The sequence below is a fragment of the Psittacula echo genome (genome assembly GCF_963264785.1).
Source record: "Psittacula echo genome assembly, chromosome: Z".
Classification (NCBI taxonomy): Eukaryota; Metazoa; Chordata; class Aves; order Psittaciformes; family Psittacidae; genus Psittacula; species Psittacula echo.
The window spans coordinates 54,866,913-55,011,091 of record NC_137742.1 but is presented as its reverse complement, the minus strand read 5'-3'; the positions used below and the strand labels follow the sequence as shown (position 1 = coordinate 55,011,091).

The following is a 144,179-nucleotide window of genomic DNA, read 5'->3' as shown; positions in this document are numbered from 1 at the left end:
AGATAGCTACGCCTGTCCAGCTTCTACCATAGTGATTGCTTTCTCTTTCTTAACTCCTTACATATGCTTTTCAGCATCTCTGCTTCCTATTTTAAATATTACCCATTGGAGCAGCATCTTTAGACATTTGGATTTTCACCAGTGTCTAGCCACTGGTTTGCTCCAGGCTTCTAGCCTGATGTAGGGCCTTTCCCAACATGTGTTCACTAAAGTATTTCCCATAGATTCCCTGCAGAGATGAGTCTTCCACATAAAAAGCTGTGAAAGTAGGAGAACAGCAGGCCTCGAACACAGAGAAACATCCTTGTGAACCTTGCAAATGAAAAAGAAAGACCGGAAAGAAACATGATAGGTTCTACCTTCAGAGTTTCAAATTTCTAATGTATTCTTCATAACCACGTGTAAAACCATTTTTGTAAACATTTTATAGTCCATAATGTCCCCTACAAAAACAAACAAAAAGTGCAGTAGTAGGCAACAGAGTAGGTTATGGGAGGTTACACAGCCATCATATCTGAATAGTGAAAGCTATGACTACCATTTATCAAACTGGCACTGAAGTAAAAACACATATATCTTAACATAAATTCAGTGTGGGAGGAGAGGCAGACAATAAAATAATACAATGCTTTGCACTTTGGTGGCATAAGCTGAAGATCTCCATCTCTTAAAAACACACAATTTAGCTTCCAGCCTGGAGAGCAATAATTAATAGTTCTGTCGTCTCTTGTGCCACTGACTCACCAAAAAAAGTTAAAAAGGCAATCTGCACCTTGCTGCAAACATCCAGCTCTGTACACACTGAGCAAAGCAAGCCTGTATCACTGCTCATGACAGTGCCCATTTTCAACCAGCACCCAGAAAGCATAGTCACTCAGCTTCTCTGTGACCTAAACAAAACCTTGGACCAAAGCTCCCCAGCCCTCTCTGGAGGCAGGACTTGTCCATAAATGACTTCCCCGCAAGGCTCACTCTAGGGTCATGAGGAGAGTGCTGAGAACACGTCCTGGGCTGGTGTTGTCCCACAGAACTTTATACACCTCTTCCAAAGTCCACAAAAATATCCCTTGAAAACAACTTCAATAAATTTTGATCTGGGCATTTAAAAAGGAAAATCTGTCTAACAAAGCTTGAAGGTAAAACTAACAACCAGAGACTCAAAACACGTGGCATCTACTATACTTCATAGTCAGCAGCTGTAGCACAGTTCCATCAGGTTCTGGCTTTGCTATTAACTGAGGCTGACAGACCAACTCTGCTGCAGTGATTGATTTAAGTGAGGGACTAATATGGCCAAATGGCTTGAAGTTCTGTCATCTTTTGTTGCACATGGACATGCTTTTTTCAGCAGGCAGAACTGGCTGAACAGTGAGACACACGTGTATCAGCTATGAGCATGAGTGGCTGTCAGCTAGAGCAGAGTTGATCTGCAGTTTACATTGAGATCCAGAGAATTCTCAAGTGACCTTTATTAGGATATGTTAGTCATATTTCACAGTATTTCCAATTCAATCATCAATTAATCATTCATGTAGGATAAAGGTGTGATAGGATATTTTATAGTCTTCCGTTATTATTAACATAAAAACATTTTATCCAAAGACAGCTGAAAATCAACATGCAGGATGTGTGCTAATACCGTACTCTGTGTGTACGTGGACGTGTGTGTTTATAAAGTATCCTCTTACTGAAAATATGCCAGAGTGCAAAGCTATAAATAACCGTATGAAAAGTTGTGCTAACTCAGAGTGACACTGCAACATGGGAGGTTTCTAAATAATAAAGAACACGTGGGGAAGCATGTTGATAGTGAAACTTCCAGACTTGCATTTTGAACATGGTGCTTTGAAGCCAGGGAGTCGCTCTGGGGAGAAACAGGTAAGATTTAGAGATTAAGAGCAGCAAATTGCTTGACAGGAGGACTAAAAAGGTGCGGCAGAATTACTAATTACATTATTAAACTTGTGCATCAACTGGTCTCTCACAATGCACAGCTTTCAGGAGTGATATCCAAGATCAAGCTCCTGTCACAAATACAGGGAAGGGAGGGTCCTTTCCTTAGAAGATGACATTCAAGATGAGGATGACAGAACAAACGAGACAGATGTAGGAGCATGTGAAGGACCATGCTTGAGAAGCCTTGTCTGGCCTTACAGCAGCTGCCAAAACTGGAAACAGCAAAGAAGCATCAAGAAACTCTGTACAATAAAGGAACAATCTGCCCCCAGTGGAAGGTTTGCTTTTCCTAACCTAACCACTGGCAGTTAAAGGCTGATAAATAATTTGATGCACAAGGCTAAGATATCTTCTTAATTTTGTATTTGTTCAGTGCTAAGTGAATGTTCTCACTATCCATAACAAACAGTTAATCCTTTTTTGAACCCTATTAAGCTCTCGACAGTAACAATGAAATGAATCAAATCACAATACATTTTATTTGCATGCAAGTAAGTTTACATTGTGTGTCAGTTTCAGTGTCACTTTGCACATTCTATACATAATTAGTTCATTAAGTGTTTACCTCCCACTAGCTACACCTTATTTCCCTTCACATCCCCACACGCAATCTGTCTCTCAGAGCCCTCTGGGTTGGCAGCTGGATTGAGAGTTCACGTGTACTTCCAAGGCAATATTTAGAGCCCAACAGAGACTTCAGGAGATGGGTGCTGTATTCTGTAAAATGTTGTGTGCCCTCTATGCATTTACTTCTTAGGAATTATAAGGACACAGGTCAAGTTCTTTTGAAGATATACCCCACCAGTCCAAGCACTCAGCACATGCACAGCCAACATTTCAGATGCTACAGCAAAATCTTCACAAGGCCACATCAGCAGACATGCGTGCCCCAATCCCCACCAGCCAGCGAGAGCCTGGTAGCAGGGAGAGCTGATGATGACTGTGGGTGGAATGCTCATCCATCCCCTCCTGGAGGGCCCTAGCCCACAGCCATGGCTACAGCTTGGCAAAGGGAACAGGTAGCCACTGGTCAGCCAGCTCTGGACTACCAGGATTACCGGCTTTCCTCACACAAAGTGCTCCATGGACCTTTTGTGAACATGGCAGGGGGCATAATTCCCTTTGCCGTGTGGCCTCAAGGAGCAGGATGGCACTGTTGGAGCCACTGATGCTTCTAGACAGTATCACTGGGGAGGGCTGGACTCCAGGCAGTACAGCTTCCCAGCAAGGGTCACTGTCTCATGCAGGGACTAGAGAACTTCTCTCTCTCCTACAGCGGAGACCGGTGCTCAGCTGCCCAGCCCAGCCCAGCCCAGGACTGCAGCAGAGCCCTGGCGCTGGTGAGGGAGGTGCTGACGGGCCTGCCTCACAGGTCAGCGGGAGCAGGGTCGCATCCCTGGAGAAAGCCAAACACCAGATCACTTCCCACACACACCACCTGCCACCAACAGATACATGTACCCTGTGAGAAAGAGAAAACGGTTTGGAAAACGTCTTCCTCGCTTGCTCCCCTGAATGCTAATCAGCGGCTCCGGCTAAAAATACCAAGCAGGGCTGGCGTAAGCACGGCAGAAGGGAAAAATGGGGGAGCTTGAGGCTCTAGCTTCCCGGAAGGAAAAGGAAGAGGCGAGGAAGAGCCTTCCCTGGTCCCTCTCCCTGCCTGGATCCCGGTTGCCGGCACAGGCACGGGCCCTACTCTTCCTTTCCTAGGCTGAGGTTCCCATCGCTGCTTCGGGAAGCCATCCCGGGTGGTCGCCGTTGAGCCACCGGCCACGCCGTGCCGCGCCGGCTTGCGGCCACCCCCGTATCAACGGCTCCCAGCCGCCAGGGCTGCAGGAGCTCCCGAATGGAAGGTTCCGGAGGCGCAGTTGGCCCCCGAGCCCCGGTGCCCGCGGAGGGGAGTGAGTGGCCCTGCGGAACCTCCCCCACGGGGCTCGCCGTCAGAGCACACAGCAGAGAGGAGTGACGGGAAGTGCCGTAGGCTCGGAGGGCTCGCTCGGCTGCATCAGAGCCCCCGGCACAGCGCAGCACACTGACAGGGATGCACGGTGGCTCCAGCAAGAGCAAGCGCTAAATAAATAAATAAATAGACTAATAAATAAGTAAATTGATTGATCGGAGAGAGATGGAGGGAGGGCAGGCGGCAGCATTCTGCATCGGAACCAGTGGGAGGTTGCAGACCCTGCCGCCCCCTGCCCGAATTGCCCGTGCTTCCCGGAGGAGAGCCGTCCCGGGGGCGGCCTGCTGTCCCCCCGTGCCACGAGGGGAGGGGGCGGGATTTCGGCCTCACCGCCCCCCGGACGAGATGGGTTGAGCCGGGGGTCGCGCTGCCCCCGCCACCTGTGTTGGGCCGACGGGCCGCCCCCTTTCCCCGGCGTCCCCCCCGCCCGCCGCGGCTCCATCCATAATTAATCGCCTCCCCGCAGCCGCCGCGATAAGAGAGGGCGGGCGGGGACGAGGAGGCGGCGGCGGCCGGGAGGCGGTGGGGGGAGCGTGTGCGCTCGCCGCGCCCGGCTCACTGCGGCCGGCGGCTGCCTGCCGTGCGGAGCGAAGCGGAGCCCAGCCGCCCCGTCGGGGAGCGCCGCGCTCGCATGGCCGCGCCGCGCCGCGCCGCCGCCGCCGCTGCGGGGCCAGGGGGGGCCGCGGGAGGAGGATGAGGCGGGCGGCGGGGAGGCGGCGGCGGCGGCGGCGCGGAGGATGAAGTGGAGCGTGCGGGGAGCCTGCGCCGCGCTCTCCAGCTGCCTCCTGCTCGCCTGCGCCCTCAGCGCCGCCGCCGTGGGCCTCAAGTGCTTCTCGCTGGGCTCCGAGCTGAAGGGCGAGCCCTTCCGCCTGGGCACCGCCGCCGGAGCCTTCTACTCGGGGCTGCTGCTGGCCGCCGGACTCTCGCTGCTCGCCGCTGCGCTGCTCTGCTGTCGTCCGCCCGAAGAGGCACCCGCGGCACCGGCTCCAGCCCCAGCCGCGGCACCGGCCCTGACCCCGGTTCTGGCCTCGGACCCAGCCGGGGACCCGGACCCGGCGGGAGGCGGCACCGGCGCGGGGGAGGCGGTGGCCGCGCCGTCGGGGCCAGTGGAGAAGGCGCCGCCCGGGGGGCGGCAGAACTTCCTGCTGCTGGGGGTGCTGGTGTTCATGCTGGGCGTGCTGAGCGCCTTCGCCGGCGCCGTCATCGACGGCGATACCGTTTCGCTGGTGGAGAGGAAGTACTCGCACTACTGCTTGCTTCAGCCCGGCGGCGCGGCCCGCCCGCGGGGCGGCCCAGCGGTCCCCGACGGCTCCGCCGCGGCGCTCCGCTGCCAGAAGCTCCGGGACTACCAGCAAGGCTTGGTGCTCTCCACCGTCTTCAACGCGCTGGAGTGCCTTCTAGGCCTGCTTAACCTGCTCCTCGTCAAAAACTATAAGGCCTCGCAGCAGCGCGGACGCCGGCGGCGCCGGCGTCGAGCGGCCCCGGCGGCTGCAGCGGCGGCGAGCGGGAGGCGGCGGCGGCGGCGGGGCGGCCCCTGCGGCGGCGTCGGTGGCGGTGGCGGGCGGCGTGCTCCGCGCCACAGCCAGGGCTCCCTCTTCTCCGGCGGCGAGCCTGAGCTCAGCCCCGGGGATTGCCCCTTCCAGGCCGTCTCGTACATCAACGTGGGCGTCTTCCACGTGTTCGACGAGGCTGGCGTGGAGGTGCACTGCGGCGGGCATCCCTCCGTCGAGCTGCCTGGCTACTCGCCCATGGACCCCGATCTCAACGCCTCTTACCCCTACTGCTACCCTCTGTCCAGCGAGCAGCCGCCGGCCTACGAGGAGATCTACCCCAGAGAGCCCTGCGCCCACGGCACCTAGCGCCCACCGCCGGCGGGACCCCCGACTGCCAGCCAAGCCCTCGGCTCTCCGTGGCAGCCGGAGCCGGGACCAGGCGCCGGAACGGCCCGGGAGCGAGTCCGCCAGCTCCTCTCAGACGCGAGGCCCGGGGACAGCCCTTGCACCACAGACAGGACGGGTCGTGGGCAGGTGCCGCCGTGCCTCTGGCTCTGCGGAAGCTTCTCCCCTCTCCCTCCCTGCTCTCCCCTTCCTTCTCCCCACTCCGTCCCACCGACCCTCCGTCCGCCGGCGGCTGAATTTTCCTAAGGCTGCGCAAGAAACCCCGGGTTGGTTCCTCCCGCTGCCTCTCCTCCGTAGCCAAGTTTAGTTCCTTTCAAAGTGATTCATCAGTCTCCAGCTTTAGCAGTCCAGAGTTACCCATTTATGATAACCAGCCAGTGTAAGGAAAAGGCGTCATGAAGCTTCTTTACCTCTCAAAAGAGCTAAATTTCTAAACAACGCAGAGACATTTGTGTCACGTTTACTAGAGATGTATTGGGGATCCTTAACGTTTACACTACTCCTTGGGAGAATTGAGTTCTGTTTTAAGATTTAGTGAGTTAAAACATTCATTGGTCTTGTAAGATGCACATTGAGAAAAACCTGCACTTTGAAAAAGAAACAGGAAAAAAAAAAAAAATCAACGTTTTTGTACACTAATGTGCCTGCTTTTGTTGATAACTTCTTACTGTAAAAGCTTTCAGAAGTCTATAGTGAAAATGTTTGGTAAATTCACTGCAGTTTAAAATCGATGATTAGTTCCTTTACTAACACAACTGAGATGTTGCTAGGATATGGCAGTTAAAAGGAAGTCCAAATGTCATACACATTCCTTTTTGTAAACAGGTTCTGTGTTTTTAATGCAAGGCAGGATTTCTTTTTGTTTTACACAGGTGAAGGGTTTAATTCTATTTTGTACAACTACATGGTTTACCTTGTAATGAGTTTCATTTTACCTGTTACAATTCATCAATCTGGTAAGCTTGAATATTAAAAGTTTTATTTGAAATATATATATTGTAAAACAGCCTTAACTGGTGCAATGGTCAGTTTTAAAAGAAAAAAGACAAACAAACAAACAAAACAACAACCAAACAAAAAAACATAAACCATCTTGGAAGACATCTTCCAAATGAGTTTCAAAACAGTGTTTATACTCCTATTACAAAGCAAGAATTTTCTTCTTCTTCCTCATTTTTTTTTTTTTTTTTAATCTTTTTTTTCTAAAGGTCACTTTAATTCCTGAAAGTGAGGGTGGGATGGTGAAATAATGGGATGGTATGCTGTTAACTCTTTCTCAGTTTAGAGGTATTAAAAAGGCTGTATGCAAAGGGCAAAACTGCTAAATCTGTTTGGATTCTGCTGTGGAATGCCAGTAACGGCTAGTGCAAGAAAGTGCTACTTAAAGAGAAGAGATATGGCATATTTCATCACATCATTCAAGAATAGGTAAAGGCTTAATTTCGTGTTCCACAAAGAACCAAAAGCAAAATTTTCAGGTTGCTTTTGGTTCAGTATCCCCTCCCCCAATTGCAGCATACTGAAATGAAGTATTACAAAATAACCTTTCCCTTTCTGTTAACCCAGTGTTTGGAGCCTGCTACGTAATGCCAGTGTATCAGCTACCCAGAGACAGAGAGAGTTAAGGGAATGAAAAGTTACAGTGTGTTTCTGTGGTCGATGGAAAATCGGTTTTAAATTTTTAGCTTCAGAGAGACTGATGTAATTTACAGCCTTAGAATTGGAGAGAGGAGGGTTTAGCCCAAAAATATTCAAATCTCTCTGCACTGTTTTGTTTTCTAAAGTGTTTTGACTTGCACACTTTGTATAATCTAAAATGCAGAATGCCTGAGAAGTCTTAAAATTGCAAACTGAAGTCTGTGAAGCTCACAATCAAAGCTCTAATCTAGAGGAGACAGTTAAAAGCAGCAGTTGCCAATTTGCCAAGTAGTTCTAAATAGCAGAAATTTAAGACACAGCTCTTTCTGGCCAACAGATTTCTTGTGCAGAACGTCAGCCTAAAACATATGCCCTAGCTAAGTCCCATTTTAGTACTGAAGATAGGTTTTATGCTGGCGCTTTGCAGATGCATTTCCTTAATCCCTTACAGGGAAGTGACTGGGAAGTCCTGAAGACTTTACCCTTAATACTAACTTAGGCACAAAACCAATCCCGTAACATACTGTATTGTTCATACAGCTGGGATTTTGCAAAATGAATAACTAAAGCAAGGAGGCAAAAGTTCTCATGTAAGTTTCCAATTGGAGGAGTTAATGAGACAGCATAGTACCCTGTACTGAGTTGAATGGGAACTGCTAGGCTGCAGGGTGATTTTGGAAAACTGACCAGCTGGGTGCCTAAATGCAGATGCAGAGGCGTAATAATAGTTGTTGGCTTTAAGAAGATTGGCTATATACATTGTAGTTCATGGAAGCTGTATCTTAGTTTTACTTAAGGAATTGATTTTTGACATAAAAAGACAGTGTTTTACTTAAGATAACTATTTTAGGAATCATGAACTAGACAGTTCTGAAACTCCAGATGTTCCAAAGATCAGTGCTCAGGGAAATAAATGGAAAGTGAAGAAAGCTACCTATTATACTCAATTGTCTAAATGTAAACAATTTTAAGCTATGAATTTTTACGATTGTTAAATTCATAACTTTTTTTTTTTTTTTTTATGTTTCGGTGTGTATGCACTTGTGTAAGTGTGTGTTTTATTTAAGTCTGTTCAGAATGCTTTGAATTAGGATATTTATTTGTGGTTCAGTTTTAGTTCCTGAATTTCTACTTTTTCTTCATTTGGGCTTTTATGTCCCGTAGTAGTTTAATTTAGTGGCGGACAGGTTGCCAGTATAATGTCCAAGCTGGACTCCCACAGAAGCCAGTAGTCATCATTTCATTGACTTCAGTGGGTCCGGGCACCTACTCTAAATAATCTTTAAAGTAATGTTGATCTTCTGGCATAACAGGATGCAGCAGTGGCATATTAGTTCTCAGTTATTTATTTGTATGGACAGCAGTATTAAGGGAGGTCACCTATGGTATTATACATAGTTCTCTTTTTTTTAAAAAAAAAAAAAAAAAAAGAAAAAAAAAGAAAAAAAATATAAATTGGCAGCAAATTGACCGAACAAGCCATGTTTTCTTAAAGATGGTATACAAGTGTTTCAGGTATCTGGTGACTAACTATTCTGATAAAACACCACACGTATTTATTTCTCAGTGAAAAGAAACATACAAATACATGATTCAAGATGAAGCTTCACAGGCATAATTGCAGTATTGTGAAGCCATTTTTAGTAAACCTGAATCATCACTCTATCTTCTGAGCAGTAATGTTAGAGTGTATAAACCGTACTGTGCCAAAATTGAAAATAGGCTGGTGTGGGAAGCATCAGAGCTTAGGTTAATTGCCTGAGAGGATTCATACTGTCCCTTTATTTTCCATGCCCCGTCACATGGTTGTCGAGGCGAATGCAAGCCTGATCGATTCATGTCACTGGAGGATGTTAACTGCAAGGCTTATGCCTTAAGGAACAAAACCAGGGAGCATGGAAGAGAAATATCATGTATGTGCTATCAAATCTCCATTTTGCTTAGCTGAAGTAACAACAAGACTGTTTTTTGCCCCATAGCTTGTTGTTTCAATTTGCTTAGAGCATTACTTGCATCTGTTCAAAGAGAGGGATGAACAGATGCAATACTGCTGTTTTGGTCACAGCAGAGTACTGATTTGATAGCAGACTGTTCCCAGATTTCCTGTCCCTTTTGCAGGTAATAGCAGCTAGTCAAGGGATGAAATGGTGGAAAATCAAGTCTGCAGTCTTTGATGAAACATGCTCCCTTCATGTGGAAAAACGTATTCCCACCAGCCTATTAGCAATTCACATTAATTATTTTCACACTCAAACATTCTTGCTTGTATCTGTTACTTAGACTTTTCATTGTAATTGACAAACAAAATATATGTGAATCTAAAAACAGGGGAAAAAAAGGATGTTAGAAGGAAATTGGATTAAAGTAGTACAGATTTTACTCAAAAGTTTGATTTCACTGTAGGACTTCTTTGGTTCACCAAAAAGCGCTATGGTGGCTGGCATAACTTAGATATATTTCAGACATACTGTTTAATCATCAGAAAAGGTTTCTGAATGTTCACATGAGTATGGCAATCTGTTTCTGCTTTTGGACATAGTACATATGAAAACCTTTTCTTCATTTTGGCATTTAATCTGAGATTGATCCTCAAGAAAATGTCAGTAATTGATCTTGTAATTTTAGGATCAATAAAATACGTTTTAAAGCACAGCATATCCTATAAGAAAAGCCTAATGCTCTTCCTTTCATATTCTTCATTGTCTCAGATGGATGTTTAATAGTACAACTAAAACTAGGGATTTAATTAGCACTTTTATTATAAAAATGTGTTTTTCAGGAATTTACAACTTGTGTAAGTGGAACCTTGACATAAAATTCCAGGTTTTACTATGAAGTCGAGTCAATTTCTGTAAGTGAGGTATTTCTCAGTTACAGGATGTCCCAATATTTTAGATAAATTCAATTGGTAAAAATCTAGCTCTGTTAATTTCATATAATGGCACTCTTTAATGTGATAAAAGTTACCTCTCCTTAATTCAGGCTGATATTTCAAATTAAATGCATAAGGGTGAGTAACTCTGAATTCCTTATGGTTACTGTCCAGTTTTTAAATTTCTTCATTACCTCTCAGTACTTAATGGCATATGACCAGTGCTTAGTATATGTTCCAGAATCAGTAACACCTGATCTAATAACAGTTTAGCAGGTAAAATGAAGCCCATAGACCGATGTCATGCTAGGGGAAAAAATCCTCAAACACATGTTGCAACTATTTGGCATACAGTTTCCTGCCCAAAAGGAGGCACTGCCCAACCAAAGTAACTAGAAGAAATCTGAGAGTTTAAGTTGGGTGCACGGAGTTTGTATGTTCTTTCTATTACAACAGTTCTTTCTATTATCTCTGGAACTCCTCCCTTGCATAGCTTCCTAACAGTGAAATCCATAAATCGGTGTTCTTAAAAATTGATTAAAATCACTGCTTTACTTTCTGCAGGCCAGCTGTGCTATGTACTTTCCACCCAATGTTCAGGCACCTGGTGAAGTTCTGCTGAAGTTTATAGGTGTGTCACCATGATGGATCCTAGATCATCTCTGACTGAAGATCAAGTCATTTAAGAAGCCCATACGACTGTCCTAAGAAAAGTATATTTTCCTTTACAGAGGAAAAAAAAAAAAATAAATACTGATGTCATCTTTCATTCTTCCTTCAGATCCGGCTGCCTTAAACTTCACTGAATTTACCCTGAGGCAGGAGTGGAGATGACATTGCAGTCTGCTACGCTTTCACGTACTGAGTTTTAGAAACCTGGAAGACCTCCATAAGTTTTATGGAAGCAAACACTTCCAGCGAAAACAAAACAAAACAAAAAACCCACATACAAATGGCTCTGACTCACCACCAGGTAACAGAAAATTCAATGTCCTGAGTGAAACTATCCAGTCACGATACAATCTAGCAGAAGTCCCCAGTGTTTCACTTCTGGATTTCTACTGGCATTGTTCTGTCTACTGGGGATATCAGGAAGTTCATTTCGTGGTTTTTGCAAAAGAATCATTTGTTTCACTACAGCACATAAGGATTAAACACCTACTAAAGACTACAAGCATCCTCACTAGTTGGTCTCCTCTGTGGCCATTGTTAGCAGAGGATAAAAGTGCAGTGTAGGAGGAGAAAAAGCTTATTGTCATACTCTTAGTGGGTTCAGAAGACTACACATTCCAAAACATTCATTGGTTTTATATTAAGACACTCGATCTGGTCATGGGAGGATACCTATAAGAACTAAAAGGATTATTTTCCAGGCATATATTTTTGGAAACGTAATACTTGGGTTTAGAGAAGGTTCCTTCAGAATCTGCTTTTCCTCCCAGGTTCTACATTTTAAATGAAAGCTCATCTCACAAAAATACATAATGAAACGTCCAGACACTTAGATTATTACATTTAAGGAAATTGAGTAGACCTTTCCTACAAATTACTGGGTACCACCTGTTCCTATACACCAATTCCTATTCCCTTGTTCATATAAGTGATTTGGCACATGGTGCGGTTGGAGCCTTACATACCATCATCCAAATTTTGCCATTTACTCATAAATGAAAGAGGCAACAGCACAAAATTTTGCTACAGAAAAGAAATTTCTAGATTATAATACCCAGTCGCAGGCAACCAGGCAGTCATGGATTTTGGATGAGCTATGTACAATCTTAAGGTGTATGTAATTGCCATGTATTCATGATTAAAATGAATGCCCTCACAAAGATATCCACAAGGGATTGTTAGTGGTGGATCCAAGTAGAGGCTCAACTTTCTTGCTGCTGGACAAACAGCTCCTAGAAACATGGAAAAGGCCTATCTACCAAAAGAAGGTCAGGCTTGCACTAGAAAGGAGAGAGCCACCAAGAAATTTCTACTTTGTTGCATTTTAGAATATCTACCTTTTCCTGAATGACCCAGAAGCTACCAGCTCATGTAGATCACCTAAATTGGATGTGAGTGTTGCAAGAAGCTACCAGCTCATGTAGATCACCTAAATTGGATGTGAGTGTTGCAAGAAGCTACCAGCTCATGTAGATCACCTAAATTGGATGTGAGTGTTGCAAGAAGCTACCAGCTCATGTAGATCACCTAAATTGGATGTGAGTGTTGCAAGAAGCTACCAGCTCATGTAGATCACCTAAATTAGATGTGTTGCAAACTACTCAGTCTGTGCAAATCTTTTCTTTTTTTCCTTATTTTTTTTCTCTTTATATATATGATCAAGAGCTGTGTTAATTCCAGAAGCAGTACCTACTGACCTGAGCAGTCAAAATTGCTAGTAACTGAAAAATTACTACCACCAAAGAAGACTGCAGCATTGAGAAAATTATATACCAGGGAAAGGATAATAATCAGAAGGAAAGAAATATAGATACACCACCTTGTGAAATTGTTGCTAAGAAATATGATTTGTTGTGCTGAATGGAACAGAAGGGTGCTTCTCTCAACAAATTGGGAGCAGATAGCTGCACAGAAACGCATTTGGCTGGCAGAGAGTCTTTCTCTTCAGTTAAGGCCTTGGAGAGGTACCAGAAAATATTGTAAGGCACCACTATCATCATCCAGGCTTACCTGGACCATTGTTTAGCGCATTAAGCTTCATGTTCCGCTATGCAGTGGACCACATGCTGTTTTGCCTTGCCAGTGGGAACAGGGACCTGTCTCTTGTGTCACCACTAAGCCAGCATATGCTGAACACATGCAGAGAGCTTCTGGATCCCTGACAATGGGTGCACTGTGGCACTGTTCTGTGCATGTGATGAGAGAAGGTAAGGCAAGGTATGCTGCAGCCCAGGTGAAACACTATCCTGTGTTACAGGATGGGAAACGCAGGCTGCTGGCAAGATGCCAGGACTCCAGACTTGTTACACAGTGGTCTTGGGTGTGGAGAGGCCCAGGCTACATGTGGGGAACCGATCCTGGGTCACTTCCGCGAAAGCAAAATGCGCGAGGGGAATGGGGGGAGGAGGACTGTCTTTATGCCCCCATGAGCAAAAGGAAAGTGATCAAATTGCAGATCTTCCCAACAGAGGTGTTAACTGCTGTCTTGGGTTCAATTTTCATCCTTCACTCCCCCTCACAACTTCTGCAGAGGAGCAATGTACACACAGGCTTAGGGTGGCAAAGTGCACACTCTCTGCGGCCTCTGTGCTTAGAGGGAGAGTCTGGATTATTCAATCAGATGGTGAAGCAGTAAATAGAAATGAGCAGCAAGGCATGAAAAAACTTTGCCTGTGTCCCACGTCTGGCATATCACAAGGGCTGTATAATGCTCTGGGCTGTCCTTTGCTGAAGGCTGTGGCAGTTCTTATCTGCCTAAGGTCTGCAAGATCCAGAGAATGAGGATTCCTGTTGGAAGTTTTCCAGGACAGATCCATCTCAAAAGTCAAAAACAACCCTGGCCCTGTTTCAGTAAATGCATCTCAGGATTCAAGCATGAAAAGAAAAACAGGGCAGAACTGTTTGTTCATTCATAGTTTGTTAATTTTTCATCAAGGACAGCAAAAAGACAAACATTAGTGTTAACATCTCCAATCCAGAGAATTGCTTCATTTTAAGAGGATCTGAAGCTGAATGATAAGGAAGCAGCAGAAGGTAGTTACACTAAAGGAAAATGGATATTTCACAAGTCTGCTGTCACACTGTTCATGATGTGCAGCAGAAGCTAACAATAGCAGGAATTTCAGCTTGCCTTACATATGCGGCTGGAAATCTCCAGATGACTATTTAAAAACTATTTTATACATGACTAGACTAGACTTGCAGCCCAGTACTTACTGTGCTCATATGCAGCATACAGGGATTTTTTAGTCCGGTGTGTATACGCTAAAAAGTGTATGCTGGTTGTGGATGATGGCCATCTTCATTAGCTAGGTCACTGCCACTGGTGAGGCAAGCTCACCCGTTCTCTTTAGCACTGCTGCAGAGCAGGAGAGCACTGCAACGCAGAGGCTGAATCTCAACAGAAGTGCATGCACTCCCAGCACCATGGAGCCTCAGCTGACTCTTCCCTGGTCACACTCCTTGTGGGACCCCAGTAAAACCTGCAGGTCCATGCACAAGAAGGTACAACAACACTTGCACAGGTCTCAAGAACGACCTGTGCAAAGAGAAGGAAGAGGCAAGAGGAAGGCAGCTGAGATCTTCAACTTCTTGCCTTACCTTCAGGCCAGTGAGATACTTGGTAGCAGAGGGCCTCGGCACACCATGCGACACAGCACACCAGGAGGCCAGGTGCCACAAGAAATGACTTTCTTCTCCAAAGGAGTTAGTGGACCACACAGAAGAGAGACTAAAGCACTCATATTCCTAACTTACAGAGCTGCATAGTTTGAAACAGAGAGGGCCATGGTGCTGTGCTGTGATCCCCTGTGATCCGCAGACCCTACAGCTGATCAGCTGATGCTCAGTCATACGTGGGGAAGTAGGGGTACTGGAATGAAATTCATGCATTTAACCACTTAAATTAAGCACAGATGGACTGGCCAAGAAGCAGAGATGGAGCTAAAACACACAGAAGCAACTTTATCCCCACCCCGCTCTGAAAACATACCAGGAGAACTTCGAAACGTAGGGACTTTGTGGAGGGAAGTTTTAATTGCATCAGGTGGAAAGAAAACCACACTTTACAGTGGAGATTTTCTAGGTATTCCCAGAAAAAAAATGGACATCTTGTTTCAACAACATGGAAACCCACAAGAACTTCCCAAGAAAGGTAGCTCAAGTGTAGAAATCCAACTAAAAACCACAGAGCTAAGATGATCTCTTAAAATTTCACACCTCTTCTTTCTTTTGGAACAGTCATGTCAATGTGTTCTTTACATTTTCAGCTCCAGCTCTCAGGCAAGATAGAAGCTGGTAGGAGGCAGACACTGATAAAGGCTCTACTGGCAAAGTGTCAGGTAAAGGAAAACCAATTTTACATTTTTGCTCTGACAAGAGAGGACAATATATTCTAGCCTGGAAGCTTAGATGGCAGAGGCAGCAGTGATTAATTGCTCTAATTAGAGCTCCAAATAGGAGAGAGCGAGTTTCCTGAGCTACTGCATGCTAAATTTCCTCATTTCTATGAATAACTGTATTGCTCAGAGGAGATGGGCATCAAAGTGCATTTCCAGAACAAACATTTACCCACTTCAACTTAGAAATACCACTAGAACCTCAACACAAATAACTAATGCAAAGAAACAACAGGCTATTTCTGCACCTGGGAGGCAGCATAATAGTCTGGTTCAGCTGCTTCCCAAAGGAGCACCATAAATGCTTGCATGGGCAACTGCACTGAAAATGGGTGTGTGACTGGTCTACCACACCACCACTTGCTGGTTTCAGTGAACCACTAAGTTCTGCTGGCCACTACAGCTCTAACAGGAGACTTCTTGGCAACAGGGCTGGTACCCTGCTCTTTTTGTGCTCTTCACTGAGGTTTGTTGCCTTCCACCCCAACCTCCCTTTCAGACAGCACCAACCTTTTTGCCACCAACGGGTAAATGTCAGGTCCTGATTCTGACCTTTGTGATGAGGACAAATGTAAACAATACCACTGCAGTTGACAGAATTACACTAAAAACTGCCTCTTTCTATCAGAAGGGGAGCAGAGCATGCAAATTGCTGACTGTCAGCTTTGCCAAATGCCTTATGGGAAATTCTGAATGTATTTCTTAAAAAAAAAAAAAAAAAAAAAAAATCTGGAAGATGTTAAAAAAAACCCAGTCAAAAAAAAAAAAAAAAAAAAAAAAAAATTTTAGTTGGAATATATCCTACACAGTCCGGGAGTCAGCCAACTTTAGCAACACTCTTCTGTCATATGCAGAAAAAGCTTTTGCTTCAGCTGAGTCCAGCTGCCTCTTATTGACAATCAGATGTACTGGCACATCTAATCTGGATTGTGGCCATCTACAAGTAGCTAGAAGCACACAAATAATAAGGGTTCATCAGTGCACACTGATTTATAACAGGAGGGCAGTGAGATGCATATGTCTATTATTTTTCTTCTGGTGTTTGTTTGAACTGCTCTCTTGTCTGACTAATAAAAAGCACTGATAGAGGCCATCAGGAGAGAAGGTACTTAGCATAGGTGCATGCCAGCAGCACTTCACAGTCTGTAAGTACTAGGCTCCTTTCACTGCCTGTGCATGTCGGAGGAGTCTCTACATCACCAGAGAGCTGGCCATCTGAGCTGCAGAGGATTGCAGGCTGGTCTTAGAAATGTTCCTGCCGCTGAAGCAAAGCAGAACAGAAATAAGCAAAACAAGATTCACTGCTGATTGTACCCTCTCATTTGTATGCTCAATACTCTTCCAGTAATGAATCATCAGCCCAAGTTCTGCTCGCCTCATCATGGCTGCAAATGCTGCAATAGTACTAAACTGTGAGGGACACGAATTCATCTCCAAATGACCATGCACGGGGGATGCTGGATGTCCATCAAGCTGCCAAAATTTTACCCTGCTGATCTGGGAAGTGGCACAGTATGCAGCTACTCATAACAGAGTTGAATAAAGGAGAGATACTTATACCATGACAAGGTGTCTGCAGTGCAGTGTGCATCTGTGGAAAGCAAATTTTATTCTGCTTTAGTCAGAGTGCTCTAGAAAACAGCAAAATTACCCAGCTAATAGCATACCTCCTTTAGTCAGGAAAACTCTTCATGTCAAGACATGGAAAGGCAATGCATCCCACGGGGGAAGGAAGTGCTCCATCCCTTTCCAACTGTCAGAACAATCTATAGAAAAAAACACCAATGTTTTGGACAAAATGCCTCATATATTCACCAAGAAGAAAGGCAGGTTCTGTTCCAGGTGTCTGCAGCTCCTGCCTGAACAAGGTGCGTCAAAGTTACACCACGGTGAGCAACAGAAAGGAGCTACCAGCCCCACAGACACCTGCAACTAAATACAAACCCGTTTCCAGCAGTCCCATCTCTGGAAGAAGACATGCCTGTGCCTGCCAAGAGCAGAGCTTACATGTGGAGATAACAATGCAACATGGTGTTTTTCAAAGGTTTATGAGGAAAGAGCGAGGGGGGGTTGTTAGTAGTTTGGTTTTGGTTACAGATGTTTATGTGCCAGTCCAGCCAAGCAAAGCAAATTACAGTGCTGGAAGAACTGGAGGGACACGACCAGCTCCCAGAAACTGCCTTCATCTGAAGTTGAGCACGTGCAAAGAGCACCTTGTCATGGTGCTTTTTGGGGAAATTGCATCAGGTAAACAAATCCGAGATACAAAGGAAATTAAAGATGCACTGATGGCCTATATAATAAAGTGGGGTTGTACATTTTTAAAATTAAAAATCTAAAATCAGACTCGTAAGGTGACATTTATACATGGAGCCATTTGTCTCCAGTGTCAGTGGTCTTTCAATTCCTAAAGGACTTTAGTACCTGCTTGTTGCAAAGGGCTGCATGTTGTCTTTGAAAGATTTGCCATCAAAGAAATTTGGGATCCTTTATAAGCCAATCCTGAGGGAACAGAGAGGGTACAGTTTCCCATTTTTTCACAATGATCCACTTGTAACAGAGCAAAAAGAGAAACAATGGAAAGATCAGGTATGCTTCTTCAGAAACAAGGAAACAGATTTGGATGAAGGGATGATTAAACAGAGACAGAAGAGGAGGGAAGGAACTTGAAAAAGTGGATTTTTCTGAAAGCAGGGGGAATGGGGAGGTCACAACAGCTTTATTCTGTAAGATATACAGGCTGGCTGTGCATCTTAGCTAATGAGTGGAGGAGAATTTCCTCATAGAGCAAACATTAGGTCCTTTAGACCATGCTGCTCTTTTTCTTATTTCTCAGTTCCAGAAATTGCTGCCTTTGCCATTTTGCTGCTTGACACTACTGTGGAAGAAGGTTGCATCTCTCAGTTCCAGTACAGCCAGGACAGATAGCTCCCATGGGCCAACAGCCCTTCACTATCACACTTGCTCCAGGAATTAAGCCACTTTCTTTTCCTGCTGCATTGTTGCTAGGGAGCTCCTGAGGTTCCCCTGGATACTGTGCAAAGGATAATCAAAAGCTCTCATCTGCCTGAACTGAACAGAAACTGCTATTAGTAGTTTCTCTTGCCTCCTCTCCTTATGCCTTTGTTTGCTTTACTCCTGATTTGTTCCAAAAACAAGAGTATTGTTGAGGGTTGTCATAGGCAAAAGAGCATTAAACTCATGTGCATTACGCCTCATTGAACTGAAGTTGTGCACGTCAGCAGCTTAGTCTGAAGCTGCTGGGAGAGCTAGGATGTGTTCAAGGCTTTGATCAAGAACCTACATCCAGCCCAGGTCCTCCTTAGTTACATACCACAGCAACATTTCCAGGGTGAACCCGCAGCACAACCTTTCCTCTCAGTTACTCTTCTTATTTGCCTGAGGTATCTGCTGCTGTGCACTTCAAAATGTGCACAGTGAATTAGTGTTTGAGATAAAGCCAAAGAGATAAATCATAGAATCATAGAATACTTAGGATTGGCAACAAACTTAAGATTATTAGTTTCAACCTCCCTGCCATGGGCAGGGACACCTCACACTAAACCATGCCACCCAAGGCTCTGTCCAGCCTGGCCTTGAACACTGCCACGAATGGAGCATTCACAACTTCCCTGGGCAACCCATTCCAGTGCCTCACCACCCTCACAGTAAAGAACTTCTTCCTTATATCCAATCTAAACTTCCCCTGTTTAAGTTTTAACCCATTACCCCTTGTCCTATCACTACAGTCCCTAATGAAGAGTCCCTCCCCAGCATCCTTGTAGGCCCCCTTCAGATACTGGAAGGATGCTATGAGGTCTCCATGCAGCCTTCTCTTCTCCAGGTGTCCTGGGTTCAGCAGCAGCAGTCAGTTTTTCTCCTTCTTAGTAGCTGGTGCAGTGCTGTGGTTTTGACTTTCGGCCTGGGAATAATACTGATAAAGCCGATGTTTTCAGTTGCTGGTCAGAATGTTTACCCTGACCAAGGACTTTGTGAGTCTCATGCTCTGCCAGGGAGGAGGGGAAGCCGGGAGGAAGCAGGGACAGGACACCTGACCCAAACTAGCCAAAGAGGTATTCCATACCACAGCACGTCATGCCTGGGGATGTAACTGGGAGCTACCCGGAAGGGCACGCTCTCTGCTCTGTCAAGCTCGTTTTCAGCAGGTGGTATCATATTCTCTTCCCTTCTTATTTCTCTTATCATTATTATTATTGGTGGTAGCAGTAGTGATTTGTGTTATAACCTTAGTTACTGGACTGTTTTTATCTCAACCCGTGGGAGTTACATTCTTTCAATTCTCCTTCCCATCCCTCCGGGAGTGGGGAGGGGGAGTAGAAACTGCATGGCTGACTTGCCAACTGGCTTAAACCACGACACCAGGCTGAACAGCCCCAACTTTCTCAGCCTGTCTTCATACGGGAGGTGCTCCAGTCCCCTGATCATCCTCGTGGCCCTCCTCTGGACTTGTTCCAACAGTTCCATGTCCTTTTTATGTTGAGGACACCAGAACTGCACACAATACTCCAAGTGAGGTCTCACGAGAGCAGAGTAGAGGGGCAGGATCACCTCCTTCGACCTGCTGGTCACGCTCCTCTTGATGCAGCTCAGGATACGGTTGGCTTTCTGGCCTGCGAGCACACACCGAAGCCGGCTCATGTTCATTTTTTCATCGACCAACACCCCCAAGTCCTTCTCTGCAGGGCTGCTCTGAATCTCTTCTCTGCCCAACCTGTAGCTGTGCCTGGGATTGCTCTGACCCAGGTGTAGGACCTTGCACTTGGCATGGATAAACTTCATAAGGTTGGCATCAGCCCACCTCACAAGCATGTCAAGGTCCCTCTGGATGGCATCTCTTCCCTCCGGCGTATCAACCGAACCACACAGCTTGGTGTCATCGGCAAACTTGCTGAGGGCGCACTCAATCCCACTGTCAATGTCTCCGACAAAGATGTTGAACAAGACCGGTCCCAACACCGATCCCTGAGGGACACCACTCGTTACCGGTCTCCAGCCGGACATCGAGCCACTGACCACAACTCTTTGCGTGTGGCCATCCAGCCAGTTCTTTATCCACCGAGTGGTCCACCCATCAAATTGATGTCTCTCCAATTTAGAGACAATGTCTTCTTGTGAACCCCCATGGCTCGTGTGCTTGCCTGTGAGGACTCAGGCTGAAATAGGCTCTGAGGAACAGTGGGCCTGAAGCAGAAGAAAGACCAAATTGGCCGGAATTATGAAGTAATGCCAGAAAAGGGAAAGTGTTCCAAAAATACCTGTGATTCCTCTGACAGCAAAATTTGAAGACGATGGTTTCCTCTGCTGGATTTGCAAATGAGCTAAGACTCAAAACACACAGCATCGCTGAAGTCTTGTTCATGTATCTTTCAGCTTCCTGGAAACCTTAGTGTTTTTTCTGTACCCCCAATACCCCATGTCCAAATCACACCACAGGTCTTATCTGCAGAGACTGCACAATGGAAAAAGCTGCAAGACTGGAACAGCAGGTGCAGAAATCCACTGTGTCAGATCTAGGTGAGATCAGATACAATGGCAATTCATCATGTCAGCCTAAACAATAATAAAATTATGTCTGCCCAAGGCTCACAGTGCCCTAACACATCACAGCTATACTAAAAACTCAGCAATATTAAAATAACTGTACCAGACAGCTCCAAAACCTCCTTTATATTCTTCCATTGCTTCTGGGGCCTCCCATAGCCCTTTCTTGAAGGCAGATAAGCATATATCCAGCCATTCTGTGGGAGGTATACTGCTTACCCCCAAAGCCTGGAATCCCCAGTGAAAATCAATTTCCCGGTTCCTTTCCAAGAGACGTGAACTTCTGTGGTGTCCCCAGGCTCATTCTGAGGGTGGATGGGAACCAGGGTGGTGTGACTCCTCACTCAATGCATTCGTCTAAGCCAGGTCAGAGATGCTGAGCAACTGAAAGTTCAGTATGGTTTTCCTCTGGTCAAAACCTGTGAATGGAGTGCCTGTGGTTCTCCTTTTGCAGCAACTTATCCTGCAGAAGAATGACAACATTCAGTCCCACCTTGGTACTGGCTCAGCACAAAGCTAAGGCAGAGCAGAGGTGGGATGCAGCAGCATGCCATGGGCCCAGCTTCTGCCTGGACCCAGCAGGTCCTAGGCTGTGAGATACAACCTGAAGCATAACAGTGTCTCAGTGGTAAAAGGCAGCTGCCACAGCAAGGTCATGTTTCAGTGGAGCTCAGCAGAGAGCTGAAACACAAGGGCAGCAACTGGGCTAAATAGCCCAGATCCAGCCCAAGGGAGTTATTCAAAACCCAAGCCTGCCTGAGCTGGCTTTTCCTGTAGCTCCTGTAAAGACTGGGCATAGGCAAAGAAAGGTAGTTGGTTTGCTTCCAAGTTTTACTCCTTTCCTATCAAGCTTTTCATCCAGATCAGCAGCCAGGGCTGCAAGAGCGGCATAACTTGCAGGCCCCTGTGCAACTGAGTTCAGAGAAACATACCAAGAAGAGCCCAGAAAGCACCCCCAAAATTGCCCAGGTGTGACTCCTCTTGTTGCATCTTGCCTGCCTGAATTCTGACCTTGCTGTCTCCTCAAATGACCTATAGCCCTGCCCAAGCAAACTCAGAGAGAGCTGTGCAGCCAATTCAAGCAGGATGAGAGGGTGCTGCCAGCAGCATCCCATCTTGCTGGCATCTGCAGCAGGAGCTGGGGAAAAGCTCATGGTCTTCATACCTGCTTTGTCCTGGAACAAGGGCAGGAGAAGCTGAGAGAAACAGAAGCATGAGACTGCACATGGAACTTAATACATGCTGGTGACAACATTCATCAGCCACCCCAGGCCAAGGTATTTATAGGTGAAGAAAGCACTATGCCATCAATACCTTGCTTCTGCAAGGCACCTGCAAAGGAAAGGATTCACCAGACCTACCACGCGGTTAGCCAGGCAGATCATACAGATCACTACTTCCTCCATGTCAGAGAGAAGCTAGCACTGAGTGCTCCTGCACTGTTCCCAGTTGCTCAAGATGCTGACCTGAGACTAATGGCCCGAAGACCCTGGCACACAATATCTGTACTGATTTCAGAACAGAAATGGACTTAACGCTAATCTTTGCCAAAGCTTCTCACTTGCACACAGGAGTGGAAGGAAAAATGATGGCTGCTGCTGCCTATAACTCAGTGCCAGCTCATCTTCCTTCCCTCCAACCAGCTTCTTCCCAGAGAGTTTATTCTCCTCCCCATAAGCTGTAAGTGTAAACTAAGCAAGGACAGCAGACATGGCAGGACAAGGTGGCTTGTTTTGTGGCCATGGATGCCCTGTGATGCTGATAGGGCCCTTTTTTTATTAGGATCTGTCCTTTTAGGTTATGGCCACCACATATTCATGGGATGAATTAGCTCTGCCTCTTCCTAGGACACCACCAGTAATGGTGCCACAATTCCTGCTGTTGCCTGCATTTGGCAAATCACACAGCCTCAGCAAAAGCCAGCTTTCACCAGCTACAAGCTGAGCTGGAAGGTATTATCTAGATGGATATACACAAGAACCCCATACATTCTGTCCCCCTTCAACCCTCCATTTGTGGCTAGTAACTCAGAATCAGAAAAACAATAATTAAACCTGATGGCCGTGTTCAGCATAAAAGATATGATCCTGACAATGGTGAATTACCTGCTACGTTTTGTCTCCTCTTCCTCTCCTGGAGGACAAAAAAAGGTAACGTCAGTTCATTCATTTCTTCTTCAAACGCTATGTTCAAGGTTATGATGACAGAAGAAAAGGTTACAGTGAAAATAAAAAATGTTAATTGAAAAGAAAAAATCTGCACAATTAAAGGATTTTTTTTATACTTCCCCACAAGCCACAGAATAAATCACCAGGAATGTAGAAAAGGAAACCCAGACAGATCTTTGTAAGTGTGATTTACACTCATGTCAGCATGGCCCTGATCCTCTCTCTTCCTTTATTTCCCTCAGCCCTACACATCATCTCCTGTCCTACCTGTTCAGCTAGGCACACCCTTGACCTCTATCTCTGAGACAATACCTTCTCACAAGGGCAGAAATACACGGTCTTAATTCCTGCACAAGGACCAGGGGAAATCACCTAACTTAAGCACGTGAGATGGAAGCATGTACTCTGCAGTTATTAGACAAAGATAAACACTCTTTCAAAGCACAAAGCAAGGCAGGAATCTAATTTAGCTGCACTGAATTGCCCTCTGGAAGAGTTCAAAGTGCCTGCTGATAAATTAGGAGGATGATCTCCCCAGATAGATCTGTGTTTAGCAAAGATACCCAAAATGATGGGCACAGGGAATGGACCAAGCGCTGAAATGGAGGCTGGCTGCTCCACACATGTTGGCAGGGAGCTGACCTACATGCTGTCCAAGCGTAACAGTTGTCTCCCAGCAGTCCAAGAGGAAATGACCACTTGCGGCTCTTGACTCCCCAGCACACACACGCCCATCCATGGCCAGGTCTCTCAATGTTTTCATCTTCCTGAACGTCAGCTCGGGAGAGGTCTGAGCCACAGCATGTGCCATCGCATAGTGCTCGGAAATCAGCCGTACCTGCAGGCAAAGCACAGCCCTGATCCTCCTCTGCAGATGCTCAGAGGGTGGCTTCCATTACTGCCTGACCCCCATGGACAGGTAAGTGGAGCAGTTCAGCTGCTTGGCTAAAAATAGGGGAAAAGACTTCCCTTCGTCTCTTTGGCCTGTTCAATGGAAGCGCTCCACACTGATTCAAATCACTTTAGCAGCTGTCAGCCTCTTTTGTTCCCCAGCATCTAGTCCTTGCACCTACTTTTCACACCCAGCCTCCTCACCTCTTCTCTGCCATGCCACTTTCCCCATCAGGATTCGTACGGGCATTTTTAAGGCATCACAGATGTAGGTAGAGGGTATATGAGACCATAATTTCAAGTACAGCCTCATTGCTACCATGCCTTCTGATGGCAACGACTGGCAGGAGCCTGAGTCTGATGTGGGCATCTGGACCAGTAGCTCTCAACCTCTGCACAGCCACAGAGCAAACAAGGCACCAAGGAGCGTGAGCCCCCACATAGAAATCACGTCCCTGTGGCCAGCACAACATCAGGTTAGCATGTTGCCTGAGAACTGGAGAGGAAAGCTGATAGGGGTGGACTGAGGCACATGGCAGCTTGGAGCAAACACAGGTTCAGTTTATAGAGCTGTGCACGAACTTATTTTGCTTAAAATCTTGGATTTGTTCCACATTAAATCAGGATCTGACCCTACTTTCAGTTCTTCCCCCTTGTGCTGTTACATCCAAAAGCCTTTTATTGCCCTTGTAAACACAGCATCTGTGATACTAGAAAACTTCAGTGGTGTATTGAGCTAAAATCCTTTGGTCAGAAACAGCTTCTCCTTAGAAAAACATAACATTCTTGCGCACTTGGTTATTACCAAGTCAACCATTTGCAGGTTGTTTTTTCCCTTCCTCCATTGAGGCTGAAGGCTGGTGTCTACCTGAAAGCATACATACAGCTCTGAATGTGCTCATTACTTTTTTATAACTCCTTTTTGAAATTTGAGATGAATACCCATTTTCGTCCTATTTACACAAGTTGTGGAATAAATGCTAAGGAACATTTTGGAATGCAGTTATCAGTTCAGCATTGTGCCCTGCTCTCCAGCTTTGTGCCAGAGCGGCACAAAGAGTCATCATGGCATTTCACTGTTATTAGAGTTTCCAACATTAAAATTCGTAGGTAGACGCATACCTTCAGGAGCCGTTTGTATTCTAGTCCCAAAGCTGCCTCATCATGCTTATGTAAGAAGTGGAGTGCTGACCACTTTTACGGAAATTAATCCACTCTTCTAATGTTTTGCGAAACACAATACTGTCAGAACTCTTCTACAGACACACACACACACAAAATAATGACAAGTTTATTATAGCAACATCGGCATAATGGAATTATTCTACTGAAAATATGAATCACTGCATATTTATTCTAGACGAAGACATCAGAATCTGTCCCACTCCTCTGCAAAAATTGCAGTGAAAAGCAGAATCTACACTAGCTGAAGCAAAGCATCCCTGCTGTAGGAGATGCATAATTACATTGAAAATGTATCTCCCAAAGGGAAAAAAATATCCTACAACTTCTCATTAGGTAATTGCAGATACTGTCATGAGACATGTGTTATCTACCCAGTGACTAAATGGCATTCTCTCTCCTGGAGGTGAGGGTAGAGCTGCATCTTAGAGTAGCTTAATATGTTGCCACCTCTCAGGAGAAAATAAAAGGCTACCCCTGTGTGGGCTGTACTGTACTGACTCATTAAGGTAATTTTCTGGAGTCTCCCATACAAACTCTCCCTCAGGAACAGCCTAATGGCCCTACACAAGTTCGGACTCATGCTAAACATATAACTGTGCGACAGGTTTTTACTGATTTTGGAGGGAAGGCGGGTTTCTGGATGAAGGAAGAGATGTCAGCTGGCTTGCTTGTAGTTCTTGTGTGAATGAAGGTAAATGAAAGTAGGAACTGAAGATTTTGCACTCAAATGATTAGTCTTGCTGCAGAGAAAGTACAGTGCTGACAGCAACAGATGCTGGTCTGGTCCTCTCACAGGGGTAGCAGTAGTCACAGTCCATCTCCAGGCTCTGTTTTATCCCTGTTTCTCTAATACACTGCCCCATTTGCATCAGATGGGACAGCTGGGCAGCACAAGATGCTAGGCAGACAGTCTCTTCTAACTGGAAAATCAGTAAAATCCAACCAAGGCTTCTCTTGGGCAATCAGAGTTTTAGCCAGTGTTCAGGTGTCCAGTGGGAGGAGTTCCTTCAGCTGGGAAACTACTGCATTAGAAAGCGAAGGAAATAATGAGGAAATGACAACTCCAACCAAGGCAAAGGAGACTGGAACATAGTGATAATGGGACCACTGGTCTACTACCACCTCACAGGCAGCACAACCTGCAAAACTTTGGGTCTTTGGCAGGTGAAAGCCAGAATTCTGCTTTGGGGCAGTCAGCAAATATCACTCCCAAGCTCTTAGCTTAACAACTGGGAGGCTAGATAAAAAATTATATTAACCAAGGGTAGGTAATTAACCTGAGGCTTTCTTTAATTTCTTAGTTTAAACCAAACAAACTGTTTTGGGAATTTGCAATATGATATCTACTGTGAAAAAGGAGCATTTGTACTGGTATGCCTATAAATCCTGTGATTTGGACAAGAGATTCAATGTTTCTGAAAATCTGAAAAGCTTCATAAATCTCTTTCCCTGTCCTCTCCCTGTGCTCAACCTCCCACCCCATTCAGAAAAATTAAAAAAGAAAAATTAAAAAAAAAAAAAAAAAAAAAAAGAAAGAAAAAAAAAGAAAAAGAGCTCGCTATGATTTTTAAATCTCTGTCGCAATATTTTGGGTGCAACTTTAACAACATTTCCAGATGGAAAATTTAAGATTTGTTGCTACTGCTAAACACACATCCCTTGGTAATTATCTAAGCTATTAAAAGAGATTTTTCTTTACATGAAAGATAGTGGAGCATTTAAATTAGCCTTAAAATATTAGATTGAGATAATTTTCTATAATTAACCATTCCAACTTCTTCCTAAATAACTTCCCCCAATAAGTCAAAGATATTTCCCTTCTTAATTCTGCTACTACTGTCTTTAAAATGAATCTATGCCCAGTTTTATATTGCATTTTCTGCTGCAGCGGACCTAATAAAGCACATTCAGAACAGAATGCACAACCCTTTCTGGCTGCAGGGTGAGGCTGTCCAACCCATTGGATTCAGAGGGTAATTAAAATTTACTCTCTCACCTGCAGCTTACAGTGAATCCGGGAAATCTGGCAAGTCCACTTCCTAAAGAAGATGCTTGAGGTTCTGTGCTATGACGATGGGAGATCAAGAGCAGGGAAAGCAAGTGGGAAGTGGTTGCATTCACAAGAGGCAACCTGCCGTCTGGCACTGCAGTGGCAGCCATAACGGGCAGAGGGACCAGAGGCAGAAGGAGAAGCCAGGGAAAGGACAGGTGCCCTGCATGAGGAGAGGTGACATGGACTTCAGCCAAGGAGGAGCAGCTGGGGGAGGTGAGGACAGCCATGGAGCGACAGTCAGGAAATCAGGAGTCTCACATCACAGAACAAGAGCCATCATTCAACTTTGCAACAGCCTACCTTGAAAAAGAAAAAACAGTTTTTCTTCACTTAGCTCCCAAGGTGTCAAGAACAGGATTTTATGAGAATTAGAAACTATCACCGAGTATTATCTCCCGTATTATGCTTGTCCAGTAGCAGAGGCACTACCTGCATAGCTTCCCCCTCCTTGAAGTATCAAGGAGGAAAGGCGGGAGCTGGCACCCAGTTGTGGCCCCTTTCCCTCCCTTGTTGCTTTCACCAGCATAAGCCAAAGCAGGACAGAATCACCTTGCTCTTGCCAGCCAGGGGGAGTAGCAGAAGCTTATGTTGAGATAAAGGAGTGAAGGGACATAGTGCCACGTCCCCAATCTGCAAGTAGTTCCCTAGTACACAAGACGCTGGGCACACTGGGCGCCTATCAGCAGACAGGCAGCACGTTCACCTCAGACCCCTGTCTGTGCAGCCAGGGCAGTGCTTTCTGCAGTGCCAGTGCCACAGAGGTTGCCAGTGGTCCAGCCTGCCTCACGTACCCGTGAGCTGAAACAGTGCAGGAGAGGAGTTGCTGCTGCATTCATGTGCGATTCCCGTGCTTTGGAGATACATCTGCAAGTCGTTGTGGGGACGAATACTGAGCCCCAGTGAGGCCATCCACAGAGCTGCACAGCCCTGGGGACTAAAGCAAGCCCACACTGCCCTGCCAGGCTTTCTTCCTTGGGGGAAAGCAGGGATTGCTCCTTCACTAAGTTCCCTTCCACTTGGCCGAGGTTCAAGGGCAACCTTTAGAGCTAGACTGAGACCCCATCACAGCCCTCAATTAACCTAGCTGGTAAAAGCTACCCTTCACTTCTGCTTTGGATTTTTTTAATTTAACCTACAGTAGCTGGGTCTTTTTATCCATCTGCCTGCTTGACTGAAGAGTCCTCTGTCATCACATCCCTGTTCCAAGTGCGTACTCAGAGACGTGGGTCAAGTCAGGCTTTGGCCTCTTGGGTGATGTCAAGAAAATTGAACTCCCAAGTCTTTCATCACAAAGGCAAGTTTTCTGGTCTCCAAATTGTTCTCACTGCTCTTCTCAGAGCCTCCTCCGGATTAGCAGTGTGTTTCTGAGGTTCAGAGCTGCACACAGCATTTCTGCTGGAGTCACTCCCATAGCAAGCACAGAGGTGACACCAGTGCTCCACTTCCACCCCAGTGCTGCTGTTTGTGTCCCAGCCTTGCTCTGGGACACTCCTCCATGTGAATGTCCAGGATAAACTCTGTCACACTGAGTATGGACTACATTCTTTGCTGTCAGATGAAATACTTCTGTTTGTTCAAATGGCTTGTTGCACCCCAGTGAAATGGGTTCCAGGTTACTTCATAGAGAAGTGATTGATCTCAGGAATGATTTCTGTTCCACATCTGTTTACCACAACCTTCTTTTCTGCCCCTTAAAACTTCTATCCAGCCCAGCAGCATGCAGGGCTGGGGGAGGCATGTTATTTGGCTTCCTTACAGTGGACAGCAGGATTCTCTCTTTCTAATCAGATTTTGATTCTCTCTTCCTGACAACAAGGGCAAATTTATCCAGCAATGGGTTATGTCTTCGCATACATCCCAGGCCATGTCAGCAAGCTGTCAGTGTGAGAGAAGCTCCTGGGGGAATGTTAAGAGCAAGAAAGACCTTGTCATGGTTGGCTGAAATATGCCAGACCAGACAGGAAAACCTCCTGGAGAAGACAGGCTTTCCCAGGTGGAGTGGGAGCCCCCACCTCTGCACCTTGTTTAGCAAAAGCCAAAAGCAAGGAGGATGGGCAGCATGCTGTGGCCATGGCCTCACTGCCATAGAGGAGCACCACTGCAGGTAGGATCCTTGCTTCTGGCCGCTTGCCATCCCGCTTGTGCCATGCTGCAGCCATTCAGTGAGCAGTGACACAAACCAGCAATTTCACATCATCATGTGAGTGCTGATGTCAACACAAGGACACAGCATCCCCAGCTCCCACTTAATTTTATGTTATTGCATCATGGCCAATGTACATTCCTGCTGTCGGTTACTTGAGCACGTGGGGCAACCAGGATTTGGCCAAGGTCTTCTTCCTGGTGCTGGTCTTCAAACCTTCACCCAGCATCCGCCTGCAGCAATGCCACAATCACTGCTGCAAAGTTCAGGGTAGCTCCTTGCAGAGTGGGATAAGAAGGTGGATTATCCTTCCCTCTCTGTGCCCAGCTGCTGAAACAGACCTTGAAGGTATTCCCAGGCGTTTGTGAGCTTAATATGTGAAAGGGTCTGCCCCGTACTCTGCCCCAGGATTTGCCCGTATTTGTATCCTGCAGACAGGAACAGCGGGGTCCCTCAGTGACGCTGTGCTTGGAAAGCTTGGAAAGAGCCCCCTGGCTGTCATCAGGAGGTGTTAGAAAAAAAGAACTACTCCGTGATCCCAACTGGGGCTAAAGCTCCTACTATGCAGCTGCAGGCCTCAGACAGCTTTCCCCGAATGGCTCAAATCCAGTTACTGTCTCACTTCTCTCCTTCATTACATGTTTTCTCCAGAGTATCCATTTAAGCAGTTATTACAGATCTAAATATTTTGATTAGCACAAATGTGAGTCCAAAATGCTCCGAGGCACAGAGGCAGGAAGGGCGTAGGGAAACATTTTCTAGATAAACACTTGTTTACCGTCTTTTCATTTAGAAGGCATTTTCATGGAAATTTCCTGGGGGTGTAGCTGAATACCCTCTCAAGGTCAATTTAACATGGGCCAGGTAAGACATGAGCACAATGGGTTTCAATTTGCTCTGAATTAATTTTATTGCCTTTCCAGCAGGTGCCAATAGCCAGTGCTCTTTTTTGTTAACAAGTGTCTGCTGTATGAACCTTTCAAACTAGAAGAGTATTTTAACACCCACCAGCAGCTGTTTGGTTCCATTATTACTCAAGACACTCTGAAAAACCTGGCATTTCCTTTGGTAAATATGGAGGCACTGTAAGAGGGCACTAAACACAACACAAAGGAGCTTGGAGGCTAAGGCAATTATGTGTAAGGAGAAAATCCCAAGTGCAGTCATTACCTTTCACTTCTAACGGCATAGCTGTTAGCACATTGTGTAAGGGAGAGAAACCATCAATTGAGTAGACTAGTGGTCAATTTTTAGAATAAACACAGGCCAGAGAGTTTTGGGGTTTGGATAAAGAGTCATGCAGAGCTAACAAATCGTGTGTGTGATGTGTGTTCATGCTGAATTCCTTCACTAAGTACCAGCAACTTCAGCAATATGGTGGACAGCAAAAGAGCTGCAGCAGCCCAAGCAATGGACAGGAACTTCTGTCCTTCAGATCTGCAAAGTTACAGAGAGATATGCCTAAACTGTCAGCTTCAAGCAACAGGACATGAAATATTTACCATGCTGTGCCTTACTTAAGCCAAGCTTTTTGTCACGCACCAATTTCTGGGTTTGGGGGATAATAAGGACCTTTATAAATACATTACAAAAACAGTCCTAGAAGTGGGGATGTGCTAACATAAGCAGAGGAAGGTCCATTCTGGATGCTTCAAGCAGAGCTGCAGGGTTGGCCCTGTGACTTACAGGGAAAATAAGCACTAGTTTCCTCATGCCTGAAGGCTGTCCTTACCCTGCAATACTTATTTCTTTCCAGAATAGCCCCCAGAAGCTTGCAAAAATACACTTGCGAGCTGCTGTTGTTAGAGCCTGTAACACAATGCTGCCTGCCTCCTGACACTGCTTCACTCTGCCTTACCATGCTGGTCTGAGGTGTGTGGGTCTCTTTTCTTCCCACCATCCTCTCCTTCCATGCCATGACTTGGCCCTGGCCCTGTGAGGAGGCAAACAGCTAGTTGTCAGCTGCTTCAGCTGCCAGTCCCAGCATCCTGCTTTCCACTGGGAGATGAAATTGCCACCTCCTCAGGATTGCAGCATGAAAAAGCATCTCAAAGCCTGAAGGTGTTACTGTGGTTGCTACACAGAGCTCCCGCCCCTGATCATCTGGGGATCCCAAAGCTCCCTGGGGTTTACAGAGAGAAGCAAGTACTAATGCTCCTAAAATCACAAGGCCCCTGAGGGGCAGCAGGATGGCCAAGGCCGTGCTTGACAGAAGCTCACCCCAGAGCATGCCAGCCCTGGCATCATGTGGCATACTCTAGCACATGCCTCTCCATCCAAAATTAAGATGCAGGCAAAAGGTTGATCTCTCTGCTGTGGCAGCAGTGGTTATTTTCCCATTGAAAAGAAAATTTCTTTCCATGTACAAAAAAGGAAACAATAAAACCAGCTGTCCAATAACAAATAACAACATCATTTGCTTTAAATTGGCCGAGATTAGTAGCTCTCTGTGAAGTTTTCGGATCACAGAAACTGACCGAGAGAGTGAGTAGCTTTTAAATCAATTATGTATGGATGGATATTAATAATGCTATAGCAATGGGCTGAGAGAGTGCACACATAAACACTTAATCCTAATTCAGCACACATAGATGCTGCCAGCTTTCTGTATTTCCTACTCTATGTCTTTCCACCACGTAAGTCACATTATGATCACTTCCAACTCTAGCAATCTTAATTTGGAAATAATCACTTCAAAATATGTTAACATTTTAAGCATCCCACACAGAACTGATTGCTCTGAGATCTCCATTATTCTTTTTAGCATAGTGAATACACACTTAATATTTCCTAATAGGTACTAAGAAGATCAAGGCAGAAAAGGCTTCTAAAATAAATCATGCTATTTTAAGAGGTTCCAATTTAAACAAGTGTCAGCTAAAATATTCCTGGATTGAAAAGTTTTCTAGAGTAACTTGAAAATGCAAAATCAGTCACCAGGACAGTTCTTGCTGCCACCTCTTCTTGTCATGGATCTATACTTCTGTCCAGTTAAAAATTCCTAGTTTGAAAATAGGAAGGTGTGGGATGAGCACTGAATTCTATCTAAACCATTAAAAAACTTATTCATGTTTTTAAGCCACAGCTTGCAGGTAAGGTCAAAGGATTATATATCCAGGACTTAGTACAAGGGTTGCTCCAGCAGCTATTAAGGAAAATGGAGCCATAGACTCTGAACACAGGATTGCCGGTCAGGCTCCTGCCAATGCAAACGTGGGCCTATTGTGGTCAAACACAGCCTTCTCCATGGATCTCACAGACCCCATGACAGGCTGCAACATCCCAGACAAGTGCATTTGCAAGATCAAGAGCAGAACACCAAATGCACCTACTCTATTTTCATCCTGGCTCTCTTTAAATTCCCACTTTGAAACACGCAGAATCTTCTCTGTAGTAGAAAAGGAAGAAAATACGGTCCTGGATATAAACGAAGGTGATAACGAATGTCAGGCACACAGATGACAAATCTGTTGAGTAATTGTGTTGGTTTGTTTCCAAACAGTTCCTATTAAAGCCTGTAGGAAATGTCATATTCTCTGCCCACGCATTTGAAAGGCAGGCTGCAGATCTCAGCCTCTACAGGAGTTTCCAAGCACCTGCATTTTCAGCAGGTGGTTTCCAGACTCCAGACTCTTGCCACAGAGTGGCAAGTTACCACACTGTGACTCCAGTTGCCCTTACTGTGTCCACGCAAGCCAAAGAGCCTATTACAAAAAGGTATGAAATGGTATTACATCCAGGTATGAAAGGTAAGTATCATAATGCTCAGGCAGGCAGGGAAACGTGGCACATCTTTGGATGTGCTGCTGCCGAGGGCTTACCTGACCACACTGCTGCTGGACTGGGCCATGGAGACTGCAGCCCCCACCCAACGTGTGCAGGACCCTGCCCTTCTTCTGCTCTGAACAGCTGAAGAGCTTGGTGAGCAGCCCCCCTCACACAGCAGCTCACCGTGTCCCCAAACTCTCCTGCCCCTTCTTCATATCTTGTTCTTTCTATTCAGCTGCTTTACTCCCAACACTGAAGACTGGTCCCCATTAAGCAGAGAGTGAATTCTGCAAGTGGCAAAAGCAGATTGAATTGCAGGGAATAATAACTGCTTAGCCCCAAAGAAGTGGCTGTCAAGCAGCACCAGTCCCTTCCTGGAAAGGTCGAGGATGTGCAGGTCTCCAGTGCAACAATAGAGCAAAGCCCAGCACACAAGATCTGAAGGCCAACACCTTGGTGGCAGAAAGTCAGTGAGATCAATCCACAAGGGATGGGGGACCCAAGGCAAAGCAGCAGAGCACTGAATTGCAGGCTTGTAGCCACACACATAACTTCTTCCTGTGGCTCAGGTGGACAGACAAAACGCAAGACATCATGAAGTTCATATATTGATGTTCTAAACATCAGTTAATCCCCAAAGTCCACAAACTCAACAGAAAGCTGCCTGTGGTAAAACACTGGACAGCTGGAAACCAAATTAATGCATTCTGGTTACTGCTGCCAAATTATCTCAAGTGGATTGATGGCAGCAGATAGCAGACAAACACAAAGCTGGGCTTTGGTTTATTGTTCAGTTCACAAGAACACATCTCAGCACAGGCTTCATGCACGGACCCCTAGCTGCTCAGACCCTGGAGCAGCCTTTCTAAGACAGGAGGTGAGGGGCTGGGTCCCTGATTCAGCAATGTCTTTGTGGGCACGCACCCACTTTCAAGGACATCGTGAAAACCAACTGAAACCAGCCTGTGGAGAGACTTCACTGGCTCAGGCTGAGTTGAGTTGTACACCCGCAATTTCTCACCATCATCTATGCCTCAGCATGAGCACCAAAACCAGACCTCAGCCATCCACGCCTGCACAGGCTGGCCTTCTCCCCAAGGACCTCACAACCTGCTTGACACGTTCAAGTTGAATTGTGCACCACTGTGTGAGGCCTTTGGAGTAGATCATGGTGAGACAGAAGCACCAGTGACCACCAGGCAGTGTCAATGGCCAGCATTATAGAGGTGAGGTTTCTGTTTTCTCTCACAACCCACCTGTGCCAGAACTTCACAGTCTGAAAAACAGAACCTCTTGACCCAGCACTTACAGACCAGGTAAAACAGTGGTGCCTTTCAGAAGCCAGCCGCAGATATTAAAAGCTCCCCATCTGCCCTTTCAGTTGGGAAGTCTCATCCTTTGGCACCCTTGGGGTTCTCCAGGCAATGTCCCCAGGGAGCTGCAAGCTTGCCTGTCAGCACCTCATCGACTGACTTCTTGCTTTCATCGGCTGCACTCCAGAGAGCAGCATGCCCAGCAGCACCCTCTCTGCTCGATTAGATACCAGAGGTCTGTGCACACGTTCAGATTACTCTGTTGTTAACAGGACACAGGCCCGATATAATCCTGTGTTGCTTTTCTTCCAAGCTGTCCCTCTGGACCAGACATAACCCTGCTCGTTCCACACAGAGAAAAATTCTTGCCTTTTCCTTACAAGTTCTCTTTGAGGCCATGAAAACACTTGATCTCGGGGTCAGGGAAGTCTTCAGCACTTGGGAAGAACTGGGAAATTCCAAGTTCCTCCCAGGTTGAAATGTTGCCCCACACACCAGAGCAGCAGGCACACCAGAGAAATCACTGCTGTCTAGACACTTACATGAACATTCACAAGTCTGGATGGGACTGCTGAGCCCTGTCTCAAAGGACACCAGTCAAAAGCCCTTCCCTCCTGCATGCCAGCTCGCTTCACAAGGCCTTGCAAGAGGCCATGTATTAGGAGACATCATTAGTCAGGGTTTCTGCAAGGTTGCACATGGTTTTCCTTTGCCTCCACCCTGCCTTTACCCCTGGTATTTCCCTCACATGCATGTGCTACGTGTACCTATGCATACAAGGACTTGCCTGATTTTTACCTGAACTAATAAAATTTGCTCCCTCTCCCTGCAAGCCTTGCCTCCTTTCTTTCAGCCACATTATAAGAAAACATGCCCTTTCCAGATCCGACCTTTCCAGAAAGACCGTCCCTGTGCACGCAGACCTCCTGCCTGGATCCCTGCAGGTCACACTGTGAGCTGTGCTGAGGAGGACTCTCCTTGATTTCCCACCAAGCTCTTCAGCTTGTGTGAGACATGTAAATATTCACAGCACACAGAAGACAACAGCTCACTAACTGGTGGGGAGGAGCCACAGCTCCAATGGACACTCAGCTGCTTCAGACAAAGGAGAACAGAGTCAGAAGAACTGGGTAAAAATACATACCAGTGATACTGGGGCAAGTGCTCCTGACTGTCTGGGAGCTGCAGGAAATCAATCAGCTGTCCCCTTGTCTTCCCAATGCTCAGTGCTCTAATCAGATGGCTCTGGGGAAAGATCTGCCACTGTCCCTTTTCAGCCCCAGCGCCATTTTGGGACTGAACTCCAAGTTCTCCACTTCCCCTCCAACCATAAAATTGATGTGATGAATTCAGTCCGAACTGGGGGAGCTGAGCACAGCTAGAAACTCATTTTCCTGGAAATACATCACTCAGTGCAGAAGGAAGTATGGGATGACTCTTCCCTTTCCACCCTCCTTGCGCCTCCTTCTGCAGGACCGGAGCCTGGACCACCTACATTCGCTGGGCAGTAGCATGCCAGTGACTTTAATGTTTTCCAGTCTTAACTACTTGTTTCCATCAGTGTTGCCCTCACACAACATATAGCAGTTATGAAGAAGCATGCAGAAGAGGATGAGTGTTGTCTCTGTCATTTAGTTACTGGAACAGGATAACAGACACTCCCCCGGCACCCCCTGTGTGTATGTAACAAGAGGACAGTAACTGCCCAGTGGAGGTAGAGACACAAGACTACTATCTTCAAGAGGTTTTCTCTCTCTTAAAGCTAGCTGGGTCTCTTTCAACCCAGCTATGTGAAATGCAGGAGGTGGACAAACACATACACAGAAAGGCATGGACAAAGCTGATAGACGCACCCTGGAAGAGGTTTATGACTGACAGTGGTGCCTTGTGTGCAGCTGAGTAGTGCAGCGATGCAGCAGCTGCAGTAGATTGCAGCAGAGAGTAGAAGTCGCCTGGGACTTTAGAATGGGTGTCAAAGAAATAGGCAAACCAAGCAAATACACATATTGTCTTTCACTTGTAGTGATCTCACATGTACCTGTAAGAGGGCATGTCCAGAAAAAAAGGTGTTTCCCAGCTGTAATACCTCTTTGTAGATTGCTGTGGGTTTTCTTTCACCAGAAAACTCTCTCTTTAAAGAAATTCCACTTCAAGGAAAAGCCACTTCCAAGACTTCTGGCATGGTCCTTCCTAAAACAGTCTTCCCTCCTTCACTCCCAAGCTGTGGGAAGGCCTTTCCTCAGACATGACTGTCAGTGAGCAGCAGCTCAGTCAAGCAAGAGCTGTAAAATTAGTGTTTTGCAAAGTATTCATGCTTGAAAAGAAAATTGCTCTGAACTACCAACTCTAGTGATTCTCAGAATGTAACATCAATGGATATTTCTACATCACATTTACAGCTTTCCCACTTCCTCCCTGTTTTTCACACAATCATAGAATTGTTTGGGTTGGGAGAGACATTCAAAGTTATCTGATCCAAGCCCCCTGCAATGAGCAGGGAAATCTTTGACTAGATCGGAAGGCTCAGAGCCCCTTCCAGCTTGGCCTTGAATGTCTCCAGTGGTGGCCAGCCACAACTTCTCTGGACAATGTGATTCAGAGTTTCACCACCCTCATTAAAAAACTATATCTAGTCTGAACCTACCCTGCTTTAGTTTAAAACCATTACCCTTGTCCTGTTGCTACAGGCCCTACTAAAATTCGTCCACATCTTTCTTATAAACCCCCTTTAGGTATTGAACGGCCACAATAATGTTTCCCCATAGCCTTCTCTTTTCTAGGCTGAACATCCGCAGCTCTTCCATTATAGGAGAGATGTTCCATCCTTCTGATCAGAAACTGACCATTTTTGTTGCCCTACTCTAGACTTCCTCCAACAGGTCCATGTCTTTCTTGTATGGTTTTTTACCTCCACTACATCAAGACAGAGTGCTCTGAACATGTCTGTAACTGTGGGGGTGACCATGAGCAGATCCCGTTAAGTGCTGGATAGTCAAAAACCACGATAAAGATGAATAGGCCACACAAACCGCTATGAATTATGAGATCTCAGCATGCTAAGCTTGTAATGTGAGACACTGCTTATGAGGAATCATGCAAGGTAGAACTGAATGTGTGTTCCTCAAAATGGAGGGGTAGTCAGTAAAAGCAGGGAGTTTGAATTGGCAACTGTTATAAATGCCACTGGTCTTCAAACTGGTCTCATTTTCCAGCACTGCTCATTCTGCCTAGCATATCTTTGAAACCCCCACCCCCCTTTATTTTCTTGGTATTTCAATTCAGCAATAGAATGGAGTGAAGCCAGTCACAAGCCCTCTACAACAGCTGAAAACCAGATTTCAACCTAAGTTTTCAGGTTAGCACCCGTAAGTTGAAGGATCAATGCCTGACACCAGGTTCACACATTTCCCAGTCTTCCTTTCTTCTTCCTCCATGCATTTGTATTCCTGGTGCTTTCTGTGCACTACCTGGCTGCTTCCATCTGATTCCAAACACTCCATCCACACTGCTCTTTTCCTACCTCCACCAGTCCTTGCCAGTCCTTCTCCTCTCCTGCCAAGCCTCTCTCTCCAATGAGCAGTACTACTCAGAGATGAGATGCTGCGTGCTTCTGCTGGTTTCAGTGTGCTAAATGTGGACCCCAGCCTTGAACACAAGAGTAGCTGGATGTCTGTGTCATCCCTTGAGAGGGCTTTCTCCACATGCTTAAGCATTTGCAGGATTTGGATCTTTGATTCCTAGACCCTTGAGTAAGAGAATGCATCATTCTCTTTGCATGATCAACAGCACTTAAGGCAATTACACTCAGAAAATAACGCTTAATATGCATATGCCTACATAAAAGCAGCATGACACTGACATTTGAAATGCAGAATTAAACTGATTTGGCCTTTATTTTCTAAGAGTACTTAAGACATTTCAAACAATACAGCATCAGGCAAGCAAAAGATTTTAATGATGGGAACTCGAAATGATTCGCAAGTTAGGGCTCTCTTGGCAGGATGAGCAAAAATCCCGATTTCAGTGGGAATGGAGCGAGGCTATTAAACAATAACATCAAAAAGCCCATTTGAGGCAAATAGTATATTTAGAGGGTTTGGGGGGTGCGTGTGTCACATATAAGAATGTAAGAAAATCCTACTGATCTCATTAAAAGAATCCAGCAATTTGGGTTAAGCATCTAACAGCAGGTGAAACTCTTATGGAGAAGTTACACTTGCTCTATATTCAGCTAAGACATTTTCAAACCATCACATACAAAAATACGAACTAATTATAATCTTTGCATCAAAGAGGAAAACTGCCCAATCTCTGTGCTTTTGTTTCAGCTAATCTACGTTCACTGCACTCTTCATGCAAATGAGCACATTTGTTGGAAATGGAGTAAAATTACTCTGCTAATCATCCAGTATTTTATCATCAGGATTTCAGGCTTTAAATAGCTTGTTTGTGTTATACCTGTCTGCTAGCCATGGTATGGCACATGGTATACTTTTGGTATCACACCGCTGTAAAACTCACCCTAGGGCAAGCGAACAGGCTCTACACAAGAGTTTCCCAGAGCATGCAGAAGGAAAGACTGACCTTTCTTAGTGTGTGTCTCTGTTGATCTGCAAGCTGGAAGTGTACTGTGTGTCCCTTCTGGGAGCAGACATTCCCCAGGCGTGTCGCCACAACATGCTGTGAAGGGGAAAAGGCTTTCACCCCATCTCACAGTCCAAGTCCAAGGCAAGCTGTGTGAGAGTCCATCACAGCCAATGTCACATACACTGACAAATGCAACAATGCAGCCAAGGAGGAAAGGGTGTTTCATTTCTACCCTGCACTTGTACTCGGAAGCCACAGCAGCTGTCCAGACTACACTGCAAGGATGCTAAGGCAGAGCCGCACGTGTTGACCATGGTCTGAGCTAGGGAGCCTGTATCCAAAGCCCAGTAAAATTCTGTTATGACACACATCTGTCGGGTCACTCCAGCTCTCTCAAGTAAGAGGAACTTGTAGGAGCTTCTTCAGTATATATTTAAAGAAAGCTGCTGCAGGACCAGGGGAACTAGCAAAGCCTGGTCTCAACATGCATCCTTTGCCCAAAGCATACCTGCTTAGACTGGTCTGACAGCTGCTTTTATGTGGACTAGACAGGAGTTAAATCCTTCCCAGTCTTTAAGGGGATCATGCCCGGAGATCCTTGTCCATGACACATTGCTGATGCTTAGCAGAAAAAGGCATGGGAACTCAGGTTATCCTAAGACCTCTGCTTTGCTCCAGGTTTGGTTGAGGTCAGTAGCGTGAATAACATCACACTGAAAACACATTTTATTGTCTTATGTCCCCTTCCTCCTCCACCAGTAAAACTCTCCTCTGAGTAGGATGTTGAAATGAAAGCATACTGAAGTCAGCTATTGTGAGCGTATGTGTAGGTGAACTATTACTCCCAGTCAGACAACTGTCTTGAGTTTTTGTTTTGTTTTCTTCCCCCCTCTGGCGTTTTCATAGAATGGTTTCATTTTGGCTTGCTCAGAGATGCTGCATGTGTTAAAAGGGCAGATGCGATTTACAGCACTCTCCCCTGGGCCTGCCCACGCTGCAGAAACTACCCCACAACAGGAAAATTCCTCCCACTTGCCTCCAGTTAACTCTGTTTTGTCCCTGTACCACCCTTACCACAGCTCTGCCTTACCTGAAGCGCTCTGCCCGGCCCACGTCGGGGAGCCCCAGTGCCCTCACAGGACTTCCCCATACTCCCCCCCGTGCACCCAGGCCTGAAGAGCATGGAGCTCCTAATCACCCCTCGGTGACTGCTTCTAAGTATGTGGGAGAGAGGAAGGTGCTTTTCCACATATTAACATAGGCTCTGCACACCAGGCTGTGCTTTGTAAACCAAAGCTGTGCCACATGCTGCTGCTCACCAAGGGATTTATCACATGCAGACACAATGTGCTGTGCTGTGGTCTCCTGGGTGCTATGTGCATGTTCACCTCCCATGGTGTATCTCCACAGGCTAGCCCACCAAGTTTATGGGAAAGCAGGAGGGAAGCATAGGATTTCTGTGCTATGGCGTGCTGCCTAGCAAGATTAAACAGGCAATGCTGCCTGTTGATACCCACTGCAGAAAGGCGATGTCCACATCCCCACAAACATGTCACTGGCAGAGCTGCAGACAAGAAAAAGCCAGTCGTAACTGCATCCCTGGCTGTGGCAGCTCTCTCTAACAGGCCTCTGCCTTTTCTTAGCAGCTGTGTCATGTGTCCCACTTGTGAAAGAGGAGTCCCAAGAACCTTCCTCCATAGAATCATAGAATAGTTAGGGTTGGAAAGGACCTTAAGATCATCAAGTTCCAACCCCCCTGCCGTGGGCAGGGACACCTCACACTAAACCATGCCACCCAAGGCCTCATCCAACCTGGCCTTGAACACCACCAAGGATGGAGCATTCACAGCCTCCCTGGGAAACCCATTCCAGTGCCTCACCACCCTCTCAGGAAAGAATTTCTTCCTTAGATCCAATCTAAACTTCCCCTGTTTAAGTTTGAACCCGTTACCCCTTGTCCTATCACTACAGTCCCTGATGAAGAGTCCATCCCCAGCATCCTTGTAGGCCCCCTTCAGATACTGGAAGGCTGCTATGAGGTCTCCACTCAGCCTTCTCTTCTCCAGGCTGAACAGCCCCAACTTTCTCAGCCTGTCCTCATACAGGAGGTGCTCCAGTCCCCTGATCATCCTCGTGGCCCTCCTCTGGACTTGTTCCAACAGTTCCATGTCCTTCTTATGTTGAGGACACCAGAACTGCACACAATACTCCAAGTGAGGTCTCATGAGAGCAGAGTAGAGGGGCAGGATCACCTCCTTTGACCTGCTGGTCACGCTCCTCTTGATGCAGCTCAGGATACAGTTGGCTTTCTGGGCTGCCAGCGCACACTGAAGCCGGCTCGTGTTCATTTTCTCATCGACCAACACCCCCAAGTCCTTCTCTGCAGGGCTGCTCTGAATCTCTTCTCTGCCCAACCTGTAGCTGTGCCTGGGATTGCTCCGACCCAGGTGTAGGACCTTGCACTTGGCATGGTTAAACTTCATCAGGTTGGCATCAGCCCACCTCACAAGCGTGTTGAGGTCCCTCTGGATGGCATCCCTTCCCTCCGGCGTATCAACCGAACCACACAGCTTGGTGTCATCGGCAAACTTGCTGAGGGCGCACTCGATCCCACTGTCCATGTCACAGACAAAGATGTTGAACAAGACCGGTCCCAACACCGATCCCTGAGGGACACCGCTCGTTACTGGTCTCCAGCCGGACATTGAGCCATTGACCACAACTCTTTGCGTGCGGCCGTCCAGCCAGTTCTTTATCCACCGAGTGCATCTTTTGTATCAGGAAGTGTTCAGCTCAAGCCTTCCTATCTCACCATAACCAACTCTCAGGGTAACAGCTCTAGCGGCTTTTGAGTGTTTTGGACCTTGTGTCTTTCTGCTGGCGACCAATACAACCACCATCCAGTCCTGTGTGCACATTTGCTGCGCGAGCTGTGCTGTGTCGTGTTCTGCACCACCACTGGTCTTGGCATTAGACATCACCAAATACAACATGCTGCTGTGTTAAAAATCAGAGGTGTAAAATAGGCATAGGCGATTAAAGTTTTACCATATATAGCCCTTCCTGAGACTGAGCATCATGCTGAAGCCCGTCTCTAATGGCTAGCACCCTCATTCTTAAGATGACAATATTGTTATGCTAAAAAAGGTGTGCTTTAGGCTACAGATTGGACCTGAGTTACACCTGAACCTAGTATCACATGTCCTCAACCCCCTCCAGTGGGGAGGACAACTGTTACACTGACTGGGGAAGACAACTACTGCTCCTCATCACAACCCAAGCTTTATCAGATGTTGAGATGTTACAGGTCCTTTGGGATGAACCTGTATGTCCGTTGGGCAAAATACAGGAAGTAGCATTTGCAGGCCTAACTCTCCTGGTCTGAAGCCAGGAAAAGAACTTCAGAAAGTCAGTCACCTGTGTGTGCATGTCCTACGAAATGTATGCAGGGCATGGGCCCACAGAGATCACAGCAAGACCACAGCTTTCAGTTCAGCCCTCATAGGCAAGCCGAACATTTTGAAGAATCATCTGAATCATAACGGAAGCAATAGCAAAACAGGACCCTCTGTCATCAAATCTAGGAATCCTGAAGCTACGGAGGCAATGAAGCCTGAATGGCTAAGGCAGATGGCATTAAAGCGATGACACTCCTTGTATCTAATATATAAATACATGGCTACATAAAATAAAACTGGCTGGAAGAGACCTCTGGGGCTCAACAAATACAACCTCCAGCCCACAGCAAGGCCAAGTAAATGAGGTTGCTCCAAGATGGGAAGATCTCCAAGGCTCGAGGTCTGCGCCCCACCCCAGACAGTAAGAACCCAGAGGAAAAAAGGCCCCTCTGACCTTCTCGCAATGCCCCATCCTGCAACATGTGCTTACTGCCTTTGGGGGTGTCCCTGTGCCCTTCTGAGCAGCGTCTACTTCCATCATCTCCATGCCCTCCATCCTGGGAGCTGACTGCAGCTAAAAGAGCTCCCCAATGCTTTCTTACCCCTAGGCTGAAGCAAGCACTAATCACTGTGAACATAGCTGATTGAAGACTACTTGTGGTTAACGGAAAGGTCTGGAGAGGGTCAGATGAACAAGGACATGCTGAGGATCTCTATAGCCTAATCACTTAATCAGTAATTTGTAGTAATTTATTTAGATGATAATCTAATCACTCACTAAGCAATTAGACAGTTGTCCCTGGTGTGAAGCCCACCAGGAGTAGTCAACCATAAAAACTCTTCTGGAGGACCTTGCAGACTGAAGGATCTTACTGCCTGAAGGAATACAGAACTCATTATGAGATGCCCCAAGAGCACGTGGGAATTCTATAAAATTTATGGGGCACTTTTAAGGGGATTGATGGAAAACATCTGACATTATCTAAGGCTTAGGGAATGGACCAAAGGTGGGGGAAAAAGAAGGATCAAGATGATCCTTCAAGGATCTTGAGGATCATCTTGAGGATGATCCATCCCTGAGGATTCCTCAGGCATGAAGGATTTCCTCAGGGAGGAAAAAACATGGGGAAGTTGAGGAAAAAGTGGATTAAAAGGGCTGGTTATAAACAGGTTGCTAGTCAGTGTACTTCTTTGATGGAGCCCTTCATCACCACTGTGTGCCCCATCCTCTCATTAGCTCCTACTTTACGAGTACAGTCTCTACTCTTTGTAGGTATGTGTGAACACCAGTGCACTTCAAGCTGGACTCACCAGTAAGGTAAGAGGTCTGCATACCAGCAACAGGACCATGGCTGCAAACCATGGCTTACAAAGACCCAGGGAAAACTTGGGTTTTTTTCTATAGAGCAGAAATACAGATGTAGTATCTGAATAATTTTTGTTTGCTTGTTTTTCTTCAAACTGAATTCATTCACAAGAATCTCTTCTTAGCTCAAGCTTCATCACACTCTGGATCTTTAGGATCTTACCAGACAGATGTTACAAGCTTTGAGTGGCAGTGAGCTTCATTGACCGATGGTGACCTAGGACAATCTAGCAGATATAATATAGACCACTGTAGCTGGGTGAACCTGGCTCTGACCAGCAGCAAAGAAGTTGCATGGAAAAATAAACCATGTGTCAAAACCTCATCCAAACAAGAGGAATATACAACATCCCTGCTCAGAACATATTTAAGGAGAAGCCTGTGCCTGTGCACAGGGTACTCCTGAGGAAGCTGCCGCCCAGGCTAATACTGGAACAGCAATTACAAAGGACTTGAACAGAAGAAACTGATATGTTAACAACAGCAGAAACCATCACATGTATCATTCCTGCTTTCCATACCACTTGTTTCCTTGTTTGATGGTTTGGAACACACCAAACATGACAAGGGAAATTGGGATGAGGAACGAAGGGGAACAGCTAACTACTGAGATTAGAATTTGCATTCAAGCATTTGCTTTTTCTGTACATTCAGATCAACTGCCAAAATTTTGGGTTGATTTAAAATAAAATTATTTTTATGTAATTCCCCAGTTCAAGTCTGTTTGCCTCTGGCAAGAACCAGCTCATTGCTTCACTGCCTCAGCCTTGCACTGCCATAGCCCAAAAGCTGATAAGTTAAAATAGTATTTAATTTGTCTATACCCAAAGAGAAAGGCAAAAAGGAATAAAACCAGCAATTTTGAAATTGAAATCACCATGCTTTCTTGAGGTATCATCCATGTGTAACTCAAGACAGAGATGCAGTGTAAGTTCCTCCTTCCCTTCCTGGTCTTGAAGACCTAAATAAGAGTTTTTCCAAGCGTAGATTAAATCTGGACATCTTTCAACTTCAGAGAGGAAAGGGAACACTATGATTATTTAACTAAGTAACATGAAGAAATGCAACCTTAGTACACACACAATGGTTTAGATTCCACTATTTGATAAAATGTCCAAGAGATAAACTAGAAGCAAAAAATATCAGAAAGAAGGAATAAAAGATCTTGTGGATGTCAACTCACACTACTGTAGGATTCTGTACCCCAGAGTAATTTCCTCTCCACCCTTTCTTTCTCCTTACTATCACCCTTTCCCTCTGAGTTGAATCTCTTGTAAAGATATTTCATATGAATATTAGAGAGGATTGCTTAGGAATTAGCCAAGTAAGCAGAGATTATGTCAATAATCCCCATATGGTTCCTAGCCAACAGATAACCAAAAAATATCGAGAATGATGAAAATGGCAATGTGTACAACACTCACAAATAAAAACTGTTTCAAATATTCCACAATTTGCAATAAAAAATATTTTATTAAAAGTATTTAATTTTCAAACTCCCAACTGGTCACAGTGAATGACATTAAGATCCAGCAGTCTTTTCTCCACACAAACAGCAGTACATGGCCAGAGTACTGAAAATTCTGTTGTTTTATAGTTGAAAAAAAGTTTCATTCTTAGAGATTAAGATGGCTCATTATTAATGTATATAAACTAAAGGCCTACTTTTTGAGATTTGCACTACTTGAAGCACGAGATGAAAAGTGTATCAGTGATCCTAACAAATGCACTGCTGGCTACATAGGGCTTAAAAGCTTTTTGTTTTCAGATTTATAACAAAAGTTAAACTTCCCTGTGTGCCTTTCTTCTGCTGCACCTCTAATACATTTAGATTAAATCCTACTGTCTGCTAACATGGACAAAAATATGAGGGGAAAAAAGAAAAACCCACATAAAGAATACTGACAGGATAGTCATCAATGTTTATCCCCTTGACAGAAACAAAGAAAACAACATTGTTGAGAATTAATTATAGTACATTCAAATGAGGTGGCCAGACAGGTCACTAAGAGGGAAGGCGATGCAAACACACCTTTTATTCTGCTGGTAACTTGGCCATTAAACTATTTTGTGCTCATGGGTCATAACTCTCTACCCTAGCGTGGAAAACATGGTCAAATGTTCAGCACAGCTGCCATGAACCTGGTTAAACATTAGACATTAATAAAAAGAAATACAACATTTTAGCAGTGGATAGTCTCCATAAAAGAATCATTGCTTTGTTACCCCATTAGTCCTTCCTATCCAGTAACTGAAGTCACTGGATAGGCAGATCAAAATACATTGCAGACAATGGTTGCAGTCATCTTACGAAGAAAATACTGCCTTTAAATAGAAATGCTGCATATGCAAAACAAATAAAAAATATTTTACCTGGAATATTTGTACAATAATTTAATAATTTCAATGCACATGCTAGAAACAAAACAAACAAACCCCCCCCAGGCTAATGAATGGAAGGTCTTGTGAACAGCACCAAGAAATCCTCTTGGATATTTTTAGGATTCTGTCATCATAAGGTAAAAAAAGATCATCTTCTGTCATAAGGTAAAAAAAGATTGTATGTGCAAAAGATTTTTTTCAGTGCCTGTGGTCTTTACTCAGATTAAGATGTACATTTTTAAATTCGAATCACATAATATTGCCATTCTGTGATTTGGAAAGCGCTATAATGACAGCTATAGGACAAAAGTTATCCATGAAAAACCAGTTTACTTAAATTAAACATTTTTAAAGCAAACTCAAGTTTTAAAACAGCACAGGCCCTTCAAATCCTAACTTTGACTAAATTAAACAAGGTTAATCTTCAAATTCTGCACAATAATTTAAAGCCATTATTTTCCTTCTTCTATCCCAGTGTCGCACCGGACATTGCAATGCAGATCTGTGTACCGCACACTTATTTCAATCTTGCACTTTGTGAGAATGGTTGTGATCCATGGCTGTGAAGAACAGGCAGATCGCGGCTGTGATGAACACATGCACTCCCTCATAAAGTAGTTTTGGCGAGAAGACACTCCATATGAACAGGTGATGACGCAGACCTGTCACCAAAACTATGTATACAGCGACTGGAAGGGAACGCATTAGAGCATAGCAGAAACAGCCGTGACCCACTGCTGCTGAATTCCTGGTAACAGAAACAGAGGAGTTCATTCTCAGGCAGACTTGGTAAAGACTTAACAGTTTCTCTACTTTAGCATTATTTCCCAACCAAAGAACACTCACAGATCTCCACTTTGTGTCAGGATACTGATTTTTGATGTAACTAATGAAGTTTGTCCTTATCGCCTCTATATATCCTATAACATGTAAGTAGATTAAGTGTAAGCATACCAACTGTCTCCGCATTAAAGGCACCCAGTAGTTCACCTCACACTTAGAAGGTTCTGTTCTTTAATATACTTTGTTTTAATTGCTAAAGTCTCCATTAAGCAGTTTCAAGATAGCTTCATCTCTTGTTGGCCTTCCAGTGCCTTTCACAGTATCTGGATGGTAAGAGGCAGAGAAGAAAGACTTCAGCACTCTTCACAAAGCTGCTAACCTGTACAATGGATAATCAGACGGAGCCTGCTCCCCTTGTACAGAGCATAAAACTTCTTAGAGTACACTGCTGCCCACAGCCAGTAACATTGTACAAAGCAATATAAAAACTGCTATTACGATACTTTGCAAAGCTAGCTAATGTAACATTCTCCAGAGAACACCATATTCTTAGGCTTACATGAGTGATGCATTCCTATCACAGAAGATTAGCTCAGCTGGGTCCACTGTACTGCTAGAAATGTCTGTCCCATATGTAACCTACATGATCCAAACCTGCCACACTAAGGTACTGGGTGACAGGAGTCAGATGGAAATGAAGTGAAAGGGTTTTCTGCACTTTGATTGTTCTTGCCTCCCAATGTGCCAACTCACAGCAATGATGCTGGGTTGGCACATGTCTCTTCTCCCTAAACCACATCTGCAGAGACTAATTTGCACCAAATTCAGATGCTTACCTGTTCAGACAGAAGGAAAGAATAAAGCTATTTCACTGAAATAATAAGCAGAACATTTTCCTCTCCCCATCAATATATTTTACATCATCAGTCCCAAAAGAACACATCGGCTGAAAGCAGAAATGATTTACACTGACATCCTGATCTGAAAATCTGTTCTGCTCCTCCCAGATTTTAATTCTGATCTTGTTCCAAGTAGTAAAAATTTAAGATGATTAGCACTTCTGTGAAATGTGAATCAGTCACGACTAAGTCAGTCACAGAACGCAGTATTTTACATAGTAAAACTATTAAACTTATTATTTATAAATCAAAATAATTAGGATACATTTCGTTTTTCTAGCAAAGTCAAGAACAAAATTCCAAAAGCTTTCAGTGGAAAGAAAAACAGGTCATGAAAGCGGAGCTAAAAAATCAGTTAAAAACAGTGGGTGTGAACGATTGCTAAACATATATTCATTTCACAGAAAACTATTTCCCTAGCTGCTTAGCCAAGGAAACTGTGGCTTGGGACTGAACTAGGCTGCTCTCTGCTTCTGCATAACTATTTTAGTCTTCAGTGAGCTTGTGTAAATAACCAGCTTTATGTTTAATAACCCATTTTGTTGACAAGGATTAAACAAACTGCAGTTCACTCATTCTTAGCTGTTTTCATGCTGTATGAGTAAAACGGTATTTGTAGTAGTTGGATGATACAACTGAATAAACATAGGAAATGGGTTCTGAGTCAGATAGGCAAACAGGTGATTTTTAAACCATTTTCTGGAGTAAAAAAATTCGTTTTATTCACCAGCTAGATGAAGGCTATCAGTGGTAGTGGCTATCACATTTATTAAGCTCATGATGGGATTTTCAAGGGAATCCTAAAAGAAGGAAGTGAGAGCACGCATGAACTTACACATCCAGGTCTTTCAAGAGCTCTGCATTTTAAATTTAAATTTCAGTTCATATCTTTTTCCCTAGTTTGTGCTCACCTAACAACATATTCAGTACCCTATTGTGAGAAAGCTCCTAGTCTTAAATCAGTGGTGTTAAAAAAAAAAAAAAAAAACAAACAAAAAAACTTTTTCAATTATGAAGAAATTAAATTGGAAGATTATTATATAGGAATATTATTGGAGTATCACTGGAAGATAATAATTAAAGATTGTTTTGAATAGAATTTCTGTGCATTCACTTCTTTGGCTCAAAAATTAGACACGGTATTTCAGCTACTAGCATTTTAAACTGGAATGACAGCACACAGTAATCTTTACTAGCAACATTTAAATTCTGCATTTTCACATTATGATTTCTAGCAAAGAATCCCCAAGTCAGTAAGTAAATGGTACAATTCTTTCTACATTCTGATACAGTAAAGATAATGAACGCTTTTCTGCTTATATAATACCTTTACTTCCAAAAGGTCTCAGAACTCTCTTCATCACTCAACAAAACATAGATACCTACCTGCAGAAGGAAATCTTGGACAGTTCCACTGTAAAATGCAGCAGTGCAATTCAGAGAAGGCAACAAAAGTATACTGTATTCACAAAGCTGAACTGTTAATGGGGCTCAATAGCAGAATAATCCTGTTTATTTTGAAGCTGGTAAGGGACTTCACGTTTGTTGCTGCAGCAACACCATCAGAATGACTGAGCCCAAGCAGTTTGACCTACTCAGCTGTTCTGATGCTACGGCACAGCCCCATGCCTTCTTCTTGCTTCTGCCAGGTACCCATTTGCTGAATAGCTAAGAATAATGACTTTATGCACTCCTACTCATTCTACACACACAGAGTGGCCACAGGGTACCGAGCATAGGGTACAGGGCATAGGGATCATTAACATGACCGAGGCAATCCAGGTAGTTCAGCTGGCTGTCGAGTATTCCAAAAGAAGTCATGAGGAGAGCACAGAAAGCTAGCTGTAGCATGTCACTTGTACCCTACCATTTATGAGCTGGAGCAGCCAGTAATGAATAACCTTGCAACCTCTCAGTGCTGTTTCAGTGAAAACACCAGATTACTAGGCACATCTAAAGCACAAACCTGTAACTACTCCATACAGAGCTGTCTCTGCAGTAGTCAATGCCTTTTCCTTGTTCAAAGGAGAAGAACATAGACGGATGTAAACTGTACACACTATCACCATGTTCTGACAGAACCAGCCTCTGCATAATGCAGGACTTGTTAAAAAAACAAGTACCTAACCTCTGATATTGAGCTCACTTAGCTAGTTATCTTCTTCGGACTTGAATCCAAATGTGTTAAAGATGACAAAGCATATCCAAACCTCACATGAGATTGATGCTGAAGATCGCTAGATCCAAAGACAATGCCTTAGAAGAACTCTGAAGCAAAGAGCACTAAAGATTCACATCACTGAACACACTATATTTAGACTGCAAATAGTCTAGAGCACATACTGGCTTTCAACAAAAATCCTCTCTTTTAATTGAATACTTAATACATAGAAAAATATGGCCAAGAAAGTGTGCTATTAATAGATTTTTCTGCTGCTTTGCATCTCCTAGATCTAACTGCCAATGGTTTGTCAACAAATATTTCGCTTCTCTATCTGACTCTAAGTTGCCATTAAAATGGGTAATACAAGGTTTAGAAGATGAAAAAGCTATGATGCCAAAAACATGAAAGAAAAATCACTCCTTTCTTGTAAAAACATGTCTCCCAGTTACGTAGAATACTTGGCAGATGGTGGCACAAGTTTTGTAGTTTAAAAATAAAGCAAAAAACCTCTGCAGGCAGCCCTACAAATGCTTCCACAAGGAATTTTAAAATACACTACTTTACATTGTTCCAACATTTGTTCTAATCCACCATATTAAATAAACATTTTAGAAATATGCAAGAAGATGCGTGAGGAATACCTTAGGATTGTAATTTTTCTGAGACTGGGGGAAGGAGGGCCAAGTCTGTAGGGTTTCAGTATGAAATATGCTGAATCCTTTCAGTAAATGTTATCCTCCAGTATTTCTACCCTTCCAGTTTGTCTTTTCTAGCCGAGTATCACTGCCTAGATTACCTCTTACAGGGATATTGTATTTGCATATTTGAAGGCAATTTGACTGGATTAACATTTTTTACTGTATTAATGGCATTTTTCATTCTAGGGTTTCCGCGATTTCAGTTTGCAAAATCTCCCTGTTTAGTGACCTATAAAAATAGTTGGTACTTTGTTAATCTGCCCTGTTTATATATTAATAACAGCTTGCAGTCAGAAACAAATCCTGTAACACTCCAACTGTGTCTGGGACATCTTAGAGTACCTGCAGTCTACAAGAAATTCCCCTGATCTAAACAAATACCAATTAGCTTAGCAGCAAGAGCAAACATGCTGCGTCTCTCCCACATCCCATATTCCCACCTAATATAATCCTTGCAGTGCTATTTTAGACTGTAGCATACAATCCTGCATTGTCATGGAAAAACACTTCTTAGCAATTTTTAGCAGATTCAAGGGAATCAAGAGTCCTTTGAAAATTTACATGATGAACTCTGTTACAGGCTGTCAATTAGAACAACATTAATTCTATAGAGTCACAATTTTTGACACCAAAATGTATCAAAGGACAGATGTCAAAAAGAGTAGGGGCACAACTGAGTATATTCTACAGCTTGGGGATGATTACTGATTTTCCCATGCATCCTCTCTCCCAGTAATAAAGGTGGAGAAGCTGCAACTAACTACTTGAGCAAAGTCAAATATCCATGGCAGTAAGTTACAGTGCACTGTACTATCTATGGACTGTCGGGCAGAGATGAGCAGGTTCTCATAAAGATTTAACTGTAAAAGGCTATTAACACCTGAATCTTTAATACTCTTCATTTCAGCATCAAGAGCAGGAAAAATAAGATTATATCAACAGTTTTGCCTGTTTTCACTGCTAACATCATCAGTTGTGCCAGGAGTTTCCTGTCAGGAAAAGAAGTAGCTACAGTCACCCAGCAGAGCTAACTCTTCTTGCTGGCATGTACTACCAGCTAACCTGCTTAGAACAGAGCTCTATCTAAAACACAGAACACATATCAATTAAATTTCAGACTTCTTTTTCCAGTCTTCAGTCAGCTTTGGGCCCTGAAAACAGAAAACAGTGGGACTCCCTAAACTGGATACCTAACAAAGATTTACATTAGATTGCACGTAGGAATCCAATTATGCTGACATTGGGCCAGAAGGTCTGAAAAGCCACTCTTAATGGCTACCATCACCATTTAACTGGGTACCTTTAGTAATGGCTCCTAGAAATCTTGACAACCTAACTGGAAAGATGTTCACTACATCCAATTCACCCCTTGCATGTGCTCATCTCCTCAGATCCTGTGGCAATCAACTTACAAAGGACTAGAAATTCTCTGCTTTTCAGCTTTTACTTCATCAGTCCTCACCTTCCCTTACAGAAAAGAGAAAACACTTCACAAGCTAGATTATCCATGTTTATTCCAGGATTGCAGGCAAAGAGATAGCACTCTAGGTAATGTGGCCATGTAATATATATAATCATAGAATCATAGAATAGTTAGGGTTAGAAAGGACCTTAAGATCATCTAGTTCCAACCCCCCTGCCATGGGCAGGGACACCTCCCACTAAACCATGCCACCCAAGGCCTCATCCAACCTGGCCTTGAACACCACCAAGGATGGAGCATTCACAACCTCCCTGTGCAACCCATTCCAGTGCCTCACCACCCTCTCAGGAAAGAATTTCTTCCTTATATCCAATACAAACTTCCCCTGTTTAAGTTTGAACCCGTTACCCCTTGTCCTGTCACTACAGTCCCTGATGAATAGTCCCTCTCCAGCATCCTTGCAGGCCCCCTTCAGATACTGGAAGGCTGCTATGAGGTCTCCACGCAGCCTTCTCTTCTCCAGGCTGAACAGCCCCAACTTTCTCAGCCTGTCTCCATACGGGAGGTGCTCCAGTCCCCTGATCATCCTCATGGCCCTCCTCTGGACTTGTTCCAACAGTTCCATGTCCTTTTTATAGATTTCTTCACCACAGAGAAGTTTTACTCCTTTTCAGCAGATACCTTTGACATTTTACATGCCTGCAATGAAGAAAATTCTTCTACATTATAGGCATTTTCTTCATTCATGGCAGGCCATGCTGGTATATATGTAGTGACTGCTCCTGCCTGTTACCACTGCTTCAAGCTTTCTCATAAGGCTCTGTTCAGTTTAATACTTAACACATGTTACTCTGCTCAGCTCCAAGAAAACCAAAGAAGTTAAATCAGGCTATTCCTGTCGTCACTGGCCCGGATTTTAAAGCAACAAGATATAAACCAAATCATTAAAATTCCTAACAAGCAAAACACAAATCCTAAGTATTTCAAAGCCCAACATTAGTCAATTTTCTGCAAAGCATTCTTCTAAAATCAAGTTAGCACTTCTAAAGACTTCCGGTAGAAAAAATCCTGAAGCATTTTACATCAGCATAACACATGCACGGAATAAAAGGGAAATTTATAGCTTGATTTTCTGGTAAGGTGCAACTACAGGCTTTAGTGTCCACTTTGTAAACAAACAGCTCTTCTTCATCAACTTAGATGAAGATGTAAAGTAAAATAACATCTGACAATTTTGTGGACAGGAAGGCTCTGAAGAGACTTAAATAAACGGTTACCATGTTATTTAATTAAGTTCAGACTTAAGAGTTTAGAATATATCAGCCTAACAGGACATATGAACATATGACACAAGGCATTCCTAGGGAGGTGAGGCACAAATTATGTAAGTATGGGTAGGAAGCTGGCCAATGAGGCCACACTCAGGGTGGTGACCAGTGGATTTTACTCAGGGTGGCAGCCTGTCACAAGTAGGGCTCCCCAGGGACTGATACTGAGCCCCACGCTGTTCAACATTTTTGTAAGTGATCTAGATGATAGAATTGAAAGCACGCTCACCAAATTTGTTGATGATGCTAAACTGGGTGGTGAGGTGGGCATATCAGAAGGGAAAGCCATCTTACAGAGAGATCGGGACATGCTGGAAGATTGGGCAAGCAAGTATTGTATGAAATTTAACAAAGACAAGTGCAAGGTCCTGCACCTGGGGTAGAATAACCAAAGGGCCCAGTACAGGATCTGTGTGGTGGGGAAACAGCCTTGCTGGAAGGGATCTGGGGATGCTAACGGACAACAAGCTGAACAGAATCAGCAGAGTGTTTCTGCATCAAAGGTAAATCAGTTCCTGGGCTGCATCCACAAGGGCATCACTAGCAGAGAGAGAGATGTGATCATCCCACTCTACTCAGTGCTTGACAGGCCACACCTTGAATACTGTGTTCAGTTGTGGTCCCCACAACTCAAAAAAGATGCAGACAGACTAGAGAGGGTCCAAAAGACAGCTAGAGATGATCAAAGGGCTGGAGAGCCTGCCCTACATTGTAGGACTTGTGTCTCTTCTTGGAGAAGGCTCAGGAAAATCTTATTATAGTATTCCAGCAGTTAAAGGGTGGCTACAGAGAGGATGAAGGTGCTGTCTTCACCAGGTACACCACATGGAGAAGACAAGAGGCCATGGGTACAAGGGAGAGATTTCACTTCAGTACAAGGCAGACATCTTTTACATGAGAAGAATCAGTCACTGAAATAATCTCCCCAAGGACATGGTAGAGTTCCCATCACTGGAGGTTTTCAAGACACTCCTGGATGGGGTTGTAGATGATCTCATCAAGGCTTCCTTTGTCACAAATGGTTGGACCAGATGATCTTGTGAGGTCCCTTCCAACGTGGGCTACTGTATAGTTCTGTGAAGCAATGCTCACTCTTCTGCACTGAAGGCAGAATTTGTTCATTCTTTTTTGTATTTTTCCATTACAGTAACTATTTTTAAACATGTGACTGAACTAGAATAACAGCTCTCTCCTCAAATTACTCCTGCCACCCCAATACCATACACATTTGAAAAGAATTTGTGCACTTCAAGAAAAGGTGTGAGAAAAGAAGATAGAAAAATACTGGATAAATGCAGAAGGACAAGATCCCATATCCCATGTACAGTCCTATCCACAGCTACCAGAACAAAGCAGTCAGTTTTTTTGGCCACAGAACAGGGAAGAAAAGAAAACAAATAGTGAAAGAGAAAAACCTGCAAGTTAGAACAGTAAGACAAGACCATTAACAGCAAAAGTACAGGTTACCTCTAGAAACATTTCTACAATAATTATATAAATAAAAGTCTAAAAATACGGTCCTCTCTTTCCAGAATTGCCCATGAATGGCTCTGCTCCTGCTTGAGCAGTAATACAAGCCACTAACAACCCAGCTTCATCATGCAGCCCTTACTAATTGTAGAGAAGAAATAAAGTTTGTACTATGCTTCAGTCTGAAGATTACAGTTACAGAATTAAGAGGAAGGAATATCTAAAGTAATTAAGAGAAAGGGAAGAGCATTCCTTTACTGCACTGTGTATACTTCATGCAGTGTATCAGAGTATTGCCCCCAGCTTTCCTCACAGAATCTTCTGGTGCAGTGTGCAGTGGATTCATCTTCAGAGACTCATTATTCCTAGTGGTGCAATGAGATGACTTCTGAGATTATGCAAGGATATTCTTATTGAGCCCAAGTGTCACATACACTTTTTATGTGGACAAGTTTATGAGTGTTGGACTTAGAAATAACTTGTATGAAGTTGAATAATTAAAAACAATATTCTGTGTTAGCATAAAGACTGTAGAGCCCCACACACTTTCTCTTGGAAGCAAAATGATTCTCTGCAAAGGATGAGACAATCCTAATACTATTAAGCACAAAATGAACAGTAAACAAAAATAGTTTCACCTTGGCAAGAAATTGAGTTTAAGACCAATTTGATTTTTGAGGAAGATACCTTTACACACTAGTTGCTGACTTGCTTCCTCACTGGACTCTAGCTGAGAAAAATACAGAAAAATCAACACAAGACTTTTTATGCCATAGCTTTGGTGATACTGTAATGCTAATCTTGGCTGACACAGAAAACGTAAAGTAAACAGACAGAACACAACTTCCAGAGGTCGCTTCCAACTTAAACCATTCTGTGATTCCATGAAGCATGAATGAGAGGAAAGGAAAAGGAAAAGGGAGAGGGAGAAGGAGAAGAGGGAAAGGGAAAGTAGTGAGAGGGAAAGGGAAAAGGTGGGAAAAGAGGGGGATAGGGCATAGAGGCAGAGGAAATAAAAGTAACAGAGTGAAAGAGGCAGAAAGAAAGAACACAGAGGGAAAGGGAGTGAGTGTCAAAAGGAGCAATCAAGATTGAAAGACAGGGACACGAAAGGTACCTAGAGTGGGAAGCGTGAGCAAGAGCGGAAGAAAGGCAGAGGAAAGCACAAAGAAGATGGCGAAAGCAATCAAGACAGGAAGGGAAAGAGAAATAGAAAGGTAATGAGAGAGAAGTGTGCCAAAATGCAGGAAAGACAGCAATTGAAAGGGAAAGAGAATAACAGACTAAGCAAGTGGGAAGGTGAAAACTGATATGAAAGAAAATCAGAGGAAAGATGAGAAATGAGATGCATGGGGATCAGAGACAGAGGGAAAGAGCGAAAGTGAGCACAGAGTAAAGAGTGAGAAATAAAGGAAGCAAGAGGAAATGAGAAGCAGATAGGAGAGATTCTGCAAGCCACAGCAATCAGGAAGGAAAGTGAGACGGGGAGAGAGCAGGACACTGGGCAAGAGATGAGCTGAGACAGAGGGAAAAAATAAAAACAACACATGAAAGTAAAAGGGACCAAATGAGGAAAAGAGACACAGAGTGAGAGAGGACAAGACAGCATAATAGAGTGAAAGAGAAGAAATAAGGGAAAAATGAAAGAGATCAAAGAAGAGAGGAAAAGGAAGAGAAATAAAGCAGAAGAGCAAGATGAAAAGAGTGAAAGACAGAGGGAAAAAGTGGGCAAGAGAGAAATTACAACAATAACAAAAAGCATAAAAGTGGGAAAGTGTGCACGAGTGTGGAAAGCCATGCATAGGAGTCGGAAGGCTGTGTGAAAGAGAGAGAACGGTCACACAAAGAGAGGGAAAGACCATGAGAACAAGAGGAAAAGCATGTGAGAGAAAAGGTACATAGAAGAAGAGGGCAGCATGTGCGTAAGTGAAAGCATGCAAGAGGGGGGAAGCAGAACAGAGAAAGGGAAAGCGTGAGACTGAAAGCAACGGAGAATGCCTGTGTGCCCATGAGAGAATGAAAGAATGCTCAACATAAGGGAAAAAAGGGGAAAGCAACGGGGGGGGACGACATATCTGCATATGGGAGACAGAAAACACATGACAGAGGTAAAGGCCATGAGAGAGAGCAATACAGCACATGACAGTGAGAGAAAGCAAGCTCGCACACTAGGAGAAAGTGGACAGAATATGCAAGAGAGAGGGAACACTGAGAACACATGAACACACATGCAAGGAAGTGGCAGAAAGAACACACATGCAAGTGGCGGAAAGAAACAGAGAAAATCTGTCACTGACAGACAGAGGGAAACCATGAGACGGGGGGGAGCGGTGCGGTGGGGTGGGGAACAGCAGCAGAAAGCGTGAGAGTACCAGACAGGGAAGGGGGTGGGGAGGAAGGGTGGCAGAGATTGCAGGCAAGACACGAGAGTAAAGAATGCAAAACAGAGAAATCATTTGGGGAGTGAGGAGGGAGAGGAAACAGAAAGCACATCAGTGCGAAAGGAAAAGCACAAGAGGCAAAGAAAGGCACAAGACAGTGAGAAGGAAAAAGCATGCAAGAGAGGGAAGGAGCAAGTGAGGGAGAGAGATGGGAAACGCCTCCAAAAAAGTAAAAGCATGCAAAAAAAAGTAAACAACACACAAGAAACAGTAAGCAAGGGAAAACATGAATGGGTGAAGTAAGGAAAGCATGCAATGCATAGGAAAACCCATCAGAGAGGGACAGCAGGAGCAAAGAAGAGACATCACATAGTAAGTGGGAAGGAGAGGCAAAGCACATAAAAGAGGTACAGCTCTACACTGAGAAAGATGGGAGAGCAAGGCAGCAACAAGAAAAGAGTGACAGCATGAAAAGTGCACAAGAAAGCAAGCTTGTGTGAGAAGGAAAACAAAAGAGAGACATAAAAAAAAGGCACACAAGATTGGGAAAGTACGCAAGACAAAAAGCATGGGAGAGGGAAAAGTGCAAGCACAAGAGTGGAAAAGCATGCAAGAGAAAGCAGGAAAGTTTGCGAGATTGAGATGGGGGAAAAGCAAGAGAAGGAATGAGACTGTGAGAGTAAGAAGAGTGAAACTGCAACGGAGAGAGAAAAGTATATGAGACACGAAAATCACAAACAAGAGAGGAAAAGCACACAGTAAGAAAAAAGTGTGAGGGCAGGAAAGCATGAAGAAGCATGAGAACATGAATGACTGAAAGAGCAAGCACACAAGAGAGGAAAAAGACCTAAAAAAGCAGAAGGGCATAGATGGGATCATACAGGAGAGAAATCACAAGTAAGAAGGAAAGCACAAGTCAGAGAATTAGCATGTGTGTGCAGGGAAGAGGAAAAGTGTGCATGAGAGTAAGAGGAAACATTGCCACATACAACAAAAGGAAAGCATGTGCAAGGAAGAGGTAAAGCATGTGAGAGATAGAAAGCCTTAAGAACAGCAAAGCACTTCTGAGATGGAAGTACACAGAATGAGCAGAAAAGTGTGTCTGTGTGTGAGACAAAGCATGAGTGCCAAAGGGAGAGATGGAAGGTGTGCTCATGACAGGAAAAGGCCATATGCTAGACAGAGAGGAAAACATATCAGAGAGAAATGGAGATTGTACAAGAGAGAAAGGGAAAGCATGAAAGAGAGGTGAAGAATAAAAGAGGGGTGGAGGAAAACTGAGAGAGAAAACACACCAATATTTTAGTTATTGCTTGCGTATCATCAAGATGTTCTCAGTTCCTCATGCTGTCCAACCAGTAACTAGGCTGGGGGTGCACAAGAATCTGGGAATACACACAGCTGGGACAGCTAACCCCAAGTGACCAATGTGATATCCCATGCATTGTGCTCAGCACAAACTGCTGGGGAAAAAGGAGAAAGGGGAGATGGTTGTGTCTTTGTGTCTTCCCAAATAATTGTTATGCATGCTGAGGCTTTGATTTTCAGAAAAGTGGTTAAACATTGGCCTGCCGATGGTAAGCAGTGAATAAATTCCTTATTTTGCTTTGCTTGCACACAGAGCTTTGCTTCACTTACTAACCTATCTCTATCTCAGTCTATGAGTTTTCTCACATTTGCCTTTCTGATTCTCTCCCCCATCCCACTGGGAGGGGAACAAGCAAATGGCTGTGTTGTGTTTTAACTGCAGGGTTAACCCACAAGAGAGGGAAAGTACATGAGAAAGGGAAAGCCGACAAACAACAGATAGAAAAAGGATGAGAGAGACTGAAACATGCAAGAAAGAAAGTAAGTGAATGGGAAAGAGTGCTACAAGAGAGAGCGGATGTGTGCACAAGAAAGAAAAGCAATTTACAAGGAAGGAAGAAAGCACACAACAGATACAGAAATAGCACATACAAGAGAAGAAGAACATGCCTTGGATGGGGGGAAGCATGTGAGAAAGGCAAAGAATGCAAGAAAAGGCATGAGACAGTGTAACAGAGAGGTACAGAAAGAGTGCTCAAGAGGTGAAATTGCACAACAGACAGAAAAAGCCCAGGCAAGCAAGGAAGAGCATGCAAGAGAAAGAGCATGCACAAGAGAGAAGGAAAGCCCTCACATGCAAGAAAGGGGGAAAGAGCATGACAGAAGAAGGAAAAGGGAGTCTGAGGGGGAGGAGGGAAGCACAAGAAGGAGAAAAAGGATAAAAGGAAAATAAAGGAAATTGAATGCAAAAGAAAAAGACGATGTGCAGGCATGATGGACAGCAAATGCCAGAGATCAAGGGAAAGAGTACACAAGAGGTGAAACTGCACAGAATATGTAAGGAAAGCAGACACATGAGAGAGAGTAAATACGGCATGAAAGACAAAGTTCATCAAAGAGACAGACATGAGTTACAGGGAGAGCCTTAGATAAGGGAAGTATATAAGGTAGGAGGAGAAAGCAAAAGGGTTAGCAAAAGAATGCTCAAGGCAGACAAAGCACAAGAAAAAAGAGGAAAGCAGATGTTATATATGTGAAGTGCAGGGTAAGGTGCAGACATAGCAGGAAAACACACAAGGGAGAAAGAGAAAGCATGATGAAACAGCACTTGTGATAAAGCATGTGACAGAGAAAGTGTAAGTATGCCTAAGAGAAAGCAAGCAAGGGAGAAAGACAGGGAAATTGCATCCATGAGAGAGTGATGGTGAAAGAGTGAGAGGAAGCATTCCAGGAAGGAAAGGAAAGCACACACAATAAAGGAACAGTGCATGACAGAGAAGCAATGCAGGAGAAAGGGGGAAAGTAGAAATTGAGAAAGAACTGAAAAGCATGAAGTGTCCAAAAAAGTGGACACATGGGACAGAGGTAAAGATGTAAGAGAGGGAAAGAAACTTTGCACTGTTGCGAGGAAGAAGGAGCATGCAAGAGAGAATGAAAGAGCAGGAGAGATACACATTCGACGAAGAAAGCAAGCATTTGAGAAGGAAAGTAGCCACAACAGGGGGAACATATGTTAAATAAGAGCACTCGAGAGAGCATGTAAGTGAGAAACATTCACACTAGAGACAAGGAAAGCATGAGCAAACAAAAGCGTATATGACAAAGTGAAAGAGCATATGAGTGAATGCGGGAATGTGCACGATGGAGCAGGAAATTGTGACTGGAAGAAAGTGCATGAGAGAAAGACAGAAAGCATGAAGGCAAGGGAAAGCATGAAGGCAAGGGAAAGCGTGCCAGAAACAGGAAGAGAAAGCAAAAAGCACAGTGGGTGGGGAGGGCACAAGTGTGGATATGAGAAGGGGGGACCGAGAAAAAGAGGGAGCATGCACAAAAGAGGAGAAAGGTGCAACAGAAAGAGCAAGGAAAAGGTGCCAGAGAGGGCAAAGGCACACTAAAAAAGATTAAATATATCAGAAAGGGAATGTATGGAATAAAGAAGAGATGTTCATTAGAGGCAGAATGGAATGTGCACATGAAGAGGGAAAACTGGTGCGCAAGTGAGAGGAAAAGCATGCAACATAGCACAAGGGAGAAAGGGAAAAGGTGCCCAGGAGGGGGAGAGTGCAAACAAGAAAGGAAGAAGGAAAGCACAGCCAATAGAGCAAAGGTGCAGGAGAGTGACAAGGCAACAGCACGCAAAAGAGGAAAAGCACATGCAAAAGAGGAAAAGCACATGCAAAAGAGGAAAAGCACATGCAAAAGAGGGGAAATACACAGTAGAGAAGGAAAGCACATATGTAGGAGAAGGAAAACTTGAGAGAAGAGGGAAAAGCAATAAAGTGTGAGGGGAAGAGAGAGGGAAAGTGTACTGACACATGAGAAAGAAAAGCATACAAAAAAGGCAAGAAAAACTGCAATAGACAAAAGAGAAAGCACAAGCATGAGCAGAAGGACAAGTGCATAGGGGGTGAGAAGTGCACAAGAGGAACAGAGGGAACACGTGATAGATACAGAGGAAGAAGCACATGCACAAGGAAGGAATTCATGTGTGAGAAATGGAGGGAAAAGTTCAAGTTAGTGAGAGGGAAAGCACATGCAATCGCGGTGAAGTGCACATAAGAGGAGAAGCACATGCAAGACAAGAAAAGTACATGCATGTAAGACAGAAGGGAAGCACACATGCAAGAGCAGGAAAGCACACCTGTGGAAAGGAAAGCACAAGAGAAAAAGCACTGGAGAGAAGGCAGAAGAAAGGGAAATTGCATGAAATGGGATGCACAAGTGACAAGCACAGTATATGAGCGTGAAAGCACAGAATACGGAAAGTGACAAGAGAGGTTGCAGAAGTGAGAAAGTGTGAGAAAGGGTGTGTTGTGTTAGAGAGCTCAAGAATGCCAAGTTGCACATTACAGCATGTTCAAGAGAAGGAAAGCATGAGATAGAGAAACTGAGACAGAAATGATGTAACAGAGTAAGTATGAGTCAAAAAGCTTGTAAGGCAGAGAGAGAAAGCTTATTTAAGGGATGCAAAAAGTGTCCAAGCAAGGACCATACAACAGAGGCAATGAGCATGCCAGAGACACAAAGTATGTGCAAGACAGGGACAATACTTGTGGAAGAGGCAAAATGTCCAAGAAAGGAAAATACGCAAAAGAAGGAACAAGACAGAGAAAAGAATAGTGACAGATGAGAGAGAAAAAGTGTAAATGTGTGGAAATTATGAGAAAGGGAAAGTGAGTGTGACAGAAATGTAGGGGTGGTGAGAGAAACATAGAGAGGTAGGGGCAACAAGACAAAGAAGGGGGCAGGAAGCAAGACAGGGAGAATGAATGGGGGGGAGGGAGGCAGTACGGGCAGTGAGAAGGAAAGAGAGGAAGGTACAGCAGCAGGGGAAGAACCAGGGTCAGGGGCAGGGAAAGACCAGAAGGAACAGTGAGGGATAAAGAAATGAGTGTAAGCAAGAGTAGGGAGGGACAGAAAGTGAGAGAGGGAGGGAAGGCCACTGAGGAGGAAAGAGGAAAGGAAGAGAGCAGGGACAGCATTTGAGAGGAAGGAACAGCAAGAACAGGAAGAGAGACAGATAAAGTGACAGGGAGGGGGCAACAGTGAGAAAGATGGGGTGAGAGACAGAGGGCCAGCAAGAGAGGTGGAGGAGCACCTAGAGAAGTGGGAAGGCAGTGCGGGGAGAAAGGGCATTTAGTTATTTGGCGGCAGCAATAGAGGCAGAGGGACAGGAAGACAGGGGTAGGGGAGAGGATGGGGTGAGAGGGGGGAGGAGAGAAAACCTGACAGTGGGAGTGAGAGAGAGGAAGACTGAGTGCCTGGGAAAGCATGCAAAAAAAGGGAAACAGCAGAAGAGCAAACTAAGACAGAGGGGGTGTGCAAGAGAACGAAGACACAAGAGTGGAGGCACACAAGAGATGCATGGAAAGCAAGAGAGGGGAAAAGCACTAGCAAGACTGAAAGCATGAGTAAGGGAAAAAGCATTCAAGAAAGAGGAAAAGTATGAGAAAGGTGGAAGAAGATGCAAGCAAGTGTTAGCAAGAGGAAGAGATGAGAGAAAAGGGTAAACAGTAAAGGACAAAGCAAAGAAAATGCATGCAAGGGAAGCAAAGCACATGACAGAGGCAAACCACATGGCAGCTAGAAGCAAGATGTGTGTGAGCGAGAATGCATGATGTAGAGATGGGGTTAGTGGGTAATAAAGAGTGAGTGGGGGGGAAGAGGAGAGGGGTAGGGTACATGACACACCCGAGAGGCACAGTAGGTAAGAGTGGCAAACTGTGACGCTGAGTGAGCATGTGCGTGAGGGAGAGGAGGCAGTGACAGAGATTAGGTGGGTGGGAGTTGAAGAAAGAGGAAAGGGGAACCAAGGACAAGAAAGAGGGAATGGGGTGAGAGGTGGAGAAGCAAGAAAGGCATGGCAGGACAGGGAGAGAGAGAGAGAGGAGTGCCACTAGTAAAAGACAAAGCATGAGTGAGATGGAAAGTGCAAGCAAGAAGAGAAACTGTGTGAGACAGCAGATGAGAAAGACAAAGAAGGGTAATAAGACACATGAGTTGAGGGGGCGAAAGACAATGACAACAGCAAGCAAGAAAAAGCATACATGAGATATAAAGAAAGCATGAAAGAGAGGCAAAATTCATGTGTGAGGGAAGCACATGAGGGAGAATGCATGCAAGAGGCAGGCTGTTGAGAAACAGATACAGGGTGTACCAGAAGAGAGGAAAAGGGCACGGGAAGCCTGAGAGGGGGAAAGCGTGTGGGAGAGGGGGAAAGCGTGTGGGAGAGGGGGAAAGCGTGTGGGAGAGGGGGAGAGCGTGTGGGAGAGGGGGAAAGCGTGTGGGAGAGGGGGAAAGCGTGTGGGAGAGGGGGAAAGCGTGTGGGAGAGGGGGAAAGCGTGTGGGAGAGGGGGAAAGCGTGTGGGAGAGGGGGAAAGCGTGTGGGAGAGGGGGAAAGCACCCAGGAGGAAAAGCACATAAGAGAGAAGGAAAGCATGCAAGAGTAGGAGGGGATGCAAACGGGAGGGAGAAAGCACGAGAGAGGTAAACCATGTATGCAAGAGGCTCAGGTAAAGTAGGTGACAGAGAGACAGAGGCAAGCGATGTGACAGAGAGGCAAAGGTGAAAGATGCAAACCATCTGAGACTTGGGAGTAGGGGAGTATGTGGGGAAGATATGTCTTAGAGAGACAGAGGAAAGGAGAGAGAGAGAGAGAGAGAGAGAGAGAGAAATGTAGTAGGGGGGGAGGAGAGGGAAAGAGGCAAAGCAACAGAAAAGCAAACCAAGGCAAGGATAGCAGGAAGCAGAGGGAGGAAAAGCACAAGTAGACATGCAAGCAAGAGGAAAAGTACAATAAAAAGAGAAAAGAGAATTCTGTGAGAGAGGCAGGAAGCATATGGGGGGGGGGTGGTGCAAGATAAAGATGTTAAAAGCAACAGCCTTTGAGAGAGGGAAGCCCGAGGGAAGCACTTGATAAAGAATAAAATTACAAGACAGCAAAAGCACATGAGAGACAGGGAACAAAGACAGAAGCAAACTGGATGTAAGACACAAAGCAATAAAAAGAGAGGAAGGTAAAGCATGAAAGCATGTCTGGGAGAGAGGGATTACATGGCAGTGAGATGCAGAGCAGGAGAGAGACATGTAAATGGAATGATGGAGACGTGAGGTGAGAGAGGGAATGTTAAGGGGGGTAAGGAAATGACAGAATGGGAGGAAGGAGAGGGGAGGGAGGGAGATGAATAGAGCTGGAATCAGAACTGGAATCAGAGAGAGGGTGGCAAGAGATACAGAGTGGTAGCATAAAGTAAATAAAAGCACAACTAAGCCTGAAAACATAAGCAACTAGGAAATCACATCAGAGAGAGGGGAAGTATGCCAGAGCGTGCAACAGCATGTGACAGAGGCAAAGCAAATCCGCAAGAGCAGGTAAGCATCTGCACAAGAGAGGCAAAGCACATGCAAGAGATGAGGCACATCAGTCAGACAAGGTGGCCAAGACAGAGGGAGAGCTTAAGACAGGGAAGAGGGGAGAGCAAGCACATCAGAAACAGAGAGAAAGCATGCCTCAGGCAATGCTGGGAAGGCAAGAGAGACAAAGAGGGGGGATAGCAAGAGAAAGAGAGGGATGCTGAGATGCAGGGCTAGCAAGCAATAGAAAGAGAGATCACAAGTGACAGAAGTAGGGAAAGCATGAGCCAGAGACTGCAAGCATGAATGAGCAAGAGGAAAAGTAAATGCAAGAAACTAGAAAACCACGCCAGAGATGGAAAACCACCAAGGCAGGTGAAAACATAAAAGAAAGGGCTAGAAAGTGAGAGTGAAGAGAGAGAAGTGCAAGGAAAAGTAAAACACACAGGAGAGGCAAAGCATGTGAGAGAGGGACAATGGACATATGAGGATCTGTGAAAGGCAAAAGATGTAAGACAAAAGGGGGAAATGTGAGAGGGAAAGTGGAAGAGGAAAGTGTGTGAGAAAGAGCAGAAGCAAGGAGGGTGAAGAGAGACACCAAGGGAGAAAATTGGAGGGTGGAAAGACAGAGGAGAGATTGAGAAAGAGATAAAAGAAGGCCACTAAGAAAGAAAGGTGGTGAGAGATAGGGATAGCACAAAAGGGGAAGGAAAAGCAAAGATGAGTTAGGGAAAGTACAAGCAGGAGAGGAAGGGATTGTGCAACACAGAGCATATGAGGGAGGAGGAAGAGAGAGAAAAAGTGCAGGAAAAAAATGAAACATGCAAGACTGTGAAATGACAGAAAGATAAAGTGCACATGACAGAAAAAGGGCACCTGTGAGGCAGAAGGTCAAGAGAAAAGAAAGCAGGTGACTGATAAATTATGCAAGAGAGCACAAAAATTATACAGAAGAAAGCTGTGCCAGAAAGAGAGAGAGGGCAAATGAGGAGAGTAGTGAGAAGAAGTGAAAACAAAAGGAATAGAGAGGGAAAACAGAAGTAAATTGAGAGGGAGGAAGAAAGAAGGGGGAGAGGGAGAGAGAATGAGTGAATAGTTAAGTAAGTGAAAGAGGTGGGTAGCAAGGGTTAGAAAGGGCTAGAGCAAGAAATGGAGGAAAAAAATCACATGGTAAAGAAAGCACAAGCAGTAGGAAAACTACAAGCAGGAGAGAAAGCATGCAAGATGAGGGAAAAAAGAGAATGGGAAAGCAAGACACAGAAAAACAAAAGAGATAGGGGAATGCAAAAGGAAAGGCATGCAAGATAGTTGAAGCACACGAGAAAAGGAAAGCATGAGTGTAAATGTCAGGGATAGTGGGGAGCGCATTGTGCAATAGAGAAGGATAATGAGCCACAGGCAGGAGAAAGCGCAAAAGAGAGACTGAAAGAACAGATGAGGGAAAGTGCCTGCAAGGAAGGAAATGTTTGAGAGAGAGAAAAGTATGCAAGAGATGGGGAAAACAAAAGACAGAGTAGCAAAGTAAAACAAGGAGAGGGAGAATGAGGCAGAACAAGAGAGTGGAAAAGATGGGAAAAGGGGCTGGGTAGAGGGGAGGGTATGTCCGAGAGGGAAGACAAGCAACGGGCAGAGGGCAAGAGAAGAAAAATGCATTGGAGAGGGGAAATAAACCCCTCCGAGAGGCAAATCACACGAAAGAGGCAAACTGTGTGAGAGGTGAAGCCATACAAAGGAAAGGTGTGTCATAGAGAGGAACAGCACATGATCAAGAGCGACAGCAAAAGAAAGATGGAGGGAAAGTACAAGGAGAAGTGGGTCGGCTATAAGGCATGTGTGGAAGTGAGGAGAGAGCATGCAAGAGAGGGAAAAAGTGAGACAGATAGAAGAAACATGCTAGAGGGTATCCAAGGGAATATGAGTGCACAAGGGAGACAAGGAAGGGCTCCCTTGGGAAAAGAGAAGCACATGCAACAGGAAATGTTTACCAGAGAGTGGGAAAGCATGTCCAGGAGAAAGGCAAAGCACATTCAAAAGAGCAGGAAAACATGTCAGACAAATGGAAAGCTCAGGAGAGGGAAAGCAATAGGAGGAAGAAGTGAGCAATGAAGAGTGAAATGTGAACAGTAGAGTGAGGTTACAAGAAAGAAACCACAAGCATGAGAAGGCAAGCACATACAAGAGGAAATCTGTCAGAGATGGAATATCATGTGAGACACAGTCAAAGACAGTCCAAGAGACAGGGAAAGCAAGAGAAAAGGGAAATGTGAGAGTGGGACAGCAACAAATATCAAGGAACAGCATAAAACTGAGGGAAGAAAAGCACAAGTAGAAGACCGAGCATAAATGGGAAAGTGCAAGCAAAAGAGGAAAACACAAAAGCAGGAACACGTTAGAGAAAGAGAAAACACACATCTGAGACAAGGAAAGCACATCCAAGAAAGTAGGGAAGTGGGGGAAGAGAAAAATACATAGGGAAAGTGACAGCAAGAGAAAAAGAAAGCAACAGGGAGATGGGGTGGGGAAAAATGCAGAACAGGGAAGAGGCAGAAAATGGAAAAGAGAGTGAATGCTCACAAGAAAATGTAAGGAAACCAAGAGAGGGGCAAAGTCTGTCACAGGCAAAGTACATCAGAGAGAGGAAAAGTGTGTTTAAGATTGTGAGAAAGACAGCGGTGGGGGGCAAGAAGAGAGAGATGGGGAGTGAGATGGAACATACAAAGGGGTTGGGGAGGTGACTGAGAGGGGTGTGGTGGTGAGAGATTTGTGGCAGTGAGAGATTTGTGGCAGGGCAGAGTGGGATAGTGAGTGCAACAGAGGGGGACACTGAGAGACTGAAAGGCAGTGCAAGTAAGAGCGAAAAACTGGGAGATGGAAATGCGTGAGAGGACAGGACAGAATGTTAGAAAGGGAAGCAAGAGAAAATGAGAGAGCAGAGTGCCCAAACTGACACAACAGCAGCAAAGTGTGTAAGGCAAAGCAGCAAAGTGCGTATCAGAGAGGGAGAGTGGCAAATCATGTTCACAAGAGGCAAAGCTTTTATGCATGAGGTAATGCATGAGCACAAGAGACTGAGAAGTGAGGGAGAGAGGTAGAAAGCAGATATGCATGCAAGAAAGGGAGAAAGGCAAAGTGTACACACAAGAGGCAAAGTGCAAGCAAGGGAGAGGCAGAGCACATGAAAGGTAAAGCATATGTGGGAGGCAAAGTGTGTGCAAGAGAGGCAACATGTACATGATAAAGAAAATGCACGAGGTAGAGAAATGCATGTGAGGGAGGTAGTGTGCAAGAGGGAAAGCACACAAATGGAAGGAAGTGCACACAAGAGGCAAAGAGATCATAATGGGCAAAGTGACAGAATGAGATAGGGAAGAGGATAAGTAGAAGACAAAATCATATCAGAGAGGCACAGCACGTAGGACAGGTTAAATGCCATTATGTTAAACATGCACCATTAGGGAAAGCGATAACAGAGGGAACATACAGATCATTTAGGTTGGAAAAGACCCTTAAGATCATCAAGTCCTAATGTTTCCTAATATCCAATCTAAACTTGATGCTATTTATTCTTGTTCTGTCACGCATTACCTTGGGAAAAGACCAACCTCCACCTTGCTACAACCTCCATTCAAGTAAATGTAGGGAGCCTTAAGGTCTTCCCTGAGCCTCCTTTTCTCCAAACCACCCCAGCTCCCTCAGCCATTTCTCATCACACTTGTGCTCCAGACCCTCCATCAGCTTCATTGCCCTTGTCTGGACCTGCTCCAGCACCTCAAAGTCTCTCTTGTAGTGAGGGGCCCAGAACTGAACACAGGATTCGAGGTGCGGTCTCACCAGTGCCGTGTACAAGGGGATGATCACTGCCCTGGCCCTCCTGGCCACACTATTGCTGACACAGGCCAGGATGCCGTTGGCCTTCTTGGCTGCCTGGGCACAAACTGGCTTGTGTTCAGCTCCATCAATCAGCACGCCCAGGTCCTTTTCCATGAACAGCTTTCCAGCCACTCTGCCCCAAGCCTGTAGCGTTGCATGGGGCTGTTGCGGCCCAAGTGCAGGACCTGGTACTTTGCCTTGTTGAACCTCATACCACTGGCTACAGCCCATGGATCCAGCCTGCCCAGATCCCTCTGCAGAACCTTCCTACCCTCCAGCAGATCAACACTCCCACCCAACTTGGTGCTGTCTGAAAATTTACTGAGGGTGCACTCAATTCCGAAGTCCAGATCACTGATAAGGACGTACATAAAGGCAGGCAAAGCACATCAGAGAGAAAGGCAAAAGGCACACAGGAAAAGTGTGTCAGAAAGAGGGAAATACGGGTGCACAGAGAAAGAGGAGAAGCTCAGAGGCAGGGGGACACAGACACAAACAGAGAGAGGGAAAAGAAATGAAGGGAGAGAATGAAGAGGGATGAGAGAAGGCAGAAAGCCAGCGTGTGAGAGAAAGGACTCAATAAAGCTTAAAAGACAGAGGCAAAGTGCATCCAAGAGACAGGAAATAACCCAAGACAGGGAAAATGCAAATCTAAGAGGGAGGGAAAGCAGGTCCAAGACAAGCAGAAAGTAGGGTCTGTTTGGGGAAAGCTCTACAGATTGAGAGGAAGAACTGTAGATATAGAAGGGACAGACAGCTAGCAAGAAGGAGAAAGGACAAGTGAGAGACTGCAAGATTAAAAGAGGGAAAGTGCATGCAAGAAAGGAAAAGTCTGTCAGAGACAGGAGAGCATACAAAGGAGAGAGAATGTTAGCAGCAAAGAGTGAATGAGGGAAAGAAGTACAAGAGAAAGAAGGCAGGTGAGAGAAAAAAGGTGAGAGAGACATAAGCTATTGAGCATGCAATGGAGAGGGAAAGTGCAAGTTATTTTAATTTGTGAGAATCTGAGTGTGTGAGAGAGAGATGGAAAATGTGTGAGACATGGGAAAGCATGCAAGAAAGGAGGAAATCTATACAGGGAAAGGAAGACAGAAAAAGGAAAAGGAAGAGACAGAAAACATGCAAGAAAAACACGAGAGCAAAAGTGCACAAGAAGGAAAGAAAGCAAGTGAGAGACAAAGCACATTCAAGTAAGAGAGAGAGAGAACATTTGAGGAGAAGCACGCATGCGCAGGGAGCAGAGTGCATGTATGAGAGGGCAAGCAGCGAGGGGGGAGAGATGCATGCAAGTGGGGAACACACAAAGGAGGGGAAGAGCACACAGAAGCGATGGAAGCACGCCAGCCAAGAGAAGAGTACAAAGGAGAGAGAAGCAGGCATGAAGAGAGGGAGAGAGCACATGAAAGAAGATGGAAATGCATTTGAGAAGGGGAAAAGTGTGTAAGAGAAGGAGGATGTGCAAGTGAGCACAGGAGAAAGCACAAACAAGGCAGGGAGAGCGTGTGCATGAGAATGAGAAAGCACAACAAAGAGGGAGAAAGTATGCAGGAGAGAGAGGAAAAGCATGATGTGTGACTGCGAAGGGGGTAAGTGTGAGGAAGGAACCGTTTGAGTAGGAAAGCGCATGGAGAAGCACGAGATGAGAGAAGAATGCTTGCAAAAGGGCCAAAGCATGAGAGGTACAGAAGAGCATGGAATAGGAAAGAGCAAAAGTGGAGAAGCCCATGAGAGAGAGTAAAGCACCTCAAAGGGGAGAGGTACATGTGCAAGAGATGGGAAGCACACACGTGAGAGGTCAGAAAAGCCTGCAACATGAAAGAGATGGGGAATACCCATGCCTGAGAGAGGATGAAAGCACCTCTATGGAAAGAACCATAAACCCCTCAAATTAGAGCTTGGGCAGAAATAAAAAAAAAATCAGAAATCTTTCCTTTCAATTCAAGACTAGCCACAAAGTGACAGAAAATTTAAACATTAAAAAGCATTTCTGACATGCTTATTTAAAGTGGCCTCTACTTAAACCAGCAGTTCTATCAATGGGAACAAATCTCATAGTAAAGGCAGTACACAGCATCCACAAGACCATTTAGAAGCTGTGTGGCCAACTCTACAATGCATCTGGGTAGTAGCAAGCACACTGGACCACAAATTCTCAATTAGGGTCATCAGTCATTATAAGAAAATAAGCCTCACTGGCACTGGATATGCCAGTTCTACCAAGAAATTAGATCATAACTTTTGAAGTTCCAGATCTGTTCAGATGCTTACTTCTATCTACACAAAGCAAAAATAACCTAACCCAGCCCAAATCTGTGCATTTATAAATTTTGTGCACAGAACTTTCCCTAACATTTACATAGAAAGTGTTTCAGCTCCTAAAACACAGCTGCATAGCTGGTCCAGGGAGCAAGAGGATGACATTTATTTTGCAAATGGCTTTGAAGCAATTTGTCATTTGTTTATAGTGTAGAGGCAACTGCAGGCAATCCTACTTAGCTGGATCACTTTTCATTGAGAAGATACTTTTCAGTAGTAGGAGCCATGGCTGCCTAAAAGAAACCTCATAGGAAAAGTCAGTGTCTCACCAGCATGACAAAGGAATGAATAAAGAGAGAGCACTAACAACATATAAGAGAAATCTCCAGCCATCACTGCAATGACAGCATATTGAGAAATACCCAAGTGAGTAAAATACTCTTCTAGCTTGTAGAAATAAAACTTCATTCCAGTTTTATCAAATCACTTCCAGATTTTCATGCACATCAACAAAAGGTAGGCACCTTCTTTTATACCTTTTTAAATTTTGTTTATTTATTTAGAGAAGGGGACTACTAGCAAACACAACAGGTAAGAGATATTACCATTCTAGAGAACGCAGCAGTATATTCATAGTTGCAAACATTTTTGCAGCTTTAATTAACCAAATTAATTAAGAGAGAATGGGTGAAACCAGAATTAAAAACTACTTGGTAAAATATCGAAGGGTTCAGTATTTTCAGAGAGGCTATGGCACAAAGAAAAAGAATTCATGTATTAACATCAGTTGTGAATGGGGGACCCTATGAATCAAACACATTAGGTTGAAGATGGCAAAAGCTGATGTTGATTGCTGAAATTCCCTTAGCTAGCATGCCTTCCTGATTCTGTTTAGATCAGCATTATAAAAGAATTCGCAACAAAACTTAAGCTTGCTGTGCCAGCATTCTAAATTAACAAAGTCACAACGTAGCAAGTCTGTCAACTACTAACATCCTTCTGTTGGGCATAACTCCTGTTTTCAATACCTGAAGGCCATTTGCTAACATCAAATCACTGTTAAAACTATTGATAGCTAATGAAGAAAATCTAATAAGCATGCAGCCTTCTAATGCTAGGAAATGTCCACCAGTTCATCCTGACACTTGACTCATTAAACCAATGAAAACACAGATTTCAATGTGCAAGAAATCTGAAAACTAGCACAATGCCTAGCTAAAGAGTGGTAATTACACAACACTGTGAACATCACCCACATGACAATTTTGTTTGGGTGGGAGCCTGAAAACTGAATCCATCTGGAGTGTACTGCACAGTGAGGTCACATAATATAGGTCAGATTATCCAAAACCATGGCCCTTTTCCTGATCATAAGGATCCCAAAATCCAAAATTCTACTACAGATCAGAGCAATACAGTGGCCATTGTGAAAACTACCCTTTACATGAATCAGGTGCTCTCTGGAATTTATGCAAGTCACACACAGAATACTTGGTTAAGTTCAGACATCCGTTTAATCAGTACTCTGTCTCAAAAATAGTTTCAAGAGTTATTGCACAGTTTCCATGGAGACTGAAGCCAGAGAGTTCTTCTTTCTATTTCTGTCTGTGCAAATCCCATCACATTTAAGCTGCCAAGTTTCTCAGGAGAGCCTGAAGGACTAAAAGTGGCAGTAATACCCATGTTACTGTCTATCACAAGCCACTTAATTATTTTAGAAACATATTTACCTTTCCATATGAGAAGAATATTTCATAGTTCCACATGTTTGATCAGATGGAAGCAAATTGTTTAAGGAGTTACAACTACATTTCCACAGCAAATGTATTATTTCAAAACCTAGTTATCTTCTACTCCATTTTACTATATTGGCCAAAGGTACATCGGCTGCATGCATCTAACGCACTTTAACCTCACAAGGGGGCTTTTAACACCATCTTCCATAACAACCTGCCAGGCAAACTGATGCAGTTAAGGCTAGGAAAGTGGACAATGAGGTGGATTGAAAACTGCTCAAATGTCAGGCTCACAGGGTTGTGATCAGCAGGACAAAGTCCACCTGAAGGCCAGTCACTAGCAAACAACCACAGGGCTTGACAATGAGGCTGATACTCGTTAACATCTTTATTAATGACCTGGATGATGGGGCAGAGTGCCCCTTCAGCAAGTACACAGTCTATGCAGAACTGGGAGGAGTGGTTGATAGAGAAGATGGGTCTGCTGCCACTCAGAGGCACCCCAAGAGGCTGCAGAAATCATCTGACAAGAAACTCAGTAAGTTTAGCAAAGGGAGATGCCAAATCCTGCACCTGAAGAAGAAAAAAATCCATTAAGCAGGACAGGCTTGGGGCTATCTGAAAAACAGCTTGGCAGAGAAGGACATAGGTTGTTCCTGGTGGACAATAAGTTGATCATGAGCAAGCAATGTTCCCCTGCACCAACCCATCTGTTGTGGGAAAAGAAGAACCAGCAGACTGAGGAAGGTAATTTTTCCTGCCTGCTGAGCAGTGGTGAGATCACATCTGGGGTTGTGAATCCAGTTCTGGGCTCCTCAGTACACGACAGACATGGGTGTATGAGCAAGTCCACTGAAAGGTCACAAAGATGAGGAAGGGACTGGAGCATCTGAATAAAATGAGAGGCTGAGAAAGCAGGGATTGTTTAGCCTTGAGTAGAGAAGGCCCATCAGGGATCTCACCAGTATTCATAAACATTTAATGGGCAGAAATAAGATGATGTACCCAGACTCTTCTCAGTGTTGCCTAGTAAAAGGATGAAAGGCAATGGACACAAACTGAAATATAACGAATTCCCCTTAAACATCAGAAAACAGCTGTTTTGCTGAGGGGCTTGTCATACATTGGAACAAGTTGCCCAAGGAGACCCTGGAGTGTCCATCCTTGGAGATACTCAAAAACCAACTAAATAGGGCCCTGATGAACCTGCTCTGGTTGACCCTCCTTTGGACAGGAGGGTTGGACTCCAGACTCAAGTATTGCATGGTTCCAAAAATGCGAAGTGCAGAGAGAAGGAAGGATATGCATGTGTACTTGTCCCTAGGAAGATACACCCCAGTAGAGCTTAGCTTCTAAAAACTCCAGCAAGAAGCTCCGGTAAGCCAACCCAACTGATGCAGCTATAAATTACACAAGCTCTGCTAAATGTCTGGAATAAACGAAGGCAGTTAGCAGTGAAGTCAGGCTTCCCTGTCCAGGTCAACTTCCTCAGATGCAACAGTACTAAAACAGGCTGCAGGACGCCAGGGACTTGGTCAAGAATGGCACTGCTGAGCAGTTCTGGGCACACCCATTCTGCTAAGACTGTATCAGGATGGCTCAGGAATCCTGATGACATGCTGTGGTAATCTAATGAGATCCACTCAGCATACTCCCTTTGGAGGAGCTGGCAGCTGGATTAGCCCTTCCTATCTGGAGGAAGACTGGAAAGGATCTTCATCTTGCATTCAGGTCCATATTAAAAAAGGGGTTGAATTTCACTGACCCAGGCATATTGTTTATAAATCACTGAATAAGAATCCTTTATGAAGAACATTCAAAAGCTTCCACAACTTTAAAATTTCAGTCTCCTATACATGTAAGGAAACCTGTGAAACAGCTGAACCTTTGCCATCTGCAATTTCAGCTTTGGCTTCAAGGAATAACAAAGTAATTTGGGCAGCAACAACAGAACAGAATAGTAAAATAAAAAGTGTACAGACCAAGTTCTGAGCACCATAACATACCAATATAAAGAAGTTCCAGCGGCTACGGAGATTCCAGTCCAGACTTATGTACTGTTCCACAGAGGAAACAACCTTACCAGTTGACCCAAATGAACTTTAAAAAGGCTACAGACACGAGCTGCTTGATGGAATCTACTTACATAAGTGATGTGGGTATTACAGGTCTCAGCTACCCACCTGAGAGCAGTTTAAATGAGCACTGTACCTGGCAACACTACTAGCTGAGCTTTTAATCTGCAAAAATCCAATCAAGAAAACATCAGAACAACAACCAACATGACTACAGAGGCACATTATTTGAAACAATGCTAAACAAGTACAGACCCGCAAAGATTTTGTTAAAGTTCATTATTATTTTGTTAGTAGAGCACTGAAAAAACATGCTGTATGGTATCATTTTCTCTTCATTGTATGTTAGTGTTCATCACAGTCTGCAGCCTAAGGCTTAAACAACATTTAAACTTCAGCTCTTTAAAAATATTATGGGTGGTCTTATTCTTTCCTTCTCCCTTCCCAGACAATGGCACTGAAGCAATTTACTCCTCTGTGCTCAGAGCCCTCTAAGCACAAGCAAAAAAAATTCCAGTTCCAAAGCATCTTCAGTGTAATAGCACAGAATGGAAAGCAGGACTGCTAAAAGAAATAGACAACACAGGAACATGGATGTGACCAGTGAAACTGTCTAGCACTATTTTAAACAAAGCATGACAGAGGTATAAAGGAGTTGGAGAAAACAGTAGATTAATAGAATGTAAGTAATACCGTGGGTCATGGGTCACATATTTACTACAAGACAAGAGGTGGGGCTTTATATGAGATATATAATAGTTATCTTTAAAGAGAGTTGCAAGAATGGAGAAAACCTGAAGAGCTTTGATACTGGGAAGATGCATTGATGGAGCAAAGCAGTAACCAAATCTAAACTTAGGAGCATCAGAAACAGGGATTTAATACTGAGTTTGGTGTCAAGTCACCAGACAGAAAAATTCAAGGAAGGGGTTTCTGTGGTTATACAAATCCAGACATCAATATTTAGTGTATTTCACATGTATTCCTCTGAAGCAAAAGAATATCAGAATGAACAGAGAAAGCAATGGGTTTCAAAGGCATTATAGATAAAGACCATCACTTAGACAGTACCAATCTATATAAGAGCAAAGATGACTTCAAGGTAGGTGGCCTCAGACTAAGAGCTAATATTCTACAGTTTGTCTTAATCTACATGACGGAATGCATTACTAGAGCAATACAATGACCCAGCACTGAGCTGCATAATTCCACTGTGATAAAGAAGAGAGAGACAGACATCTTTAGAGAGCAGTATGGCAGACAGGCAAATCAGTGAACTAAGGTGAACAGTAACTCTACCTGCTAATTAATATGGAGCAATGGACACAATGACTATGCAGGAATGCAGCCTATTAGAATAGGTCTTTCCTGGCTCAAAAACCTCCACTAATCTATCCAGCTTGGTCAGCTGGGGATCGAATCTCCTTTACACTTTTGATGGATACACACATGCCAACACAAGTTTACAGTGTAGGTATAGCCCAGAACAAAAAAAAAGCAGACAGAGAAGAGAAAACAGAAGACAGAAACCAAAAAGCATTAACAGGACAAGACTATAGCCCAGAACAAAAAAAAAGCAGACAGAGAAGAGAAAACAGAAGACAGAAACCAAAAAGCATTAACAGGACAAGACTGCATGACACTCTGCAGATAAAGCTAAGTCAGAAGTTTACAAAGGATGACCATGTGTTACGGAAAGAGCTATGACAAAATAAATACTTCTTAAGTCCCACCTGCCAAGCCTGCTGCAATGTTTTTGTCCCCCATTAAAAAAAAGAAAAAGAGAAAGTACATTCATATTCCACAGATAACACAGAAAAGACTCTGGGATGGTAAGAACTTAGTCACTGTCAAATGTTACGTCTGTTAAAATGTATAAACTTTTTGCATTGCTATTATACAGTAAGGAATTTACAACTTCTCTATTATAACATACTGCATCTCACTTTGAATGTCCTGGAAGATGAGTTAAATGCAATATCAGAGAGTCCAATTGGATTTTACATGCACAGTCTAAGTTACATGAGTATTTTCCAATTATATGTTCTTAAAATTTCAAATGCACTAATTAGTTTTCCATTAACCAATCCACCACACAAAATACCAAAAAGTATGAATATTTTAGCTACAAATGACTGCAATAACCAGTAACATACAATAAATCTGGTTTATCTATAAAACATATGTCACTATGCCAAACAAGGACAGACATTCAAAGAACATCCCATTAGTTAAGTTTGAATTCTGTTCTATTACTTTAAAAAGTCCTTCTCAGATCTCCTACTTAGTAGGTTCCAAGAAGAATGATTTTAGGCAGCACATGCTGTTACAACAAAACATAATAAAACTGTAAGTAACTCAGCACAAACTGAGAACTCATTAAGAAACAAAGTTAGTAAAACACACACTTATATCCCCAGTGCAAAACTTCTGCAAAGAAAAAGGAACTGGAAGAGTCAGGTGATACAAACTCATACCAAAAAAAAACCCCCCAAAAAAATCCCCATGCATTTTCTTACCAGAAAACTAACTTCCAAGGAAGAAAATTATGTGACCAACATTATTTGTTTCCGAAGGAGTACACTATATGGATGGCATTTGTATGTGCAGTACATAGAGAGGCGTATTACTTTAATACAAAACATGATTACCTGTTAACTTCAGAACTTAAGTAGCACAGCAGATGAATGGCCCAAAGCAAAGGTCCTGCATAAGTTGCAAATGCTGTAAGGAAGATTGCTGGTATTTCCACGTAGCTTTCTAGTCCCACAAAACCTGCTGAAATATCCACAGTAGCAATGCCATTTGAATTTCCCTGAAAACAGGAATAAAAAAGTAAGGCTTCAAATACCTCTGAAGAAACATTTAGAATACATTATAATAATATTAATTATTGTACCAGTTGAACACTTACTCTTTAAGCCACTTTACAATTCAGCCATATTCTTTACATCAGAATTTCAATAAAGCAGCTTGCCAAACAAGAGCTTTTATTGAGGATTTACAGACCAATAAAGGCATAAACAGCATGATCTTTCATTTGCCTTATTTTGCGTGCAAATTAACATGGCTATTGTTTAATAAATTACATCCAAGAATAGAGTTTAAAGCAAGCAGCTACTCCTGCTGATTTCAGTCACAGTAATGAAATTAAAAATGCGTTTTTCATCATGCCTGGTTTAAACCCAAGATTTTATGCTTGTTGCCCAAAATTATACCAGGAGATTAATATTTCCTGCTGTTAGACACAGAAGGGCTCCAATTTAGACCTGTAAAGGAACACTACACTGCCTGCCTGCCCCATGATACAAGCTGCTGCATGTAACCAGATTAAGGCTTACAAATTCAGAGAGGTTTCTTCTTTCCAAGATCCTATACCACATTTGCACTGAAACAGACTGAAAGTCAGCCTAGACAGACTGAATCATCAATAAAAGAAATTCAAAATGTAGAAAAACAGAAGGAACATACAGTAATGAAAGTATTAAGAGCTGTCCAAGACTTGTATGCTTTACCGAGTTTTCTTTTTCCAGTGACTAAGACCACAAAGTAACAAAGGATAATATAAAATTGAAGGAAGTATTTTCTATTGAAAATGCTTAAGTATTTAACTTTACTCAAATACCTAAAGCAGAAAACACATCCAGTGATTAAGGCAGAATATTTCTTAGCAGGTCAAAGATAGGTTTCCTCAGACTAGTGTGAAAGCTCTTATATATTCTTGCCATATCTGGAGAAGCTGATCGGTTTCCACAGCACTGGTATTCTAACAGCCATCAAACTCTCCTTTTCCCCCTACAGAATTCCAGACCAACACAAAACTAAGCGCTGTAACCCCCAAGACCCTCACATCCAGTCTCAGCAAAGCATATAAGGAGTGGCAGCTCCCCCTTTCCCTGCAACCTGATCTCCTCTTACCTTAATGAGCAGTCTTGAACCACCAAGATACCCCAGCAAGGAAGTCTTCTGATCAAATACACATCTGGGTTGCCCACAAAATCCAGAGCACACCAGGAAGCACAAAAACCAGGTAGCTTTTTCAACTACATAAGTAACTAGCCATGAGGGACAGGAAAAACTGTGTTTCCAAAATAGGTCTAACAACTAAGGAGAAAAAGATCATCAATGATGAAAGAACGATTCAGGGCTCATCAGTACTTTCCCTGTGAATCCTACCATGAAGATCTCCCCAGAATGTAACAGGAGACTGAAGCTGTAAGAAAGCAGTAGGCTATGGATTTTAGCAAGACACCATAGAGCAGAAAGATCTTGACTTATGAATGTCAGTCTTCTTCATTTTGACCTTCACCATGCACCACTGTAGAGACTGTTACATTGCACCATAACAATAACACATTATTGTTATGCATTTAGTGTAATGTTCAGCAATGACAGGAGCAGAGCAAATAACTGATGATGAGCCACTGAAGTAAAAGCTGATCTGTGCCCCACTGCCTGTAAGTTGACACTGGAAAAGAAAGCTGTAAAGCAAAGCTCCTCCTCAGGTTTAAGGTGTACAGACTGAGGACAAGGTAAGAGCAGAAAGGTCAAGTGCAGCCCTCTGAGAGCAGGGCAGGGTGCTGCTCCTCAACAAGTAAGTTTGCCAGGGACAGGCAGGGAGAGAACTTCCTCTCTTTTCCCCCAGTCCTTGTCCAAAGTAACAGGTCTTTCCCCCACCGCACCTACTTATTTTCTCTTCTCTCCTTCTTCTCTGTATAATACATGCAGAGTAGAAAAGCTGAGACATCAGGCAATCCTTCTCATCTTATGAAGAGCTGAAAGGTCTTTTCACATTGTTTGCTCCTCCTGGACATGTACATTGTTGATCCATGGCACCTCAGAGCAACTTCCCATCCCACCGCGTGTGAGAAGGAGCAAGAATAAATACAGCAACTGGGAGTGCATGTCACTGGTCCTGCACAAAAGGGCAAAAAAAATGTACCCTGCTCTGGAAGGTAGTGAGGACAGAGGAAGGAACCAGATGGAGAAATAGTGCTTTCCACCTTTTCAACTTCCTTTCACACAGGGCTCACTCCACCTGTGTTTGACTTTTTTTAAAGTGATACAGATATAGAACAAGGAGAAACAAAGATGTACACACTTGAATCCACACACTTACAACTCTGACCACACTGCATGTTAAGTGTCCAAACACTTCACTCTCACCCGGCTCCAAAGCTACTATTGAAAGAGCCCTGCTGAGCAGTCAGCAGCATTTTTTCTTCACATTAGATATCTTTCTCCAAGACTAATTCATACACTTGATCTGAATTTTAGTAGCTTGTAACTTCTAATACTTCACACAATACATAAACGTCAATTCAGAGTGTCTGCTTTTATTTTAAAGTATCACTCAAGTATTTCAATGGTCTAATAGCTTATTGTGGTAAAGGCAGAAAGTGACAGGAGACAATGCACTATTGCATAAAAGCTTTCCATGATAATCCATCATCACCTAGATCAATGAAGCACAAATACAGGAACACTGGCTAAAGAAATTACCCAGCATATTTGCTGCAGTAACAAAGGAAAATCCCTCCATAGACAGTAATGAAACAATCTAAAACCCTCTTCAAACCTGCAATGATTTTTCTGAAAATGTTGCAGATACCACATCACTCACTGAAAATGAGCAGCATCTCAATGACTCTCACTGAACTGAGAAGTACAGAGGTGCAAGACAAAAATGGCATGCTTCTGGCTTGTTTAACAACTGATTTAGCATAGCAGACTGTTACTGCACTTTCACACGTAATTTTTTGTCTTTCTAGTAACTGGAACCCTATGAACAAGCCCAGAATGAGGAATTTAGTTACGTGAAACAAATAATTTGAGAAAAAAAAAGCAGAATAATTTGAAAAAAATAAAACTGAGACAGTTCTGCTGTCTCCACTGTTGAAGGTTTCAAGACCCTGAGCAACCTGGTACAACCTCTGAGAATGGGATTGAACTGTCGTCCTGATGAGGTCCTCTTCAATCTAAGTTATCCTACAATGCTTTCAAATCATAACAAGAGAAAGCCATCAACCACTTCGCAATGTTACTCAGTCTCTCTCTCTTTACCTAAAGGCAAGATGAATTGGATATAAATTACTCTGAAAATGTACAAACCTATTCTGTTCTCCTCCAATAATTAAAATGAACAGAGTATAAACAAGTCTTAAACATTTTGAGACTGTATTTTTTTTCTCCTCTTCTGCAGATATACTGCTCTAAGGATGAAAACAAAACCCCGCAAAACTAATAAATAAATACATGGAATTTGTGTTCATTTATGAGCTTTCACATAGTTACAAAAGTATTTTAAGAAATATTTACATCAATAGTTTTTTTTAGGATTTGCTGTAGTTAAGAGAAACAACCAAGATATTTATTTCTATTCTTGTATTTGAAGGGCACGTAGCAATGCTAAAGATATAATATACTTCTGGGAAGTGACTGATGAGTTATGAGATGTGGACAACACTGAGCTTAGGATAAAGCAATCAATCATTCAATCTTGTTGAAAAATTCATCAACAGGTTCTCAAGCTTGCAATAACATCCTGACAAATAAGTGGCGTTCTGACTAAATGTATTAATTTCACAGCTTTTTGACAATAGTCAAATATTTTTAACTTTGCTTCTCTTTTCTCTTCATTGAATTAGACAAAACAATAAATAAAGCAAAGATCCTAACTACTAAAACAAGCCTAAAAACCAAAGTGATTGTATCCAGCTCCACATTAGTAACACACGACTTTAGCTACTCAAGCTCTGAAAACCTCCAAGCACGAAGACTGCACAACCTGTGTGAGTAACCTTTTCCACTGCTTACCATTCACAAGTCTTGCTGAAGGGCTGGAAAAACAAGTTTATGTCTAGTATTCCCAAGTTAAAACTGTTTAATAAGTTTTCTTTTTAAGTTCACATTGTCAGAAAGCAGCAAAGGCCAGCTGGTTCTGCATGGGAAGGTAAGATGGGAAATGACTGTGAAAACAGAGCAAGTGAGAGCAGTAAGTCAGGAGGACTGGGAATGCTAAGTGGCATGTCCAGGTTGCAGCTGGATCCAGAGACACTGATCAGGGCCAGACTCAGTCCAAAGGTTACACAGCAAGTCTGTAGTGACACGGCAGGTCCCACATTAGCCCAGAAAGCCCAGACACCATGTCCAAGTCCAGATCAGGATCAAGAGGGTAAGAGGCAGGCACAAACATACCTGCTCACGTATCTGTGACACAGCTCAGGCAGTAAAGCATCACATTAAAAGCAAGTCTCATAGGACAGCAGGGCCAGGCCCTAACTTCCAGCTTTTCTCCCAACAGCTCCTCTCGGTGAAGGAGATCACCTTTAACTCCACTAAACTAAGCTCCTAGACAGGAGATGCATTCAGGGTCCTAGCACAGATGAAGCATGGAATGCAAAACCAAGTGTAAGCTCAAGGCACTTGATTTCAACCCATACTTGCTTTGGTTTTCTTTCTACTTAAGATCAAAATATTAGATTCCACACCCAGGCACTTAATTTCCCCACAGACACACTTTCATCAACTATACCAACTGATTAATGAAAAATAGTATTTCTTCCTATGAACCTTGCTTACTCTGTACAGGATTTTCACGGCTGTACTTCCATAAAGTCTTTAAGGACACTACAATATTTTTTTGACAGAACACTGCCTCATTCATTAAATATGCTATCCTGAACAAGACTATTTTTACTCACTATCAAATTCAAAAGGCCATCGTTTACATTCAACACTTAGCAAGACAGACTGACTGTTTTTGTCATTACAAACCCTCTTACCAACCAAGATTTAATAAAGGCTCAGCAACATGGGCAAGAAGTCTCATTCTTCTCATAATCATACCAAGACATGTGCAAAAAGTAGTTCTCTAAATCTCTCATATTTCCAGATAAAAGGGTTTTAGATTTAGTTTATATTTCTCTTCTCCTGGCTCATTTAGCTAGCACAGTTTAAATTTAGTATCCAGTCTCATGTACATCAGCAACAAATTTCAGTGCTTTTTCCATTTCTGTATTTCAGTCATAGACCTGCTATCATTTTTGTATGCCACATTAGATCTTTATGTATGTCTGGAAATTAAAAACCTAGCACCACTGTGAACCCAGTCAGTTTAATAGTGGTAGCTCTACCACTCCGCTCAACCACAAAACTTGAGGAAAGAAAGTCAGGGAAGACATTTCGATCTATGCCAGAAGTGCACATCATGCCTTATAATACAGTTGTGCTTCCTTCACATCTCTTCCCTAGCACTCAAGCATAGGTGTCACTCGCCTCAGAGGTAGTAAACAAATGACTAGCTGGTACCAAGGCAGGCTTAACAGAGGTCAATACTGAAGTTGAGTGCTTTCACCTTACAAGAAGGCTTTAACACCTCTCCCATAACATCCTTCCAGGCAAACTAACGCAGTCCAGGTTAGGAAAGTGGACAGTGAGGTGGACTGAAACCTACTCAAATGCCAGGCTCATGGAGTTGTGATCAGCAGGACAAAGTCCACCTGAAGGCCAGCCACTAGCGAAAAACCACAGGCCTTGACACTAGGGCTAATACTCTTTAACACCTCCATTAATGACCTGGATGATGGGGCAGAGTGCCACCTCAACAAGTATGCACACTATGCAGAACTGGGAGGAGTGGTATACTGGATACACCAAGTGAGTCTGATACCCTTCAGAGAAGCTAGAGAGTGAGCTGACAAGAAACTCATGAAGTTCAAACGAGATGTCAAATCTGGCACTTGGGGATGAAAAAAATCCATGCTTTGGGTCAGGCTGGGGGCTAGGCATATGGAAAGCAGCTTGTCAGAGATGCACATGGGGTCTTGGTGGACACCATGTTGTCTATACATGTGCCCTTCGTGCAAAGACACAGTATCTGGGACTGCATGAGTTGACTGAGGGAGAGGCTCCATTCCCTCTACTGAGCAACAGTGAGATCACATCTGGGCTGCTGGGTCCTGTTCTGGGCTCCCCAGCACAGAACAGACACGGATGGAGCACAGAAAGTCTACTGAAGCACCGCAGAGATCATGATAGGAACAAAGCATATGTCATCTATCTGTACAAGCTGGTCTGTTTACTCTCAAGAGGAGAAAGCTCAGCAGGGATCATAATAATGTGTATAAATATCTGCTGAAGGGAAGTAAAGAAAATGTAGTGAGACTCCGACCTTCTCAGTCACTCGGTAGTGACTAGTGAAAGGATGAAAAGCAATGCACACGAACTGAAGTACAAGCAGTTCTGGTTAAACACCATGAAAAGGTTTTTTACTGGCTAAGGTGCTCAAGTGCTGCTACCAACTGCCCAGAGAGGTTGCACAGTCTTTGTCCTTGTAGGTAATTAAAATTGGACTGGACACCGGACGTGGTTGACCTGTTAGATGGTCGAGGCTGAACTGAATGATGTTCAGAGGCACCTTCCAGCCTCAACTTTTCTGTAATCTGGTGGTTCTTTGAAATTTGCAGCTAACTGTACCAAGAATTCATCATCACTGAAAATGACTGCTTTATGAAAACATTCAAGACATTCTTTATTAGTTCCTTTTTCATAGCCTGGATTTTATTGCTAGCCTACCCACCATTAAACTTCTGGCACCTACTTTTGCTTTGTACCTTAGTACTAAGAGGCCCTGCCTTCAGCCTCTTGACAGCCCCACTAAGGCCTCCTCTCAGAATGCCATAATCAGAGCTGACTGCCTGAACAGTAACATTTAAGCCATGCAAAAGGTATTCAACCAGGAAGTGTTATGTCCTCTGAGCAGGAAAACTGGGTAGGAAGGGATGAATCATGATGATCTTATCCCCACCAGCAATTCCCTGTCCTCACATGTACTCTCAAAGAAAAGCCAAGCCAATCCTTGGTAAAGTACTAACAGGATCAGAAACAGAGTAGGGAAGTACCCTAAACTTGACCACACCTTTAACATCCTCAGCCACGCCTTGAAAGTAAAGCCAACACAGGTCTCACCTTGAAATTTTGCAACAAATCAGAAAGCCTCTCCTCCTAAATCATAAACAACGCAATTCCCAGTTTAATAAATGCCTCCTAAGATAGTCCGCTACAAGAAGTTCTCAGCGTTATTAGAAGTGGAGAGCACCTCTCCAGCTTCAATGCTAAGGAAAGTCTGTGGAATTGCAACCTTATTTGCAATGCAGAGTCATTATTGAAATTAGTAAGCCTCCTCAAGAATGAAGATATCATTTGATACAATAAGAATGGCAATTAGTTCTGATTCTCATAAGAGACACTGCCTTGTCACAGAACTTCCCTTCAGTCGTTAACTGTATGTAGATCTATTGTGATGCTACCAAAGGTTTTATAAGCCTCAAGAATCAGGGACAAAAGACATCTGCCCTCTATCCGTATTAATCAACTCAGCTGAAATTCTTATATTTGTTATTACCAGAACAGTACTAAGGAGGCCCACCGCTAACAGACCATAATTACCCCTGGTATAGGTATCTGATATTTTTAACACTTTTGGAAATCTGTACTGAGCATAAGTTATCTTTCCCCTATTCTAAAAACCAAACATTAATAATACAGTTAGAAACTAAACCCTTCTGAGAAATCAGGAAACTTTTTTTTTTTTGAGATTTAGCTGGCATTTTACTCACAATGAACAATGTTTCTTTCAAAAACTGTTCTCCCTCCCATCCCTGTAACAAAGAGATTATACAGCTTACCTGAAAATAGAAGAAAGCTTGGCCAAACCAGTAGTGCATGACAGTAATCTGTGCTGCATCAAATTTCAAAGGTATCCAGATATATTTTGTCATCATTGTCTGAATCAACAGACAAAACACCAAGACTGGTAAATTGTGAGGTCTAAATAGAAGGGCTGCTAGTAGAACCAATCCACTATACACTTCCCATAATCCTGTACTCTTCACGCCAGAGTCTGAAGAAATAACCTGTGACTTCAGCAAGTCTTTGGTACCACTGAAGATTATGCCAAGAACAAAGACATAAACAAAACGAGCTTCAGTAATCCCCCTAAACAGAAGGGGAAAAAAAAGGTAATAATAATTAATAAATAAATAAAACAGAAATATTAGCTACTACTACTAGTAGTCTATTTCACAGGTCAGAAAGTCTTTCAAGAGAGGTGCAGACCAATGCAGTTCTGCCAAACAGGTTAAATTCTAAGGCTAGTACTGGCAATTTCATGAGAGAGCTTTCTCAAATACAAAACTCTAAAAATAGTTTATAATTAAATTGCAAGACATCCAAATCAACTTTAGCAAAGAAAGCAGCTTGTGTGAAAAAACTAACCTATAAAATAAAATATCATATTAGTGTAACATGTCAATTAATGTAACAAAAATAAATTTGTTATTACTATTTAAGGTCTAGGTCCATAAATACATTCATATAAATATGCCATTTATATAGCATAATGAATTTCCCAAAAAATACTCCTCAGAGCAATATGGAATCTTTATTTCAGGAATTAAAGTAACTTAAAAATTACTATTCCCTTTAAGCTGCTCAGTAATTTTTCACTGAACATTCACACAAACATATGCTTCGTTTTAGCCAACCGAAAACACAGTGATTGTATTTGAAGACCCTTTTTTCACTCTGAAATTTCTGCATACTTCAGACATCTTCTCACCTCACATAGCTGCACAGATATACAGACTTGCTGATTTATACCAGCACATTTTTTCCTTGTAACTGTACACATTTTTCAAAACCCTAAGCAATCCCATTACAAAAAATTTGACTGCTTTAAGTTGTAGCTGTAATTAGAACCTAGTGCTATGTTCACTGCACCTATAAATTCATTGGCCTCTTCATTTCCAGTGAAAGCTGGCTTCTGAAAAAACACAGCATCTCATCCAAAAAAGCTGACAAAGACAAGGACCAGTAAACTTAAAAGCTGTGACCTGCTATTCTAGTATTACAAGGCCAAAGGAACAAAGAAAGTAAAAGCAGATATCCATCAGAATGCACTGATATTCTTATGTTTACTGGGAAAAAAAAAAAAAAAAAGTCACAGATCCTATTAATCTAATCATTAGATTATTAAACTGTAATAATAATAATCCAATGAACTCACCAAATGAGCATATTAAAAATTCTGTTGTCTTTGAAAAAGATAAAAAAACCCACGTTATCTACACATTTTATCCATAATGTAATATACACTGTCTTTAGGGATTAGCAGCCTGAGTGGTGAACAAACATGTTCTCCTACAAAGTTAACATAATTCACTGAGAACTGAGGATTGTTGAGTCATCTGGACTTAATAATACATGGAGTATTAGACCATGACACTAAAAATAGTAAAAGACCAGTTGTACTTGGTGGAACTAATGTAACCAGCTGACAACAGAAAACACCACTAATTTAAAATTCTAAAAATAATTTCTTTTAACTTTTATTATTTTTTTCAGGCTTTAGAAGGCCGCTTTCCTTCTCAACTACTGCTAACAAATGAGCTTGAATTCATTATTTATTTTCCACATACAGGAAAAAGAACCAAAAAGCGTCAGGAGAAATAATAAGCAACAGTATTTATAAATTCAGTTCTCTTTTTGCACTCACAGAACCAAGAAAAAAGATTAAACCACCACATGACAGTGATGTGGCCTTCCTAAACCTGAATAGAGTGCTATGTTCTGTGGTTTAGCTTTCAGAGATGCAAACTCATACATAATGGTATAAGCAAAGGCATTTTACTGTTTTATTCCCTTAAATATCAAGCCTTTGTAAAATCTCTGTAGGACCATTGGCTTTTTCCTTTAGGGGGAAAAAATGGAGGAAAAAACAAAACAAACAAACAAACAAACAAAAAACCCACCACAAAAACCAACCCAAACCAAAATCCATAAAGTTTAGACAGTTCTTCCATTTCTGGCTAAGGCAGAAATTCAGTGCCCTTTTTCAGCATCTCTGGTAATTCTGATGTAATTATTACCATAAAATATTAAAATGCATTCACGCAACTTAGAAGTAAAACTTTAGGAAATAGCTTTGGGTATTTGTCACTGTTAAGTGAGTTAAGTGAAAACTGAAATTAACCACTTGATGGAAATTCAGACTAAAAAAACCAATTTCTCAGCAAACGCACTACTATTATTTTGTTTGAGTTAGTATGATACTTATCTTTTTCATTTCACAAACTATCATTTTTAAACAATGGAAAATGGAAGGCCAAATTACTTTCCTGCATATTTTAATTTAGAGGTTATCTTAGTGTAAGCCATAGAAGATGTGATATACTTCAATTGCTTCTTGTCCCTCATCCACCTCACAGCAGCTGTCACATTCAGAGAAAAAAAAAAAAAACACCTTATCTTCAGTAAAGAGTACAGAGAGGAGGAATTTCAGAGCAAAAGTTCTTCATTGTACAGAACAAACATTAGGTATGAAAAATGCTTTGGCTGCCTACAGCTTTTTCTCATGTTACACAAAATTACCTCCTCCTTGCACCTGGATTTGGAGTTATTCTGTATTATGAACACACATGAATAAACATACCTCTAGACATATTTAAAAGAAAGTCCTGGTTTTGTTCCTGGTGGTATTTTAAATAGGCCTTTACCATTTATCACACCAGCCATCTAATGAGCTAGGATTACTATGACAACACATCAGTTAACATCTCAAAACTACTAAGATGTGTGTACCATCTTTTTTGACATGCTGTGTTGGGAGCCTTGACAAAGATAACATGTTTGACGAGTTAGTGATCTTGGGCAAATCATGTCTGCTCTATAAGGCCTTGTACTTCAGGCTCGAGGAGCCCACATTATCATGGGCTTCTCAATGTTCTGGCATGGGACCATGCTGGAACCCTTGTGATGGCCTGTGTTGTGTGCGGGGGTGTGTGTGTGTGTGTGTGTGTGTGTGTGTGTGTGTGTGTGTGTGTGTTACAACAAAGATAATTCTGAAAGGGTAGGAGCAGACACATGGGTTTGTTTTGGTTTGGTTGGTTGGGTTGTTTGGTTTGGGTTTTTTTTGGCTTTTGTTGCTTTCGGTTTTTTGTTTTGTTTTGTTGTGGGTTTTTTTAACACAAAATAAAAGGCACCATAGTATGGGAGGGAGGCAGAACCTCTCCACACACGGGACCCATGTGCCACAGCATGCCATAGGAAGATTCATCTGGGGTTTTTCTGATGCTGCAAAAAAGTAGGTTTACCAATATCTGAAGACACTCACTACCTATATTCCTCTTTTTACTCTGTTATAAAATAGCTATTTTGTTACACATTTGTTGTTGGTCCTTTCTTATCGAGATCTGGAAAGTGACCTTCATCCTGCATCATACTTCCTGCCCCAGGTGCAAAACATGTGTCAACACAAATGTCAGAACCTGCATTTGCTAACCATACCAGCTTACACTGATAATCTGAAGGATATAAAGCTTTGAAACAAAACAGTAATTTTTAGACAAGTCTATAACCAGAGATATATAAAGACCTAGCATAATTTAAGCAAATCACCATGTTCACTATTTATTTACAGTGAAATAACACAAAAAAGCCAGTATCTATCTTGTTATAATTGCAATCAATACACTGATTATAGAATGAACAGGTTCACAGTAAATGCTCTGCCTTTAATATGTAAGTACTCCATTTATTTCTCTAATGGCATTTTATTTGTGGCTCAATTGCTGTATTTAATGTTCAGTCCCACGCTGCAGTATTTTGCTTCTCACTGCAAGGTCAGTATTCTTCTCCAGGGACTGTACCCAAACACAAAGCAAAACTAGAGGTCACACTCAGAAATCAGGCATTTCCAAATACAGAGCCAAATCCTGCAGACTGTGTAAAGATAACCCTTACTTTCACATCCAGCAGAACTAGAACACAATGTTAGCTTAACACCAGTATACAACTAGAATTATCATCAATATTTGGAGAGACAGAATGTATGTAAATATATCTAGATATACATACATACACATTTGTTATAAAACATGCCTTGTTAGCAAATCTGATCTTTTATATGTCCTAAGATCTTCTCCTTACAGGAGAGGATTTTTCCATCTCTGCATATCTTAAGAATCTCTGGCCCCTGATTAAAAAGTGTCAACAGAAACCATTTGTATCCATATCAAATTCCATATAAAAATATCAAAAAATAAGTGTGAGAGAAAGATTATTAAGTCCAGAAAATAATTGTTTTACTACTTCTCTTCCACAATCCCCTCCTCCTCATCAAATGACCTGATTCTAGAAGTTTTCCACAGCTCTCTGACATTTACAAAAGCTTGAGGCTGCAGAGCCAGAGACAATCCAACAGTAAAAAGTATCATAATAAAAGTAAGTCCACTTAGCTATATATATTCCAGAAGCATCTGCTGGTGAAAGAGCTAACAGCTTCCTTACAGTTACAGACTAGTTCTATAAGAAACTTAACATCCACATAAAAACCCTTAGTATGCATTCTGCAGCACAGCCTAGACCTCAAGAGAAATTTGGTTACATCTTGAAAGACCATCCAGTACAGAACAGTCACCAGCAAAGGAAAGATACAGAAAAGTAACTCTCCAAATTACTGCCTGAGCCTTTTTCAAAACTAAGAAGTAGCTAAATGAGCTTGGCATGTGCTCTGCTAAATGTGGCAAGTCCATTTAGAACAAGAGGAGATAGCGCATTTGGAGTTTCTTTGCAGCAAAAACACAGGGTATGAATATTTGGGTTTTCCTCATATTAATTCTTATCTGATCTGCTTCTAAATTCTCACCGTCAAAAGACACTTTATGGAGCTCAAAATTATGCACACACTACAAAATCTGAGCGCTGGCACCTACAAAATAGAGTTTTATTCATAAGAATGTGATTTTAGACTAGACATAATGTCCCCTCCCACTTCATTCCTTGATATCCAAAGCATTAACACCTCTCTAGAAATAGAATTACATATCTGTTGATTAACTTACTTTGAAATATCTTTGCTGCCATGTTGCCATGGAAATATGACATTTCCAATAGCTGCCCGGTAACTGTAGACTCCCAGGAGCCCGAGTGCCATGGCAATTTTTGAAACCAGGGAGCATCTTCTTTGAACCAGAAAGAAGATCATAAGTAGGGATACTGCAGCCAAGAAGGAGAGTTCAGATTTGTGTTCAGAGCTGTAAAACAAACAAGCAAACAAACAAACCCCTTAAAACCACTGTAATTGCTGTTTAAAACATTTGACACAGCTACAGCACTTTATTTCCAAATTAATGACTGCACTGACATCTGTTATGAACTTTCCAAGAGGTACAGTAAAATATTTCAGTATTTTTAGAAAAGCAGTTTTTTAAATGAGGTTTTCTATTCAAGCATGCATGTTTAAAAGTATAATTATTGTGTTCCGCCATATGCTACTTAGTCTGTTAATTATATAAAAACTGAGCTGCATATTGCATAATGGAAAAGGGACTAATGCACTTAAACTAGCATTTTGTTATTTATACATTTTGAAACAGTGCATTTTGCTTATAGTACAGCATTTCAATTGCTAGCATAAGGCAGAAAATAACTTTGCACTATAGAATTAGACCTATTCTCTCTTTTTAAATAACTCCTAATTTAATTTTAGACATACAAAACATTACCTAGCCGAAATTACCAGAAGTGTACTTACATAGATTAAAACATACACATTCAAATGTATTATCACAGTAAGATTCCTTTATACCACTACAGCACTTGTACTGGATCAATACATACAAGGAATAGAGACACTAAATTTGCATCATGGCCAAGAAGATTACAGACATGGTTTGTTTGTTCCCCTGCATCCTAAATAGCTAACGCTCATTCCAGAATCAAGGGCATTTCATTGAGCATGCTGCCAACATTATATATTTAAATCTACAGTGATTATCAATTACCACTGCAAAATGTAATGGGGTAAGGTAAAGATCTGAACTCAGCCCCTACCATAGCTAGTGACACAATTCTAGAAAGCCCGCTGTAATCCAAGAATTGCTAACATTTGCTTACTGCAAATATCCCCAGTAACCCAAATGACCTAGAACCACTTATTTTGTTAGATTTACTTACTGTAAAGAACATCGTGTATAGTGTGAGAGCAAAGGGCTCCATCTTCTGTCTTCCACACTTCAAAATGACGTCATAAAAGATCACTAACTTCAGCAAACTGACAGTAAGCCCTGGCTGTTACCTGAATTAACACTTATGAAACTCCATTTTTTACCCCTGATTTAATCAAAATTACAGTACTTCAAACAGGTTTACTTTCCTATTCCCCAGTATATGCTTTATCAGGACATTCACCAATAGCTGTCTGACCTATAGTGCTTGGAAGTCAAAAAGGAGAGGATATGTGGCAGAAAAATTGTCCTGTTAGTCCTCCCTGCAGGACCCTTCATACAACTTTATAGGACTCCCAAGAGATGCACTGCTCTCTGCAGGCCATAGAAGAAAGTGAGAGGCATAAACACTGGAACATTACAGGAGAGAAAATGTAGGCTTGAGGTTTCTTCTACCTACAGGAAGAGCCAGTAGAAGCAGTGAATACATTGCTGCAGCAAGACAGTTCACCCACCATCTCTTATGACCACAGAATCGTAGAATGGTTAAGGTTGAAAAGGACCTTAAGATCATCTAGTTCCAACCCCCATGCCAACACAAAGAACTGATTTAGCACCCACTGCATTTTTCAAATGAGCCTTTGTGGAAAATTTTAAAAGGTTTCAGGCCATATTCTCCTTGGCTGCTCATCGAATGAGAGCGAGATAAACCACAGATAAATAACAGCACATCATCATCGTCATCTTTGTCTCTTTATCTAAAATAGTCAATCCACTTCTGTTAGGAGACTCTTGCAGGCAAACCCAACATAGCAACGCATAAAAATTAAAATAAGCATTCTTAACTGCAAGAAGTAACTGCTATATCAAGCAAGACACTCACTAACAGCTGCAGCTTTCTAGAGTGAACGCTTGAAATCATACTCTCACCCCCTCAGAAAGAAAGAACATTCTCAGAGAAGGCCCAGTGGGCAGCAAGATTCAAAGTCCTTTTGCACATCAGTTAGTAATGGTGTGTTCTTAACTCCTAGCACAGGAGTCTATAACCAACTCGTGTCCAAGTTTTCTGGGAATAGTCCTCTGTGATTTCTGTTTTAAATTTTTCAGAACCATGTAAATTTGTTGGAAAAAAAGAGTGGGGAAAAAAACCAAAACCAACAAAACAAACAAAAAACCCCACAGTGTTTCAGAGTTTGGTGATAAAACAAAACAAAACAAAAACACAATAAAAGGTTTTATAGCAAGTGAAGTCAGTTCAGTATAAATCAGCTACATTTTCAAGGCTTTGCAGCCAACATTCTTACAGTTAAGCCACTAAATGCATATCAAATTAACACATATTTTGAAAGGGTATTGTCGTTGCTCAACACAGAGCCCAGGCATTTAGCAAAGTTCTGTGTGATTTTGATATTCTACTCAGACATGCAAGCATTAACGTGCTACACTGATCTCAGCTGAAATGTACTGGGTTTTGCCTAAACCACAAAACTGAAAGTGAAGAACCAATGGTTTTCTGAGACAGAACCTGGGGAGGGGGAAAGGAAAAAATATAGAGTGCTTCAGTTACATGTTTTTACTGTAACAGGTTGCGGTCTACACTGCCATACTTCTGGTATCAGAATGAAGGTTGAAGACATTTCCTTCCACAGCTTTGCCCTCACCTCACTACTGCAAATCAAGCAGAATGAAAGGAATTTGTATGTGCAAAGTTCACACTTTATGCAGATGAAGTCTTTTTTAATTGTTTACTTTCATGCTACTATGTACAATAGAATACACACAAGTCACATGGAATGCTAGCTTTGGGGGAAAGGGGTTTGGGGATGATTAAGTACATTATTAAAAGAAAGTACTCCCATCTTCCTAATGTGCTGCTGCTTCTCATCACTTCAATTCAAGCTGATGCTGTCATTGACACCTTTCCCCTTCCCACACTGAGCTGTGTAGCAGCTCTGACATCCGAGTATCAGTTCTGACCAAGATTAACAGCCAAATAAAGCTAATGCATACTAGCTAACTAAAAAGAAAACCCAACTTCCAAGCAAATTTAGGAATTGCATGTTCTCTTTCACTTCATCTACTGTCTGATTTTATTATGCTCTTTTTCACAAAGTCTTTTTTTTTTCCCTTTGTACCAGGTTTCACAGAGCTCTCTGCAAATAACAAAGAACATTTCCCTTATTTCAGCACTGCTGAATGCATTCCTAGTAGCCAAATTCAAAACACTATAGCTAGATTGATTTTCTGGGTTTTGCTGCTTACATTTTTCCATGCACAAACCTGCACAATAGTCTCTCTCAAATGCTGAGCCCCTTGAGCGCTGTCCAGATAAGCAAAATGTTAGTCTGAGTGTGATGTCTAAAAGGCATCACTAAAAAATGTGCTATTAAGACATAATTATGCAATTAAACACATACTTAAAATAGAATAACAATCAACCTTACAGAGTAGCAATGCATTTTGAGAAGAAGAATAAGCGCTTTATGGAACTCAGCTTATCACCAACTTTTAATTTATGCTATAAGGAAAACACATCATCTCAATCCTGATTAACACACTTGGGAAACAGACATATCTACCACCCTGTTCTCTTGTGAAGGAGAAGCAACAAAGATGTTAAAACTTCCAACAGAAGAAAATGCAGGCATGCTTGCTGAATAGGAATTCACAGATACTCTACAAACCACAGGATGTGCAAAGATTTAGTTGCATCGTTGACTGATCTTTCCAGAGCTTGTACAGTAAACCATTTCATACTAAAAACTCACCTACATCACATCACTCAAGTCCAAAAACTGTGCACTTCAAATGCTGCTATTCTGAGCAACCTTTTAACCCTGTACAGCAACTGAAGTATATGTCAGCATGGTGACATATATTACATTTTCCTCTTAGTCTAAAAACTGCTCCATTGATTTAAGTCAGGATGTAGCTCCACAGCAGCCCAAGCCAATCTGTGCCAGAGCTGCCAGGGTTCTGCTCTTTCACCTGCTCCTTAAACATGGCAGTAGTTACACCAGTGAAAGAAAGAAGGCAGAACTGTGGCAGCCCAAATGGCACATCTTTTTAGCCTGCCATGGCACTCTGAACTGTTCCGTAATCTTCTTAAAGCCCCCAAAAGTAAAAGTTTGTGAATTGTTTCTTTCTCAACCAGATTTGAAAGGCAACTGGGTTTCTGTAAGGAATGCTTGACAGTGGTAGAAATTAAAAACTGTTCATGTCTGCAGCATTTAAAAGGATGCAGATACTTCCAGCTTTGGAGTTTTTTTTCCCTACAGGTATTTCAACACCAGCAGTGCTGGCTTGCACACTCTTCCCTCCCTGCATTTGTATTACTAAGCCAGCCCATTTACTTGTGAAGCTGGACAGTAAATCAGAGCAGGAAGTGGTCCATGTGAAAGCCAAGAGTCCCTCACACCATCCTGGGTTATTTTTCCAGCCACATCTGTTCAATGATTTAGTTCACCATACAGGCAAAGCAACAGCCATGCTGGTAAAATATAAGGACAGTGAGGGGAGGAGTAAGACAGCAGGTACTTTGTCTTGTAAGGCAAGAGGTCCTTCCATATTGACATATTGGAGGAAGTGCAGTGAAGGACTACGAAAATGATGGTGATGGGATTGGAGTATCTGTCATACAAGGAGAAGCTCAAAGCACTGAGATCACTTAGCCTCAAGAAAAGAAGGCTCAGTATGGATCTTACCAGCCTCACTGGAGGTGGAAGGTGTTAAAAAAAGTTGAAGCCATATTCTTCTTCATGGTACCCAGCAGAAGGACAAGAGGGAGACAATGGACACAAACTGAAATAAAGGAAATTCTGTTTAAACAGATGGAAAATTTTGGAGGTAAAAAAAAAAAAGAAAAGGTTGCCCAGAATAGCTGTGGAGTCTCCATGCTTGGAGATACCAAAGACCCAGCTGGAGACAGATCTGAATAATCTGTCCAAGCTCACTCCACTCTGAGTAGGGGGACTGAAACAAACAATTTCCAGATATCTCCTCCAACCTCAGCCATCCTGTGATTCTGTGGTTTTTAAAGACTGATAGGAATTCTGCAAAATACACCAAATCACGGGAAAATGAAGAAAGAAACACAAAAAATAGCCTCCTCCTTCCCTTTCCCCCCTCTCTCCCCAACAACAACAACAAAGAGACTAAGCCAGAGCAGGTGTTAGGAGCTTTGGGTTACTTGAGTGCACTGCCTGGAAGCTCCTAAGAGGCAATAGGGTTAGAGCTGGGCATACAGAATCTCCCAGCTCTTATTATAAAATCAGGAAGCCCTAGAAGCACTTGCGCTAGCTGCAGACTACATTCTACCCATGCTGTCTCCCTGAGTCCCCACAGCCCAAGGTTATAAGAGGTTTTGCTGCTCTATAGGCATTCCTAGCACCAAGAAATCAGGTGGGAGCACACTTAACCAAGACAGATTCACACACACACAAAATTTTTAGAAGGCTGGTAACCTTTCCAAGTATCAGTAAACACTCCTGGGGGACCATATGAGCAAAAGTGTATCTCTATAACAATGCAATTTTTCAGCTGAAAAAACGTCAACTCCTTGTTTCACAGCACTGTGGCACTACTCCACTCCAAACGAAAGGGCTGACATTCTGAAGAAGACATCTGACACAGGAATAGATCTAGATTAGATCTAGGCAATAGATCTTCAGACTAGATCTAGATTAGATCTAGATTAGATCTAGGCAATAGATCTTCAGAATAGATCTAGATTAGATCTAGATTAGATCTAGGCAATAGATCTTCAGAATAGATCTAGATTAGATCTAGATTAGATCTAGGCAATAGATTTTCGGGAGGTGCTCAGGATTAATTACAAAAATCCTCCCAGTTGCACCAAATCACACCTAATCCTGCTCTCACACTTGCTTAAGCTCATAACAACTTGAGTTCTCTGTCATGTGGGCTTAATGTTGGAAATGTAGCATTTCTTCCTCAATCCCTTGCCTCATCTGAAGAGGAGGAATGCATAGCAAAAGCTTTGGTATAGAATTGCTATACTGCAATAAATTCCCTCGTAACTCATGTCTTCCAGCACCCATGCCTGTCACAGCAATTAGCATTTTATCTGTAAGGCTGCCAATAAGTAACAAGTTTCATATTGGTTCATTCGCTCATGTCACTTTTAATGAATGACGAATGACATTTTTTCCACGTGGAATTCTTCCACAAGATACTAGCAAGAAATCTACTTATCTTACACAGCACAGCCCCCTCCCCGCATCTGCTGTCTGCAAAACCCTGACTAGTCATCTACAAGGTATTGCGTCTCTGTCTGCCAGATGAAGTAGACAGCTCAAATATCAAGTACTCTTTATATCTGAATAATGACTGTAGTTCTTCACAATACTAAAAGCTAGCAGTAGAAGCCCTTCTCCGTTATACCTGAAGTTTTAAAAAATGCTTTCTTGTTTATCATACTACATTTGAAAAACTCCTTCAGTTTTCCACCCACACATATTATGTCTGTGAAAGACAAGGAAGAATTCTATGTGCAGCATCTTCTCCTTCAACTTCATAAAGTTTGGAACTAAGCAAAACCTTCAGCCTTAATTTCTAGGGTTTAATTCCATTACACGATTTTTAATTTCCCAAACCAGACACTGTTGACTTGCACATGGAAAATATTTACTTTTTGCCTCTGATAAACCTATCGTGTATAATTCGCATTAATTATATAAGCCATGGTGCAGGGCAAAGATTATTATTGATAGTACACAAGGAATTACTCCTGCAGGAAATAGAAGTGAAAAATTCATTATGTTACTTCGCTATTTACCTGCTCTGCACGTTTGCAGCACTTTCTAAACAGAGACTGTATAGAAATGTATATACATATTTTATGAAACGAAACATACATTAATTTTTAATTAAGACAGAAAGTACGACAATAAATCAGATACCCACTTTGTCAACCAGTGTCCAAAGTCTGGCCGATGAGCCCACTGGACACCTGTCTGATTCAAGGATCGAAGCAGCCGACAGCAAATAAGGATGATCCATGGACTCGCTAAGCTTATCCACTTATCTGATCCTCTACTGAATTCAGCTGAAGTGGTGGTCTTGCCCAATTTTGAATTATCTGCTGCTGGAATGTCTATGTTCTTGTACTCACAGGCTTCTCCAAAATTTTGTTTTACAGTGGTACTACGTTGAGGGTCATATTCTTTCAGAAGAAAATAGTTTCTACAAAGTTCCTGACCCAGCACCAAACAAAGTGTATTAATTAGAAAATACCAGGTTTGATGTTCCTCTTCGACAAAACTGCTTGCCCCCAAACTCAAAACATGGCCAACTGTTCCAGCCAGAATCAGCACATCAATTTCTGACCAGCTGGAACTGGACAAAACTGGATTCTGAAAAACAGAACAAAAAAGAAAAAAACAACACTGGTGAAAGTATACACAAATTTCACTTGTTTAAGCATTCACACTATGCCTACAAAAATTTCTTCTAAGAAAACAGCAACACAAGTTATTTCTATCTTGACAAATACCAAAAATTTATAAAAGAATCATTTCGGTGTAGCCTATTTAGCTAGCATTGCAACCTAATCATACCTTTTAAGGTAACGTTCTTTTTAAAGGAAAAAGCTTCTCTACAAATAATCATCACAACTTTACAGATCAAGATTCCCTACCACCCTGTGACAGCAGGTTTGAAGCAAGCTCTCTCCCCACTGCATATTTGTAGAAATTAAAGTAGAAATCCTGCAGAAATCAAACCTAAGATACAGAAAACAGGTAATTTTCTAATAGTTTCAATCTTGCTACCCTTAACTCAGTACAGTGACAGCCTTCACTACTAAAATTAACAAAAGTTACTTGCAGACAGTATGATGGCACCTTTTAACCTTGCAGAGCTCGAAACGTGTCCTTCATCATAAAATCTACTTTAAACCTTACCTATCAATTATTTATTTCACATGCTGCGCCTATCTAAACCCACAAAATACTCTAAAGCCTCCATCAGTTTGATTTTCTGTTCACAGCAGCTACTAAGAATTGCCTCATCATTACTGCCCTCGATGATACAGCTAAAAAGAGAGCATAAGGGCATGTGGAAGGTGAGAGCATCTGGTCCATCGACGCTATCAGGTAAAGGACCTTTTCAGCTCACAGGGAATACAAAGTAACAGGGAAAGCCATAAAAAGACCACACAGAAACACAAACCTGCTAAGTAAGCACTACAGGAGACCATAAAGATGACCAAAACTCTTCAGCCATTAATTGACAGGCCATTAAGAAACCACAGGCATAGCTGTGAAGAGCATAAGCCTGGACTTTGTAACAGATAAGGGGGAAATGACAGAATATGAGTATTACGGATATCTGATGATGCCTGTAGATCTATACAAACTCATAAACAAAGCTCCAGGAAAGTGTCAAAGGTGGGGGAGGAACAGGCTGGAAGCAGGCGGCAAAGTGAGAGAAGGAAGGGATAAGGAGCCAGAGTCACACATAAGCAGGTGCCATTCAATGCATTTCACTGGCTGAGCCCTGTGCCTCATCACTATGATCTATTCAGTGTTATTAAATCCTCCCTTATCTTTCTGTGAAACTCCACTCCTTGTCCCACTTGTGAGTGCTGCAAGTTCTCACTGTAACTCAGGATAAGCCTGCATGCCAGAATTTGAGAAAGAGCAAGTATAAGCAAATGCCTGCAACTGAAGCAGGATCATGGGTCACTGGACCCACACTTCCGCAGTGCCAGTGACCGCAGCACATGAAAGTTCACGTGCGTGAGACCTGAGTAGGGACCACAGGCCATAGGGACTGTATGCCTGAGGTGTCAAGCTGAGTGATCAGGGTACAAGAGAGGTCAGGGTGTCAACAACAGAAGTGACTATGGATCATCAAGCTTGTAGGGCTGCATCAGCAGCTGGAGGGCCCAAAGTGCACACCTATGTCTGAAAGGCAACATGACGCACTTCTGCCTGTTCAGCTTCTCCTCAAAGTCTTATCCAGAGGCGGGGACATGGGTGCGAGCTGAGTGCATACAGCTGGGCTCCAGCAGCAGGGCAGAACAAATGCGCCAGCTCTAGAGGGCACTGGAGCTAGCAGGGCTTTCCCAAGACGCCTTGACAAACAGGGTTACGTACTTGTGAAGCATTCTGAGAAAGAGTGTCAAAAGTCATCCTTTACCATTTTATTTTCTCAGTTTTGCCTCTACTAGAGAATGTCACAGACTATTTCAGACTGGTATTTTGAACACCTGATAAACAACTTAAAAGCCACATTTAAACTACTGCATGCCATTTTTTCTACAGAACAAGGATCTCCGAACCTACTTTCATGTATTTCTTTAACTGCACACTCCAAGTGCATCATCCTCCTACATTTGACCTTATGAACAAGCTTTAAAGGACAGCCTTGAATATTCATAGAGATATATCTCATAGAGAACGTACTCACATTCAAAGATGCACAGTGTATTGTGATTCCTGAACTGTTCAAATAATTTGTTAGAAGAATACAGAAACTCACTAATCTTAGAGCAGGTACAAGAAAGTGGCTGTTAACAGTACAAGTATCTGAGTATCTTAGATGCCAGTCTCACTTATGTTTAAGATTTACTGACAGCAGTATATGTATTTTTGATCAATAAGCAAAACTACATAACATGGAGAGAACAACAAACACACTTGATACAAGAAGGTAAGACTATCTCGAATTTTGCTTTGAGGAAAACAAATTTTGCAAAAATCAAGATTTTAAAGATGTGAAAGAATGCAGAAGGTATAGTTAAAGTTATCAAGTATTCACATCCCCTCCCTTTCTTGTGTTGTTAGAGAAATAAAATCATAGAACCATAGACCTTAAGATCATGTAGTTCCAGCCCCCCTGCCATGGGCAGGGATGCCTCACACTCAACCAGGTTGCTCCCAGCCCCATCCAACCTGGCCTTGAACACTGATAGGGATGGGGAAGCCACAGCTTCTCTGGGCAACCTGTGCCAGTGCCTCACCAACCTCATAGTAAAGAATTTCTTCATTATAGTCAACCTGAAGAATCTCACGTTTAAATCTGAATCTGTTGCCCTTGTCCTATCACTGCAGTCCTTGATGAAGAGAAATATATTACAAAGTCGCTTAGCTTAAAAAAAAAAAGAAAGAAAAAAAAAAAAACCAGAAAAAAAAAAAAACCAAACCAAAAACCACTTAAAAAACCCCGCAAAACAACCCACCCCACAAACAAAAAAAAAGAACTCCCCATGAGGCTACAGACAACAGTTGGGGGGGATGAGGGGAACACTATAAATTTAGCACAAGAACATTCATAATCCTAAAAACTGCCCAGACACAATCTAAATTTACTAGCATTTGGTTTCTTTGGTGCTCTGAAGACCACTCCTTTTTGTTTAGTAGTCTACTCTGAAAAATTAAATATCATAAGCTGGTATTTGGAACAAAAGGACAAGGTAGCCCGTGCAAAGACCAAAGTCCATGAAATTCACAAAGCTGAGACAAAATCAGTACAAATTTAAACTCCAATAATTTCATCATGCTGACCTTAAAGATCTTGGCTAACTAAATAATGAGTGAGCACGAAAGCACCATCTGTTTGCACAGACAAAGGAATCAGAGATCCTCAACAAATGAGAACGAACCAGTCTTCAATACAATTCATTTGTCTTCTTTGTAAGACAACATAAAATCCATGTAAGTATTGCTCTCGTGTTTGGTTGCTGTTAGAACTGATAGGAAAACTGAAAAAGTGATGTATTATCAATAGCGAACATGTAAAAGTCTCAATAAAGTGATGGTATTAGCGTGAATGTCCCAGTGTCAGACAGAAATCCGTATTTCTTGCCTGCTTATCTGACTGTCAAAACTCCAGAAGAGAGGAAAAAAAAAAAAAAAAAACCCAACTCAAACACATTACTACTATATTCCCAAAGGATTAAAGTCCAGGGGCATCTATTGATAAACCACGTTTCAGATCAGAGTTGGCCACATGCAAAATGAAAACTTATCCTGCAAATTATAATCTCCTGAGCCTTAATGATCTAAGAATACTGAAAACAACTTCATAAAATTTTTTCTAAATGCATTGGTAATCCTTCATGTATGTACTGTGCCTTATTAGGAATGCCATCATTATAGGCTTTTTTATAGCCTGACCTCAGATGGCTTATACTAAATTTTTTAGATCTCATTTACAGGCACAGAAATGTAGGTCCTACTCTGATAGTTGCAGCTCTGTCTTCCTAGCTGCTGAACAGCTCCAACCCTCAAGAACTCAGCAGGCACTCCAGATACCCAAAGACTCATATGACTCGCACCAGTACCCTTGGCACCCAAACTTAATACAGAATCTTTGGTTTAGAAATTTATAAATGCCAGACTTTCAACTTAAGCCTACTGTCTCCCAAGCCTAGGTAGCTTTATCATTCGATGTATCAGCATTAGTAACTAAGTAATACAGAAGTAGACCTCTTTGCCCTATCCTTGAACATACCTTGCTAGTTTGCAGAAGTGCCAGAACATAAGCAATGGAATACATGCATCTCTGCCTATGAAAATTTCATTTTCTTCAATTTGAAATAAAACCTCCCGTAGTCTATCATCTTGGTCCAATTCCACTGATGTGGCTTCTGTAAGGCTGAGACTAAAGCTTTTTCACAAATATTAACCATCCAAAGTTAATGCCTGAGCAATTTTTCAATCACTTTCAGAAGAGAAACAATTTATTTTTCATGCTTACCATCACCTACAATTTACATACTTATCATTCTGTTCCCTTCTGATAATTTGAACTCTCTGCACCTTCTTGATTCCCAGTGATTGCAACTTTCCTATGACAGAGTAATACAGACCACACTCTTTCCTATACTTTTTCCCCAAGTAAAAAAAAAAAAAGTGGGAAAAAAAAAAAAGTACCATTGCATAAAAATGTTTCATTGTTCCATTCAGCAATAATACCACACAGAGGAGGAAAAACAAAAATATTTTTAAATTAACAGGGTGTTTTCAAATAAACAGAACAATATTTTGTTTACATAATAAAACAAACACTACAATTCTGCATAATGAAAATTCTCAAAAGCTGTATTTGACAAGCATTAACTTTTATGTTCCATAAAACTATCAGTTTTATTTCTATCAGAAATAGGAAAAAATACTATTACTAGTAGTAAATATCATACTTAAAGTCAACTACCAAGCAATTACAATGAAACCATTAACCATGAAGTCAGAATTTTTGTCAATTTTCTGTAATTCATAAAGGGCTGCAGGACTATTTAAAGCCTGAAGTGTCATTAAAAGAAGGGACTGGTGCTGCTAGAAATATAGTAATCAGAAACTATAAATAACAGTCAGGAAGCAGATGCTAACACTGCCTGTACTGGTCTTCAGAAAATTCATGAACTTGGTAATCAGTTTCTATATTCAGCCATAGTGGAAAGAAAGCATTACAAATGAGAAGCACTTCAGAGAAATCTTTAGATGTGAACGGAAACAATTTGTAGAAAAAAAAGCTCTGAAGCCATTAACAGGAGAGCTTATCTTAATTACTTTTAAAATACCTACATTTTATCATATAGCATGAGCTTAGAAAATGCTTTTAGCTTTTTTAACTAGCAAAACCCTGAACCAGGATTCTACTCCTGCCATCAGAAAAGAAGGAATTCACAGCTCTTTCAGAAGCAGAGACCATATGCAGATTTGCACTGCAGAGATGCACAGGTCACAGACACTTAGATTCAGAAATATAAGTAATAATCCTAACTCACATAGAAGGCCCTTCAAGGTCAAGACACAACATATACAGACAACCAGTTTCTTCTCCAGAGTCTAGGTATTCTATTGGAAAAAAGAACAGAAGGTGGTATATGAATATTTGTGAATTGCAGTGGTTTTGCCCAAGTTACCCGTAAATAATGTCTCGCATCCACACTGAAAGCAACATCAGATTATCCACTGCTCCTTCTGCATCCTCCAGACTCTTTGTATAGGCAGCCATCTGCAAAAAAATCACCATACCGTTCTGCAACAACCCTGAGACTGATAAAAATGTAAATGAAACTTAGGTCACTGCTTTTACACATATCTGGAGCGGAGGTACTTACTAACTAAACCTACAAAATATATTGCGCTTTCTTGAAACTTCAGCAGAGACAGCAGCGCCCATCTAACTTATGAGAGGAGATATATATCCAGCAATCAAGTCACTTATGGAATAGAACTGAAGATGGGATGACAAAAATGGATTTCTATAGGTCTAGATACAAAGCCATGTCTGCTTCAACCAGAATTACTATTGCCTATACTTCATAAAACATACTTTAGCTTCCCACATCTTCACGTATGTCTCGGGTAGCAATATGATCACCGACAGACCTGCAGTGGAGAATCCAGTATTTTTTATTTCTATTTGCCCCAGCCTTGTAAAAACAAACACACAACCCTCCTGAAATCAGTGCTGAAAAGCTTCTCATTCACTTATTATGAACTTGAAGCAAATAATCTCTTCATCTGCTGGTATGTCCTGAGGTCCCAGCTGGGTAAAACTCCAGAAAACGTATGCATCAATTTCAGATATTCCCCCACCTTTCTAGTTCCAATAGGAAGTGCCTGAATTAATAACCGTTCTGTTACAGCCAAATGGATATATTTTAAAAGGTGATGTGAAAATAAGCATCTTCACATTCAAGACACACTAACTAATCCCTATCCTAATATTACAGAAGTGTAATTGCTAGTAATGCCAAATCTCACTTGTGAATAAAAGGGGTTGTTTTCCCCATTTCTTGAATTCCAGGTGGTCTACTCATTGGTACCAATAAGGAAAAGTAGACAAGTTGCTGCTGAAACATTCTTCTTCAAGTAAGAAGGGATTGTATCTAAACCCCCAACATCAAGCAGCTAGAAAGCTCCAGCTGCAGTGGTCCCTCAGATGCAGAATGAAGGATGCCGGAGGCAAAGATACAAAACCGTATAAAGTATCCTGGATATAATTTCTAATCAGTTTGTCTGGTTTTGCTCAGCTTGCCCTCACAGGCAGACAAGGCTGGGGTGGGGAAGGAAGAAAACTGAAATCAAAGATAGAGACTTTTCACACATACTCCTGGCCATGCTCCCTATGCATAACTGATGAGGAGAAACCATCAGAAATGGCCAACAGATTATGGGTATGTAAATAGCACTTTCTCCTCTAAAGTTCCTCAGAAAGATTCATTCTGGAAGCAGAACAGCATAGGTTGTATGGGTGATTCCTTGTATGTGTACATTGAGGAATTATTTGCCTCCATCAGGGAGCCAGCAATTAACTCCTTTCATACGAAAAGCCTCTCTACTGAATTCAAGTTTTGAATTCCAGAAGACATTTTTCAATTGCTGCTGTGATTACTGACAGAGCTGCTGTATTAGCAATATATAAGCCACCTACAGGAAGTTGTTCACACCAGCAGCTGTCTCTCACCAAGAATGAAAACATGCCAAGAACAGATGGGAATGAAACCCTAAGACTAAGATTAAACTAAAAAGGCAGACCTCGTACCTGTCAACCAATAGCCTATTCTAAACTTGGTAATAGCCAAGGAACAGCAGTATTTTCCCAGATTCCAGTCTTTGACCTAGCAGGAAAGCATTCTTCCTGGGTCACATAAGGTTACTTTAAAGTTAGTCCTACGGCAGTGGGTGTCACAAGGAATTATCTATGGGTTAATAAATGTTTGGAAACAGCAGAAGTGAACTGAGTCCATTTAAAGACCAACACACAACAAAGTACCAACAGTGTTAATACACTGTAGAGCTAGTCATCTCATTCAACAGATTTCTCCATTCACATTAATTTTACCTTCTTCTTTTATCTGCCATATAAAAAAACCAACCACAAGCATCACTAGCTCTGGCAGCAAAACCTTAACATTACTTTGACACAAAAATTTTCAGTACCAAAAGCAAACTGTGATTTACGCTTACAAAGACCGTTCCGTTAGCAGTTATACCTGAGCTGAAACTTCCTTCCCTCATTTAACTGAGCAGACGTTGTTAGCTGACTTGTTCCTCTATTTTAGTCTGCCTAAATACCTGCATTCAGCTCTGGAGCTGAACGTAAGAAGGACGTGGACCTTTTGGAGGCCATGAAGATGCTCAGAGGGTTGGAGCACCTCTCCTATGAAGACATGCTGAGAGAGCTGCGACTGTTCAGCCTAGAGAAGAAAGGCTTCAGGAAAGCCTTAGAGCAGCTTCCAGCACTTAAAGGGGCCTACAGGAAAGCTGGAGAGGGACTTTTTACAAGGGCATGTAGTGATAGTACAGAGGATAATGGTTTTAAACTGAGAGAGGGAAGATTCAGATCAGATATTAGGAAGAAGTTCTTCACTATGAGGGTGGTGAGGCACTGGCACAGGTTGCCCAGAGAAGTTGTGGCTGCCCCATCCTTGACAGTGTTCAAGGCCAGGTTGAACGGGGCTTTCAGGAACCTGGCCTAGTGGAAAGTGTCGCTGCCCATGGCTGGGGGTTGGAACTGGATGAGCTTTAAGGTCCCTTCCAACCCAAACCATTCTATGGTTCTGTGATTCTAAATGATCAACAGACACACCTAAATCTTACATGGTCAATAAATAAAAACATAGGAATGAAATACCATGTTGTATCAACAACTCCCTTTTTAATAGTTTTCAATACACTGAAACAACCTGCACTGAGTGCAGTAATAATCTCCACTCAGAGAATTATATGAATATATTATAATATTATAATATAATATAATATAATATAATATAATATAATATAATATAATATATAATAATAATATTATAATACAGCAGTTATTAGATGTTTCTTGAAGTCAGAAAGTTTGCTTTTTAGCTAGAAGAAATGTCATCACTAAAGCAATGCACTTTCCACACATTGTCATACACTAAAAAAAGAGATACAAAATCCCAAAAGTGATTCAAAGAAACCCAGATTGACAAAGGACTGTACTGCACAGAGGCTATAGCACTGAATAGAGCGCTATGAGCATTAAACTTGCTGAATTTCATATACCTTTGAAAGATACAACTAACAAGCATCAGAAAAAAAACAGAGACTGATTTTATGGTATGACTGACAGTTCTTAGCATACTAAGTTTAACAATGAAAGAAGACAGTGCAAATTCTATTTCCTTGATATTACCTGAATACTACTCAATACAACAATAAAACTCATCAACCTATTTTACAGATGGTAACTACTCACACAACTGAGAATATTTCTGAGCATTCCAAAGATTGTAACAAGCTCAATTTCATAAACTTAAAAAACTTCAAAAGTTAACTTAAAAAGTAGAAGAGCCGGATTAATTTTGCTTCCTCTGTTACAGTTTCAAAACTATTTTTGAAAAAGCATTAAGAGTACAAATATAAGAAACGGTACTGGCAAAGTGTTTTCTTATTAGTCTTAGAGGACTAATGTATGTGGTATTTGGGAAGGACAGATCATCACCACTGCATGTTGTTGCAAAATATCATACATCTACTTTAATTGCGATTGTGAAATATCACTGTGTAACAGCATAAAATTCTCACACAGCATAACTGTTTCTGATCTCATAAAATTAACTGCAAATAATTTATGCTAATTAGAACACTTCTTTAAGTAATGTGAAAATAAGCATTCTGTGATCTTCTTTATAGAAATCAGTATCATGCCACAGTGAACACAACATCTTTCAATTACAAGTTTTAATTATTCAAGTTACATTACAAATAATAATTTAAGTACACACAAAGAAAACCTTCATAAAACTTTATCTGGAAGTATGCCATAATGAGCAAAACATTCTGAACAGTAATTAATGAATGCTCTCACCTTCACTGGAAGTCTGGAATTATCAAACATCTTTGCAATGGCAGACAAAACACCACACATGAGTGCAGATATCAGCATCATCACTCCAACTGCTGTGAACCAGGACATACTGCAGAAATAGCATAAACTTTCCGCTGATGTGCATACGATGACGTGAACTGCACAAAGCATCAGACACACTAAGTAAAACAGCAACGAGAAGAGTGGAGGGGAAAGCGGCACTTCAAATTCTGCCCTGCTGCTCAGGGCTTTTGGAATGCTAAGCAAAAGCAGCAGCAGAACCTAGAATAAAATAGAGAATTAAAACTTAGAGAATCTGAGTTAACTAAAACATAGAGTGAGAATTCACACACACACACACACAGAGAGACAGAAAAATCATACTGTTGTGATTCTTCTAATACCATGTCATTCTGCTAATATACACACTTCATAAAAAAATCTGTGAAGAACTATACTGGATTTTTTTATCCCCAGTAAAGTATTACATATAAATGGAAGAATTAAAGATTGTGTTTCCATTTATTAAGGGCTTGGACACACAAGTTAGCAGAGTTCAATAAATTACTGTGCCCCTCCTTATCTGTGGTAACTGATCACATGCATGATTTTCATTCCCTGCAAAAGTAGAAGGTTTAATACCAATATCAAAATAGTTCCTAAGTGAACAAATTTGACCTATTATTTGTCACCTATAAATGCCTAAAGCTACATACACACACTGCCAAAGGCCATTTATCTCATAATGTGAGAGATACACATACACAGAGCTACTGAGAGTTACTTTCCCAGACCAGGGAAAGTTCTTATACTATCACACAAGTGTATGTTGTATTTCAAGCTTATTAATTCTCCTGTTATTAACTTTTTTCACCTCTCCTCATCTTCATTTGATTGACTGGTTTTACATTCGCTTTGCCCTAACCTGCACACAGATCAGGAAGAATTCAAAGTTTCCTCTCAAGTAACGGTAGCAGTAGAGATGAATAATATAATGAATAATTTCTGCTACCCACGTACAAACCTTTACAAGTAAAGGGAAAATTCAACCACATGCTAAAATGCTTTGCAAGGGGCACAGGTGGAGCTAGGACTAGATTAAGTTCAATCAGCTTGAGCTAGAGCAAAATGAAAACAAATCAAGATAAAAACTATGTCAGACCATTGACAACCTGTGATTTTCAGTATCACTTGGAAGACCTCTGCCTAAACTTCTTCCCATAATACAGAGAGGTAAAGTAGACCAAAAAAAATTCAAAGCAGTGCCGCAGTCTTCCTTCTTCTTCATATTCTACTTCATACAGTTCATTTGGTTATGAAAATATAAGTCATCATAGCATCAAACTGGCTTAGGTCTTAAACCTTTAACACAACACTTAAAACATAGAAAGCATACATGATAAGAAAATGCTTAAATTGTAGTTATCTACAAACCTAGATTTAGCTCTTTTGAGCAAATGCTCTGTTATCAGTTCATGTCCTAGAGGTATTATCCTCATCTGAAATGCAGGATAAATTACATTTATAGAATGGTGTAGTTTGAAGTCACCTGTGAGATTCCCTACCCTTATTAATTCAGTAAAGGCTGGAAAATACATATCAAGACAAAAAGATTTTGGAAAGCAAGTCAGTTTCTGGAGCATTGCACTGGAGGAAGGAAGACATTGCCACAGTTTTGCACCAAGTCTTACAGTGATGCTGAGCAAGCTCTTCTCAATGAAAATTTCCATGGTTAGTAGCTGCACATTTCTTTTGATGAAGTCTCATTGAGTAAAATACCTGGTATCTGTTTTGTAGAAGCAGTAAACACCTACAACTGCACTCCAGGAAAGAAAAAAAAATTAAACCAATGTTTCAGGTCCAAAGTTAACAGTCAAGATCTTGAATGTATAGGTTCCCAAAGCAAAGGAACAAACTATAGGCACTTAAGCTTTACACTGAGGTTTGTATACCTCTGCAGAGTGGGAACTGAACCTACCATCCATTTTCTAAGGGCACTGTGGAACTAATTCCTGTGAAGTGGTTAGCAGTGTGATAAACCCCACTGAGCAGTCTACCAGAAAACCATTTCAGACATAATCTGTAAACAGAACAGTGCATACAGAAAGCATAAAGCCTTGCCAGGACAAAAGAGACTCAAATACTGAATAGCTGTTTATGTACTATTATTTGTTCCAGGCACTGAAGAGGACCAGTGCTACAGCAATTAAACAGTCTTGAACAGCAGTACACACACGCAATTACTAAATTAAGCTTAGAGTAGGTATTTCCATGGAACAATGGAACAGTGCTTATCCTTACAAACGTTGAAACTCTGAAAGTTCAGTGCAAGCTCTGATACATATAAGTTCAGTGTCCATGCCTGTTTTCCCTTAAGCATGATTCTCAAAAGATTTCCACAAAGCGTATTTCTAGCATTTGAGATTCGACCAAATTATCAACTGCAGACAACCACTTAAAATTCCAGACATGTGATATCTTATCTTTATTCTTACATGAGATACGAAGTGGTAATCCAGCACCTTACAGCAAGTATTTATTTCTGGGCTCTACACCTATCAGTCCAAAGAACAACTCTGAGAATTGTGAAAATTGACCATACAAGGTATTGTTTGTTCTCAGCAGCTATGCCCACTATTAGATAAACAGGAACAGGTAGGAACTTACTTGCCAGATGTTGGGGGGTTTTTTTAATACAATAAGGCTACTCAAAATGTAGAAGGCTAACTGATGTGACAAAGTTTAAGTCGTAGCACATATGTGTACTTACTATAACTAAGTAGCTTCTATCAAAAGCTTTCTTGAATCATTTTAGAGACCAAGTCATACAAGAATATTAACCTCATCCAACCAGAAAGTGAGCCAACTTTAAGAGTTCATACTCAGTAATTCTAAAGACCAATAGAAGGATACACAAAATAGTCAAAACCAAGAAACTTTTACATTTGTGCACTTAGCTTTTTCACAGAAATATATATTTTCCTACCTCTATAATGATCACAATCCCAACAATCATCGAATACATGTCATATTGTGCCACTTGTTTGCTTAGTGAAGAACTCAGAGTCTTCAGGGCCTCCAAATATTGCTTCAGGACTTTTTTGCCAAGATTTAAGAGTATTTCTGAATTATTCCCCTCTAAATACAGTTTGATCCAATTAGCATGGGACTTCTCTGCTATCTTAAAATGTTCATATCCAGGATCTAAGGAGAAGGGGGGAAAAAAAAAAAAAGAAAACAGAAAAAAAAAAAAAGATAAGAGGATCCACAAACAAAGGCAGATTAATTAGAGATGTGGTATTTTGTTTTGTATAGTATACTAAAAGAAATTGCTATTGGGATTGAAACATTTTTCACACCTAGAATGTTACATTATCTTTCTGCAGCAAGACCGTTCCTCAGAATAAAAGCAATTAATCTCTAACCTGATAAAATGTCAAGACTTCTAAAAGTGACAAATTTATTAAAACACCCATTTACTCTTGCAAAAGGTTTCCAGGACAAACTTACTCAAATACTTTAAATCCTGAAGAAAAAAAAAAACAAAAGGTAATATTTTCCACTGGAGCCACTCCTATCCAGGCCAAATTGTACAAGCCAAATGGGAAATGATCAAATAGGTGATCTCAGGATAAAACACCAAAGAACATACCCATCGTATTAGGGACCTTGATTTTGCCACAAAACGAGGGAGAGTCTGTTGCTAACATGAAGTTAAACACATGGGATGTAAGATTCTGAAGCAGTAATAGAAAGGTAACAGCTGAAGTGCACAGTTTGGCTTCAGGCATCTGGACTATGAAGCTGGTGCAAAGCAATCCTCAGCCATGAAACTTAGTAATTATGCCATACTGTAAGTATGGCCCACAGTCTAACTTTATTAAAAAAGAGAAAACCTGATGGCTGCCACCAAACCATGAAAGCAAAACCCTTGGGGTGGAAAGTGATTTCATAGTGACCTATCTAAAAAAAAAACTTGACCTGAAGAAAAACAAAGAAATCAACCAAATAAGAAAACAAAACAAAACAAAAAATAAACAAAACCCAAACAATAAATTAAGAAACCCTCAGGAGGAAAAAAAAAAAAAAAAAAAAAAAAGAGGGGAAAAAACCCTCCAGGCCACATATCTGTTGTCTATACCTAGGTAATATTTTCTTTAGAAATGCAGTTTTAATTAAGTCTTCTGATACAGATATGTGTAAATGGATTGCAGCTGAACACTCACAACACACACCAAGACTTTGATCTGTTTTCAGAATCACAGATGAGGACATGACTAGCCCTACAGTATGTCCCTGAAGGAAATAATTTTAAATTAACCATTGAATGCTAAGCGTTCAGGTTTCAATGCAAGTATGCTTTTTAATATAGGTACAGAGACGCTATAGTTTCTTTTCTTTCTCATACTGTTGAAACATGTCTGCATTACTCTTTTCTCTCTAAATGTATTTTAAAAGCTTGACTGAGGACAACAGGAAAGAAGCAAACAGCCAAATCCTACATTATATAAGTCCTTCCCAAGTACAACAGTAGTAGCTTTTTTCCTGTTCACACATGCCAAAGGGTAGGCATGGACAGATACTGATTTGAACCAATTCAAAGGACACATGAAAGTACTCTGCCACTTTGTTCTCCCACCAACTAACGCTGATTTTCATCATCAACTTTCCCATCACGAAACATTTAGACAAAAAGCTGCAGCACAAAAAGCTGAGTCTCAATAGACTGCGTACTTCTCAAAAAGATATATTCAGCAGTGACATTAACCAGATTCTGCAGGTGAAAACAGAAGAGCATTGCTTTGTTCACATATTAAAAAAAAATTTGTAGAGTGCTCACTACAAGCATAAAGGTTAAAAAAAATTAAAACCATTTCTGCCAGAATTATTACTCTGTATCCTACGTGCACCTGAAGAGTATTCTATTCACTTCATGTCAGTTTAATTTCAAGATTTTTTTTTTTTAAATAGAACAATTAGGTTAGTTTCTATGTATTACTCTAAATGTGAAAAATGGTGTTGTTCCTGAAAGCACTTAAAACATGTTTCCTCTCTCACTTTATAAGGGCATCACCCCATAGTCCAACATGCCATACAGTATTTAAAATATTGGTCATTTGTGTATAGTATGCAATCAGATTCATTCAGTATGCATTTAGTCAACACCATGAAGAAAACATGAGCATAACCTTCAGAAACTTGTATCTCACTGGACATTATGCTATGTGTGAACATTCACATACATCTTCATTATTTGCAATAAATATATGCTTAGTTTCACTTCACTTTAATAACCCTTGCTATTTCCCTGCAATTTCACTTGAAAGCTAATGAGAACTTAAGGGAAAAAAAGGACAATCTGGAAATTGCAGATTTAGATAGATATCATCTTCCCATCCTGCAACCCTTACTTTCTTAACTAAAAGGAGGGCAACACATTTGCTGTGTAGTTTCAGATGACAAGGGTTAAAGCAATGACGGAAGTAAGGTTTGGTGTCAAAAGAACTTAAGTTACAGTTAAATTTTTACTCCTGGTAGATCAACAGTATATCAGACTTGGGAAAAAAATACCATGTTTTTTGCTAAGGCTTTTCAGCAAAAGTGCATTCTCAAACCCAGAAATTTTAGATTTTATTTCAAGTGAATGAAGATGAATGAAGTATTTCTACTCACGATTCTAGTGCAGTTACAAAAGAACTGTGCTTACTATTTGTAAGTCTCTTATCATTGCAAGACAATTTGTGATCTACTGAATTCAAAGTTAGAATTTTAGAAAGTAATGTTTAACTGAATGTCCAGTTTAGTCTCCCAAGTCATCTCAAAGCATGCTGATTCTGCGACGTAAGAGGCTTGCGGGTATCTGCTAAAATGTACAATTCAGCCAGCAGCAAACACTTGTATACCAAGATAGTTGTCAGTGTTCATGGGGCCTTTCACTGTCCTACAGTAGCTCTTCGAACAGTGAATTCCACAGAAAGTTCCTCTTCCAGTGTATTTGAAGTGAGATAAATATTCATACTTTCGATGAAATCCAGAAATCTAGACAGGATCCTCTAAAATGGCTTTAAACAAATGGACCTGAAGATTTGAAATGACACTATTCAAATTGAGATTTGAGTTGACACTATTTCATTAAACAGAACATTGAAATGAGTTCAAGTTACATTTTGAAATCTAAATAAATACTCTCCAGATATTCTGCTCCTGTTCTGCTCCCTCTTCATGCTCAGTTTACCTCTTTGTTCCTTTTAACATTTTTATTTCATTCTCATCTCCCTTAGCAGTTCAGAGAATCATGGAAAGATTTGGGCTGGAAGGGACCTTAAAGATCACCTAGTTGCAACCCCCTGCTGTGGGCAGACACCTTCCACTAGACCAGGTTGGTCAAAGCTCCATCCAACCTACCTTGAAAGCAACCTTAAACCAACCTCTTCCCATAAAACTGTCCATTAGACCCATACTGTTCATGTTAAGAAAGAGGGCTGCTTTAGTCAAATCCACATTTATATCTTTGAGATACATTGAGCAAATGATTTAAAGATCCTACAGAAAGGAATAAAGGACCATGACTACCAAATTTCCTTTGAGAGCTCCAATGATAATCTGTTCAACGGTACATTTGTTTGCAGTAACTATAAAATGAGACTGGTCATAGACTCTGTTGAAGAAGTATTCAGGTATCTGGTGAGTAACATTTGCGAGTCATTTCTGCATGGGATATTCACAAGATAAACTTGGAGCAAAATCCAAAGCAAGCTTGCTAGTTATACGATTCCCAAAGCACTGGCAATGGTTTACTTGCATAGTATTTCACTAGCAATTTCTGCTTCAGCAGTGTTATCGCAAGCAAATGGCTCTGCCTCTCAAGCATCTGTTTGGTAACAGTTTCACTTAGTTCCACTCACAGGAATCGTTTTAAAAGAAAGTTATACTTGTAAGAAAAGAATGGATAACATACAAGTGATTCCTCTAGTTTCAATATATAAATCTTCCAGTAAGAATCAATTTATTTCAATCAACACATGCATCTAATACAAGTTCAGGATTAGTTCCAAATTGAAAAGAAGAGATTCATTCTAATAACAACATCCAACTACCCCTCAAGCGTGACTCTTCATTCCACTATGAAGTGCCTTTCAAAGAAATAATCCTGTAACAATCCTGCTTCATCATTCAGGTGCATGTTCAGAAGTTCAGAACAAGGGAATCACTACTACCTACAGCTGCCTACCTTACACTGAGATATTAACTCTCTCCGAGTTTCTAGATACGTCCCCATTCAGCTTCTTCATTTCTGTCAGCTGTTTTTATCCTCCTTTTCAAATTTTTTTAGCTGCATGTGTCCATCTCTATCAAAAGAAAAGCTAATGCCTCACATTAGCATTTATTAGTATGTTTCAAAAAATCATTCTCAAGATAATGAGGCCTTTAGTAGAGCTTCAAGTTTCTCATTCAAAATTTACTTAAAAATAGGTTTAACCATGAAGATTCCTCTGTATCTCAAAATCCCATGAAATGCTGCATGAGCTCTTGGTTTGAAAATGCATGTTTGCATGAACAAACACTGAGGGGAGAGGAGAGAAGTTACTGATCTGCCTCCATTCTGCTCTTTATTAAATAGATACACTGAAAGCACACTTGAACAATACAGAATTTTTATGTACTGTTCTGGTTTGTACTTAACATTGGAGTGGCTGAATCAAGAGCACTCTATGTCTTCTTCATAAAACAGCATGTAAAGGTCATTCTGCCATTCCAGCTGACTGTGATTCATCTTAATCAACATCCAACTTCATCTTTTTCCATTTAAAAGGGAATGAACATTGCTCCAAGAATGAATGTATACATTATGCTATAGCTTACAATGGGTGATTTTTTTCTTATCATGATTCAGTCATCATATTCAAGGTATTGATAGCTGGTGCCCTATCTCTGTGCTGCAAATTACAATAGCCTCTGCAGGAATCCCATGTTTTCCCCTTCAGCAGAACCTACTCTTTTTGTGCTGAAGAGTTGAAAAACAATAACAACTAGGAAAAAAAAAATAAAAAATGCAGCAACAAAGTTTAGGCTACCCCTGCAAGTATGTCTCACTTTAAAATGAGGCTCCAGTCATAGGCATTTCTCTTAGCATTTATCATTTATGCTATGATCCATCAGTTGTTAGTAGCCAAGAACCAGCATTGGAAAGCTTGAACCTGCAGCAGCAAATGTGAGTGAGATGTCTAACTAGGTTATCTTCTGGAGTTTCTTTCCCTTAAAGAAAGTGGCAGACACCTCGTCTGTGGAAGAGATGGTCTGGCCCAAGACTTGTCAGCACAACTCTAAAGAGTGTCCCGATGGTGCACAAATAAAACCCAAATGCTCAGAGCAGGATATGCTAATGCAGCTTGCTCAGAGCTGTGTCCAGTCAGGTCTTGAACATCTCCAGGTATGGAGGCTCCACAACCTCTCTGGGCATCAAATTCCACTGCTTGACAACCCTTACATAAAAAAAGATTTTTCTTCCATTTAAACAAGATTTCACGTATATCAATTTATGCCCACTGCCTCTTGCCTACTCACTGGCCACCAAAAAGTAGACCCTGGTTCAATCTTCTTTATTCCCTCCCATCACATACTACCTACACTGATACAATCCCTGTTGAGTCTTCTGTCCAAGCTGAACAGTCCTAGCATCCTAAGCCTCTCCTTGTATGACAGATATACCAATTCCTTCATCATCTCCAGGGCCCTTTGCTGCACTCACTACATTCATTACATCCACGCCTTTCTTTCACTGGCGAGCCCAGAACTGGACCCCACATGTGCCTCCCTTTCACATGTTCAGCTGGTGTCTCTAAGAGTCCCTTGTCCTTCTCCATCAGGCTGCTTTTGAGCCAGTCAGTGCCAAATTGCCACTGAATCTTAAAGACGTTCCTCTCAGCCCTTTTCTCCAGCCTGAGGTGCCTCTGTGTGACAGCAGACCCATCTACTGTACCAACCGCTCCTCCCAGTTCTGAATTGTGTATAGGCTTGCTGAAGAGGTACTCTGCCCTGTGAGCCCACCAGCTGAGTCAGTCTTCAATCCATCTCACCATCCCGTTACCCAGCCTAAATTGCAAGAGGATGGTTGAAGCACCATATGAGCAATACAGACAGTGAACATGGGGCTTTCTCAAGTTGTCTGAAGAGCTACTACTTCTTCCCATCAGGCTGTCTGTAGCAGACACCCACAAAAATACTGCCCGGTGTTTGTCCACTAATCCTGAGTTGCTACTAAGACTGTCTATTACTGAAGAAAGAGAAGCTCATGAGGGGTGCTTTGGCTCCCAACCCCTTTCCAGTATGGCAGCACTTCTCATAGCACTTCGCAAAGCAAGAGCAGCATAAAAATTTATCACATTTCCATCCTCATCAATTTTGATTAAATTTCTCAGATTAAAGCTACAAGTTGAAATTAAGCTGCTCCTGGGCAAAAATAAAATGAAAGTGAAGACGTAAATCAGAAGCTACTAGAAACTTCAGTCTGTTTCACCAGTGCTTGCTGGTGAAAAGCTCCAGCTTTTCACAGTATTTATATACTGTGAGATGGAGCTTTGTGTTGGAATTTTCAGTAACACAGCCATATCCTAAACTCCAACCACAGTTTAATTTTCCTCACTTGACACAAACAGGTTAAGTGAGAAAATCTGTGCAGAAAAAAAAACTCAACTCGGAATCGAAGAAACATGGGTCCTGCTACTGACATGTTGCTACCATGAGCAGCATTTGTTTTGTTACTCTCCTGGACAGGGTTTAATTATGATTAGAAACTGTGATGTTGAAAGATAATTAATTCTTGACCTACAGTAATCATCTTGCTAAACTTTATGTTACCTACTTTAATTATTCATAGCTGTAACACAGCTCTGCATTCTCATCCAGTTATTTTAATGATTCAACATTATAAATCGTGACAAGGACTTCAAGCTTCACTGTCACTTTAAGACAACTTCTTCTAATGCCCATGGTAAAATATTCTTCCTTCATCCTCCAACTCAATTTTATTCCACATAATTATCATATTAGCTTTCCTAGTTATATTGCAGTTTGCAACATGCTTCATTACAATATATTACATTTTGCCAGATTTGGCTTATTTTTTCCACTTGTTTTTTACTCTTTTCTCCAAGTACACACACACACATCCACACACATATTTTTAATAAGCAACTCTGCAGTCTTCTACATTTTCACTCCAAATAAATTCATACATAAGAACGAATAAAAACATAACTTACCCTAATTATTTCCTAACTTTATCTGTAGTATGCTTTTATTTAAACTAGAAAATTCAACTCCATTGTGCTATTCCTCCAAATAGCTCAAAATCAGTCCTGTATGTAGGTTACCTTAAAAATATCAATTATGGAACCACTACAATTTCACATCACTGGGAGTGTCAATTTAATCTTATTCTCTCAGCATTATTTTTGTTCTTTTGCCTCATAGCAGTAGTATTTGTCATTGAAAACAACTTTGTGTAGAGACAGAGTGCCAGAGTAGGTTACAGTAAAGACTGAACTCGGTATCATTTCTCCAAACACTACTCTCAACTGAATAGCTACTTTGCAGTCCATGTTATGCTCTTGACTGTAAATGCCCACATCATGTTGTAAACAATGCACATGTAACATTTTCTTTCCCAATTTACCTTTTTCATACGCAGGTGTATTCTCTTGCAGCAGTCTACTAAGCTGGAACCCATTCAAGTGCACAAAACGCAGTTGTTCTCTCATTGTCCTGCCTCCCACAACTGGCAATATAAGGTTCCCAACACTGTTCCTTGAAATTGGTAGACCAAGACCTACTGCCAGAGTGCTAGCTAAATCAGTTTGTTGCACAAGTTCAGGTTGTGTTAGAGGACCTAGAATCAACCAAAAAAGGAAAAAGAAAGTGTTTCAGTAACAGGTCCATTCTATTTCTCCAGAGACAGCTGGCATCTTGTTAGTTTCAAAGTTTTTCCCATTGGTGTTAGATCAGCTATTTGGAGTAATCTACAAAGAGCTGAGTGATCTTTTTCAGCTGCTGTCCTCTGCTGTTGTAAAAACAAAATTTCCTCAAGTCTCAGCAACTGCTATAAACACAACATTAATATTGTACCAGTAAAAAAGCAGGTGGTCTGGAAGATCACCTTAATACCAAGTTGCAGCCCACATCATAAGAGGGTTTGATAACTTTTACATTAGAAAAAATAGAAAGCACTACAGTAGACTAATTTAATGCATGTACAAAGAATGAGAATTTAAAATAATCTTGACAGCATTCTGGAAGGCTCCTGATAATGACAACAGCTCAAGATATAACTAATATCAGGTTGCTAGGCAAACAGAATTAGAGGTCAGATAAAGAATGCTGAAGCCCAAATCCATGGCTCTGTGCAGGCAAACCTCGGGATTTTTAAAGAGTTCTGTGCAGGATGCCGTTACCTTCCTGCAGTTATATGGATTAGCCTTTAGTCCCACAGACATCTACACATATGAATGATTTCACGAATGTAAGTAATCTTTTGTTTAAGTTTGTCTTGTCAATTGTTTCTTTGTGTGCTTTAGTAGTTATATAACACTGGTTTTCTATTATGCTTTTTCTTTGTTCTCTTTGTAACTCCAGGCACTGAGTGTTTTGACTTAAGAACGGTACAGGAAGAATTTTATATGCAGTCTTTATAACTCTCAAGGGTCCCTTTAAGAGCATTAGAACTTCTCTCATTTCTCATGCAGCTCTGATTAATCCCATACTTGTACAGAATGCCGTCTATAATCCCTAAAACCTCTTTGCATGAGTGCCTGCACGTCAGCAGTTTTCAGATTTCATCTTTAAAGGCAAGTTCTTCACTGGTTAAAGAAAGACAAACTACCAAACGCATTTAACCAATCATGGGTGACACATTCCTGTAGAAGGCTACACAAGTAATATTCTGACAGCATACTAAATGCAAAAGCCCACAAGATTACTATTTTGAGATCTACCAAATTAAACCACAGTACATTTTGTTTACAATAGGATCATAAGGAGCAGTTACTAGAATTCTGATTAGTGTAGCAATGAGAAAGCTGCTGTGTATTTACATGAGCATCATTAGAAATCACAAACTTGATCCCAAAGACAGGTGAACAGAGGTATTTCACTGTATTGTAAAACCTGCATGTTTGGCTTAAACCTAACAGAAACTAATCCCAATGAATAGGAGATTGCATTTACAGAATCTACACTCTCATGGCCTGATTCCTAACACATAACAATGAAATTTATAAAGCAAAAACTTACCTGAGCACTATGGTCAGCTCTTGACTTTGTTTTGGGTTTTTATCTGAAAAGAGTTCAATGACTCCTCAAGCAATGCTTTCTATTGTAGCTGGATAACAGCTTTATAAATGACAGAGATAAATGTACTTCCACCATGCTGCAGAAACCTCTAGCAAGATAAACAAAGCAAGGTTCTGCAAACAAGGTTCGGCTTTAAAAACAAGGAAATCAGACTGACATGAGCAAAAGGCAGAATGAAAGGAAGAGGGAAGTACTATTTAGAAGAAAATATTCAGTCCTGGTATAACTACATTTCACCAATTCACTCAGTCAAGGATTTTATTTAAACAAAACTACATATTAGATTAAAGATTCTCTACCACACCATTCCCTTCTTGCCTCTTACCTTAAGCTGTACTACACAAGTAGAAAATGAGTTTCAGAAACAGATAAACTCACAGATAAAAATTCACAGAGGAAAAGCAATTCTTCCTCTTTCCTGTTACACTCAGAATGAGAAATTGTCATTCACTCCTCCATGCTGGCTCTCTGAGATGGAAGAATGGAGGCCAGGGAAATATCCTAGCCAAGACCGACAAAACTCAGTTTAAACAGAATTTTATTTCTAATCCTATCCATTTACCACTATCCCAGGATCCTGACAACAGATCACATTAGCTCTCAACACTCAAGTAGCTCTCAACACTCAAGCAGACAGTGCTGCAAAAGGTTACCATCTGAGAATTACCCAATTCTCTCAGTGGGAGAGAAGCCTAGGTCATGGTTGCACCATGATACAAGTCCAAACTCTGGCTAAAACTAGAGTTCTAGGTCACACAGAATGACCTTGCCAGATATCTCTAGAATTTTCAGGAAGAATTCCAGAGCTAATATAGAGATGGCAATGTGTTCTAAAAAAGGTCAAAGATTTTTTGATCCTTACCACTTCTCTTTTCAAAAGCAGAGCTGATAAACAGTAGTGGTGTGTGCACTTCTCCAGCTGAAGAACCACCATGACTACCTGTTTCAGACATCCCATGATCCCCACAAACAACTAGCAAATTGGGAAGAGAGGCTTCTTCCTGCAAGTCACAGAAAAAATTAGAGATACTGCACAAACAAGATGCGCATACATAACTCTTCACTATCTTTGCTATTGTCACACATGAATATTTCTCAAAATAATTTCCATTTTTTAAATTGTCTCACAAAACCTGGGGCAGATTACAAGAGTCATCTGCAACTGCTATACAATAAAATTAATTTTTAACAGTTAAGGCACACATATGTGTGCCACATACTTTTCAGCACCTTTCAAAAAAAAAAAAAAAAAAAAAAAACCACAAAAAAGCTTTAAAAAACAGCCACACAGAGAGTCACAAGAAACTAACTGAAGGATTAAATAATCGTACTGTGGGGGGAAAAAAAATAAAAAATAAATGAGATGTCCAGGAGCAGTAGCATTATCAGAGAAGTATTCGCCCCTCCATTTCTTCAATTCCATGAAGTTTTTAATAAAAATGCTAAATTATTAATATTGTAAATATAAGTATTATAGAAGCAATATAAAAATTAATCCTATTTCTAAGAGTCTCTAGTCTCTCAAGTGCTTTTGGGGTAGAAATATGACATGACTGAGCTCAAATTATGTTTATTTTTCTGAAAAAAAAAAAGAAGAAACATAAGCATAAATGAAGCCTCTCCCTATTTCAAGCTAACAAAGACAGCAGAAAATAAATATTTTCATTCCATAACAAAGCAGCTTTTTGTCATGTTTAGTTATTACCAGTACTTCTTGTTTCCAAAAGTAGTGATTTTATTATTTCTGTATTCTAAAACTGAGATAAAGGTTTGCATATGTTGGACAAAAGCAAAACATACTAACAGACTGCAGCAAAACCACTGCAATGTTCATTAAATCACAGCTTCCACAAGCAGATTTAATCTCTCTTGTCATACAATAGTATCTGACTAAAAATACTATTAAAATTTTGTGAGCAGCTACTGTGAACTGCAGTTGCCAGAATCAAACAAGAAAAAACCTTCAGGCCACATCAAATTAGGACTTAGTATTTCAACATCCAGACTATTTAGTTAAGTGACATCCTATATTTCCATATCTAAAACCAGATTCAGCTTTAGTAATTTGTGCTACATTTAACATAAGAAAAATGCTGCTTACAATCATCATTTCCATATTAATGTTTCCAATATCTAAGCATAAGGTATGACTTCACAACTGTAGAAATCAGAGCCAATAGGTACACATGCCCATTAGTCCTTCTGCTGAATTTCAGTACCAGAAAGCACACCAACCACCATTTTAATTTATGAGTGATATGAGAATTTTGGCATGCATTCCTCTCCTCTTCCTGCACACCAAGGCGGAGTTACTTCCCACAGCTATTCAGAAGAGACTGCTATAAGGTCAGTCAGTAAATCCTTAAAAATGCTACTATATACCATAAACTGGGGAATGGTCAGGGAAGGAAAAGAACAAAAGAATATCCATTTTGGTCTAAAATAAACAAGCCACCACCTACAACCAAGCAAGCATTTTAAAGTTAGTCCACAACTAACAGAAATTGATCCAAGAAGGAGCTATATTACCTTTGAAAGAAGAGAAATATGAATCTTCTTCAGGATGTTATCCATTTCCCGCAGTTTTGTTCCCACTAATGGGCTGTTTGGTCCAGTCACATGTCCAATATGATCCAAGCCCAAGTAATGCAGTATTAGGAGATCCCAGTCTTCTCTCTTTAACACTCTATCCAAATGCCTGGTAACATTATCATCAACCTCAGAAACAAAAGGAAAATAATTAAAAGGTAAAAATTGTTTCAGTCTTGGATAAAGCACAGAAAAACGAGATCATACTACCCATGAAAATTCTGTAAAAGCTGATGAGCATTAGAGTCACTCACAATGTTAACAGGGAAAAAAAATATTAAAAAAAAAAAAATCAGATTGATTAGTTCAATGTCAGGCAGTCAAGAAATCTGTCTTACAAAACAGACTCTTCACCCCAATTCAGTTTTTCTGGTCATGAGGCACCAGATTACACAGAAACAGAGAAAATGGGTTGCCATGCTTTCACAGATACTTTTAATAACTACTTTAAGAAATTTTCAGTCACTTCTATCCTTCACATTCTTGATTTATCACTTCAGAAGTAAGTATAGGGAAAAACCTCCCTTGGTGCTTGGAAGCACAAGGGGAAAAACTCACTCCCCTTCTTTCCACTCAATTTTTGCTACTTTGCAAACACAAAAAGATAGTACTTGCTGTAGGTGAAAGAATTGGCAACATAGCAAGAAAGAAGAATTATTCAAAGAGTGTTATTTGGGGCCTAATTCATATATTCTCCCGCTTAGGTTCACAATCTATTTTTAGTTGCATATGTTTCTCCCTGGATATTAAGAAGCCTTACAAAATTTCACATGCAACACCATTTTGATGACTCTGGATATAACTACCTAAAAAAAATAATAAAAAGCTTTCTGTTTAATGGACTATATGCAATCTTTATGCTTTCTGACTAATGAGCTTGAGAGACATGTAATTGCAACCAATTAAAAGTGTCTTCCAGTGCACACGTTAGACCTATCTAACTTCCTTAAACATGGTAATAAGAATACTTAATGTCAGCAGCAGCAGGTTGATAGCCTCAGGTTTTACAAAACACAGAGGTTCGAAATACAAACTAGAATTGCCAAACCATTTACTCTTCCAGCAAGCCCAGAATAAGAAATGTCTTCATTTTTGTTTCATTTACTTTCTATGCTCCCTGTTTGATAACATACTGAAACACTACTCATATTGCAATTACAAAAGCAAAACAATGCTATAGAAAGTGTGGCTCTAAGAATCATAGAATTGTTTAGGTGGGAAGGGACCTTAAAGCTCACCTAGTTCCAAGCCCCCTCTCATTGGCAGGGACACCTTCCAGTAGACAAGGTTGCTCAAAGGTTGTTCCATGCAACCTGCCCTTAAACAGTGCCAGGAACAGGGCAACCACAACTTCTCTGGTCAACTTCTTTCAGTGCCTCACCACCTTCACAGTAAAGAATTTCTTTCTAATATATAATCTAAATCTACCGTCTTTCAGTTTAAAGCCGTTACCCCTTGTTCTATCACTGCTGACTCTTAAGAAACATCCCTCTCCAGCATTCTTGTAGGCTAACTTTAGATAGTGTAAGCCTGCTCTAAGGCCTCCCCGAAGCCTTCTCTTCTCCAGGCTGAACAAGCCCAACTTTCTCAGCTTGTCTTCACAGGAGAGGTGCTCCAGCCCTCTGAGCACCTTCATGGCCCTTCTCTGGACTTGGGATTGCCCTGACACAGGTCCAGGGCCTTGCACTTGGCTTTGTTGAACTTCATGACATTGGCACTGGCCCACCTCTCAAGCCTGTCAAGGTCCCTCTGGATGACATCCCTTCCCTCCAGCATGTTGACCACACCACACAGGTTGGTGTTGTCAGACCACAAGAATGAGATTATATATTAACTGGCCCTTTAAAGATGGCACACTCTAATAAAAACGTGATAGCAAACCAGAAACATGGATAGTGGAAGTGGTGTAACTTCTTAACACAAGTTTTGTGAGACTACTGCATGTTACGGAAGTTATAGAGTAGCATGCTCTTTGTTACTGTATCATGCTGCCCTGGGTTCAGCCGTAGCAGTCATTTTTTCTCCTTCTTAGTAGCTGGAGCAGTGCTGTGGTTTTGACTTGCGGCCTGGGAACAGCACTGATAACACTGATGTTTTTAGTTACTGCTCAAATGTTTAGCCTGACCAAGGACTTTGTGAGTCTCATGCTCTGTCAGGGAGTAGAGGAAGCCGGGAGGAAGCAGAGACAGGACACCTGACCCAAACTAGCCAAAGAGGTATTCCATACCACAGCATGTCATGCCCAGAAGGTAACTGGGAGTTACCTCCCAGAAGGGCTGACTCACTGCTCAGTCAGGCTCGATATTATCAGTTGGCGGGTGGTATTGTATTCTCTTCCCTTGTTATTTCCCATATCATTATTATTATTGGTGGCAGCAGTAGTGATTTGTGTTATACCTTAGTTACTGGACTGTTCTTATCTCAGCCCATGGGAGTTACATTCTTCCGATTCTCCTCCCCATCCCTTCGGGGGCAGGGGGGGGAGGGAAGAAGGGGGAGGAGTGAGTGAACGAGCTGCATGGCTGGGTTTAAACCACGACACATCCAAACACTTCCCATAGCATATGCACAAGGGACTGAAACACTTATCTCCACATTGCCAATACTGAAAATACATAAATGCAATTTTGTTTTTAATTGTCAGGTTTGTATTACACAAGGATAGTTGTACTCATTCATTCTTAGAAGTTGCAACTATGTTTGTACTCATTTAACTTGGGACTATACAAAGCCTCTCACCTCTGTAAAGTCTGACACAAAAAAGGATGTTGTTCCATCATACTCCACAAAATGCTTTGGAAACAATTTAACCCAAGTATCATCACCATAAAAGATTATTCTTTTCCCAGCTGTTTTTGCCTGCCATATCAGGTTGTCATCCAAAAGAGCTGGAGAGTTGAGATTCACAATAACATCAATGAAACCAGGTATGCTACCCGTCATCAAAGCCTACATAAAAGAAGAAAATAAAGGAGACATATGAACAGAAACCAAAAAGTTTCCAGAATTCAGAACACAGTGTTAGTGTAAGACAAAGTAATGAAGTAGACAGCAGAGAACTTATATTTTCAACGAAGAAACAAAATAAATTAAAAAGAACACATGAGCTGCAATGCCACATCACATCACCTGTCACAATACAGTGCTAGCTGATATTAGAAATTATAACTTCTTTGCAAAAAAAAGGTAAAAAATATATTTTCTTAATTAACAGACAGCAAAAAGACTTTGTATGCCAGCTGAAATTCACTTCATTTACTAGTCACTAAACCACCAAAAAGAAGACCCAAGTAAACTGACTTAAGATAACAATAACAGTGGAAGCACATTCAAAACAGTAATTAAGCATCTTCTGGAAAATGTAATGAAGTCCACCTATCAAGAGCTACCAGGCTGTCTCCCCTTCACTCTCTCACTGACCTACCAGCTGATCTACCAAAGCTCATTCCCTCAGCTTCTTCAATGCAAGAAATGTCACTCTGATCCACTGCTGAGAAGCCTGGATGATCAAGTATTTTGATGACACAGTCACAATACGTATTTTAGTTACCTGGAATTTGGCAGAGTTTCATTTTTAAGCTCTGCAAAAACATCCCTATGACAAAACAAATTTACACTAAACTGGATTTCCTATCAGAAGTTATAAGAACACAGACAAATAGCAATGAACATGCTCTTGAATAGAAGACAACTGGAAAATGCGATAACTGAGAAGCTACTGCCTTCCCATGATTATAAGTAAAAAGATTATATCAATCACTTATATGCCAGCACAAGCGCCTTAACTGCCCTTGGCTGATTCTCACAGACCTTCCCACCACAGAGCTACCAACTAAGGAAAAAAACAAGGCAATGTGACTTCAGTTGAAGCTGCCACTTCTTCCTCTTGTTCAGCCCCCTCTACATTCCTTTGACCTCCGACCTGACCGTTTCTTCAGGAAAAACCTCTGGGGCACAGAAAATCAGGACTCTATCCCATACACTACTACAGCAAAGCAAGTTCCAGCGACAAAGTGCAGTAACACAGCAAACGTACCCTTTATGCCAACTTCGAGCATATGATATAACCCACCCTTAAAAACTTTCTCAGTTTTTAAGACAGAAACTACTCTAAGCGGAAAAAAACACCCACTTACCTTAATTCGAGGCATAGTCACAGTGGGTGGCTTCGCTTCAGCAATGAAACTGTAGGATGTCCCTTTTTCAATAACTTGTTTAGTATACGGCATGAACTGATCACCTTTGGACCCAAACACAAAGTCATCTCTCAAAGCATCTATCAGCACAATGACAACTTTTTTGAAAAGTGGTGGTGGAATTTTGGTCCAGTTAGAAACCATTCCTAAACAGCAACAAAAAAAAGGGGTATTAAAAGTCATTAACAAATTTTAACAATGGCTAAACGCATGTTAAAGGTCAACTTCTGTACTAAATTTCTATTATGGAGAAATCAGAGGAAGCAGTTTTCACGCCATCCAGCACAGGAATGACACAACAAAAAATCCAATACACCATCCAGGAAGTGAAACAAAATATGAATGGAGTGCACAATGGGAAGCATCATGATGGAAAAGCTGTGAGATGGAGAATGCTCAAAGGAATAAGAAGGAATAGTTGCTACCTTCTCTCTGGCTAATTTAGTAAAACTGAACTACATATATCTGAAAGATAACTTTTATTAGTAAAAAAGATGCAGCATTCACCTGTGCCAATACCCACTTCTCCATTTCCATCAAGGCCTCCCAATCAAATCTCACCATAAGAGAACATGAGAACTACAAATAGTCAGGTCCGCTGAAATTTGAAGGGAAAAGATCTGTGCACACTGGCACACTTCAAGGCCTGTATGCCAGGACTGTTCACTGATGGCAGCTTCAGGGTGAAAATCCAATTCCAGAATCCCCTGAACATGCTACATGAGCAAGCAAAGCAAAATGCTGCTGTGCATCAGGCAGCAGGCACTGTCTTGCCTTCAAGCCCACCTCTTTCTCTTTTATGGACTTAATGCTGGCTGCAGCAGCTCCTCATTTCCCTTGAGCTTGGTCCACACGCTGACATTTGGCTTTTACAGTGGTAGTTTTTGGCCCAACCTCTAAAGGTCCCATATCTCTACCAGAAAAACACACAGAAGGACAAAATGGAAGCAGAACGGATCTTACCCACCGATCTCTACTTAAACAATATTGTGGTGAATCAGCTTCTCAGTACATGCATTATATAAAGTTAGAGGGTTTACACCCCTTCACAGTAAAATGTGCTTCTGTGTAAGTGGTTGACAAGTTCGAAAGATCACAGATAATGTTGTGTCTAACAAACAAACCTGAAAAAAATCAAACTCTGAAACTGTGGGTTTGGGTAGATAGACAAACATCAATAAATTGACATTCAGAGACTCATTACTGCTAGCGATTTTGTCCAGATAAGGAAACTGGAGAAGGCGGCACAACAGGGGGAAGAAGTCTCAACAACAACAAATCGCTAAGTGCCAGCAACCCTGATTAAAATTATAATGTTGTTTTTCCAGGACTTGATTTATCAACTTAGAGGACATGCTTTAGCTATCAGTGAAGGCCCAACTGGAGGTACTATACTGTTAGTTAAATCTTTCTCAGCATTTACTCCTATCCACTTGATTAGGGAAACAAAACTTGTTGGACACCAAAAATGTTCAGATTACATATACATCCTTCTCACAACTCTCTTTTACAGTGCTATTCCTCAGTGAGTCAAAGTATTGAGAAGCGGAAACAGGACTCAGTGACAAGGCACCTTAAAATACTTATTGTAAGACAGCTTAAAGCAATACACTGTGCAACTCTTGGCATGTGACATGCTCATTCATTCCTGCTATGGTTATTTAGAAAACAGTTACTTTAAACCAACCTGAACTTCTGTAAGCCACAAAGAAAACTAGAGGTTCTACCAAAAACTTACCACAATGAGGTAAGGTTTCACTGTTATACAGTCATCCCACAGGCAAGACAGCATGAATTCAATGGCAGTCAGGACTCACAAAGTGAATCATTCAAGAAATTTAGAGCACTGAAGAAATATTATTTTCTGAACAGCTCTAAAGTAGACTGAAAGCCTTCTGTGTCATGGTTTTGTTAGAAATCTTCTGCCTTCAGAGTTTACAATCCAGACCAAGAAATAACTCTGCAAGCAAACTGTCATTCATGAACTACAGAAAGGAAGTTTTCTTCCACTGTCACTCCATTTCTGCCTACGTCTATCTACAGTACTAGTGACATGCCTAAACTTAAACTGCTCGTAGAACCCTGGGGCACACATTCATAATCTTCAGTTCAAAGCAGTCTTTTCAAAACCCAGCTGTCTTGACACCTCCCTCCCAGCCAAACAGTCCCCTACTATGGTAGTCTCCTGATAATAATCACATGTGAATGGAACATTTCACTCACAGCAGCCTATCAGACATCTCTGACAGTCTTGGTAATCTCCAGCTAAACAGCAACCTGCCATTTGGCAGCATCCACACACTGTTACCAGATTAGATTCTTCCAGTGTTCCTGCTGAACTGGTATCAGCACACCATGCTCTAAATTACACAACCTTCTCTTCCCTCCACTCTTTCTCACAATTTAAGTAAACCTGTCCCAACACGCATAATGTCATATACTTTAGAAGGATTAACAATAACACGCAGATAAAGGCCCAGTTTGGCAGTTACAGTCCTGTTCCACCAAGTTAACCGTAAGGGGTGGTACTGAGCAAGAGTTTTGTATGTGCAAAATACAAAGCTGTCCATTGATCCTGAAGTTCCTCCCAAGCCCCAAACACTGGTTCAACATGGAGAAACACTCCTTCAAGCACACATTCCTCTTTTTCACATTATTTTAATGTAACTTGTGACTGGACATGCGAGACAGATATATATCAGCACATCCTTTACCGACCTTTCATTAAGGAGATGCTTGAAAACTTTGATTTCACAGTTTCAGCTAAGAAATACTGAGCAGGACTTGTAGTGACCATGATTTCAGAGAAACAGTAATGAACAGTAGTACTGTGCATTTTGCAATCTGACCAGAATGTGATGCAAACCTTTATTACTGCAGTTGCTTTCCTCACTATTGAAGTGTCAAAAGTATCACTAAAGTGGCATTAAGACACTCACACACCACAGAAACAACGATTCTCCAGCACAGTGCAACCAGTAAGTTAACACAGCAAACACGTGAAGCATTGTAACTGAAACGGCATTATCTAATGTGAATAGATTTCCATTAAAGAGCACCGGGATTGGGAAAGGGGACTAAAGGACAGAAAAGCACACCCTCAAAAAATGTGACAGCTGATGTTCAGGCCTTTTTGCCAGCAGGCTCTGCTGCCAGTGACCGAGAACTACGTGCAAAATCAGTGAAGTTCTAATCGGAAGCAAATGTGGAAACAGGCTACAGACAGCTGGCCTGCCTGCTCGCACGGGCTGCTCCCGCCTCTGCACCCCGCAGCGCGGTGACCCAGCACACACCCACAGTGCACTCGCGATGGTGAGCAGCACGACACCCAGCCCCGCTGAGGCTCGCCGCCCGACCCTGACCCCACCGCCCCGGGCCGGGCCAGGGTTACCTCGGCGGGAGGTGACAGCCGTAAGCGTTGCCTAGGGTGAGGCAGGCCAGCTGCCCTGGCGAGCAGGAGCCACAGAGGAGGGGAGGAGGGGGCTGCTCTGATTACCTGGGCCGGGCGGGGCCGGTTCGGCGGGAAGGTCCCCGCGAGCCCCTTTGCGGGGCAGGGACCTGACGGGCACCGGGAAGAAGCCACGGAGGAACAGCGCGACCCCCAGCACCTCCACCAGGAGGCAGGAGGAGGCGAACACACCCGAACGCAGCCGCATCCTGCTCCCACGAAGCCGACCGCCACCGGCCCCGTTCCGCCGGCTTTCTGGGGAGCACACCAACTACCCCACCCCCTCCCCAGCAAACCAATTAGAGCCCGCGGTACCTGCCCGCCGAGCACTACTATTGGCTAGCGGCCAGCCAACCCCGCCGCGGGAGGCGTGGTCCCAAGGCGGAAGTAGACCTCGCACTCGCAGCTGCGCGGGGAGGGTGTTTGGTTGCGGAAGGAAGAGGGAGGTGCTGGGGTCCCCGGCCCGTGACGATAATTGAGGTGGTGTTTGCTCCAAGAGCTAAGCGGCTGTGAGAGCTGCTTGCCCTGAAACGCGGATTGGAAAACAGGGCTGTGATGACAGGGAGATTTCATGTGAAGTTGCGGCACCGGCGTGGCAGGCGAGAAAACAAACGAGTTGGTGACTGTTGCAGGTGTGTGGCAAGAAGGATCTCCCCACATACATACAGATTTCCTTTTACTGAGTAGTATTAAACCTTCTAACCTTTCCATTGATAGGAAGCAGACTGGCGGGTGTGCCATGGCAGATGAAAGAGGAGACATAAATTTGTAGAAAGCTTTAATTCTGTGAAAAAGGAAACAAAAGGGCATCCTGCAGATTGAAGCAGAGTTGATACTGGGCTTGCTATGATCACTGATAAAGATAGCGTCGAAAGTCAAAAATTTCTTTCCGCCAGCAAAACTGCTTTTCATCTCTACCCAAGCAGTTTGTGTCCTGCCTCTTTGCTAGGAAGATGTGGAATCGGTTATTTGCAGCACACGTAACTCCTTAGCTTGACCTGGGAGCAGCATGTTTTCCCAGAGAAGTGCTCCAGCAGCCACAGGCTGCCTGTCTGGCAATCACCATCCTGAGCTGAGTTGTGTTCTGTTACCACATAAAGCTGCTCTGCGACAGCTTGATGCCACTGTGGCACCTCACCTGTTTACAGCCACCATCCTATAGCTATGTACCTGGTGATGTGACTGTAAGAACCATATAATTGGGCTCCACAGCAGTTTTTCTGCTTGGCCATTTCTTTTGACACAAAGGTCTGCTTTGCATAAAGACAAGCCAGATGCATTGTACATACTTCTGAGAGTGTTTTCCCACTTAAGCTGGTCAGTTTGTGCTTTTACTGGCCAACTGCTCATACTGGACTTTGCAACACATGTCACTAGGCAAAGCTGCCTTGATGTGAAAGGCACATGTGAGTGGGTTTGGGATGAAAGCTTTGTATATCTTCATATCCCTCCAAGGCTTTCCTAGGGTGTCCTAATGAGCTCGTGTCTTTGGGGCTCACGCTGCTTATGTGGCAAATTGGGAATACATTTCTGACCACTGTGCTACGTTTAGGCCATGTAATAAGTGCTTTTTCTGGTCCCTCTTACCACCTTATGATTCTACTCAGACTGCTTCTGACATTTCCATTTCCTAAGAAGAAGCAAAGCCATTATGTAAAAAAGAAGCTGCATTTTGTAGATACAGTTTGGTTGTTTCTTTCCAGAAGTGTGGCTTGCAAGGCCCATGAAAGTTAGTATTGAGTAATTAATTGCAGCTGACTAGAGACAACACAGTGAAATTCAGAGAGAATGTGCAAGGCTTTAAATCATTAGGTAAGGGCAAAAGCAAACTTCTGGCTTTTACTGGCAGCCACTGTGTGTGTGCTTCAAGCTCTAAGATGTCTTTATGTAACATGCCTCAAACTTACATTATATCTATGTCCATAAAACTGAGCTGGTTTGTTACTTTTAATGAGCATTTTCTGTTTTACTTTGAACTAGTAAGATTCTCCAAGCAGAAAATAAGAAAAGTTAACTCTATCAACATGTATAAAACACCCTAATGAGGCAGTGTTTATAAATCACAAAACAACAAGTAAGAAATACCTGCTTTTTATTTCCTGGACAAATATAGCACATTCTCTTTCAGGAGTAAGGTGGAAATTCCCCAAACACTGCTTCTTTCTTCATGCTCCACACCTTAAAATTCCCACATAAGATCCCAATGTCTGTATTAGCGCAAAAAGACTCCTCTAAAGGCATAAATACACTAGCTGGCATGTGGTTCAGGCTCCTTAGTACCTATCTCTGACCATTCAATCGGTAGCATCACCATTCCACCCCCTCAGCATTTGGCAAGTTCTTGTAGCAGCATGCTTTCAAAGTCATTATTATTGCACTCATCTGCAGGCATCAAATAGCTAAGAAAAAGCCTGAGTGCTGCCCAAGACTTTAGATTTGACTGACTAATTGCCTATGAATCTACAAGTATCTTATGGCATAATGTACTCAAAATTGCTGATATGTATTTCTTTAGCCATTTTACAAGGTTTTGGGTGTAACCTCTTCCATTGTGCATGACAGATTTATGCCTTGTGAGAGTTGCTCGTTTGATGACAATTCAGATTAAATGTTTGTGTGCTCCCCAGTTTGTAAGCACATGAACAGCGTTGTGTGCACCAGTTTATGCCAATGGGTGCTTACTAACTTAAAAAGCCTTTAGAAGGTTAAACGTTCATGTCAGAGTGTCAGGAAAGGTCGTGCAGTAAAGTGCAATCCATGCCATTCAGGAGGCTGTCGCTTCATCAGTGCCAGCAAGCCTTTTAGAGCACAGTGCAACTCACTCACGTGAAAGATGAGTCTATGTATTTCTCTGCAGGAGCAGCATGTTGCTGATGCTGTTTTTGTGAAGAGCCACTCAAGCAAACTTGAGTGTCTCGGGGAAGAAGAAGGAGTTTAATACTCCCTGCCAAATCCTCATGGGAAGCATTGCCCCAAAGTATGCTGAGAAGTGGGCGGATAGAAGGCCAATCAAGCCTTGCCTTCATCAGGCATACCATGGGTTCCACTAGACCAGTAGGAACACATTTTGGTAAAGCTCTTTGCAACCAACACTTAAAGCAGCCAAGTGATACTGTTAATCTCTCTGGCATCCCTCAGGGTTTTTTTTCTGTACTACAGCAACAATTAAAACACAGATTAAGACAAAAAGTTGATATGTCCCATGGGGGAAGAGCACACCACCTTTCAACCCTCTCTGCAGTTAATGAAATGCTGCATGTTAGTCAGCTCCATTTATCTTGACTGTTTCACTCTTTATATTTCACATTTTGACTGGGGGAAAATAAAAAAAAAACAACAACTAAACCAAACAGACCTGATTTTCCCCTCTCCTCTAGTTTCCAATACAGCCAATGTGCAGCCAGTTTCTTCAGTTTCTTTTTCTCCTTTCCCTGCTCTCACTTAATCTTATTTTGACTGATCCCCTTGTAGTCTTGCTCTCAGGTTACCTGCTGTTAATAACTTCCAGGGATCTGCAGCTTACCACCTTGCTCTTTGAACTGCTGCCAGTATTCTCCCCATGTGGTCCTAATTTAACAGGATTTCACATGTGACTGAGTGTGTTTCTGTGAAACCTGTACGTTCTCCCAAACTTTACAAGGTCAGGTATGTGAACATCGTGTGCAAGTGCTTTAAGCAAGCATCCCTATTCTGTGATTAGAGTGATACTTCATAAACTTGTTCCTAATACATTCAATACTGTATTGGGGAACATACAGGAGGAGCAGGTATGGGGACAGTGTCAAAATTGACCAGTGTAAGTAAAAGCCACAATTTTTACGTTCAATGAGTGTGCTGTAGCATACCAGTAAATTGAATCTGTGGTAATAAATAAATTCATAAATAAATAGATGACATTTCCGAGGCAATCTGGCACTCTGAAAGCACTGCCGTGTAATGTAGTTAGAAATCAGAAGGACACATAGTAATTTTTTCTCTCCTATCATTTCTCTGTTCTTCAGTACCTAGTAATTTGAATGTATGTCTGGTCTCTGCTGCAGTTAAGCCATGGTAAAACATCAGAAAAGGTTATCAAAGACTGTCTACTGAAGTGTGACTGTTCCTCCTCTCTTCGGGTGCACTGCAAAATCTCCAGAGGTTTGTAGTTGCTGAGGCAAAAGACAATGCAGAAACACTGCCTTTGTAAACCCTGCTTCTCAAATCTGAGTCCGAATGGGAACTTCTGCACATAGAAGAATTAAACAGCAAAAATATATTAAAAAATATTTCAGTAGCTTTATTCACATCAAACAATTGGCTGTCTGTCTTTACACACATGCATGCACACAGAGGCTGCCTTCAGGTTTAGACACTATGGAGACCACGCTTGCAGAGCCTAAGGGATTCGAGATTGAGGCAGCCAAGGATCACTGAAGAAGATAAACCCTGATAACCTCAGGTGGTGAACTATAGGAAGGCAAAGTCTGCTTTGTTTCGGTAGACTGCAGACTTACTCCTTGCTGCAGTATGAAATTACTTGCTTTCAAAGGGGAAGCAAAGCTGCAGAGCAAGAACTAATTGAAAAAAGAGGCTGGTTGTTAGTTTTCCCCCAGAGACCTGCACTCAAAGCCTACACTGCTTAGTAGCAATATCTCTATCTCCCTTTCTCTGTATAGGATTGTACAGAGACGTAAACAGTCATTCCTGCTTAAGAAAGCACTGGCTTTACAACTGCTGTTGTGCTCCCATGCAGGCAAGTTCTCTGAGATCTTCAAGCATAGGCTGGGATAGCTGAGCCTGATCCCCACATGTGCTGCTGATTAGAACAGATCTTGGGATGCTCTGATCCGATGTTAGCTTTTCGTTCAGTCTCAATGGGTTGGATAAAACACAAATTAAAAAAAAAAAAGAAGTCCTTAAGGAAATCTTCCAAAACCAAAAGCGTAGATGACATTCTGACACCCCTCTTTCCCGCCAAAGTCAGCAGACTCCACCAGCTAAAGAAATGCCAGCCACTTAGCCTTCAGGGCAGGCACTGAGAGAAGGAGCCAAATCAGGGCACAGCTGAAGCAACAGCTTTGCTTTGCACATGAAAACTGACCCAAATCCCTTCTCCCTCTAAATTTGCCGCCTTAGCTTACTTTGTCTCTTCCTTCAATCCCATTTCCTTTCCTACTCTGCTTCTTATTCCTAATGAAAAAGCTTGTGTAGCTATGTTCTATGTTTGACAGCCTCTCTCCTGCTCTTCCTAACGGCCTTAACTCATCACTAGGCAGCGAACAGGGGGCCTGATGATACTTGGTTCTTCCAGGTTTAATGAGGACCTGGCAACAGCAGACTCTTATCAGTGCCCCCACAAAGAAAGCCCTCTCTGATGTAAGCTGACCCCTTAGCAGGTGCTAAAGAATCCACGGGGCAGTGGGAGAGAAGGGGCATGATAGGAACACCCCAACCAGAACACTTGCAACAGCCACATTCGCATCTTGATCGCTGGGGAGTCCAGCAACTGCAGCCCACAGTATCACAGTATCACAGTATGCTAGAAATTGGAAGGGACCTCAAAAGATCATCTAGTCCAGTCCCCCTGCCGGAGCAGGAACACCTAGATAAGGTTACACAGGAATGTGTCCAGGCGGGTTTTGAATGTCTCCAGAGAAGGAGACTCCACAACCCCCTTGGGCAGCCTGTTCCAGTGTTCCGTCATCCTCACTGAGAAGAAGTTTCTTCTCAAGTTTAAGTGGAACCTCTTGTGTTCCAGTTTGTACCCATTACCCCTTGTCCTATCATTGTTAGCCATTGAGAAGAGCCTGGCTCCATCCTCGTGACACTCCCCCTTTATATATTTATGTACACTAATAAGGTCACCCCTCAGTCTCCTCTTCTCCAAGCTATATAGAGACCCAGCCCACAACTGCCCCATTTTCTGCCTAGCTGCTCCCTCCCCATGACATTAGTACGTTTGTCCCCAGCATGCAAGTGACAACTTCAGCCCTCTCCAGCCCTCCCGGTTTGCCTGATCTGCCTAGTGTTATAGGGCTTTCTTTAGTCATGTGGCCTTTGTCCCACAGAGAATTTCTCATAGTGCAGAAATCCTCTTTTCCATGGTCCCCATGAGCAATGGTAATAAACAATTACAATGCTGAAGTAAGAAATATAGTTACATTCTTCCATGACATATGAATTTACTGAAATAACCTCCCTAAGTAGGAAATCCTAGCCCAGATATTTTTTATCGTTATTGCCTTCTTGTCTCGTATCTCTCCCTTCTCTAAGCCCAAGTATTAATTTTAAAATGCACTAACTTCAAAATTCACCTGCAGCTGTCAGATGTTCGGTAATACTGTCTTTTAATTCCTTTATAACTACATATTTATTAATAGCTAAACACCACATTGTTCATGTTAAGAAATACCAATGTGTAATATAAGTGCTTCTCGTTTTAGCAACCAGCTTTTTCTCTGACACTTCTTACCACATGTATTTGTTACCAGGAGAGAGGTCTTTTCACTGCTGGGAAATACTAAGCTGTACAAAGCTAGCATCATAAGCCTGCTGATCTTTATGCTCAGGAAGTATTCAGCTGTTCAGCTTAAGAAAGAAGAAAATGTGAAAGCCTGGCAGGCGTTAAGAGCACAGACTGGTTGCCCATTTGCTAACTGAAGTGTGCACTTTTTCAAATTTGATGCTGAATAGCCAAGCCGTCACCCAGGGAGAAGCTGGACCTATACAAGCGTCCTTAATAGGATGTGTCAGTGGCTGTGGAGAGGTCCAGGAGCACTGCTTGTTACTGAGCAGGCATGGGAAGCAACATGTTGGCGGGCAAATCATTAAAATCGAAAGTATTTGTGAGGGGGGTAGAAGCAGTAACTTAGCTGTCTTTACTCACCTAAGGTAATGAATCAGCATCATCAAACTGTGGCACCAGTAAATTCTCAGATAGGTTTTCAAGTGCTTATAGTTTCACTATAAATCACTTCCAGTACCCTGTGACTAGAACTGTTTGCTTTGGTAGCCTTGTCACCAGTTGACAGCCTGTCAGGCAGTCATACCCACTTCGTTTCCTGTGGGAAAGGCTGGCTGCTCCTGTGTGGGCCAGAGTCATTCTGCCTTGTACATGGACCCACTCTCCTCCGTGTCCCCCACCTATAGCTCCAAGACCGTTGCTTTGTGGGGTTCCCTAGTTTGCTGCTGTAATGGCAGAGTGCTGCATTTTTTGTGGAGGAAAGCTGAGAGTCAGTTTTCGCATGCCCTGGGAAGTAGCATTGAGTAGCAGAGGAAGCTCAGCCTGCCTGGATGGTCACAGGAAACCAAGCCTGGTGCAGAGTCACCCAATGGAAGCTGGTCCCTGAAACAGACTATCTGCATCACTGCATTTGTGTTGCATATCACTGTGTTTACACCTGGCCACTGCATCTGGGTCAAGACAACTGGTTTGCCAATCAAAAATACAAAACCATCCAGGGTTTCTATAGCTTCATTTCTTAAGATGGCTGGACCTCTTGCTTCCCCTGCCACTGAAGCATTTATGAAGTCTCATGGGTTCCTAAGGCCTAAAAAGACAGAAGTTTGCTTTACTGCTTCTAGCCTTTTCTGAGACCTCCACACTTTATTCAGCCACCTGTATCCTCAAGTCATGCAGCATTGCTGCTTCTCTGCCATGTTTCTTTGTACTTGACAAGAAGATTAAAACCTTAAGATGGACTGTCACTGACATATAGAGACATTGTGAGCTTGTAAGTCCTATTTCCAGAGGAAATCAGGCAAGGAGTCCTTACGTGCAATTGCAGGCTGTTAGGCTTATCTGCACTAGTAAACTGACAAAGTTTCCTTGTCTGAGCTTTCTTTTCATTTCTGAAACAGCTTCTGGCACATCCATCAAATGAAATGAGGCTTAAGCAAGATCTGTGATCTGTCCATTACTTTAGCTATTCACAGTGCCTTTCTTGAAGTATAGATAGAGAATGAGGCTTGGGTCACAGCACCATTGAAATTAGCTAAGCTTTTGAAAGATTTTCAAAGGTCACCAGTGTTCCTAATAGTAGGGGAAGGGAAAAAAATTACGAGTATTTTCTGTCTATTTTAATGACTTTTGAAAGCTTTCAGTGAGCACACGAATTACTGTAACTAAGAATCAAGAACTGTCAACAAGATGGGATTTCTATATAGCCCTTAGCAAAAATGCTTTTCCATTCCTTGAATATCTCTACTGTTAGGACAGACATCTTGAGTATTCTCTTGTATTGAAACAGAAGTCTTCCATTACACACAGCATTTCAAACTGCAACAGGCTGAACTGTAAGTTTAATTATCAGAATACCCATAACACCAAAATCATACAGAATAACTACAACAGGAGGGCAAGATTTTTTTTCTTTGTTTTTCCGTCTGTTTTGTGTGGGTTTTCACTTGTAACAGTAATTAAGCTCAGTCCCAAAAATTTTACAAGGAAGAACTAAATATGACAAATCACATCTCTTTTTTCAAGCAAAATAGCTCAGAAAAGTAGAAGCCACTTAAACCATCCCTTTCCCATCCTGTTGTATTCTGTCTTCCATAAATCTGTTATATTCCATCTTGCTGTCATTCAGGCTTCTTAGGCTGTTCCAAAAAGATGGCTTGCAGTTGCTGGAAAGCTCCAAATTCCCACCTTCAACATGCTGGTGATCCCTTGTTCATGCGACAGCACTGCATGTCATCCAGCATAGTTAGCTCCTCTCACTCCCACCTGGTTTTCCGTCCCCCTGCACTGATGACTTTGCAGAGGACATTGCCATTGCACCTCAGCCCCTTTTGGCTGTGCTGCACCCACCAAGATTGTCATTTGTCACACTGGGACTCATTTTGATATTGCAACTGACCAGTGCTGCACACAGTGTTTCAAAGGAGGCCTCAATAGGTCACTTGAGACTCTAAATATCTCCTGCCCCCCTGCTGCAATGGCCATGACATAGCTGAAGAACTTCTCCGCAGTTGTGCCCCACCAGTACTCTGATCATCCTGTAACTGGCATACTCTCACATGTTTCATTTCTCCTGCACTACCTCTGATGTATTTCCAGCTGGTAACAAAGATTCCAGCTGCTGATTCTGAAGAGCATAATCTTACCACTTCAGGTTACTGAAACTCATGCTGTGTCATTGCTCTCATCTCCTTACATAATCCAGTTCTAACTCTTGTGCTAAAAATTATTAGTAAAAACGTAAACAAATTATAACCCACAGGACATTGTAGATCAGTCCTGTCTCTGAATGGGCTGTTGCAGTCAGCACCTACCACCTCTGTCCTTCCTTCTCTAAATCAGCTGTTCCTCAGCTTCCCAAAGTGAGTAACAGTAGACAGTCTTCCTCATTTTGTTGTTTTAAAATGACTTTACTGAACAGACATTTTCTTTCTGAACCTCACCATTTCCTTAACTAGATGAGGAACGTAATCCCCTCCACCCAAGAACAGGTTTTCTTGGGTGTTTCTCGCTGAACATTTCTGTCCATTGTGTTACCCTGTTTTCATCTGGTCCTGTGTCCTCTTCCTCGGTACTAAATGCAATAGCAAGAATTATTCTTAAGCTTTTCCTCAAATTATAGCAGTAGAAATCCTAGCAGTTATTAACAGCTTAGAAGCCCCTTATTAGCTTGTGTCTCTATCTGGAGAAAAATGTATCAAAGTAATTTTGATTTCCTTTAAGTGGTTGAAGTATGAGTTAACAATGAAATCAGGCATAAAAAGGACATTAAAAAAGGAAAAGAAACACAAACACACTTGGCAGTAAAAGTACGGAAATTCAGAGCTGCAAAGAAAGATACCAGGTTGGTTATGATGCTTCAGGGTACACCATCCAGGTGTCCTGCTATCAGGTTCTTGCTGCCTGCAGTACTTGAAGAAAATTCGAGGTTGAGAGAGGAGAAGATCTGTTATGGGAGAAGAGCTGAGCATTGTGAAACACTGGCAGTCAAAAAGAATGAAGCCATTTCTATGGGGGACATTCTAAAAACACAAAAAAATATGCCGTGGCTCTTAGGAAGCAGCCCTTCATTATATATGGAAGGACCTAAAAAAAAAGCAAACAAGAAAAATACACATAAAGTGGCCAAACAGTGCCATCTGGGGACTGCTGCCATAAGAATAGGATGAGCAAAAGTTAACCAAGGACCTGATTTTTCCACTCAGAATGAGCAGAACTCTAGCCTGTGACAGGTTTCAATTGTTTGCACAGGGCCAGTGTTGGAGTCAGGCAGTGACCGTCACACACCAGTGCATTAGCAGCCAGGGCTGCTCCAGGAAAGGAACACCAGCACATCTCTACATGCAAGAGCCATAGTCAAGTGGCAGCTTTGTTGTATTTTTTCAATGCGAAGATTTTTTTCATTTGAAGTTTGTAGGGAACGGAAGACCCCATAGAAATCAAGGAAAGGAGAATATGGCATAGCACCACGGGAGAAATGTTTTCAGACCTTACTGTTTTATTATGCCACCAAACAAGGTTTTATTTTACAAAGCCTCCAGAGCACAGTGTTCCCCCATTTAAACCAAATATCTCCAAACAGGTACCTGAGATATTTTGTAAGGACTGCAGTGAAGCGCAGCAGCTGACAGGTACCTTTTTTGATTAAAGCAATATTCTGCTAGAAATCCTGTGGAATTTTATCTTTACTGGGAATCACTGCAATGAAAATGGTCTACTTCTTGGACACGACACAAGTGTTGACGTTGGTGTCTCACCCTATGGGTGAGATGGGACACAGCAAGCACCACCACGCAGTTTTTTATGGAAGCAGCAGGAATGTGCTTGTTTCCCAAGCTGGTACAGCTGATATGAATGAGAGCAGAAATCTCTTGGAAGGACAGTTGCTCTGTTTTGGAACTGGCAAAGGAGTGTGCAGGAGCAAAGCACACAAAAGCACCTGGTAGTGCTTTCAGTCAGCCATAGATCCAGAGTGGGCTCCTGCAGGAATGCAAGCTTGATGGATGTCTGGAGGAGGCAGGAAGGGTTTGCAGGCTTTTCAGCAGAACATAGAGAACCCAGAGCTGAGCCAGATCTGCTGAGCTGGGTATTGTGCAAACACAACAGAGTGTTTGGGAATTTCTTAATCCCAAAGTTGTATATACAAAAAAAAAAGTAGGAAAGTAACAAAGGCAATACGTTTTTTCATTTCTTTCAGGTGCATTAGATTTCTCTGAAGGGTAATCAGTATTATGTTAAGACTTTCAGCTTAAGCTCAATGAAATAGAAAAGAGGAACCAGAGAATGTGGTCTTCAGCAGGAATCATAGAATCATGGAATAGTTAGGGTTGGAAAGGACCTTGAGATCATCTAGTTCCAACCCCCCTGCCGTGGGCAGGGACACCTCACACTAAACCATGTCACCCAAGGCCTCATCCAACCTGGCCTTGAACACCGCCAAGGATGGAGCATTCACAACCTCCCTGGGCAACCCATTCCAGTGCCTCACCGCCCTCACAGTAAAGAATTTCTTCCTTATATCCAATCTAAACTTCCCCTGTTTAAGTTTGAACCCATTACCCCTCATCCTGTCACTACAGTCCCTGATGAAGAGTCTATTCCCAGCATCCTTGTAGGGTACTTCAGATACTGGAAGGCTGCTATGAGGTCTCCACGCAGCCTTCTCTTCTCCAAGCTGAACAGCCCCAACTTTCTCAGCCTCTCTTCATACAGGAGGTGCTCCAGTCCCCTGATCACCCTCGTGGCCCTCCTCTGGACTTGTTCCAACACTTCCATGTCCTTTTTATGTTGAGGACACCAGAACTGCACACAATACTCCAAGTGAGGTCTCACGAGAGCAGAGTAGAGGGGCAGGATCACCTCCTTCAACCTGCTGGTCACGCTCCTTTTGATGCAGCCCAGGATACGGTTGGCTTTCTGGGCTGCGAGCACACACTGAAGCCGGCTCATGTTCGTTTTCTCATCGACCAACACCCCCAAGTCCTTCTCTGCAGGGCTGCTCTGAATCTCTTCTCTGCCCAACCTGTAGCTGTGCCTGGGATTGCTCCGACCCAGGTGTAGGACCTTGCACTTGGCATGGTTAAACTTCATCAGGTTGGCATCAGCCCACCTCACAAGCATGTCAAGGTCCCTCTGGATGCCATCCCTTCCCTCCGGCGCATCAACCGAACCACACAGCTTGGTGTCATCAGCAAACTTGCTGAGGGCGCACTCAATCCCACTGTCAATGTCTCCGACAAAGATGTTGAACAAGACCGGTCCCAACACCGATCCCTGAGGGACACCACTCAGTACTGGTCTTAAAAGCTAAGAAGCTGTAGAAGTAATACAGACTTTTTCTTGTTCGTTTTGCTCTCAAACTGACTATTAGATAGAGAGCCAAGCTAGTTCTTGCAAAAGAAGAATAATAAAATCAGGCTGCATCAGAAGTCTGTGCAATGTTTGGCTACCCATCTGTGGCATTTTAACATCTTCAAGCTTTCAGAATGTTCGGTACAAGTATTCCCTTCTGTTATATTTATAGAATTTATATCACATGCTATTTATTCTGTTTAATATTTATAGTGCATTCATTTGAATTCACCTGCTGCAAAACAGTTCACTTTCAATACATTACTTCTAATTTCACTTCCTTTGCAATGTCTGCATTCTCTTGAGCTAACCCTTGGAACTCAGTTCTCATCTAGAGACCAAGGGCTGGGATATCTGCTTAAACAACAGCACATGCTCTGCATCTTCACGAACCTGCTTGACACTTAGGGTCACCACAGAGCTGATGCTATGCCTGCTGGGTCTGGAGGGAGAACAGGAGGCACCAGTCTCCTTCCTTCTTGCCTGTGCAAGGGAAGCAGAACAAGTCACCCAACCATTACTGCTGGAGTGAACCCCACTTCCCACCTTCCCACCCTGAAGTCTGAACAAACATAAGGGATGTGTTGGTCATCTCTCTGTTGTGGCCACACTGCCTATGGTGCAGCCCTGATGATAATCATGAGTCTCACACTTCAGGCAGCTTTTTGTCAGAACAGGCACTAAACAACCTTCTGTTGGGGAACTCATCGTCACTGAAACAAATAAAGGCACAGCAAGTGAACTCCTTCCAGCTCGTGGCACTCTTCAGGCAGGGCAGGCAGTTCATGGCAGGCATAAGTATCCTCCCAGCACTTAGTAATTCCCCTCCACTGCTGCCGGAACTACCCTAGATCCTTGCGGAAGTTTTGCTCAGCATCCTCTCTAAGGCACAGCTGTGAGTCTGTTCGTGGTTGCTCTCAGACTCATGCTTGAGCTCTCTTACACACTCCATTGCTCTCCTTCCTTGCACCAGGCTCCCCAGACAGCTTGTTCTGTCCCCCCACTCACCCCTCCCAGCGCATTTGGCTGTTGTCACATATATGCTGCATCCTCTGCTTTCAAAAAACTGCTCTTTAAAAGGTGTGTTACCATAGACAAGATGGATGCTCTACAGCACCTGGCAAAAGGTGTCTTTTGCTGATAGGGCTGCTTTGTTTGCTGGAGTTGAGAGGTCTGTGTAATGCAGGTATACCAGGGGAACTAGACTAATGGGAAGGTTTTAGGTAAGGCCCAATATAGAATGTTAAAATAATCACCCTCTTTTTTATTCAGTTCTTCAGATACAAAAGAAATATATATTCAGTTCCTTTAGGAATCAAACCATTGACCTTTCTGAATGCCAGAGATCACGGAAGTAGAGCAGAGGGGGAATGATTATCATACCATTAAAACAGTACAACTCCCAAATGTAGTTACTGCTAGACCTGGTGCTAACTGAGGAGAAGGCGGAAAGCAGGATGCCATCGTTAGAGCAGGATCTGTTTGGAAAGGGGGGTGGTTGCACAGAAGATCCAGGCTGGCACAGGTTTCTCTGACTTTTCATGAGGCATTTGGCTTACTTCTGCATGATGATGAAACGAGTGGCACAGTTACTGAGGGTGTTTGCAAACAGCAGGGAGCAGCAGTGACCTAGAGCAGGAGGGTTTTCTCCATGGGAGAACCCTTAGAAACATGTTCCTGGGAGAGGCACTTAGGCAGGACGTGTTTTCTTTCTCTTTGGCATCCAGGTGGTGGATGCCGGGTGGCACATACACTGCTGCCAAAGGGCTTTGTCTCCAGGAGGCCCCTCAGCTCCAGGGCAGAGCCCCT

The 144,179-nt window shown here is 42.3% G+C and overlaps 2 protein-coding genes across 2 annotated transcripts; one reads left to right on the top strand and one right to left on the bottom strand.

Annotated features, from left to right (window-relative positions):
- Positions 1-4,653: 4,653 nt before the first annotated feature.
- TMEM271 (transmembrane protein 271) lies at positions 4,654-5,775 on the top strand (the record flags this gene model as incomplete). The annotated part of the gene is made up of 1 exon (XM_080638098.1): positions 4,654-5,775. The coding sequence occupies one exon, from the start codon at positions 4,654-4,656 to the stop codon at positions 5,773-5,775; it is 1,122 nt and encodes a 373-aa protein (XP_080494224.1).
- Positions 5,776-45,409: 39,634 nt separating this feature from the next.
- PIGG (phosphatidylinositol glycan anchor biosynthesis class G (EMM blood group)) lies at positions 45,410-130,289 on the bottom strand (the record flags this gene model as incomplete). The annotated part of the gene is made up of 13 exons (XM_080638097.1): positions 45,410-46,957; positions 77,324-77,487; positions 85,361-85,670; positions 90,575-90,766; positions 97,604-98,052; positions 107,501-107,782; positions 110,487-110,704; positions 118,176-118,388; positions 120,711-120,849; positions 122,378-122,566; positions 125,177-125,386; positions 126,574-126,779; positions 130,130-130,289. The coding sequence occupies 13 exons, from the start codon at positions 130,287-130,289 to the stop codon at positions 46,732-46,734; spliced, it is 2,958 nt and encodes a 985-aa protein (XP_080494223.1). The 3' UTR covers positions 45,410-46,731.
- Between the last annotated feature and the right edge of the window lie 13,890 nt (positions 130,290-144,179).